Source organism: Lethenteron reissneri, unplaced genomic scaffold (genome assembly GCF_015708825.2).
Source record: "Lethenteron reissneri isolate LAM-NWPU_2019-01 unplaced genomic scaffold, ASM1570882v1 scaffold_1864, whole genome shotgun sequence".
NCBI lineage: Eukaryota > Metazoa > Chordata > Hyperoartia > Petromyzontiformes > Petromyzontidae > Lethenteron > Lethenteron reissneri.
The window spans coordinates 699,843-844,021 of record NW_026891624.1 but is presented as its reverse complement, the minus strand read 5'-3'; the positions used below and the strand labels follow the sequence as shown (position 1 = coordinate 844,021).

Here is a 144,179-nt window from a genome sequence, read left to right as displayed (position 1 = left end):
GTGGCACCTGGGTCTGCCCCGTGACCTCCTGCCAGCGGGCGTTCGACACTTCACGTGGCCTCAAGGTGCACATGGCCAGGCACAAGCGTTGTGGTGACGTCACCGCCACTTAGTGGCGAATGGCGGTTGTTGTTGTGTAGTTTGAAGTGGTGTTGCGTTGCCTTGTGTGCGTGGTGGTGTGGGGTGTTTTGTGGTGTCGTGTTGTTTGGTGTGCATGGTGTGGGGTTGTGTGGTGGGCGTGGTGTTGTGGTGCTTTGTGGTGTGGTGTGCTTGTTATTGTGTGGTGTTGTGTGGTGTATGTTTGTTGTTTTTTCTTCTGTGGTGTGCGTGTTGTTGTGTGGTGTGCGTGTTGTGGTGTTGTGTTTTTTGGTGTTGCGTGGTGTGAGTGTTGTGTGGTGTGCATGTTGTTGTGGTGTGGTGTGCTTGTTGTTATTGTGTGGTGTGGTGTTATGTGGTGTGCATGTTGTTGTGTGGTGTTTCGTGGTGTGCGTGGTGTTGGGTTGTGTGATGTGGTGTAAGTGTGGTGTGGAGTCGTGTGGCATGGTGTTGTGTAGTCTAGTGTGGTGTGGTGTTTCGTGGCGTGCGTGTTATGGTGTTTTGTGGTGTGCGTGTGTTGTTGTCTGGTGTTGTGCGGTGTACGTGTTTTTGTGGTGTGGTGTGCTTGTTATGTGGTGTTGTGTTATGTTATGTGGTGTTGTGTGGTGTGCGTGATTTGGTGTGTGGTGTGGTGTGCGTGGTGTGTGGTGTGGGTGGTGTTGTGTGGTGTGCGTGGTACGGTGTTGTGGTGTGCGTGGTGTTGTGTGGGGTGGTGTTGAGTGGTGTTATGTTGTGTGCGTGTTGTTGTGTGCGTGTTGTTTAGTGTTGTTAGGTGCTGTGTGTTGTGCGTGTTGTGGTGTGGTGTGCTTGTTGTGTGGTCTGCGTGTTGTTGTGGTGTGGTGTTGTGTGATGTTGTTGTGTGGTGTCCTGTGGTGTTGCCTGTTGTGCGTGGTGCCTGTGTGTTGTTGTGTCGTGTTGTGTGGTGTGCGTGTTGTTGTGGTGTGGTGTGCTTGTTGTTGTTGTTGTGTGGTGTGGTGTTGTGTGGTGTTGTGTGGGGTGTATGTGGTGTGCGTGGAGTGTGTGGTATGCGTGGTGTTGTGTGGGGTGGTATAGCGTGCATGTTGCTGTGTGTTGTGTGGTGTGCGTGTTGTGGTGTTCTGTGGTGTGCTTGTGGTTGTGTGGTGTTTCGTGGTGTGCGTGTGGTGTTGTGTGGTGTGTGTGGTTGTGTGGTGTGTGTGGAGTTCTATGGTGTGCATGTTGTTGTGTGCTATTGCGTGCTGTTGCGTGGTGTTGTGTGGTGTGCGTGTTGTGATGTTGTGTGATGCCGCCGCCACGAAGCCGTTCGGCAGGCACCAAATCCCCGACCTCGCCACCACCAAGCAACGGAGCCGACCCCGCGTCCCCCTCACCTCACCTCACATGAACACACCCGCACTCATTTCCCCCCCCCCCCCCCATAGAGCTCCGAGGGGAGGTCGCCTGGCCGACCGGTTTTTATCCGAGAGACCCTTATCGGGATTAATTCTCACGGTTTCCGGCGATCAGGGGATTGGATGACCTCCCCCGTGCTACGTGGCACCGCGGCGCTGCGGCCGGCCTTAATATGGTGTGGTCGCGGCGTGGGGCATTCGGCCACCGCGGTTGAGGCGCATTTCCCCCCACACACACTCCCACGGGTCGACGGGGCGAGCAGGGGAGGCACGGGACAGCATGAATAGCGGGGTCACAGGGGCTGTTGCGCATAGTCATGGAGGGTTGGGATAATTGCGCTTGAGCGCGCAGGCCCCATTGTTAGGGAGGGTAAGGGATTAAGTAGGATTTACGCCTTGCACGCAGCACACTGATTAGCATATCAACAGCGCCCAGAACCGCCGTGCGCGTGCCAGAGGATCGCGAGCCCATTGTTTAGCGCAGCATCCCCTTTGAGGTAGGGAGGATAAATAGAGGGGCGCAGAGGGAAAATAGCTTCTTCTCTCCAGCGCCAGGCGACAGGACGCTCTCCAGTCCAGCGACCCGATCGTCCGTGAGACGCATCGAGGTGCGCTGCGAGCACGGGATCAACGAACCGCCGTGGGCATCCAGCAGGAAGTAAGTAGGTGAATTAGAATCATAGCAGATGAATCGGGAATAGGTATAAAGGTATCAGCGTAGGCCAGCCTCGTCGACTCACTGATTTAACATTAAATTACCAGGTATCAGATAATAAATCATTAATAGCGAAGCATGGTCTCGCGTGATATTGTCGTGCAGTGTGAGCGTGTGGGTGCGCGTGTGTACACTGTGGTTCACCACGTGAGTGAGCGCTGCGTAGAGCGGCGCACGAGTGGGTGTCGCGTGTGTGCAGGTGTGTGCGCTCGTAGTGTGGGTGAAGGGGTCGGTGCGTCCGCAGGTCCCCGATCCGTCTGTCGCCGCCGGGACTCGCGCAGTGTGAGGGCAGCGTCGTTCGCCCCCGACCCCCGTTTAATAGCGCGTGATCCGTGGAGAGACAACGCAGCGTCTGCAGGTGAACGAGGGCGTGCGGCGAGCTATGCCTCTCACACGAGCTCGCGGAGGGACGGACCAGGGAGGGGAGCCGTCGGGCGATGAGCCCAGCGACGGCAGCAGCTGCTCGCAGAGCAGTGAGGGGTCGGCGCACGGCGGAGCCCCTGCCATAGGCACGGAGCAGGGAGGGACTCCGGGGACCAGCGGCCCCAACAACCTGGTGCCAGAAGTGGGACGAATCCTCACATCTTCACGGGAAGGTGGCGCGCTACTCCACGCAAAGGTAAGGCATGTGTTCACCGGCCAGGGGACCCCTACATGGAAAGCGTTTTCCCGTAATATCATAGGGGCTAAAGAGCTTAATGGCTGGTCGGACGCGCAGGCGTTGCGACATCTTACGTTAAACTTAGACGGGCGGGCAGCCGACTTTGTAGAGGCACTACCCGAAAGCGCGCAAACCCAACTAGAAGAACTAATGCGTAGATTAGACCTGCGTTTCGGCACGCGCAACGCGATACGGGCGAAGACCGCCTTAGAGGCGCGCCGACGCCAAACTGGCGAGGACTTCCGAGACTACGCTGAGGACGTGCGATCACTAACCCGGATCGCCCGTCCAGAGTTCTCGAAGGAGGTCATTGACGCGCTAGCTGCAGACAAGCTACTCAGGTACCTAGCTCGCACCGCGTGGTGGCAGCCCAAAAAGAGTAGCGCAGGCCTCCCTTTCGATACCCTAGTCGAGCAAGCGCTGGAGTGTGAGGAGCTCTCCAGCGAACGCGCGCAGCTCCGAGGGTCGGGACAGGAGTACACTGTGGCGAGCCTGATCCCTGACGAGGAGGAGGATGAGGATGAGCCCGCCAGCCCCATGGGGAGACGGGCAAGAGAGGCCCAGAAACCCCGCGAGACAACCCCGGGTTGGGTAGCTGGGTTACAGACCGGCATGGGAGATATTGCTGGCCGAGTAGACCGAATGGACGGTAAGGTAACCCAAGTAGGGGAGAGGGTAACCCAGGTACGCGAGGAAGCGAATAAAAATATGAAGACCCTCCAGTCTGAGATGGGGGAACTACGCTCGACCGTAGGGGGGCTGGCCGGGAGAGTAGCCCAATTAGAGTCCGATGTGGGACAACTGCGTACTGGGGGAGGGAGAGGGAGCGGACAGGGGACCCGCTACGGAGCCGCCCCCCCTCCCCGGGCATGTTATATGTGCGACCGCCGAGGGCATCTAGTGAGAGACTGTCCTGAAATCACCCGAGCTAGGCAGACGCGGGGGTTAAACTCCAACGCCCCCTAGAAAGCGGACCAACTAGGGGTGCAATCGACGCGGTCCCGATACAAATAGACGATAATGAGAATAATGGCGAGCGAGTGATCTCCACACAGGTTCCAGCAACAACGCCCACAGAAACGGTGACTCCTGGCGACTGGCTGCGGGAGCTGGTGGCGGGGATCACGAGGGCCACGTCGCTGGTGGAAGGGGAGGTAAACGGAGTGCGTACCCGAATCCTGCTGGACACGGGGGCGGTGGCCTCGCTCGTGAGCGCAGCGCACTGCAGCGCGATCGGGGTCGACGTGCGTCACCTGCAGGCCCCGGACCGCGCGCTGCACACTGCGAGCGGAGCCGGAATGGGGCTGCTGGGGAGAGCCACCCTAGAGGTCCGCATAGGCAGCCAGGTGTGCACGCAGGAGTTCTACGTGTCGAGTGCGTTGTGTCACGAGTGTATCGCAGGCACCGACCTCCTAGAACGGTTGGGACTCAACGTGCAACCCCGCCAGCGATGCGCCACCATGGAGAGCAACGGCGAGCAGATACCGTTCCTGGGACGAGAACCAACGCGCCGCCGCTTTGCACCTGTGGCCGCTATCCTGGCGACGACAGTCACCATCGGCCCGCTCACCGAGATGCTGGTGCCGGTGGCAACATCCCCCACCGACCCCGCGCTCCGACCATCAGGGGAGGTAATGCCAACTCCTCACCCGGAGTTGGCAAAACGGTATGGGGTTGTGGGATCCGCCACGTTGGTAAACGCAGATGGGGACCGATTGTTTATGCGGATGTTTAACCCCCACAATACCCCAGCGATACTGCGACGGCGCACCCCGATAGCCACAGTACACCCCCTGCACGCACGCCACTCTAACGACTCGGTGTTCGCACTCTGGGCTGAGGACCCCGGGCGTCCTGAGGGTGACCAGGACCTGGCCTGGCGAGTCGGCCCGACTCCCCGAGCCGAGGTCGTTCCCCTGCTCGACGCGTTACATGTACCATGGGCGGATTTACCTAAGGGAGAGGCCGATCGGCTGCGCGAGCTACTGCGGGAGTATGCCGACGTATTCAGTGAACACGACTCGGACGTGGGTCGGACCGATCTTGTTAAGCACCAAATTGACACCGGTGCAGCCCGACCCATCAAACTCCCTGCGTACCGAGTGGGCGCACCCGAACGCGCCCAAATCAAAGAGGCAGTTGGGGACATGCTTCGCGATAACATAATTCAGCCCTCGGCGAGCCCCTGGTCAGCCCCGGTGGTACTAGTAACGAAAAAGGATGGGTCAACACGGTTCTGCGTCGATTACCGTAAACTAAATGCAGTCACGCTCGGCGATGCCTTCCCTATACCCCGCATCGACGACACCTTCGACAGCCTCGCCGGAGCGCAATATTTTTCCACCCTCGATCTCGCGTCCGGGTACTGGCAGGTGGAGATGGCGGAGGAGGATCGGCCGAAAACCGCATTCACCACCCCGATGGGGCTATTCGAGTTTCGAGTACTCCCGTTCGGACTCACCAATGCGCCCGCGACGTTCCAGCGGCTGATGGAGTTGGTGATGCGGGGCTTGCAATGGGAACAGTGCCTGATTTACTTGGACGATGTGATAGTGTTCAGTAGATCTTTGTCTGAGCATTGGTCCAGGCTTCGAGAGGTGTTCCAGCGACTGCGAGCGGCTCATCTCAAGCTCAAGCCACGTAAGTGTTACATCGCACAACGCGAGGTGGGGTACCTCGGGCATCGCGTCAGCGAGGCAGGCGTGCACACCGATCCGGAGAAGGTACGCGCCGTAGTGGAGTGGCCACGGCCAAGGAATCTGACGGAGATCAGATCATTTTTGGGGCTTGCCACCTATTATCGTCGATTTGTAAAGGGATTCAGCGAGATTGCACGCCCCCTCACCCAACTCACTTCCCCTAAGCACCCCTATCAGTGGACGGGGGCCTGCCAGACGGCCTTCACCACTCTCAAAGACCACCTCACCCACGCCCCCACCCTCGCTTTCCCCGATTTTACCACCGATTTTATTTTGGACACCGACGCCTGCAGCAGCGGGCTGGGCGCGGTGTTGTCACAGGTACAGGATGGGACGGAACGAGTCATCGCGTACGCCAGCCAGACCTTGAGTGGGGCCGAGCTGAACTATTGCGTGACCCGCCAAGAGTTGTACGCCGTGATTTTCGCATGTAAGCAGTTCCGGCCGTATTTGTACGGCAGGAGATGTCGCGTACGCACTGACCATTATGCTCTTCAGTTCCTTCTTACATTCAAGGAGCCGCGGGGGCAGATGGCCCGTTGGTTGGCGCAGTTGCAGGAGTACAACCTGCAAATCGAGTATCGGGCTGGCCGGACGCATGCAAACGCGGACGCCTTGTCGAGGCGGCCCACGGTGTACGCCGAGACAAGGGCGGAAGAGGCCTGCCCCTGTTTCACGGGGGGACGCTGCCGGCAGGCAACGGACCCCCGAGAGGCCGCGGCCACTGACCCCCCCCCAGCGAGAGAGAGTGCAGTGTGCGCCACAGAGACCCTCACAGGTGGCACCGAGGATCCCGTCGACCGCCCGGCAAGTGCGGGACCCGCGGCTCGGGACCCGATCGGACGGATCCAGGAGGACGTCGGCTGCGCCTTCCCGGGCCTGAACGACGAGCAGCTGAGACAGACCCAGCAGCGAGATCCGGATCTGGCGGCCGTGGAGGCGGCACTGCGGGAGGAAAAGAGCGCCCTACCAGGACCCTGGAGCGGTTTGTATGCCCGGTTGTGTGTGCAGAACGGAGTGGTACGGGAGTTAACCGAGGCCGGCTAGCCGGGGTGCATCTGTGTTCCTGCCCAGGTGCGACCCCAGCTGCTACGGCTGGTGCATGACCACCCACTCGGGGGCCACGATGGGGAACGACGCACTCGAGAGACCCTGCGTCGCCAGTATCTCTGGCCCAAATTGGCACAAGACGTGGCGGCCTGGGTACAGGGCTGCCGCGCCTGTCAGCAGTGCGGGCCGAAACCGGCACGATACCAGGTACCCCTAAGGCCGTTCCGCGTCAGCCGCACGAATCAGCTGGTCGGGATCGATCTACAGGGGCCATTCCCACGATCCCATCGAGGCAACCGGTATATTCTAGTCGCAGTAGAGTATTTCACCCGCTACCCCGTGGCAGTGGCCATCCCTGATAAAACGGCCTTGGTGGTGGCCCGGGCATTCGTAGAACATTACGTACTCAAGCACGGGATCCCGGAACGAGTCCTCACCGACCAGGGTAGCGAGTTCGAGGCCGAGCTGTTCCAGGCACTGTGCCGAGAATTCGGAATCCAGAAGGACCGAACCACAGCGTATCACCCCCAAGCGAACGGTATGGTAGAGCGCATGAATCAGACCCTAGCGGGGAAACTCAAACGTATGGCGGCCGCAAATCAACGGGATTGGGACGAACACCTCCCCTACGCCCTTTTCGCCTACGCCACCACCGTACACACGTCGACGGGACAAACCCCGTTTTTAATGATGTTCGGCCGTGAGTCTCGTTTACCCGCAGATCTGCTATTCAGCGTCCCTTCCCCCCAGCCGGAGGAGGGAAGCCGCCCCGTGGAACACCTGTTGGAGACCCTCCGAGAAGCCCGAGGCCGAGCATACCCGCAAGGGGAAGCCGCGCATCGGCGGCAGGAACAGGGCACCCGACCCCGCATGGAACCCCCCTTATTCCTGACAGGCGCTAAGGTGTGGCTACACACCCCTCGCGTCGGGGCCGGGCAGGTGGGGAAACTGACGACCTACTGGCGGGGACCCTGGACCGTGGTGCGGCAGATATCCCCCTGGACGGTACTAATTTACGGCGGGGAGAGGGGTCGAGAGACGGTGGTCAATGTCCGCCGCTTAAAACCATGGAAAGCGGCCCCGGCGAGAGAGGACTCCGTCACCCGAAAGCCCCGAAATCCCGGAGTACCCGCACCCTCGTGTTGGGGGGCCTCGCACACTACATGGGCCCCGCCTGGTCCCCGAGACGCCCCGATCCAGTCCGGAGACGGCGCGGACGATGGCCACTAAACCCTTCCGCTGCTGAGTTTGTGCCCCAGCCCACAGGTGCCGGGGGACGGGGAGAGCCGCTGGAGTGGAGGAGGAGACCGCCGCAGGAGCTACAGAGGACGGAACCACCCGCCCCGAGGCCAGCCACCAGGTCCGGACGGATCCCCCGGACCCCGCAACGTTTCCTCGTGGGCGCGGCCCAAGCGAGGTGCTCCAGTCAACCCGGGACGGGGACTGGCACCTCGGGGGGCTATGTGATGCCGCCGCCACGAAGCCGTTCGGCAGGCACCAAATCCCCGACCTCGCCACCACCAAGCAACGGAGCCGACCCCGCGTCCCCCTCACCTGACCTCACATGAACACACCCGCACTCATTTCCCCCCCCCCCATAGAGCTCCGAGGGGAGGTCGCCTGGCCGACCGGTTTTTATCCGAGAGACCCTTATCGGGATTAATTCTCACGGTTTCCGGCGATCAGGGGATTGGATGACCTCCCCCGTGCTACGTGGCACCGCGGCGCTGCGGCCGGCCTTAATATTGTGTGGTCGCGGCGTGGGGCATTCGGCCACCGCGGTTGAGGCGCATTTCCCCCCACACACACTCCCACGGGTCGACGGGGCGAGCAGGGGAGGCACGGGACAGCATGAATAGCGGGGTCACAGGGGCTGTTGCGCATAGTCATGGAGGGTTGGGATAATTGCGCTTGAGCGCGCAGGCCCCATTGTTAGGGAGGGTAAGGGATTAAGTAGGATTTACGCCTTGCACGCAGCACACTGATTAGCATATCAACAGCGCCCAGAACCGCCGTGCGCGTGCCAGAGGATCGCGAGCCCATTGTTTAGCGCAGCATCCCCTTTGAGGTAGGGAGGATAAATAGAGGGGCGCAGAGGGAAAATAGCTTCTTCTCTCCAGCGCCAGGCGACAGGACGCTCTCCAGTCCAGCGACCCGATCGTCCGTGAGACGCATCGAGGTGCGCTGCGAGCACGGGATCAACGAACCGCCGTGGGCATCCAGCAGGAAGTAAGTAGGTGAATTAGAATCATAGCAGATGAATCGGGAATAGGTATAAAGGTATCAGCGTAGGCCAGCCTCGTCGACTCACTGATTTAACATTAAATTACCAGGTATCAGATAATAAATCATTAATAGCGAAGCGTGGTCTCGCGTGATATTGTCGTGCAGTGTGAGCGTGTGGGTGCGCGTGTGTACACTGTGGTTCACCACGTGAGTGAGCGCTGCGTAGAGCGGCGCACGAGTGGGTGTCGCGTGTGTGCAGGTGTGTGCGCTCGTAGTGTGGGTGAAGGGGTCGGTGCGTCCGCAGGTCCCCGATCCGTCTGTCGCCGCCGGGACTCGCGCAGTGTGAGGGCAGCGTCGTTCGCCCCCGACCCCCGTTTAATAGCGCGTGATCCGTGGAGAGACAACGCAGCGTCTGCAGGTGAACGAGGGCGTGCGGCGAGCTATGCCTCTCACACGAGCTCGCGGAGGGACGGACCAGGGAGGGGAGCCGTCGGGCGATGAGCCCAGCGACGGCAGCAGCTGCTCGCAGAGCAGCGAGGGGTCGGCGCACGGCGGAGCCCCTGCCATAGGCACGGAGCAGGGAGGGACTCCGGGGACCAGCGGCCCCAACAGTTGTTTGGTCTGCGTGTTGTGTGTTCTTGTGTGGTGTTGTGTGGTGTGCGTGTTGTTGTGGTGTGGTGTTCTGTGGTGTGCGTGTTGTGGTGTTGTTTTGTGTGCGTGTTGTTGTGCGTTCTTGTGTGGTGTTGTGTGGTGTGCGTGTTGTGTGGTGTTCTGTGGTGTTACGTGGTGTGCGTGCTGTTGTGTGCCATGCACAGTGGCGTCTCGTGACACTTCCACGAGGTGGGGCTGTTGTGAGTGACCTCTGACAAGACGGTGTTCTCATTAAGATAAACATCGTCATGATATTGGCCTTCCCGTTAAAGTAATATCACGGTCTTATCCACCAACGGTGGGCATTTATAAACAATACGACACAAAACAACAAAGCGCTCAAATGCTGTCCCCATGACCCTCAAGTCCACACTACACAACCCAATTGACACTGCCAAATGCCAAGAGCGTGTAGCAATGACGAATTGCTTGTAACCCCTTATCAGTGCCCTACCTTATTACAGACCAACTCAGACCTTAGTGGTCACCCCGTGCCCTTATACATCTTAACTTTCAATTTACAAAGTCCCATAACAAGGGAGAAACAGACGAATACACACAAAAAGTGTCTTGCCCCTAATTAAACGGCTGTACGCTGTATGGACATGATAACTCAATTTCCCTGTACGAAAATACGGGTAAACCGCATGGGTTGACAGGCACGCGTATCTTGTTGTGTGCTGTGCGTGTTGTTGTGTGCTATTGTTCGTGTTGTCTGTTGTGCGTGTTGTTGGTGTGTGTTGTGCGTGTTGTGTACATTGTTGTGCACATTGTTGTGCATGTTGTGTGTGCTGTTGATGTTGTGTGTTGCTATGTGTTGCTGCGTGTTGCTATGTGTGGCAGTGTGTGGTGGGCAAAGTCATCGTTGTGCCACATTGACCCAAGCATGCATTTAGTGTTGACAAAATACTTCTGTATTTACAATGAGGGATAAAAGTATTTGATCCCCTGCTGATTTTGTACGTTTGCCCTCTGACAAAGAAATGATCAGTCTATAATTTTTATGGTAGGTTTATTTGAACAGTGAGAGACAGAATAACAACAACAAAATCCAGAAAAACGCATGTCAAAAATGTTATAAATTGATTTGCATTTTAATGAGGGGAATAGGTATTTTACCCCCTCTCAATCAGAAAGATTTCTGGCTCCCAGGTGTCTTTTATACAGGTAATGAACTGAGATTAGGAGCACACTCTTAAAGGGATTGCTCCTAAACTCAGATTGTTACCTATATAAAAGACACCTGTTCACAGAAGAAATAAATTAATCAGATTCCAAACTCTCCACCATGGCCAAGACCAAAGAGCTCTCCAAGGATGTCAGGGACAAGATTGTAGACCTGCACAAGGCTGGAATGGGCTACAAGACCATCGCCACGCAGCTTGGTGAGAAGGTGACAACAGTTGGTGCGATTATTCGCAAATGGAAGAAACACAAAAGAACTGTCAATCTCCCTCGGCCTGGGGCTCCATGCAAGATCTCACCTCGTGGAGTTGCAATGATCATGAGAACGGTGAGGAATCAGCCCAGAACTACACGGGAGGATCTTGTCAATGATCTCAAGGCAGCTGGGACCATAGTCACCAAGAAAACAGTTGGTAACACACTACGCCGTGAAGGACTGAAATCCTGCAGCGCCCGCAAGGTCCCTCTGCTCAAGAAAGCACATATACATACCCGTCTGAAGTTTGCCAATGAACATCTGAATGATTCAGAGGACAACTGGGTGAAAGTGTTGTGGTCAGATGAGACAAAAATGGAGCTATTTGGCACCAACTCAACTCGCCGTGTTTGGAGGAGGAATGCTGCCTATGACCCCAAGAACACCATCCCCACCGTCAAACATGGAGGTAGAAACATTATGCTTTGGGGGTGTTTTTCTGCTAAGGGGACAGGACAACTTCACCGCATCAAAGGGACGATGGACGGGGCCATGTACCGTCAAATCTTGGGTGAGAACCTCCTTCCCTCAGCCAGGGCATTGAAAATGGGTCGTGGATGGGTATTCCAGCATGACATTGACCCTAAACACACGGCCAAGGCAACAAAGGAGTGGCTCAAGAAGAAGCACATTAAGGTCCTGGAGTGGCCTAGCCAGTCTCCAGATCTTAATCCCATAGAAAATCTGTGGAGGGAGTTGAAGGTTAGAGTTGCCAAACGTCAGCCTCGAAACCTTAATGACTTGGAGAAGATCTGCAAAGAGGAGTGGCACAAAATCCCTCCTGAAATGTGTGCAAACCTGGTGGCCAACTACAAGAAACGTCTGACCTCTGTGATTGCCAACAAAGGTTTTGCCACCAAGTACTAAGTCATGTTTTGCAGAGGGGTCAAATACTTATTTCCCTCATTAAAATGCAAATCAATTTATAACATTTTGACATGCGTTTTTCTGGAGTTTTTTGTTGTTATTCTGTCTCTCGCTGTTCAAATAAACCTACCATTAAAATTATAGACTGATCATTTCTTTGTCAGTGGGCAAATGGACAAAATCAGCAGGGGATCAAATACTTTTTTCCCTCACTGTACATACAAATGTTAATATACGTAAGGCACGACAGTAGTTCTACATACATATACATTTTCAGCATGTTCAGAATGCGGCTGCTGGGGTGTTAACCAGAAAAACCTTCAACATCGTATTACACCCGTGTTGGCCTCCATGTACTGGCTTCCAGTTTCACACAGAGCACGTTTTAAAATTATCTAGTTAACTTCACAAAGCAGTGACCCATCTTGCTTCAGCCTACATCATTGCCGTTCTGCACACCCCCATGTGTCCCCTCAAGGTCCCTAAGATCTGGGGGATGCAGATCTTTTCTCTGCATCCCTAGCTCGAGGTTTTGGTCTACGGGGTGATCGAGATTCGTCCCCGTATTGGCCCCCAGGCTATGGCACGCTCTTCCACACGAGATACCAAAGATATCAAGGAGTCTGTGGACATTTTTTTTAAATGTGTCATAAAAACTATTAATATGTGCTTCGGCCTATTTAACTTTTAGTTCATTTAGTAAAATGGATTATGATACATTTTTATGCTGCTGCTGCTGCTGTGTGTCCTGTACAGCGCTTTGAAATCATCGATGAAAACCCACTCTATCAATGGACTTATTATTATCATCATTAAGTAACAAATCTAATAAATATACAGCACAACTGTGAAAACACAAGGTAAGGAAGTCAGAATGACAACGCTGTTAGTGTGTGTACAGATACCAGTTTTGTCTGGACAGATTATTCAGCTTGCGAATTAACCCATGCTGCTTGAAATCAAATATGAATCATTAACAATTGCGTATTGAGACACCAGTGAGGCTTTCATGAAAAATAACAAGTTAAATATTTAATTAAACTGCTGAATAGCGGTGACTTACACGGAACATTTGGTTTTACCCTCACCAACATTTTCAATTTCTTCCTACCACTAACTTTGCAATCACAAATGAGACATGAGGCTTGCGTTGTAGTTTTACTGTGACTTGCCGATACATTTTAAAGAGAATCTATCTCCTACAGAAATACTTTTGGAAGTTTTAATATCCTTGTGTCTGTGTATGTTAGCATCTCGCGGTTAGCGCACTGCACTTCAAACCCGGCCACCCGAGTTCGATCCCCGCTCATGGCCAACACCCAGTGACAATTATCTGAATCGGTCATTGGCTTCATCCCCTAGGTCGACTCAGCCTCAAATGAGTACCTGGTGCGGTGTATAAAAACATCGCCACTGGGAAGACAAAGGTGGTCGGGCGTGGTGTTGGTCACCCCCCCCCCCTTGTGTGTCGTGTCGGCCTTCACAGGTGCTTACCTGCTAATTAAACTCTTTTGAACTCATAGACTTTACCCTGTCTGGCAATAACACGGGTTAAAGAAGGCTGTCTGTGGTGTGTAGGCACATCAGTTTCAAAGACAATGCATGTAACATCAGAGCTTGTGTTGTTTGCATGTTGACCACACGTACTGTATGTGGTTAATGCAGTACTTGATGCCTTGCAAAATGTATCATCTATTTGGTGTGTGAACATGTTGACACAACTCCTGTTTTATTACCTGCAAGGGTAATATCCTTTTCTTATTTTTCCATATTTTGATACTGGGGAAAAAGATGTTCCACGATGTATATACTGTGCTCTGGACTTTCAGCGGGTAAACATTTCGTTTCCGGGCATACACGGCAAAGGGTAGAACGATGTGAATCGCCGGGTTGTTTATAACTTGGTGCGAGAGCATTACCCTTTTTGGGTCACACAATGCGATAAAAAAAAAATCGCTGCAATATACGAATGGGAGTCGAGTTTATACAACCAGTTGTCGAGGTAATGATTATAGTGGCCATATCCATCGGTGGTGGCCGCGTGGCTCAGAAGTTGGAGCAGTCGGAACTCGCAAACGAACACCGCCTCGTTGCGAAAGACCCAGCGCAGAAGGGTCCTGGGTTGAAAGTGTTGCGCAGGAGAAATATCCCAAGCCAGGCCGACAAAACTCCCTGGGATATCCCGTTAGAGGAGACATCTTCACTGTATGGCTATATTCATTATTTACAAGGTTGTTTTTGTCCGTAGAGCTGCTATTTATGTGTCTGACCTGCTATTACCAGCGGACAATCCTAGACCGAATCTGCGACGCGTATCTGATTGTCCATTTATAGTTTCCAGATTTGCACACAAGGCAAAAGAGTCCTGGGGTTTGATCTTCAACAAAACTGTTCATGTTCCACCCCAAACCACATCCACTCGCACAAACCATGGCAGAAATCGATGCGGATACCTGATGATGCACAAATGGAAAATTAAGACACTCTCCAGTAGTATGCGACTGTGGTCATCCAGAACAGACCGTACCACGTATAACGACGCTGCGCCCCGATCCACAAAAATATTAAGGGCACATCACAGTGATGCTCCTGACCCGGTTGTTACCTGGGCTTGACCACTTGAATGTGATATTGTGGATGGTGCCCTGCATCCACATCAGCAGTCGTACGACAAGAAGAGACCTATAGAGATACAGACCCATAAAGACGCACAGAGACTCACAGAGACTTGGAGACCCATAGATACTCATATAGACACACAGAGACTCGGAGAACCATAGAGACGTACAGAAACTCGGAGACCCAGAGACTCGAAGGCTCCCACAGAGACTCACAGAGATCCGTGGATACTGAAACCTCAAGACGCATGTAGACCCAGGGTCAGAGACCCATAGACTCTTAGAGACCAATGCAAACTCATAGAAACGCATAGACTAATAGAGGCATCACAGAGATGATACACTCCGCTGCTCCTGGAGCGGCTGTCAGGGCTCAACAACTTGAATGTGACATTGTGGTTGTGGCTCTGCATCCACTTCAGCAGCCGCACAACACAAGGAAGAAGACCGCCGCCATCCTGCCTTCGAATCCAGCCAGCTGGATGTTGTTCAACCGGTTTCTTGAGTGTAGACAGTCTCGGTCCCAGTCACCAATGACGAAGCGAAATGAAACGTGGTTCTTTGCGTATACACATGTCAGCTCGGTTCGTAAGAGAAAGCGTGGGAAGACTAAAGCCAATCTAGATTTGAAGTTTTCGTGACTGCAGGGATCCATACTCTTTGGTTCTTTCGGTAAAGTCACGTAGGTATAAAATAAAATAAATTAAATCACGACCTTTCGATTACAACACAAGCAGTCATCATCAGGTGGGAAAACCACAGCAAGAACATTTTTTGCTGAGGTTTTAGAGTATTTGGCTGCTGTGTATTTCCACCTGAGCTATGCAGCTCTCTTTTGGCCACAGATGACAGCTCAACGAAGTAGCTGATCACGTGGAAATGTAAACAACCTCCTCCATCCCTCTACCTAGGCTCAATAAATAACTTATCTCTCGGGATAAAAATCTGTCGTACAATTGACCTCTTGTCTGCTTAAATACAACATCTATATCAATCGATTGACCGTGGTAACGAACGCCTCGATTGCTTTAATGGAAAGTGCCGATGGTGCACGTTGCTTTGTGAAAACGACGGAATGCTCTCAGCTTGGCACAGGTGGTCGAGAAATTGCAGTTCGGCAAGTGGGGCCGGTGGACGAATTGACCTGTCCGTGTGGACATGTTCAGTGTTCTCCCCCTTGCAGTGTGTGGGCTTTCGGAATTCACTCCGGTGTCTACTTATGTTCGCGTGCAGATAACGAGCGATGTTTATCTCGAGGTCATAGTATTGCACACAGCTTGCTGAGCGCAGATCCAAAATGGCCCCAACGTGGTAAGTGAGCGAGTGAGCAGCAACATCGCAGACGCAGTCGGTAAGAAGAGTAAACATGTTATTCCATACCTGCCAACCCATACGGTTGACCCCATATTCTTATACAGGGAAGTTGAGTTTTCAGGTCCATACGGCTTACAGCCGTTTCAATACGGGCAAAACATTTTTTTGTCTATTTGTTTGCGTTTCTCCCTTGTGATGGGAATTCGTATGATGAACGTTGAGATTTATAAGAGGCTCGGGGTGACCCATAAGATTTGAATCGGTCTAGAATAAGGCAGGGCACTGATAAGGGGTGTGGAAAGTGTATTGGAGAGTTGGAGAGTAAATTCACAAAATTTGCAATTTGAGTTGGAGAGTAAATCCAAAACATTTACAAAGAACGACGTTTCTGGCAAATCGCCCGATGATGCTGTATGTAATTCCCAGCAAAACGACGTACTCACATTGTAAATGTTGTGGGTTTACTCTCCAACACACCGGTGGGCTGAAGTAGCAACTAATTGGCGCGTTTTGTTTACATCACAAACCTGACTCGCCGTGTCGGGTGGTGGAGGGTATACGACACATTTATACTTATGCGATCTAACCGAAAAAAACATTGATCATGATAAATATGAATCTATTTACAATGGAGTTTTGAGACCCAGTGAGGCTTTCATGGAAAATAACAAGTTATATATTTAATTAAACTGCTGAATAGCGGTGACTTATACGGAACACAATTCGTTTTATCCACACCAACATCATTTTCAGTCTCTTCCACTCACTTTGCAAGCACAAATGAGGCACGAGGCTTGCGTTGTGGTTTTACTGTGCCTTGCGGTTACATTTTAAAGGAACTGTGCACTGAGCGAAGTTATCTTCTATAGAAATAATTTTGGAAGTTTTAATATCCGTGTGTCTGTGTTTGTTAGTATTCGCGCGCTGCGTTTCGAATCCGGCGACCCGAGTTCAATTCTCGCTCACGGCCAACACCCAGTGACAATTATCTTAACCGGTTCTGGGCCTCCTCCCCTAGGTCGACTCAGCCTCAAATGAGCACCTGGTGCGGTGTGTAAAAACATCGCCGCAGGGGGGACAAAGGCGATTGGGCGCCACCGACCTACTCGTGTGCTGTGCCGGCCTTCATAGGTGCTGCTCGCTAACAGCACTTGCCCAAACAGTCTGTTAAGGCTATACGGGAGATATTTGTTTTTGTATCTATGGGACCCTTCTTGAAAAAAGGAGAATATCAGAATCAGAATATGTATGTACGAGTGTAATTGCCGTCATATGACGGGTTCATAAAAATTTGACTGAATGAAAAATACGAAAATGTAAATATTATATTGAATGTATTTACTCAAGAATGTATCTCTATATATATCACATTTGGTGTAAATGGACGATCATATCCCAAAAGTTTTCCTTGATATGAATTTTGTTCTCATTGGATTCTGTATTGATGTGAATAGAAACAAAATTTAAACTGTATACAATCCGGAAGGGCGGGGGGTCAGTGTTCACTAATTTTCAGTCATTTTCACAAATTTTGGCAAAAAAATGTGAGCGGAAGGTCGCTCTTGCCACAATGAATATGGGCTGATTTACAGTAACTTTCCGGATTCTGAATTGACGTGAATGTGGATAAAAGTTAAACTATTTGTTATCGATCGGAAGGGGAGAGGTCGGTGTTCACAAATGTTCAGAATAATGATCACTCTTAAGTGCGAGCACAAATCATCAATGTAAAACTGCACCGAGTTCAAATTTAAAGCTGACTCTGCTTCTTTATTTCAACATCGATTCGATGTCCAAAACATACAAAAAGGAACTATCGTCACGCATAAATTAACCGAAGAGGTGATTTGTTGATTGCTATTCTGTAATGAGTGCAAAACAAAAAGATAAAATTCTAAAAACAGTGGGGCGCACACGACTTTTATCGAATGCGGCCGCTGCGTATAATTATGGAGAAAACTGATTGTTCCTCTAACAGCAAACTAATAATTAACTACCATTTTAATAATAAGCCTTTCATGGAAAACAACAACAACAATATTTAAATTGCATTAAAATCCAGGCAGCCTACCCGGGGCCGGATTAAGGCACGGGGCTTTAGGGGCTGCAGCCCAGGGGCCTCCGCCAGCTGGAGGACCTCCAGAAATTAAGTGAAAACTTTTTTAACTTGTCAATGCTGAATTTTATTTGTTGTTAGCCTTGTAAAAAACAGGGGGCCTCACAGTATCTGTAGCCCAGGGGCCTACAAATCTTAATTCGACCCTGAGCCTACCCAACATTATAGCTTTATAGTGTCAGGCATTAGCCACATATCACCAAAACCATATGTGCAATACTGCAGAAGGAATCCAGTAAGGAGCACGGGGTCAGAACGTTATAACAACAAACACAATACTCAGAAACACGATAGGAGTGAAAAGTAAAGGTAAAGGTAAACAAATCACTTTAACAAAGATAAGGTATGGTAGCTGAACACAGCATGCGTGAGATGAAAGTCAGTCCGGTAGACAGTTATCAACCATGCATATATGTTCAACTTTAAAAACATAATTAAAATAATATAGGAATATATTTAAACAGACCCCACACTAAAATAGAGGAGCACAAAAAGTCAAATAAAAAACACATCAGCATAAACCATTGCAAGCAGAGCTATTAATGTTAATGCATATTTTCAATGCATGAGTCTCAAGAAGAACAAGGTTACGTTAAGAATAATTTCGTTATCAATGCCTACTATTTGTTTTTCTTCCAAAGTTAAGGAGATCACATAGACATTGAGGTTTTCATATATTAATTCTCGACAATGCCTCGTTTCTTTAATATATCCGCCCAATGGCCAGTCTTTGGCCGAGCAAACTCCATATTTTTTTTTACAATCTTTGGTTGTATTCTTCATTTGGGTGCCGTGGTGGCTAGGATATGTTAACTACCCCGCCTGGTATACAGTAGGTCGTGGGTTCAATCCCGACAATGCCTGCTGTATATTTGGAGTTCACGTGTCTCTCTCCCCGTGGTCGCGTTAATTTTTCTCCCAGATCCTCCGGTTTTCCACCCCACATGTAGATTCACGCGTCTAGAGTATTTGGCTGCTATAAATGTCCCCATGAAAAGCCACTTCGTTGGGCTATCATTTGTGATAGGCAGGTCGCTTCTGAAAAACAGCTGCGTAGCTCAGTGGGGCCTTACCTGGTAAAATAAAAAATCTTTAGTTTTAATTTCACTGCTCAAACTTTCATTCATGTCATAAACAACCATCATCATCTCTTGCTCATTCCTATTCTCATGTTTGCCAAACCTCCTACCTTTCATAACTTATTTCATGAAGCTGCCACCTTCTGAGTATGCGTAACGAAAACAATACGTCCGGAATAAACGACTACTTGTGAAAACGAAAAACAAGGTTGTAAATTGTCACGTAAATACATAATAGACTGGAAACTCGTAAAACCCAGAGAATACCACTTGCAAAGGGTGCGTGCATAAAGAGGTTTTTGGCTGTGTCAGATGGTGGCGGGTTTTAACGACAAATTTTTATATTTACATGATTCAACCCAAAAACCTCTATTATGGATGATATTGATCGCGACAGCCTACGTTTCAAAAGGTGCGTGCCAAACATCCTCATTCAAACCCCTTCTAAAAATAATATTGAGACTTAAGGGAGGCTTTCACGATTCAACTATTTACATTCACGTAATTACGTATTAATGTGTGTGAATGTTGAACATCTTTCGCACCGTACATAACCAACACGTGCTAAGTGGCGATGCGGAGGAAGGACAACAAACTACACACAAAAACTGTTCTAAAGAAATCACTTTTCATTCTAAAATATATGCCAATCTATGGGTGATAAGTCTCTGGGTCTCTGTGTGGTGATGATTATATGGGTCTCTGTGTAGTGAGTCTATGGGTTCTCTGTGGTGGTGAGTCTATGATTCGCTGTGTAGTGATGCATCTATGGGGCTCTGTGTGGTGAGTCTATGGATCTGTGTGGTGGTGAATCTGTGGGTCTCTGTGTGGTGAGTCTATGGGTCTCTGTATGTATGTATCTTGATCCTATTTTGTAGCCAATTTTGCTGATCCTATCGGTGTCTCTATGGGTTTCTGTGTATCTCTATGGGTCCGGGTGTCTGCGGGTCTCTGTATATTGAACTTCTTTTCACCGTGAGTAGCCAGCCCTGGCTAATTGGAGGTGCGGGGGGAAGGACAACAAACTAAACACAACCAAAAATAGCTGCAGAACAGCAATTATTTTATAAGTGACTTATCTGCTGATATATTGCTCATTTCGACTTCCGCTTTCTACTTGTGTGAAAGTGCAGATAATGAATGAGGTTTTGTTAAGGTTAAATAGTTGTATTGTGGTAGAAAAAGTGCAAACGAAAGGCAATGACCGCATTAAAACTCTTTAAGTTGCAAACGCTCAAAGGTTGCTAAATGCGCGCACCTCTTGAAAATCACACATCGCTGCGTTATGTTCTTCCGTATGTGAGGCCAGCACAATGTAGCAGTGCGGGGCGAGCAGTGCACCACTTTGTGTTGGAGAAAAGCCACGGAAGACGACGTTACGTGACACGTCACCGTTACTCATGGACCGTCGCTGTTCGCTGCACTCGGGGCACATGTTGTCGTGTCTTACAACATGTTTGTTTTTGTATTAATAATGAGCAAAATGACACGTTTACATTGTCACGGATTCAATAATGCGAAGGGTTAATTTGGTTGGGAGTGTAGATATACGGACATTGTTGATTGAGATGAAAACATAAACCCACTTGGAAATCGCCGTTTAATCACGGTAACGAGATTCAAAGCCATGGCAATAACGAGATGAAAAATAATAATGGGTGTATTCTTTGTGTCTTTTGGTAAAGTTACGTAGATAGGTTCACAGAAAATAACAAAAAACTACGACGTTTCGATCGCAACACAAGTGGTCATCATCAGGAAAAATGGGGGTTAGCTTCTAAAGACAAACTGTTTATAAAGGTTTGAAATGGGCGTAGCCCAAATGTCAGCAGCCAATGTTAATGTAAGTGGTGGGCAGCGACTGCGGCGGTGGTAGATTTCCACCAAAGGGCTGCATGTTAATGTAAGAGCATCCTCCACGGCGAGCGTGCCAAGGTGGCTATGTTAATGGCAGAGATGAGCATGTTAATGGCAGATTGCCGAGCAGCAACATTGAGGATGGTGCGCGAGGTAGCTTTGTTAGTGTGAGAAATGTAATTTGTTTATGTAAAAAAATCAGGGAGCCGAAAATATCTAACATCGGAAGGTGGTAGGATGGGAACATCACAGCCAGTTATGACTTAAACTGGTTAATAACGTTCTTCCAATGATTGCTCAATTTGTACCCATCTTCTCGGTTGAAATTGTGTCAGTTGCTATATATATGGATGGCTTCTTGAACGAATCTATGTTGATAGCCAGTGGGTTTGCAAAGTACCTTCGTCTTAGAGAAATCAATTTCGTGTGAGCCAGCCGCATTCAAACACTGATCAGCCACGACCGAGGTATTGGTCCTACCGTGTTTCAGATCTGCCTTATGTTCACGAACACGGTCCGAGATATGTCGCTTAGTTTTTCCCAGTGTGACTCCTGCCGCAGACACAACTCAATTTGTAGACGCCAGGGTATTGCATGTCAGGGATCACATCTTTCACAAATGGGATCAGATCACGAATTTTATGTACTGTGTTAAATCGAACCTGGATCTTGTGTTTTCTCATGATTTGGAAATCTTTTTAGTGACTCCTGCTATGTATGGCAAGGTGATGGTTTTGATTGGGTCTAGATTTGAAGCTTTCGTGACTGCAAGGATTAAATTAAAATTAATAAAAGTAATAATAGAAATAAAATAATAAAGTAATCACATTATTATTTTATTACTTTTATTAATTTTATTTTTTTACCTACGTGACTTTACCGAAAAAAACCTAAGAGTTTGATTGGGTCCTCAGATAGTTATTTCCCAACGTTTGGGGTGATAGCTTTATGGATTGTGTAGTCTGAATATCCATTTATGTTAAGAGCTTGGTGTACGTGTTCCAGTTCACTGGCTAGGTGATGATGGTCAGTAATACATCGAGCTCTATGGTGTAGCGTTTTGATGATGTACATTGAGCACTTCTGTCTCAATATGCCACTCCTTGGCGCACGTGCTCATGAGGCCTTGACCCGACTAGTTTTGTGACGACCTGCACCAGGTGATGCGCAACTTGATTTGGTGTAATAGGTGGACATGTTCCACGCTGGAGGTCACTGGACAGCACCGATCTTGCAGACGAGTGTTCAGACCCTCTCTGCTGCTCAACCTAGAGAAGTCTGCATTGGTCAGCGGTTCCTCCCAACGAGCACGCCGGACAATGTCGAGGCTGTCTATCGGATGAGACGCTTACCTCCGGATCACTAGGACAGTGTGTTTATTGCTGAAGTAGTTCAGCACACTCAGCATCGAGGCACAGCATGTATTGATGGACTAAACACCATGTGGTACGGTCTTTGTGGTTGCTTTTGTCAGTGCCCCCATAAAGCGCGAATATGCTTCATCTCTTCACGTAAATATAAATGTGTTGTTAAATTAGCCAATTAGTAAGGATTGTCATGAAAACAAAACGGGAGGTGTAACTAGTCACGACTTGGCCGGGATCATGACAGTTCGGCCCATCTAACTGCAGCTTTGGTTTCCCCCAGAACATGGCTGATATGGTCGGCACTTGCAGGGGGACATGACCAGGACGTAGCTGCATTTGTCCCTGGTTTTTGTAGCGCAGCACACTGTTGCACTACCGCTCCCCCAAACAAGCATGCACACATGCTTTGGATCATCATCATCAGTAAGTACAGTTCACTTTTTGTTAACCCATTCCACGAAAACTACTGCTTACCGAAATAAATGTTAATCACATATAGGAATTACAGGAGTCTGCAAGGGGGTTGTTTCCAATGCCGAAACAGAAAACAAGCAATTTAAGAAAAAACCTGTCGAGGGGCTGAACCCGCTCATAGATGGTCATCGCTGATTGGCCGAGGGCCTGGCTCAGTCCCCACTTACGAGTGCTCAGATTGGCCGAAATTTACACCTTGTGTGCGTACCATGAACACGTTCCCTTTCGTCACAATGGTAATGTTACTGGAATCCACGGGGTCCTACGGAAGGTGAAATGTGAACTGAAAAACCATTAACCGATGTCACTGTCAACTGAGGGTCGACTGTACAGTATTTATTTAGTATTTGAACTATTTATTTTCTAGGAATGTTTTTTTGTTTATTTCTTTTTTACATTTTTCAATTATTTAGTTTGGTTTATTTGGCGTACAGCCCAGCACTTGTTTCGAACGTGATGTTGTCTATTTGTGGTTGCCGTGTTCCTAAACCCCATTATTCAGGTGCAGCTAAAGTACTGAGCATCGCGTTTTTTGGTTCTTGCAACATTTTCCAAGAACGTAACCCTCTCCCCTCGAGATATTCAGAGGTCTCCAGTGCAACAAAAATGATGTTGGTTGTCTTCGTAAAGGCTTTACGATTGTAATGTAACGCGTGCTTCGCTGCACCAATGTGCAGCGCCCCATTCGTTTGTGTTTCTTAATTCGAAATTTACACCCGTTGTGTGACTTATTAACACTTGCATGAGGCACGATCCGAGTGATAAATTAAGATTCGTGAGAATTGGTATAATTGTGTTTGCACACAAATGCAAGAAGACTGCCCCTTTTCTTTGTCCACAAGGTAAGGTCTTTATTCCATGGCACGGGTCCACACCTTCGTTCTCGCTTTATCCTGCAACGCCCCGAACTCCGCCTCCCGCTCCCTCTTTTAACCTCTTCCTGTCTCCGCCCCTCGTCACACTCTGTCTTACCCAATCGTCGCCTCTCTCTTACCCTCGCCTGGCCTAACCGTTCCACCTGACGCTCACCCACCCACTCTCTCATGCACTCACTCACCCACCCACTCACCCACCTGCTCCACGTTTTTAACCTCTTCCTCGCTCCGCCCCTCGTCGCACTACGTTTCCACCAATCGTCGCCTCTCTCTTACCCTCGCCTGGCCTAACCGTTCCACCTGACGTTCACCCAACCCTAGAGCTCTATTCCTTTTTTACACGCTTTCATTTAACTCACTGTCTGTTGTCGTTGTTGTATCCTCAAATCTTGTAACTCAATTTTAACCCACTTCCCAATGTGGTATCGACTGCAAACTTGGTATACTTGTGTTATACTGATGACAATACTATATTCTATCATTAAAAAATATATTTTCAAACATTGTTTTGTATATGTTGTGTTTCGGCTTGGGTCTAATTGTCCATGGCAAACTAACGTTGGCTGTAATTGTCCACGGTCCCTTCGGGGCGACTTCCTGGATTCGTGGAGTGCTTCCATCACTAGTGCATTTAATAAAAGCGTGTTTTTTAAAAGTTTTTTTTTATATTACTCGTTAATGTTCCAGCCAATCCACTTGCTCCCCGTGCCCTTGATTACTCTGTCCCAGGGATCGTGTGGGACAATCACTATACATACTCACACCTAAATCTATGCATTGCAAGTTACAATTCGCATCTGGAACTGCGATCGGGGGAATAACTGTAAGAGTTTTTTTTTGGATAGATGGCGTAAATATAAATTTAACAACGCACTTACATTTAGGGCCTGTCCATAAATGACGTCACGCGATTTTGGACGATTTATGACCCCCCCCCCCCTCATCACACGGCGTCACAAAAAGTTAGACCCCCTCTCAAATATGACGTCACAAAGCTCTGCCCCCCCCCCCCCCAAAAAAAAAGAAACATGCTTCAAATCGCTTTTAACTATTGTCATTGTAGTGCGTATTTAATGTGGCGCTGCACTCTGATGTTGTAGGAGAAACATTATGAAAAAGTTTATTTAATTAAGTAGAACGTGTTGTCTATATTTAAAGCTGCACATTTTGATGTGACGTCACATTTCTCAACCCCCCCCCTCCTCGTCACACATTGTCACAAATGTCTGCCCCCCCCCTCCAGGTGCGTGACGTCATTTATGGACGGCCCCTTACACGATATAACCGAAAACAACCCTCTATGGATATTGGTCGCGAAAGCCTACTACGTGTTAAACTTGGGGGAAAACCAGTCTCGCTGGCATTGGCAACAGAGGTTTTGTTCTAGTCTCACCTCGTAACATATGACCCATAGACAAGCTACGCTGGACGCAAAGACTCACAAAGTACCCATAGACTCACACAGAACCGACAGTCCCATAGATATTCACAGTACAACAAATGCATAGGACCCGTGGTGTTAAATAGATTCCGTTCACTTTCCCATCTTGCTCCCCTTCACAGGAACAAACTCCCACTGCTATTTCCTGCTCATGTCCACCAGCTACCACCAGGCCTACCCCAAACTCTATTACTTTACCTATCACTACTCCAACGCCTCCCACTACCCCTGTCACTACCCCTATCACTACCCCAACCACTACCCCTATCCCTTCCAATACCCCTACCACTACCCCGACCACTACTCCGACCACTACCCCTACCACCATCCCTATCACTACCCCCCATCACTACTCCTATCACTATTACTACCCCTATCACCACCCAACCCCTATCACTACCCTTACCACTACCCCTATCACTACCCCTATCACGATCCCTATCACCAAACACCATCACTACCCCTACCACGACCCCTATCACTACTCCTACCACTACCCCTACCACCATCCCTATCACTACCCCCCATCACTACTCCTATCACTATTACTACCCCTATCACCACCCAACCCCTATCACTACCCTTACCACTACCCCTATCACTACCCCTATCACGATCCCTATCACCAAACACCATCACTACCCCTACCACGACCCCTATCACTACTTCAACCTCTCCTTCACCAGTCCCGCCTGTTCTCCTGTCACCATAACTACAGCAACTTTTCATAACCCCGTTCTTCATTTCAGCAACATCCAACGTACAATGTTATAATGATAGCACATTGGAATAAGGCGCCATATAATTCTATATAAGATAACAAACTCAATACGCTGCAGGTTTTAACATTTTTTTTGCAGAGTTTAATCACCTCATCATTGTGGAAACAAGATAATAATAATTTGAAGCTTTCGTGACTGCAGGAATCTATATTCTTTGGTTCTTTCGGTAAAGTCACGTAGGTATAAAATAAAATAAGTCACGACGTTTCGATCGCAACACAAGCGGTCGTCCTCAGGCGTAAAAAAATATAATCCAGTAGTGGAACTGCTGAACCAGCGAGAGAGCAGTTACAACATGGCAGAGGTGGGACAAAGTCATTGTTATGCAAGTCCAAGTCGAGTCTGAAGTCATCAAATTCATGACTCGAGTCTGACTCGAGTCCAAGTCACATGACTCGAGTCCACACCTCAGAGGTGGGACAAAGTCATTGTTATGCAAGTCCAAGTCGAGTCTGAAGTCATCAAATTCATGACTCGAGTCTGACTCGAGTCCAAGTCACATGACTCGAGTCCACACCTCTGCAACATGGTTATATATGTGGCGATGGACAAGGAAGTGGGGTCTAACCCCGCCTGAGGATGACCGCTTGTGTTGCAATCGAAACGTCGTTATTTATTTATTCCTACGTGACTTTACCGAAAGAACCAGAGTAAAGATAATTAAAACACAACAAAACGAGTTGAACGTGTTTAAGCAAATATATCGCATCACCACGTTGCCATGCAAGGAGGAGTTACGTGTCACACGGGTTTTGCAAAAAAGATATAAGTTTGAAACGTAGGCTTCCACAACCAATATCATTATAGTTTGGTTTGCGTTAGATCGCGTAAATATGAATGTGTCGTTAAACCCGTCAACACCCGGCACCGCCGATTAGTAAGGATTGTCACTCTACAGAATATGGCAATTCGTTACTCGTACAGCGCTAACCGGTGTGTTGGAGAGTAATTCCACAACATTTACAATCTGAGTACGACGTTTCGCCAGTAATTACAACTAGCCACAAATCTGGCTGTCGCCTGAAGTTAGTTGTAATTACTGGTGTGCTGTGCTCGAACGAATTGGCATGTCCTGTGTACGTGACAACCCTACTAATTGGCTGTGTCAGGTGGTAGCGGATTTAACGACACATTCATATTTATGCGCTCTAACCCAAAAAATATATATTATGAAAAATATCCAACTTGCAAGAGTGGAGTGTTTTTGTTAAGCTTACCCCCTTCATCACCCTATCTTATACTTATAATGCGCTTTTATCCAAGGCTTTTTACAAGAGTTATGAGTGCCACAATGAGGGTAGCTAAAAGTGGCATGGTGAATAGGGATGAGGTATGGGAGAGGAATGTTTCGTGGGCACCGGAATTACGGTGGGTACCGAGGGATGGAGGGAAAGGATGGGGGCCAGGGAGAAGAGGTGGGGGTCTTGAGGAAGGAGCGGAAACGAGACAGGGAGAGGGTGCTTCTCGCTTCATGTGGAAGGGGAAATTTGTTTCAGTGCAGAGGGGCGAGTAGGGAGGAGTGTAAACGGTGGATTGTGCACAAGGAAAGGGTGGGACGGTGAGGAGTAGGAGATTGAGAGCAGAGCGGGTGGCAGGGGACATAATACGAGAAGAGGGGAGCGAGGTACGGTGGGGCAAGGCCATAAAGAGTTTTGTATACCTGGCAGACAACAAACAAAGCATTCCACAATTACAGATAGAACAAAATAAGCGCAGTAATGTTGTAAAATTACATTCGCAACTTAAACTTGAGTGATTTTAATAACAAGCCCAATTTAAACGAGGCCAGAGATGGCAGAATGGGGATTCCTGGTCTACATGAGTCTGTGGGTCTGAGTCTCCACGGATCCCTGTGAGTCTCTGTGTGTCTACGAGTGGCTGTGAGTCTATATGGGTCTCCAAGTTGCTGTGCGTCTCTTTGAGTCTCATTGCGTCTCTGCGAGTCTCTATGGGTATCTGTGAGTTCTCTGTGCGTCTCTATGGATCTCTACGAGTCTCATGCGCTTCCAATACGGCTGCTGATGTGAATGCAGAGCAACAACCACAATGTCACATTCAGGATGGTCAAGACGAGATAACAACCGCGTCAGGAGCAGTAGCGGAGTAGTGAATTATCATCGCTTGATATCTCCTTAGTATTTGTGGATCGGGGCGTCGTGTCACTCACTATACGTGGAACGGTCTATTCTGGATGGCCACAGTCGCATTCTCCTGGAGAGTTTCTTAATTTTCCATTTATGCATCATCAGGTATCCGCATCTACTTCTGCCATGGTTTGTGCGGGTGGATGTGGTTTATGGTGGACCATGAGCAGCTTCGTGGAAAATCAAACCCCGGGATCATCTGCCTTGTGTGCGAAATGTGGAACTATAAATGGACAATCAGATGCACGTCGCAGATTTTTTTTAAGGATTGTCCGCTGGTAATAGCAGGTCACAAATAAAGAGCAGCTCTACGGACAAAAAAGCTTTGGAAATGAAAATAGCCCTGCAGTGAAGATGTCTCCTCTGACAGGGAATCCCAGGGAGTATTGATGGCCTGCATTGAGATATGTCTCCTCTACAAAACTAAACACCAGCTTCATCTGGTGTTTAGTTTGTTGTCGTCCCTCCCCGCACCACCGATTAGCACAGTTGGCTACGTACAGTGCGCAAGATGTTCAACACACACACATATGTACAAAAAGACAAAAATCCCCCATATAGCATTAACAAGACTGTTTTGGCAAGTGCTGTTAGCGAGCACCTATGAAGGCCGGTACGGCAAACGAGTGGATGGCCCACACCACGCCAGACCGCCTTTGTCTCCCCTGCGGCGATGTTTTTACACACTGCACCAATAACTCATTTGAGGCTAAGGCCCAGGACAGGTTCAGATAATCGCCACTGGTGTTGGCCGCGAGCTGGAAATCGAACCCGTGTTGCCGAGTTCGTAGCGCTAGCCGCTACACTACCGCTCCCCACCATACGTACACAGACACTTACATACACACGTATATGTAGTGACTCAACTCGGCGACAGTAATACTTAGAGGCACTTATTTTATTGAACAAGCATCATCGGGATAAATACACACCCTACGCGGTTGCACACTATTGTACTTAAGACCGTCTATTGTCGGCGGCACTACTTAGAACAGTTGGTAGGCTGTCTACTACAGCAACCTGGCATGGTGAAGATGGAGACGACGACGAGGGGATGGTGAACGACGACGATCTTGAACAACACGACGGGGATCCAACTTCCTAGCAACAGCCCTGAGGTCCCCCACAGGGTCCCCTCTTCGACTCTCCACGTGGCCTCGCTACGCCCCGGCCACGCCCCCTCTCTGGAACCTACTAGCAGGTTCCCGAGGCTTCCCGATGGACCCCTCTCTGACAGTTTCCCCTAGACGACCCCCTCTCGTGTCTATCATGGTCTGCTGACGTCAGTACTGCTGTACACCGCAGATCCCCTTTTTCGCCAGCAGCCAGCGCTATGCCACTACACATTGATGAAAGCCAGCAGCAGTGGTGCTGACAGCAGTGACGATATCAACGGTGCCAGAGCAGCGGACAACCCGCGGGGGGCTGTGAGCCACCGTGGAGGCTAGAATCGTGACGAGTGGGCCGGTATCGTGACGATTCGGCCGGAATCATGACGATTCAGCCGAGTCGACCGGAATCGTGGCAAGTCGGCCGTCATCATGACGAGTCAGCCGTCCTCGTGATGAGTCGGCCAGCATCATGACGAGTCAACCTGGCATCGTGACAAAGTCGGCCGTCATCATGATGAGTCGGCCGAGTCAGGCCAGGAATCGTAGCAAGTCAGCAGGCATTGTGATGATTCGGCCAGCATCATGACGAGTCGGCCAGCATCGTGACGAGTCAGCCGAAATCGTGACGAAATGGCCGGTATTGTGACGAATCAGCCGGTATCATGAGTCGGCCGGTATCGTGACGAGTTGGCCGGTATCGTGACGAATCGGCCAGAATCGAGACGAGTCAGCCAACGGGCCGCAGCTTTGGTTTTTACCTCAGAAGCTGGTTGATATGGCCAGGTGTGTGCCCCGTCCGGTGCGACCAGAGCAGGATGTGGTTGTGCCCCTTCCCACACCAATGGGAGCGTACCACCACTACGTAACCGTGTGAACGCGGGGAGCCAGGAGAAAAAACTAAACTAACATTTTTATTTGACCAGATAAGGTCCCACTGAGCTACATAGCTCTTTTTTCAGAAGCGACCACCTGGCTCTCGGAAATGATAGCCCAACGAAGTGGCTCATCACGAGGAAATTAACAGCTTTTGGCAAAAATGTATTGAGCACAATGTTTACCTGTGGGTAATGATTACCCAGATGCCTCACTCTCAAGTTACCTCTACCCTTCTTACGTCTTCCACGGTAATACACGACCTCTTGTAAAAAATGCGTCGGTGTATCGGGATTGAACTGTGTTTTGGGATCGAACCCACAACGTCCTGTACACCGAGCGAGGTAGTTAACATCTCCGAGCCACTACGACGTCTGTCACGGAGTGCCGGGCGGACCAGGAGTTGTTGCCCCCTGCTGGAGGAGGTCGTCAAGTGGCTTTGACTACGTGGGGTTAACATCCATTCACACACAATGTAACGCTGACATGTGTAGGGGTGATACGCGCTGGCAGTAGGGATCTTGGGGCAGCGCGTGGTGATTGGCTGTGTAGTGGTGACGCGCGCTGACAGTGATGGATCGTGTGGCAGCGCGTGGTGATTGGTTGTGCGCGCTGACACAAGCTGGGAAAAGGGATCGTGTGGCAGTGCGTGGTGATTGGTCAACTAGGGTAGGTGCTCACATCGAGGTCCGCATAGACTCCGTCTCCCCGGGAGCGGAGGGCTATAAAAGGCGATGCGCGCGGGCGCTCGGGGAGTTGGTGACCAGTGAAGACGGAAGACGGAGGAGGAAGAGATAGGGCCCTGAGACCCCTAGTCCCGCTGTCCTTGTAAGGGCCGGGACCCTGTGTGGCTCAGAGGCGGGACCTTGGGACCCGGGGCCGGACGTCCGTGTGAGGGCCGGGCCACGGGACCCAGTGGTCGTGACCCATACCCAAGCTGGGGTGGGTCTGTAGGTTCCCCTGGAAGCTACGGGGCTGGAGAGCCCGTGTGTGTGTAGCCGGGTTGAACGTGTAGCGTGAGCTGTAGTTGTCCACACGTGTTATTGTGGCGAAGGAAGAGCTGTAGTTGTCCACACGTGTTATTGTGGCTAAGGAAAGAGTTAATAAATTGTGCTACCCGTCAAGTGGTCTCCCGCCGTAATTTACAATATTACACATGCATAATAATGTAATAAATGACTTTCAATTGTGTATCAGGTGCTCTAACTGCGTGCAAGTCAAGTGCAAAAGCATAATAATAACTCAACAAGTTTCATTTTACCAGGTATGGTTACGTGTAAAAGTATTCGATAAACTAAACTATGTATAGCAGTAACCAAATAATATGAACGGACGTTGACTCCAAATGTGGATGGTAAAACCCGGAGGACCTGGAGGAAAAATTATCACGGAGAGAGAGAGACAGGCAAACTCCAAATATACAGCAGGCATCTTGGTGAGGTAATTAACATCTCCGAGTCACCGCTATATGTGCCCACACGCTGGGCGCATGGAAGCTGCAGCGCCACCTTCAGTAGAGGGCATGATCTTTAGGTTGATGACGATGCTGATGATGATGCTGTGCCGAATCTTCAGTGCATGGGTTTCTTGGCTGTGAGTCTGTGTGGCTATGCTGTTGATGATGTCGTTGGTACTGGCTTTGACAATCATGTCGTTGATTATGATGGTTTTTTACACTATGAGACCTCCTTTACCAGTGGCAAAATATAGTGATAGGTTTTTACCCTTTCAACTGGTATAAAAACTGACACCTTTATACAAGGCATCATGTTTGCAATAACCACAACACAAGCAGTTTTCAATGCAAACAAAAAGAAACAACTCTGATAATGATATGCACTGTCCTTGAAGTTGATTGGTCCACACCCGAGACAGCTTTTCTTAGAGTCTTGTCTCCATTGGTGTTGGACCAGATGACGCCAAAAGGCATACAACTCAAAAACAGCACACTATCAGAGTATTGAGAGCTCGGGGTAAGCATTTACACTATGAGACCTCCTTTACCAGTGGCAAAATATAGTGATAAGTTTTTACCCTTTCAACTGGTATAAAAACTGACACCTTTATACAAGGCATCATGTTTGCAATAACCACAACACAAGCAGTCAAAATGCAAACAAAAAGAAACAACTCTGATAATTATATGCACTGTCCTTAACCACCCCCATCTGTTGTCACCATAGCTACACCACCACTGTTGTCGTAAAATGCATTTATATATATTATTGTAAAGCCCCTTGGAATAAGGCCCTAGGTTATTTCGATTATGATGATGCAGGTGGTGCTGATAACGGTGCTGACGTTGATGATGTTGATGTTGGAGATGGTGATTTTTAATGCTGGCGATGGGAAAGTTGATGGCGGTCTTGATGATGATCCGTTTAACACGTAGTAGTAGGAGGCTTTCTGACCAATATTATCCATAGTAGGATTAGATCGCGTGAATATATAAATGTGTCCTCAAACCTGCCACCACCCAACACAGGCAATTAGTAAGGTTTATCACGTAAACAGAACATACCAATTCCTTACTAGTACAGCACACCAGTGTGTTGTAGAGTTCTCAGATTGCAAATGGTGTGGCTTTGTTCTCCAACAAACAATCGGTGTGCTGTACCCATAACGAATTGGCAGGTTCTGTTTACGCAACAAACCTTACTAATTGGTTGTGTCGGATGGTGGCAGGTTTAATGACAAATTTATATATCAACGCGATCTAACCCAAAAAACCTGTTATGGATATTGGTCGCAAAAGTCTACGTGTTAAACTGAAAAACGTGCCGATTAGTGAAGAGTTCAGCACTAACCGGTTGTGTTGGAGAATAAATTGTGTAGTGGGTTTACTCTCCAACACACAACCAGTTAGTGCTGAACTAGTAACCAATTGGCACGTTTTGTTTACGTGTCTAAACCTGACTGATTGGCCGTGTTGGGAGGTGGTGGCGGGCTTAATGGCGCATTTATACGCAAGCGGTTTAACCCAACAACAGCAACAAAAAAACTCCCCGTTATGGATTCATGATGACGACAACGGTACCTTGAACTTAATAATATGTTCAGGGTAAGCTTGATTGTCATTGAAAATGACGAACATCGACGGCCGGCTGGTGTTGTCAGTCACGCTGTCGTACAGCAGCACCGAGTTGACACTGGGATCCTTGGGCGGAGGCTCGAGCATGCCCACGCTGCCCGCCGTGTAGTTGCCCGTGAGCACGCGTGCCCGGTAGATGTATTTGATGCCGTCGGAGTCCGGTGGGGAGTACGCGGCGCGCGCGGAGTACATCGCGCTCACAGCAAAGTAGACTCCGTTGCCATAGGCCACAGCTGAAAAATGAAAAAGTGGAATGGCGAGGGTGAGAGGAGGCCCGCGTAACCGTCACACTACTTGAGACTGAAAAAGGAGGAGGGATTTTTCCACACCTCTGTGGCTGTCGCCTGATGATGCTGCTGCTGGTTGTTGTTGTTGTAATAACCGGCAAAACGTCACGGCGAGTCGAATTGTAAATGTGTGTAGTGGGTTTCCTCTTCAGCACACAACCAGTGTGTAATGAACGAGTAACGAATTGGCTGTCGGGTGGTGGCGGGTTTAACGGCATTTAAATGTATGCAATCTAACCCAGAAAACTTCTATTATGATTAAACAGTCGGTTTTAAATGGGGAATTAAAGGTATAAACACAAATGTTTATATCCCAGGCGTGGAACTGGAGTCCCACACCTGGGGTACCACCAGGAGAGAGTCCCACACCTGGGGCACCACCAGGAGAGAGTTCCACACCTGGGGCAATACCAGGAGAGAGCCCCACACCTGGGGCACGACCAGGAGAGAGTCGCACACCTGGTGCACCACCAGGAGAGAGCTCCACACCTGGGGCAATACCAGGAGAGAGTCCCACACCTGGGGCACGACCAGGAGAGAGTCGCACACCTGGTGCACCACCAGGAGAGAGTCCCACACCTGGGGCAATACCAGGAGAGAGTCCCACACCTGGGGCACGACCAGGAGAGAGTCGCACACCTGGTGCACCACCAGGAGAGAGCCCCACACCTGGGACACCACCAGGAGAGAGTCCCACACCTGGGGCACCAGCAGGAGAGAGCCCCACACCTGGGGCACCACCAGGAGAGAGCCCCACACCTGGGGCACCAGCAGGAGAGAGTCCCACACCTGGGGCACCAGCAGGAGAGAGTCCCACACCTGGGGCACCACCAGGATAGAGCCCCACACCTGGGGCACCACCAGGAGAGAGTCCCACACCTGGGGCACCACCAGGAGAGAGTTCCACACCTGGGGCACTACCAGGAGAGAGTTCCACACCTGGGGCACCAGCAGGATAGAGCCCCACACCTGGGACACCACCAGGAGAGAGTTCCACACCTGGGGCACCACCAGGATAGAGCCCCACACCTGGGGCACCACCAGGAGAGAGTCCCACACCTGGGGCACCACCAGGAGAGAGTCCCACACCTGGGGCACTACCAGGAGAGAGTCCCACACCTGGGGCACCACCCCAGTAAATATCCGATGACCCCAGGAGACGTGTTAAGATGTTCAAACACCAAATCGATAGCTTTTGCAAGGAATCAATTGCCGCATTAACCACACGTCCTTGTGGTAAAACGTACAAACAAACACCCTCTGATAATAATGTTACATGCATTGTATTTGAAACTGATTGTCCTACACCAGAGACAGCAGCCTTCTTTATGGTCTTGTCTCTGCACCACCAGTGTTAGACCAGAAAACAACAAAAGGCAAACAGTGCAAAGACATACTCTTTGGTTCTTTCGGTAAAGTCACGTAGGTATATACATTAAATCACGACGTTTCGATTGCAACACAAGCAATCATCATCAGGTGGGAAAACCACAGGCAAGGATTTTTTTTTTTGCTGAAGTGGGAGAGAGATGCCGTAGTAAGAGGTTATATAGGTAAGAGAGGGGGGAGGGGCAAGGGTGAAGAGAGAGGGGGGGGGTAGAGGGAGGAAAGCGTTGCGTGGACGCTAGGAGAGGGAAACACATTTTTCTTGCCGTGGTTTTCCCACGTGATGATGATTGCTTGTGTTGCAATCGAAACGTCGTGATTTAATTTATTTTATTTTATACCTACGTGACTTTACCGAAAGAACCAAAGAGTATGGATCCCTGCAGTCACGAAAACTTCAAATCTAGAGTGCAAAGACAATGCAAATATCAGCATCAACGTACGGAAAATTAGGATAGACTTTCCCCTTTCTGGCAATACAACAGGAGGTGTCAAGATGTTCAAACGCCTTGGCAAAAGCTGTATCTATTTGGTGTTTGGACATCTTCACACGACTCCTGTTTGCCAGAAAGGGTTAACGCCGATTCTTATTTGGCGTCATCTATTGCAGGTGTACTGCGTGCACGGTCCCGTACCGTTTTTGCCGCAATAGCTTCTGTTGAAGCCGTTGGCATTAATTTTCTCGCAGGTCTCGAGGGTCGTCCCGTGGAAGAGAATCTTCTCCACGGGCGTTTTCAACGGATACGCTTTGTCCGCGTTTTCCATGTCCCTTTTCTTCGTCGTGTACAGATTCCACAGCTCGCGATTCTGCACCGATAAAATCTTGTACACGTAATAAATAAAGGTTCATGTTAAACCCCGAGGTCCGGGGCGTGCGAGTACAACAGCGCGTGTGTGTCTGTCGACTCAGCCTCTAATGAGTACCTGGTGCGGTGTGTGAAAACATTGACACTGGAGAGACAAAGACGACCGGGCATGGTGCTAGCCACCCACCCCCTCGTGTACCGTGCCGGCCGTCATAGGTGCTCGCAAACAGCACTTGCCCCAACAGTCTTCTCAGGCTATGTGTGGGATTTTTGTCTTGTGTGTCACCTCAGTGTTAGTCTATGTGTGATGTTAGTTTATGGACAGTGTTAGTCTATGGGTGATGTTAGTCTATGGACGACGTTAGTCTATGGACAGTGTTAGTCTATGGGTGATGTTAGTCTATGGGCAGTGTTAGTCTATGGTCGAGAACTATGCTTTCAAGTCCATCAGCACAAGCGATGACAGCACATCGACGGCAACTGTTCAGACAATCGGTGATGAACAAAAGAACGCTTTACTCTGTCCAGCACGACTGGACGATGCGGCGTTCCGATGTTCAAACGCCAAACGGACAGCCTATTGCTGCCCATCGGCCTGCACCAGAGGCAGGACGAAGGCATGAAAGGAGCTAAGCAGTGCTGTGCATGGAAGAGGACCAAAGTACAATGCAAGCATGTATATAGTATGAAAAATAAGAATAGGTTTTACCCTTTCTAGCAATAAAACAGTTGTGTTAAGATGTTGAAACACAAAATAGAAACCTTCCTGCAAGGAATGAAGTACTGCATTAACCACACGGACTTGTGGTGAACATGCAAACAAACATGCTGTGATGTAGCACTGTCTTTGAAACGACTGGCCTACACCTGCTCCCCTCTCTACCTCCTCTCCCCCTCCTCTCTCCCCCTCCTCTCCCCCTCTCCCCTCCTTACCCCTCTGCTCCCCCCCTCCCCATCTTGACAAAACTACAACTTGCAGTCCATGGCGGTTGCGCTGTCAGACCACTTTCCCCGGTCAGATTTGCGTTGTCAATTTCCTCTTAGAGGTGTATTTACCATATCGTGTTGACCGCCCCCCCCCCAAGTGAGCGAATGTTAACCGAGACAAGGGGACTGCTGTCCCTTTTAATGATGAAAGAATAAAAAGTGTTGCGTTACCTGTACAATTTTAAATCCTGGCTGTTGAGAAACTTTTCCCAGGGACGTTCTGAAGTCCTTTTCGATTTTCTGGTATGCTTTGGAGGAGCAGTTTAAGACTTCGACGAGGACTCGCTGATTCACCAACTCGTTCTGGTCTGCCCAGTGAAGAGGAATGTCGTCTGAAAAGAGAAAACGAGAGTATGGCACGCATTTCTATAGCCTTAGCCCCTGCTTGCCTGTGCACCGAGAGGTTTGAATTGAAGATGAATAATTCGAATTATTTGTTTGTATGCATGTGCAGCTTAAATATGCAGTTTAAAAAACAGAGCTAAAATAAGTTTACTCACTGTGTGTGTAGTGATAGGGGTAGGTGTAGTGATAGTGGTAGCAATAGGGGTAGTAATAGTGATAGGGGAAGGGGTTGGAGTAGTGATAGGGGTTGGAGTAGTGATAGTGGTAGGGTTAGTGATAGGGGTTGGGGTAGTAATAGGGGTAATGATAGGAGTTCGGGTAGTGATAGGGGTTGTGATAGGGGTTGTGGTAGGGGTAGGTGTAGTGATAGGGGTTTGGGTAATGATAGAGGTTGGGGTAGTAATAGGGGTAGTGATAGTAATAGGGGTAGTGATAATGCTAGTGATAAGGGGTTCGAGTAGTGATAGGGGTTGGAGTAGTGATAGGGGTTGGAGTAGTGATAGTGGTAGAGGTTAGTGATAGGGGTTGGGGTAGTAATAGGGGTAGTGATTGGTGTGGGGGAGTGATAGGGGTAGTGATAGGGGTTGGAGTAGTGATAGGCGTTGGAGTAGTGATAGTGGTAGGGTTAGTGATAGGGGTTGGGGTAGTAATAGCGGTAGTGATAGGTGTTGGGGTAGTGATAGGGGTAGTGATATGTCTTGGGGTAGTGATAGGGGTAGTGATAGCGGTTGGGGTAGTGATAGCGGTTGGGGTAGTGATAGGGGTAGTGATAGGGGTTGGGGTAGTGATAGGTGTTGGGATAGTGAAAGGGGTAGAGATAAGTGTAGTGATAGGGGTTGGGTAGTGATTAAATAATCAATCAAATGTTTTTGTTATCAATCTTAAACGTAACATTTAGTCAGAAATCAAATAAAATATCAGCTCAGATTAGCGCGGTTGGCTACACATGGTGCGAAACAAGTTTATCGTACAGCATATGCGTTGCTGAACAGTGCCGCGTTAAGCAAAAAACAATTCCCCCATAAATAATAAGTTAGCGATAAGAGTTTAAAGTAGAGGTTCGTCAGATCGTTGTAACGGAATGTGTGTTGTGAGGGTGAACATTGTAAGGGCAAGCGTTGTGAGGGTGAGCGTCGTGAGGGCGAGCGTCGTGAGGGCGAGCGTCGTGAGGGCGAGCATCGTGAGGGCGAGCGTCGTGAGGGCGACCGTCGTGAGGGCGACCGTCGTGAGGGCGACCGTCGTGAGGGCGAGCGCCGTGAGGGCGAGCGCCGTGACGGCGACCGTCGTGAGGGCGACCGTCGTGAGGGCGACCGTCGTGAGGGCGACCGTCGTGAGGGCGAGCGTCGTGAGGGCGAGCGTCGTGAGGGCGAGCGTCGTGAGGGCGTGCGCCGTGAGGGTGAGCGCCGTGAGGGTGTTATTGTGTAAACACCGTGCGCCGAGCGGGGACTTCCTGGACAGTACCCTTTCTGGCAATAAAACAGTTGTGTTAAGATGTTTAAACACGAAATAGAAACCTTTTGCAAGGAATCAAGTACGGCATTAACCACACACAGTACTTGTGGTGAACATGCAAACAAACACACTCTGATAATATGATATACATTGTTTTTGAAACTGATTGGCCTAGACCAGAGACAGCCTTCTTGTTGGCCTTGTCTCACTAATAATAATAATTCAATTTATAATGCGCGCAAATTTGCGGACGTAACGGCCGCAACTCAGAGGCGCGGAGCCAAGCTCAGAGTCGCTCGAAAGCATGGTTATAGAGGTGAGTTTTGAAGTCTCTCTTGAAGGAGGCGATTGAGGTGATGCTGCGAATGTGCAGACGGATAGCGTTCCAGACTGTTGGGGCTGCCACCGAGAAGCAGCGCATAGACATGACCATCCTGGATCTTGGTATCAAGAGGAGGTCGTGAGTCGCGCTGCACAGGCATCTGCCGTGTGCTGAGCTGCTAGTTGTCAATAATGAAGAAAGGTACGGCGGGCAGGCAGATGTGAAGGCATGGTGGCAGAGGCAGGCGGTCTTGTATGTGACTCTACTGGCGATGGGTAGCCATTGAGGGCACGGAAACAGGCTAGTGAGTCGAGACGGGGATGAGTGTGGCCAATGACGACGCATGCTAGGTTGTTTTGTAGTCTTTTAAGTTTGTTTCGGTTGCCAGTGGAGGTCCGGACTTGGACGGAGTTGCAATAGTCAAGGCGAGACCCAACTATGCAACATGCCAATGTGTTGGCAATTTCAGTGGAGATGAGAGGACAAAGGTGTCTGAGAGCTTCCAGTGTCAGACCAGAGAACGTCAAAAGGCGAAAAGTACAAAGACAATGCAAGAATTGGAGCATTTATAACACGGGGTGAGCAGCAACAAAATGGGACTTTTTTGCCAATATAAAAGTATAAAAAAAATTATAATAGGTGTTACCCTTTCTGGCAAGAAAACAGTTGTGTTAAGATGTTCAAACACAAAATAGAAACCGTTTTCAAGGAATCAAGTACTGCATTAAACACACACAGTACTTGTCGTGAACATGCAAACAAACATGCTCTGATAATGTTAGGTGCATGGTCTTTGAAACTGATTGGCCTACACCAGAGACAGCCCTCTTTAAGGGCCTAGTCTCACGACCAGGATCAGACTAGAGAATGCCAAAAATATCCATCTCAAATGTCATTCTGACATGGAATTGCAATTGGGGTTTAACTCTCTACCCATGCAAACTTTCACGCAATGCCTTCCCCTAATTTTAATCTTCATACAAAAAATATATATACCAACGTGTCAGATTGAGAAATAGCATTCAAAGTCTCATCCCTAAACTCCTCTTTGCAAGAGCCCGTCCCTTCACAGGGAACCGACGATTGACCGTTCATAAAATGTTGTTCATTTTAGAAATAAATCAACATCCAATAGGATGAGAGTCCGAGTTACTTTAAACGCGTAGGCTTTAGAGACCAATATGAGTCATCACAAAAAAAAGTTATTATGGGTTAGATCGCGTAAATATAAATGAAGGTGCAAAATGGGACCTTTTTGCCAGGTTAAAAGTATGGCAATAAAACACGAGTTGTGTTAATATGTTAAAACACCAAATAGAAACATTTTGCAAGGAAGAAAGTCTGCGTTAACCACACATGGTACCTGTGGTGAACATGCAAACAAACATGCTCTGATAATGCATGCATTGTTTTTCATAAAGGAAGGTGGTAGTTGTAATCACCAGCAGAACATCATGTCTACTCCATTTGTAAATGTCGTAGTGGATTTACTCTCCAACACACAACCGGTGGGTTACTGAAGTAGTCACTAATTGATGGGCGCATTTTGTTTACGTGACCAAACCCTACTGATTGGCCGTGTCGGGTGGTGGAGGGTTTAACGACGTATTTATACTCACGCGATCTAACCCCGAAGATAACTTTTGTTATGACTGCGAGTTAATTGTCTGGCTGGAATTCTGGTTCGTAGCTTGTCGAGTGTGAATACGAAATACACAGTGACGCCTTGCGAAGAACGTAGATGCACTTCAAAAACGGCTCATCTGAATGACAATCGTGAGCGTAATACAATTGACCGCGACGACAACGGTAATTTCGTAGCGGTACACGTGCTCAACTTCCACACAATTTCACTGACTTACCTGCAGGCGTCACCCGCTTAATCCTGAACGTCTTCCCACGTTCAAAGGTCAGATTCATTCTGCTGAAGTCGACGAGCACCTCTTGGCCTCGAACTGAAACGCGCCGCTCGTTCCCTGCGCAGGGCCTTCTCCAGAGCGACATTGTCGGCTTTCGAGAAGGGGGTGAACTCCTCGTCCTCGCCAAGGAACATCCACGTCACGGCCTCCGCCAGCTTATCTTCCTCCTCGGCGTGCTGCCTCCTCTCCCTCGCCTTGTTGATCATCGCCTGCAGCTCCAGCGCCACTTGGCTCACGTCCGTGATGTTGCCGTGGATTTGCAAGCAGTCGCCCGCGACCGCCCGGATCATGACCTGGTGCTTCTTCTGCAGCGCATTGATCTCGTCCCCCACCTTGGCGTAAATCTCTCCGATGATAGCGTCCCTCAACTCCAGCTTGCTCTCCTCGGTCGTCATTTTCTTTTCAATCTCCATGAACACGTTCTCCACGTTCTCCAGTGTGGCAGAGTACACCTGCACATGCACTGGCTCGATCTCAAATGACACCGGCTGAATTTCCCGTTGGGCTTCGCTGCCCCCCCTGGACATCAGCGATGTCATGTACTGAAAATTTCCTGCGGATCATGCAACAGCGGTAAATGGCAATTCAAACAATTATATTATGAAACTATTTATTTTCTTTAACCAGGCGTAAGGCCCCCCACAACTGAGCTAATGATAGCTCAGCGAAGTGGCTTATCAGGTGGAAATTTATAGCGGCAGTCAAATACTCTAAACACTCAATGGTGTAGAGAGAAAAACCAGAGGACCCAGAGAAAAAAAAATTGACGCGACCAGCGGGGAGAAAGAGAGCCATAAATTCCAAGTATTCAAACCTCAGGGTCGGGATAAAACCCACAACTTCCTGTATACCGGGCAAGGTAGTTAACATCTCCGAGTCAATTCAACGCCCTACATATCAGTGTACAATTCTCTAAAGGAATGGCAAATGGATACTGAGGCCTGGAGAATATATAGCAGCAGTGTGAGATGCAATGGCATTCTTGTCTTGATTTTTTAGTTTTTCTTCATTTGGCAGCACTGCATTGCTTGGCCCCCTCTCTACCTGCAACACCGCATCTCCCTCCAATCCTCGGGCACACTCAACACTCCTCAACTCCATTCCGCAGGAAGGGCCACACTTAGGACAGCCTAGGATTGAGCAGTTCACCCGACGACGACCCTCAGGTGGACGAAACATTCCCGAGCGCAGCCCAAATCAATTTGGAACTCAGCGCTGGCTGCCACGGGAACATCCGGAATGAAGCTCCTAGTGTGCCACTCCATTCTGGAACAAAGCACCGAGCGTGACGCTCCGTTCCTGTAGCAGCTATTTCCTATTACGCTGTGGGGACGCATCTCCATTGGAACCGTGTTATAGTGACCTCCTATAGCGCTGTGGGTAATGCATCTCTATAGGAATCTTGTTATATTGACCTCCTATAGTGCTACCTATAGCACTGACAGTAACGCATCTCTGTAGGAACCATGTTATAGTGACCTCCCATAGCACTGTTTGCTATTGCGCCATAGGTAACGCATCTCCATAGGAACTGTGTTATTAGGACCTCCTATATCACTGTTTCGCACAATGCTCCGTATACCACCAACAACACCTCCTGAGAGCTATCGGAGGAATGCCTGTGCATATATAGACTGAAATAACCATCGATGTCAAGCAGCATTTCACTGATGTCTATCTTTTTGCGAGCAGCTGCGAAGACACAGTGTGCTCTATTTGGCATGCACTGCACCCTTATGATGTAAAGCAAGGTGACCCTAACATCGAGACGTCGTTCCAGGCCACTCTTTGCATATGAGACCTATCCTGGTCTCCTGAGTTCTCCGAATCATAATAAGGCTCACTTCCCGAGTAAAGCCCAATGAGCTGAGACTCTCTTCTTCAAGCATTCCACAAAATGCGTAGGTTCTTAATTCGCGAGTTTTCGCGTGTTCGCGAGTTACTAAATTGTGTACCAGTTCGCTCTTCGCGACTCCGGTATTCCTCGAGTGTGCGTAGCGCCAGACCACCGATACCAGGGAGGTGTGTACAGAATGTCGTTAAATTTGAAACGGTCTGCGAAGATCAGGCACGCCATCTCGGCTGCCCGCTTAGTCCTCAGTCTATCATTAATGCCATTCCGAAGTCGCTACTGTGGATTTTTAACTTTATATATGGTATACATAGTCAACTCGTTTATTCGTCTTGGTATAAACGGGTCGAATGTGAGGTCCGTTAAAAAGGCGATTGCAATCAGTGTTGTGGCGAGCGCTCCGTCAGAGTGCAAAACTGATGACAACTGTATGGCATTGTTATCAAACGCCTGCATCTCCCGAGAAAGTCATCCTCCTGCATTCCTCACCATCACCACAATCACCAACCACCTCATCCATAGTCGTCAAATCATCATCATCACCGCCATCTTCAAAGGTAATTGAAAAACACATCGTTCTTTATAACGCATTATATGTTGTAGTCATTGTTATTATGCATTTACCAATTTCCCCCTATGTTCACTCGTACCAGGAACCCAAGTCAATTGTTCCCATTGAAACGAGGTTTCTGCTTTCGCGAATTCTGCAAAAACGTAACGCCCATACACAGAGAGGCTTTACTGTACAGTTAAACAAAAACAATACCAGTTATGTTGTGAAATTACATTCACACCTAAAACTTTAGCGATTTTCATTGAGGCTCAACAAAACACACTTAGTGATGACACAGGATTCCTATGTACACCGTTGCCTACGAAGATCCACCGCTGGTCCTCCTGACTCCCATTGCTTCTCTGTTGGCGATTATTCTCATAACTGCATCTAGTCCTTTCATGATCGTCAATGTTAAATATATAAAAAAAATATATAAAACAATAATACATCATGGTTACGTACTTGTCACAGTGGACATAATTCCCTTTTCCAATGGTGCGGGTTTGGACTGTCTGTTGAGCAGCTCCCGATGGAAGTCCTGCAGCATCTCCTCCATGAACACCACAACTCTCACTTCCATGAGACTCTTGGGCTTCTTCTGGACGAAAAACTCCGCGATGGCGTCCAGGATGATGGTCGCTGATTCGTGCGGGTTTAAGCCGCCCATGCCTGGACAACAACAACAACATGAACGCAGGTCAACAAGCGTCAGACGCGCTCACGCCTCGTCTTGCCCAGTGTAGATTTGCACAGCGCCTTACTTCAAGGGGATTTTACGACAAATTAGAGGCACTCTAACAGGATAAAATGAATCTATAACAGTATGAATGATAAATTATGTTAATGCAGGAAGCGCATATATGGAGTAGTGGGGTGTGGCTTTGCTCATACAAGGAATACGATTCAATGCTGGAATAAACGGGAATCAAGCTGGATCGAGCGTGGATCAAGCATGGTGATTCCTGTCACATGATTTATGGATCTAAAGAGACGAGTTGTGGATCTAAAAAGCCCCACATTAGAAGCCCACCCCTTGACGCTGATTGGCATCCCTTCCACATTAACATAATTTATCACTCATTTTGCCGCGGATTAATTTCATCCTGTTACAGCACAACTAATTCACGGTGCTTGCCCCGACAGCCTGTTGAAGGCGATAGGGGGGGGGGGGGTGTTTTTGCATTGTGTGCCACTGGTAATTGTTATGATCTAGATCAGGGGTCGGGAACCTTTTTTACTGGGAGAGCCATAAAAGCCAAATATTTCTAAATATATTTCATTGAGAGCCATATAGTATTTTTAACGTATAATAAATTAAATGTCTTACTTTTAATGCGACTTCTGGTCACGGGACCCGTAACCCGTGAAATTTATCTTCAAAACTAATTTCTGTTTACTTAAAAATGATACCGTATTATTAAGCAATATTACAAGTTTTTTTAAAATCAGTTCCAAACTGATTTTATTTTTTTATTTTTATTTTCAACTCAAAATTGTCTGGGAGCCATATGCCGTCACCAGAAGAGCCATATATGGCTCGCGAGCCATAGGTTCCCGACCGCTGATCTAGATTGAAAACTAATTTCTTTAGAACTGCTTTCTGTGTTTACCATTCCCCCTCAACTCCGATTAGTGTGGTTGGCTACGTACGGTGCCAAAGAAGTTCAACATATATACTGTACATACTACACTATACACTACAATACACACTATAAACTACACTTTACACTACACTAAACACTCCACTATACACTACATTACCATGCCCTGCACTATACACTACACTCCCATCCACTACTATATACTACACTGATTCACAGTGATGATGTCATCTTGCTTTATTTAAGACCGGTAGCAGGTGCACTGCTTCACTATTCTGCCAAATCGCCCGATGATGCTGGATGTAATTACCAGTGAAACGTCGTACTCAAATTGTAAAGGTTGTGCATTTACTCTCCAACACACCGGTGGGCTGAAGTAGTAAGTAATTGGTGTGTTGTTTACGTGACAAACCTTACTGACTGTTTCGGTTGGTGGAGGAATACGACACATTTGTACTGATGCGATCTAACCCAAAACGTTTATTATTAATAATATTGGTTGCGAAAGCCTCTGTGTTAAACTGAGTACTATACTCCATAATAGAGGTTTTTGGGTTAGATCGCGTAAATATATAAATGTGTAGTTAAAACCCACCACCACCTGACACAGCCAACTAGTAAGGGTTGTCATGTAAACAGAACGTGCTAATTCGTCACACGTACAGCACACCGGTGTGTTGGAGAGCCAAGCCACAACATTGTAAATGTGTTGGAGAGCCAAGCCACAACATATACACATATAAAATGTTGTGGCTTGGCTCTCCAACACACCGGTGTGCTGCACTAGTGACGAATTGGCATGTTCTGTTACGTGACAACCCTTACTAGTTGGCTGTGTCGGGTGGCGGGTTTTAACGACACATTTATATATTTACACGATCTAACCCAAAAATTTCGATTTAAAGCTTTCGTGACTGCAGGGATTCATCTTCTTGGTTCTTTCGGTAAAGTCACGTAGAAGGGAAGTAATAAAATAATAAAAATAAAACATAATAAAATAAAATAATTCTCACGACGTTTCGGCCACAACGCAAGCAGCCGTCCTCAGGTGAAGAACGAGACGTTTGCAGGTGGAAGAAGAGCGCCTTAACAAAAGAATGTGCATATGAAGAGGAATTTAGCATATTCATGGAAAATCTCTATTATGGATGATATTGGTCGCGAAAGCCTACATGTTAAACTGAGTTCTATACACTACACACTATACTATATGCTACACTATACACTACACTAATATACACTACAATGCTAGATAGCATTCACCTGTTCCAACAGCTGGCAGAGCAATGGACTTCAGTTGGACGTCTTCACACACAACCAATGCATTGTAGACTTGTTTCGCGAAGAGATTCTTGGCAAAAACAAGGTGGATGATTTTTTTCAAATTCAAATCTCCAGCGTCGGTCACGACCACCCCGTTATAGGCTCCCTGACCTGAATAAAATCGCACACACATACACAAAGATCACCCGTATAGCATTAGCAGACTGTTGGGGCAAGTGCTGTTAGCGAGCAGCAGTGCCTATGAAGGCCGCCCCGTCGCACACGAGGGGGGGGGGGGGTGTGGTGGGGGCGGCCAGCACCACGCCCAACCGTCTTTGTCTCACCAGTGGCAATGTTTACACACCGCATCAGGTACTCATTTGAGGCCGAGTCTACCTAGGGGAGGCCCAGGACCGGTTCAGCTATCAGTCACTGTTGTTGACCATGATCAGGAATCGAACTCGGGTTGCCGGGCTCGTAGCACAGCCTAGTGCTCACCACTGCGCAAACGCTTCCCAATACCAATAATACCAACACCTGACATTCGCCACTCAATGACGGTGACGTCACCACGGCGCCTGTGCCAAGCCAGGTGCACTTTGAGGGCACGTGAAGTGTCGAAGGCTCGTTGACAGGAGGTTTCAGGCTCGTTGACAGGAGGTCTCGAGACAGACCCAGGTGCCGTGGGTTGATTGCTGAGATGACCGGTAGATGCACTAGCTGTACCCCCTACTGTGCCAACTTGCTGCATTTTAGCCACCCGGCACTCTGCTTGTTGTTGTGAGCATCACTCCTCTGCCCTCCGTTGTTGCTGGAGGGCGACTGCCTCCAACTGCCCAGTAGTAGTGTCCTTGACCAGTCTATGGAGGAAACACCACGTGGAAAACACCACGCCCAGCCGCCTTTGTATCCCCAGTGGCGATGTTTACACACTGCACCAGGTACTCATTTGAGGCTGAGTCGACATAGGGGAGGAAGCCCAGGACCGGTTCAGATAATTGTCACCGGCTGTTGGCCGTGAGTGGGAATCGAACTCGGGTCGCCGGGTTCATAGCGCAGCGCGCGGACCGCTACACTGCTGCTCCACACTTGGGAGGTTCCCAACACGCACACATGCACAGACGCACGCCCCGTAAACACAATTTGAAATTGAAAACGAATTCAAACGAATGCGCAGCAGAGTGATGCGGTGCAATAATGATCGCTTACATTTTCGCAAAAACTCTTCCCGTACTCCCTCTCCAGCCGCCTTCAGAATTTCGCCGCAGACTCCTGAAAGAGTGAAGTCCCAAACAGAGCGAAAGCTATGAAAAAATAAGACTAGGTGTTTTACCCTTCCTGGCAATACAACAGGAGGTGTTAAGATGTTCAAATACCAAATAGATAATATTTAAAAAATTTGGGTTAGTTCGCGTAAATATAAACATGTTGCTAAACCCGCCACCAACCGACACAGCAAATTAGTAAGGTTTTTTACGCAAACAGAACATGCCAATTCGTTACTAGTACAGCACACCGGTGTGTTGGATAGCAAATCCACAACATTTACAATCCGAGTACAACATTTCGCCAGTAAATATAACTAGCTTCATCAGACGACAGCCAGATTACTAATTGGCTGTGTCAGGTGGTGGCGATCTAACCCAAAAATAAAACCTATATTATGGATAATATTGGTCACGAAAGCCTATGTGTTAAACCAAATAGAAACCTTTTCCAAGGAATCAAGTACTGCATTAACCACGAACATGCAAACAAACATGCTCTGATAATATGCATTTTTCTTGGTTCTTTCGGTAAAGTCACGTAGAAGGGAAATAATAAATATATTTCTATTATTTTATTATTTCCCTTCTACGTGACTTTACCAAAAGAACCAATAATATGCATCCCTGCAGTCACGAAAGCTTTAAATCAAAATATATGCATTGTCTTTGAAACGGATTGGCCTACACCAGATACATCTTTCTTTACGGCCTAGTTTCACCAGTGTCAAACCAGAGAATGGCAAGAAGCGAACAGTACAAGGGCAATGCACTATAGCTTCGGTTTGAGCAGCTACAAAATGGGACTGTTTTGCCAGTATCAAAGTATTGTAGGGGTGTCAGGGGAAGGATTCCCACCAATAGATGGGTTAGTGGGAGGGGTGATCGAGGAGATATAAGGAGAGAACGGGCGGGAAGAAGGGTCCTTTGGCGGGAACGAGATTGGGACGGCTGGGGGACAGGTGTGGATGGAAGGAAAGGAATAAAGGACGAGACCCCTGCAATCTGGTGTCGGCTCCTACTTTACATCTGGTGGCAGCGGTGGGATCTCATGGCTACAAAGAAAAATCCCCGCGGGAAAGAGCCAAGGGAGGAGGAAGCAGGGGCCGGGGATCCTTCCCATCCCGGGCAACAAGGGGGCCTGCTATCAGAAGCAGCAGCAGGGGGCCCGGATCGCCTGGAGGACCCCATGGAGGACCGCATGGCCCGCGTGGAGAGGGCACTCCAGGAGCTCCTACAGAGGCTCCCTATGGGGGGCCCGCCAGCACCGGGACCCCCACCCCCACGCGTACTACGGGAGGAGAGGCCACGGGACCCGGAGGCCGACCAGCCGGCCGGGCAAGAGCCGCAACCAACCTCGTCACGCCAGCCGCCGCCGGTCCCGCCAAAACCCCCAGGGCTAACCACCCAACACGGAGAACAGGTGGCCGGACGGCCGCGTCGGCTGGGGCCCGTCGACAAGTTCGTGGCTGAGGAAGAAGACTGGGAGGAGTTTGTCCGCCGATTCGAGGCTGCCTTCCACGCTCTCGAGTAGACAGACGAAGAGGCACTACGAGCGCTGCCATCCGTTCTGGGCAAGGAAGCACTCGCCTCTTACACCTCCCTTCCCTCGCACAGCAAGACCACGCTACAGGCGGCCTACGAGGCTTTGGGGGAGATCTATTGCCCGGCGGAAGGAGCCTTTAAACGGTTCCAGGATCGCCAGCGAGGGGCTAAAGAATCCCCTTTATCCTACAGGGGTGCACTACTCGTGTTGGCGAGGAGAGCTTTCCCTCGCCTGGCTGAAGAAGCGCTCGAGGATCTCGTGGTCGAGCACCTCATCGCCTATGCTTGCCGCGCCGGCGTTGTAATGCCCGTGGTGACGCCGGGGGAACGCACCTCGCTGTGGGCTGCCCGGACCATCCAAGCCCACGAGCAGGTCATGGGCCGGGCGCCACCCGTGGGCCCGGTGGCTGGCGCGGCGGGGGGGAACAGCCGAGCCGTTGCCGCGGCGCTACTGGGTCCAGCGACACCAACCGCCGAACCTGCACCGTCGCCACAGGCTGCCTGTGGAGCAGCTGGGGACGGACCCCCGACGTCTGAGACGGAGCCATCGCTGCGGGAGGTGTACGCGGCGATCCGGGGACTGGCGGAGCAGAGGGACCATGGGCGCGACCAGCCGCCGCGTCGCTGGCAGCCGCCTCTACAACATCGCGCCGAGCCCCCCCGACGGAACGCCCCGTGGGTCTGCCACCGTTGTGGTCGAGAGGGGCATGTGGCGAGGGGGTGCCGCACGGAGCCGGAGGCTGCCAACGTCACCTGGAACCCGCCGGGGCCGAACGCCGACAGGATCCAGGCGAGTGACGCCGTCCCGCCCGGCCTCTCGGTCGGGTCGAGCAATTACAATTCCGACGCCGCGAACTTACCGGGAGTCTCCTCGGGGTGGGCGCCGTCGGTGTCGTTCCCCGGTCCCCATTGTCCGGGTCGGGGGAAGGGGATCGCGCCGGGGATAGCGCCGGGGCCTGTGATTGCGTCGCGACCAGAAGCGGCGTCGCGACCCGGAGTGGCGTCGCGAACGGACGTGACGTTGCATCCGGAAGTGACGTCGCGGCCAAAAGTGGTGTCGCGGATTGCGCCGGGAATTGCGCCGGGGCCGTGGACCGCGTCGGGGATCGCGCCGAGGCCGTGGACCGCGTCGGGAGTCGTGCCGGGGCCGGAGACCGCGTCGGGAGTCGCGCCGAGGCCGGGAGGGACGTCGCGGGCGGACGTGACGTCGCGGGCGGAGGTGACGTCGCGGGCGGGCGTGGTTTCGCGGGCGGGCGTGACGTCGCCGGCGGGCGTGACGTCGCCGGCAGGCGTGACGTCGCGGGCGGGCGTGGTTTCGCGGCCGGGCGTGACGTCGCGGGCGGGCGTGACGTCGCGGGCGGGCGTGACGTCGCGGGCGGGCGTGACGTCGCCGGCAGGCGTGACGTCGCCGGCGGGCGTGGTTTCGCGGGCGGGCGTGACGTCGCCGGCGGGCGTGACGTCACCAGTTACCTGCGACGCCGGCGAGTTGCCAGGGGCAATGGCCCGGGGGCGGAGGCAGCCCACAAGATTGACATTGCGCCCTGGAGCAGTTCCACGGGCCGCCTCGCCACCGCTTTGCGGCAGAGCGAGACGGAACCAGGGGGACCACGCCCCCGTGACAAAGGGAAGGGAGGGGCTCACGGGAAGGCCCACCCCCCAGTCCCCACTGCCCCCTACAATGGGGGGGGGCCCCCACACCACAAGGGGGGCCCACCCTACACCACCAAGGGGGGGCAAATTGCACCACATAGAGAGCACAGCCCTCAACCCAGGGGTAAGCCCACACTATGTAACAAGGGCGCGCTCACCCTGCTGCGACGCACTCCAAAGGGAGGAACCCCATCTTCAGTCCATTCACATCCATCCCCCATCATTTCACCATGCACCACAGGATAACGAGACGCCGCCTGGTCAGTGGCCGGACTCAGCCACACAATGGAGGAAGCTGGCAAGGCGGGTGGTAGCGGCCACGTCGGGAACCTCGGTCCTGGTCGGTGAAATCGCGGGAGTGTCGGCACGTATCTTGGTGGATACGGGGGCATCAGCCACGATCATCTCGAGCACCATGCACGAGATGCTGCCGGATAAAAACCGACCTTTAGTCCCTGTCAAGACAACGTTCATTGCAGCAAATGGAGGCAGCATGGGCTTCCTGGGCCAGGTTGAAGCCCCGATACAGATTGGGCAGCTCTCGGTAGCAGGACCCATCCTTGTCTCCGCAACGTTGCCCGTACCCTGCCTGTTGGGGACGGACTTTCTGAGGCGGATGCCAATGAAAATCGATCTGGCCAATGGGCGGGTGGAAGTCCAGGGAACGCATCTCCATTTCCTAAAGGCGGAGGGGGCCAGCCGGGGTGTACCCTACGTGCAGGCTCTGGTCAGTAAGTCTGTCTCCATTCCCCCGGCAGCCCAGATGCTGATTCCGCTGCAATATCGGTCTCCCCTCGTGACAGCCCGACCAGACTCACCCATCCTGGTGTCTCCGGCGTCAGCTGCCATGGATCGCCATGCGCTGGTGGGAGCCGAAACTATTGTACAGAGGAACCAGCATCTGTTCATTCAGGTGCTGAACACCTCCGATAGAACAGCGACGGTGCAGGAGGGAACAGTTCTGGCCCACGTTAGTCCCTTGTCACTAGGAGCCCCAGGGACAAAGCCCGAGCTTGTAGGCAGCATCAGCCAGTCCGAGGACAGAGGGGCCGAATCATGGATGGACCAGCTGGCGGGGCCTGAGCCGGGATTGCCGCCCGACCAGAAACAGCAGCTGCACTCGTTATTGCATGAGTTCTCGGACGTGTTCAGCCGGGGACCGTTCGACCTAGGGCGCACAAATCTGTCGCAGCACCACATTAACACGGGAGATGCCGCACCCCTGCGCCAAAACACATATAGAATGAGCCCAATAGAAAAAGGGCACATTCAACAAGCGGTGCAGGAGATGCTGCGGGCCGACATAATTTCTCCATCCTCGAGTCCCTGGGGGGCACCGGTGGTCCTAGTCAAGAAGTCAGACGGGTCACTGAGATTCTGTGTGGACTTCCGACGCCTCAATGCCGTCACGCTAGCCGACGCATATCCCCTACCACGTATTGACGACTCATTGGATGCACTGGCGGGAGCAAAATTTTTCAGTACGCTGGATTTATTGTCCGGGTTCTGGCAGGTCCCACTAGACGCGGACTCCCGGCCTAAAACAGCGTTCCGGACACCACAGGGCCTGTTCGAGTTCAACTGCCTGCCTATGGGCCTCCAGACTGCGCCGGCGACGTTCCAACGCATAATGGAGTTGGCCTTAGCAGGCCTCCAATGGGAAACGTGCCTCATCTACCTGGATGACGTCATTGTCTTCAGCCGATCATTCGAGGAACACATTGACCGATTACGTCAGGTATTCCTGCGGTTCCGGAACGCGAACTTGAAGCTCAAGCCGTCGAAGTGCCACCTTATGCAGTCGTCGGTACGCTACTTGGGCCACGTCGTCAGTGAGTCTGGAGTGGCTACAGACCCGGAAAAGACGGCCTGCGTGAGGGCCTGGGCTGTTCCCACAACGGTTCCAGAGGTACGCCGGTTTGTGGGTTTCGTTTCTTATTACCGCCGGTTCGTACCCAACTTCGCAACCATTGCCAAGCCCTTGCACGTGTTGACGGCGAAGAACCAGAGGTTTTATTGGGGCCCTCTGGAGGAAGAGGCATTCCAGCAGCTGCGCTCACGTCTGACAGATGCACCACCATTGGCCTTTCCGGATTTTGGCCTCCCCTTTATCCTGGACACGGACGCCAGCGATTTGGGCATCGGCAGTGTTTTGTCACAAGTCCAGCAGGGTCGCGAGGTGGTTATCGCCTATGGTAGTCGCGTGCTTTCATCAGCGGAGCAGCGCTACTGCGTCACACGTAGGGAACTCCTGGCAGTCGTTCACTTCGTGCAGCAATTTCGACCCTACCTGTATGGTCGCAAATTTACGGTCCGCACTGACCACGCGGCCTTGCAGTATTCGCTCCGCATCGACCAGCCTTCGGGCCAGCTGGCCAGATGGATAGAGCGCCTGCAGGAGTACAGGTACCAAATAGTGCATCGCAAAGAGACCAGACATGCCAACGCAGACGCATTGTCCCGACTGGCGCCCCAGGGCCCTTGTGCATGCACCACAGGCGGGGCACGCTGCAAGGAGGCGAGGCCGGAGGGGACAGTCATCGCTCCCGTACGCACGGCGGAGGACGCACAGGGTGAGGTCCAGCTGACCGACCACGACCTGGGGCTGACCTTGGACGATTGGCGACGGCTACAGCTGGAGGAAGCCCCACTGCGAACGCTACGCGCCTCAGCAGAGGCAGGGGGGGAGGAGTACATCGTATGGGAGGACCTCCTCATGCGATGGGACCCGATAGGGCGCCGACGATGCCTGGTAGTTCCGGAGTCGCTGCGTCAACAATTGGTTATGGACGTACACGGCCGCCAGCTGCTGCACCTGGCGGGGCGGAAGACACTGTACACATTACAGAGTCGGTACTTTTGGCCAGGTATGACCGCTGACGTGCATCGATGGGTTGCTACCTGCGTCGAATGTGCGCGGCGAAAGCCGCCACCCCGGTTAAGCCGAGCGCCCCTACAGCCCATCACGGTGACCAGGGTCAACGAATTGGTTGCGTTGGACATCCTGGGACCACTGCCGGTCACGCCACGGGGAAATAAATACCTGTTGGTCGGAGTCGAGTACTGCACGAGGTGGCCGATGGCGTGGGCCCTCCCGGACCAAATGGCACAGACCATCGCCGATGCCTTCGTGGGAGGCTATGTCCTTGATAAGGGGGCACCGGAGCGGTTGCTCACGGATCAGGGCAGGAATTTCTCCTCACAGCTATTGAAGGACGTCTGCTCTATCCTGGGCACTAAAAAGGTCCGAACATCTCCGTATCATCCCCAGACCGATGGGATGGTAGAGCGGCTTAACCGCACCATAGCGGCCATGCTGTCCCAAGTGGTGGACGAAAACCATTCCGACTGGGACCTCCACATTCCATCTGTCTTAGCGGCGTACAGGGTGGCCCCACACGCGGCGACGGGGTTCTCGCCGTTTTTCCTGATGTACGGACGGGATCCCGTTCCGCCTATTGAGGTGCAGCTGACGGACATTCCCGCAAGAGCCGACGCATGGCCGAAGGCACTAAAGACCTCCCTCATTTATTTGAGAGAGGCCCGCCAAGCAGCCGAGGCCGCATCGGCCACGAGCCAAGAGAGTAATGTACGGATACGGGAGAGGACAGTGACAGCCAAGCCCTTTAAAGTCGGGGACCAGGCATGGCTACACTGTCCTCAGGTGCCGGTTGGCCTCTCACCAAAGCTGCACCGACCCTGGAAAGGGCCGGTCGAGGTCATTAAAGCACTCCGACCGCAGTGCGTCCAGGTCCAACTGGGTAAGCGACGATGGTTTGTACACCCCACCCGCCTTAAGCCATACATCTCTCCACCGTCATCTTCACCAACATCACCACCAACATCACTGCCAACATCATCATCATCCCTACCCAGGCCAAGGTCGCCGAGCACCACGCGCCAACCGGCAGGGGGTTCGGTGCCCTGTGTTCCGTTGTCACCTACAGCACCCCATGTGAGGCCTGACGGAGCGGCAGCACGAGCGGGGGCCGGAGAGACAGCGGCGCCAGGCAAGGCGACACCGGCACCACCGAACCAGGGACCGCGACGAGAGGGCCTTCGAAGGAGGGGGCCGCCACGGTCATCTGCTGCCTGTGGATGTCCGGGCTGTTACGAGATGCTGGCTGGAGACCTGGGCAGGCCGCGCAATTGATTTCGTTGTGTTATGTTGCATTGTATGGTTGTGGGGGGGGGGGGGGGGGTAAGGGCTGTCGTCACTGTCAGTGGTGGGAGGCATGGGGAGATTTAAATGGTCCATGGGGGAGGCAGAACCGAGGACGGTTATTTTTTCTCCAGGGGGGGGGGGGTGATGTAGGGGTGTCAGGGGAAGGATTCCCACCAATAGATGGGTTAGTGGGAGGGGTGATCGAGGAGATATAAGGAGAGAACGGGCGGGAAGAAGGGTCCTTTGGCGGGAACGAGATTGGGACGGCTGGGGGACAGGTGTGGATGGAAGGAAAGGAATAAAGGACGAGACCCCTGCAATCTGGTGTCGGCTCCTACTTTACAGTATTAAAAAATAAGAATAGGTTTTACCCTTTCTGGCAATAAATCTTGTTTTAAATCCTATTTTATTGCCAGAAATGGTAAAAACCTATTTAATTTTTTCATATTTTGATTCTGGCAAAAGGGTCCCATTTTGTAGTGAAAGCCCGCGACGTTTCGGGAACGCCAACGGCAGCAGCACGGACGACGTCGCGCGGCCTTCACGATATCGGAAGAGAGGGGGAAGGGGGAAGATCAAAGAAATGAAGAGATTTACAACATTGTCACAAAAGTAAACACGATTTGCCCTGTCGTGACTTTGGAGGTACGGATCCAGTCTCAGGGATACTCCCTCACAAATCAAATTAACTAAAACTAAACTTTTTTTTATTTCACCAGGTAAGGACCCCCACTGAGCTACACAGCTCTTTGTCAGACGCGACCTTGCTATCGCAAATTATAGCTCAACGAAGTTGCTTATCACGTGGACATTTATAGGAGCAAAATACATACCTATCAACCCCTTATTAGTGCCTACCTTATTACAGACTAATTCAGACCTTATTGGTCACCCTGTGGCCTTATAAATCTCAACGTTGATCCTATAAAGTCCCATCACAAGGGAGAAATACAAAAAATAGAATAAAAAAATTGCCCACATGGAAACGGCTTACACTGTGTGGACCTGAAAACTCAATTTCCTTGTACAAGAATACGGGTCAACCGTATGGTATGATAGGTATGCAAATACTCTAAGCACGTGGTGATGTTGATTCGAAATGTGGAAGGAAAACCCGGAGGATCCAGACTACTCTCCACGCGACCACGGGAGGAGAGAGAGAAAGACACGCAGACTACAAACATACAGCAGAGGCATGAGGGTTGGCATAAAAGCCACGACCTCCTGCATACCAGGCGAGATAGGTGCTATGTAAAATGTAATTAATAATATTATGTTAACGCTCAGGGAATTCGAGGAGATTCCCATTCCAGTATTGTTCATTTAGAAAAAAACAAATACTTAATTAGCCAAAGTCACTGCCCAATTGCTCCACATATGGGCCTGAAACAATTACGCAATCTTATCGTTAATTCTGTCTCGGTATTCATTCTGTCTCTGTAACAGCCCCTCCTCAAGAGGAGGCATCTGCTGCTGTGCTGTGTGCTACTGCTACTGTCTGCTACTGCTGTCTGCTGCTGCTGTCTGCTGCTGTCTGCTGCCTGCTGCTGCCTCCTGCTGTATGCTGCTACTGTCTACTGCTGTCTGCTGCTGCTGTCTGCTGCATGGTGCTGCTGTTTGTCTGCTGCTGCCCGCTGCTGCTGTCTGCTGCTGTCTGCTGCTGCTGCATGGTGCTGCTGTCTGCTGCTGTCTGTAGCTCAACAGATAATCCATCCGTGGTTGGTTACCGATAAAATTAACGATGAACCACCTGCGGGTATTTGGCTGCTGCTATACACGTGACCATCATACGCCACTTCCTTTCGGCTATCATTTGCGATAGCCAGGTCGCTTCTGAAAAAAAAAAGACCCACATATATATACATATCTCAGTGGGCCTTACCTGGTATGTAAAAAAAAGTAGTTGAGTTCATATATAAGGGCCGTATCCAACTTAATTTACCATTAATTGTGTCGCGAATTAATTATGTCCTATTACAGGATGTAATGATGACGTCTTTGTTCCATTAACTTGTTGGCTGTTTGTGCCTTTTTTTTGCTTTGGTGCCACTTCTTAAATTTATTGATGCATTTGTAATTTTGCTCGGTAGTCGTATAGAGGTGCTTTTCATCTGTTTAACAGTAGTGGCTCTATATAGGACTTGGTCCTCATGTATGATTACTCTACAGCATTATGGGATGCTATTAGCATGAATTATGTTCTATGAAATGGACGTATTATTATTACAGCACCAATCTGCAATTGCTTATGGCTGATGACATAGTTTGCGGTGTCTCTCTCCCCGTGGGTTTTCCCTCCGAGGTTTAGGATCGACGTCACGCGTTCGGATCATTTGCCTGCCGCTATAAATGAACCTTATGGCGGGAACCTGGGGTCCCGAATGAGTCAAAATCGTAATTAATTCATATATATTTGGCGACTCCGTCACACCACGCACATAAATGCCGCGACCCACCAGAAATCAATCCTCTCGTTCTTCACCAAGCACCCGTTATTGCCAACATTGCCGTAGTCATAAAAAAACCTGAAACTTGTATTAACGCATCGTGTAGAGATCGTCGAGAGGAATAACTTGCCGTAGCGTTCGCCTTCAACAGACATAAAATAACGTCGCAACGCAGTTTATGCAAGAGCCAGGGGCTTATGGGACCCCGGGGTCCCGCTATAATGTTCAAATGTCCACGCGACAACGACGATAAACCGCTTATGTTGAGCTATCGTTTGCGACAGCCAGGTCGCTTCTGAAAAAGAGCTCAAGTACAGACAGGGGCGGCCCGTCCGTTTAAGCCAACTAGGTGGTTGCCCAGGGTGCCAAGTTAAGTGGGGGGGGGGGGCACCAAATTCGAGTGAAAAAAATACAAAATAAAATAACGAAGATGTCATCATTTCAATCCCCGTGCACGTACGGAGGGAATATGAATTATACTACATTTCTCAACATTTCCGAAAATACTCTTTGGTTTTTTCGGTAAAGTCACGTAGGTGAACACAAAATAAAATATAACTAAATTAAATCACGACGTTTCGGAAGCAACACAAGCATCCGTCATCAGGTGTGACTGCTCCAGCAAAATTACCGTAGCGTATGAAGAGAGCTATTTAGAGCTTCATCTTCTTGGTTCTTTCGGTAAAGAAGATGAATCCCTGCAGTCACGAAAGCTTTAAATCAAAATCTATTTAGAGCTATTTAAAGACACGTGTCTCTAAATAGCTCTCTTCATATTGGTCACAAAAACCTACGGGTTCAACTGCTTTCATGTGTTTAGTTTGTTTTCCTTCTCCCGCACCTCCGATTAGCACAATTGACTACATACGGTGCGACAGAGGTTCAACATACACACTGTCTATAGACTCAACACTGCCCATAGACTCAGCACTGTACGTAAACTCAACACTGCCCATAGACTCAACACTGCCCATAGACTCAACACTACCCATAGACTCAACACTACCCATAGACTCAACACTACCCATAGACTCAACACTGCCCATAGACTCAACACTACCCATAGACTCAACACTACCCATAGACTCAACACTACCCATAGACTCAACACTACCCATAGACTCAACACTACCCATAGACTCAACACTACCCATAGACTCAACACTGCTCATAGACTCAACACTGCCCATAGACTAACACTGCCCATAGACTCAACACTGCACCATAGACTCAACACTACCCATAGACTCAACACTACCCATAGACTCAACACTGCCCATAGACTCAACACTGCCCATAGACTCAACACTGCCCATAGACTCAACACTGCCCATAGACTCAACACTACCCATAGACTCAACACTACCCATAGACTCAACACTGCCCATAGACTCAACACTGCCCATAGACTCAACACTGCCCATAGACTCAACACTGCCCATAGACTAACACTGCCCATAGACTCAACACTACCCATAGACTCAACACTGCCCATAGACTCAACACTGCCCATAGACTCAACACTGCCCATAGACTCAACACTACCCATAGACTCAACACTACCCATAGACTCAACACTGCCCATAGACTCAACACTGCCCATAGACTCAACACTACCCATAGACTCAACACTGCCCATAGACTAACACTGCCCATAGACTCAACACTGCCCATAGACTCAACACTGCCCATAGACTCAACACTACCCATAGACTCAACACTGCCCATAGACTAACACTACCCATAGACTCAACACTGCCCATAGACTCAACACTACCCATAGACTCAACACTGCCCATAGACTAACACTACCCATAGACTCAACACTACCCATAGACTCAACACTGCACCTCCGATGAGCACGGTTAGCTACATACAGTGTGGAACTAAAAGGTCGTGTGTCTTGATGTCATCGCCAATTGAAATTGACACGTCGCGATGCGCTACGTGAACATGTTTCCGTCCGTAGTACCCGTTTTGATGCTGCACGAGCTGTTGGTCACGTTCATGATGGCCTCGGTGTCCTCCTTGACGATGTTCCCGTGCTTTATAAGCACTTTCACCTTCCCGAAGTTCATCTGCAGCGATCCCAGTCCGGGATCTATCAGATTTGTGTAGAAGTCTGCGGAAAGTCAAATATCGGAGTGTTGATTCGTGCACAACTTTTTTTTCTTCCATGACACAGGTTTGTTTTTGGGTTAGATCATGGAAATATACATGTGCCATTAAGCCCGCCAGCACTACCCGACACAGTTAATCAGTAAGATTTAGTCACGTAAACAAAACGTTACAAGTACAGCACTCACTGCTCGTTTGTTGGAGAGTAAACCCACTGCACACATTTACAATTCGAGTAGCCGTGACATTTCTACAGTAATTGCAACAAGCAGCAGCATCATCAGGCGACAGATAGAGAGTTGTGGAGAAATCTTCCTCATGTGTCGGTCTAATATGGATAATATTGGTACATGTTGAACTGTTTTTTTATCTCTATACAACTCTCTGAAAGCAATGCATTCACTTCGAAGACAAATCTGCTAAAGTCCATCTAAAATACGTATAAAAATGTATAGTTCAAGACCAACACCATGAAGTCTGGCATAAATAAATGCGTTAGGATGTTCCAGCATCCTAACAAGGTCCTTGTGTGTATATATATGAATAATGTACAGCATTGTGGGATGCTGTTGGCATGAATGACGCCGCTATGTGAAATTAAAGTATTATTATAATTAGAAATGATAAAGCATATTCTTCTTCTAATTCAATATCTCGATACTGGCAAAAAGCTCCCACAGTTACAATGGCTTCTCAATCCAAGCCATGAGCACGTTGCTGGTGTTTGCTTCGTCCGTGCGCTAGTCACCTGTCAGCAGCCTCTGGCCCAGCACTGGTGGAGAGACAGGGATACAGAGGAGGCTGCCTCCGGTGCAGGCCAGGTGCGCACACGAATCGAAGCGTGTTCGCTGGCAATTTCTCTTACCACGGAGTCAATCAATTTGATGTTTGAACACCCTCGCACATTGCATTTACGCCAGAAAACATTTAGCCCCTTTTTTTTACGTACTTTTATTTTAAGTTTACCCGTTTGTCCGTTTATATCCTTTCAAATCTTTGCCGCTCTTACTATTTTCCGATCTACAAAGCCTACTGAGCAGAAATTTTCTACAGATTCGTCGTCTGGCGTGACAATTCAAGATTTCATTTAAAGAACTGGATCCAGGTCCCGCCGATCCTGGACCTCTTCCTGTTCAACTGAAATGTTTCGTCGCAAAATTTCAAATACGTTAGAATTATCCAGACAAGAATACACGAGTATTATTGCCTAGATTGACATCTTCTAGGCGATTGAAATACAGGCAACCTGAGCACCTATGACCTAATTGGTTCCCGGATGACAGTCAGCAAGTTGAGTCGGCGTAAGTCGAACCCTCGTTTCCCATAGGAAGCGACGTTATAAATTGGGGGTTCTGTTCCTGGAAACCCGTTACGTACCATAAAAATACCAAAATTGACCACAAATTTTCATGAAAATAACCCGAACAAACATTTATTGTAACTCAACATTACGTTTACAAACATTTACTTTTACAAGTAAAAGCAAACACTTACATTTGAAAACCCTTCAGTACTTTTCTGCATGTACATCACATTTACTCTTCTCAGACGAAGCAAAAGGAGAACATTTTTCTAAATTAGAAGAAATTTTACAAAAAAAGTGAAGAGCGTTGAGAAAGACACTGCTGCGTTAGCTCTCGGCGCAGCTGGAGACTATCGGGCAACCATGTACATATGCATACGGCGGAAGAGCAAAGTAGCGGCATCTGGCGACGAGTCTGCACATGACATGTCGCCTGTACACTACACTATACACTACTATACACTACATTATTATACACATCATTAGGACTATATCATCTGCATAAGAAGACATAGTTATTCTCATTTCTGGCTCATTAACGACGAGCTCTGAAAGCCTTCTCCTTAGCAGGCACAGAAAAAATTCCAGGACAACTGAATACAGCTGCCCTGACAGGGGACAGCCTTGACTAATTCCTCTGCTGAAAGGAATGGGTGCACATAGAGATCCGTTCACCTTTATCAAACACTCTGCACTGCTATAGAGCAATACAACGTGCCGAAGCAAGTTTCCTTCCAGACCAAATGCGCTCAAATTACCCAGGAGGTATGAATGGTCCACACGATCAAAAGCCTTCTCCTGATCTAGAGACAAAAAAACTAGTGGGATATTAAAGTATCCGGACAAGGTGATTAGATCCCGTTACGATGAATATATTGTACTTGAATTGTGCATCCCGGAACAATGTTTGACTGGTTCGAGTGAATTATGTGTGCCAAAACGACTTTAAGCCGATTTCATAGTACTATTGCTAGAATCCTATAGTCCGTGCAAAGCAAAGACATGGGGCACCAGTTCCTAAGATGCCGCAGATAACCATTTTTTTGGTATGAGGGCAATTACTGCCTGCCTCCAGGATTTTGGCATCTCGCCTTTGTCCGTTGCTTTGGTTAGCACTTGTAGATGAGCTCCCAGAAACTACAGTAAAACTCCATCGTAAGGCCATCTAGTCGGGGGAACTAATTTCGAACCGGTCCTTTGAGGGCTGCTGTTATTTCTCCTTCTTCCAGTATCTCGTTCGTGAAGATCTAGTCATCCCGGGCTTAATTTCGATAACTCTTGCCAAAGTTCTTGTTAAGCAGCAGGAGACGCAGATTCAGGGAAGAACAGATCTGAGTAGAACTCCCTCGTCACTCCGCTCAGGCTTTGTCCGCTAACCAGCTGACCCACCTCATTTTACAGGCACGGTATGTGGCTTGACGGGCCGCTCATCTTTTCAAAGCTGGCAAAGAATATGCAGCCTGCATCAGCCACCTGGAGAAAGCTGATTCTTGATAGAACGTAAGCCCCTTCAGCCTTGTGCAGCTGGACTTTTCGAAGCAACTCTTTTGCTTCGTCGTATCTGTGTACTGCAGCAACATCACCTGGGCTAAGTTCAGCCTCCAGTTTTACTGCCTCCCTTTTAAGTACAGCAACATCAGAGTTGTCTTCTCTGAACTCCATTTTGAGTTGTGTTGGCATAGAAGCTTCAGTTTAACTTTCCCGACATCCCACCATTGCCCTAGAGAGTAAAAGTTTGGCTTTTCAGCCCTCCACCACTGTCAAAAGTCAGTGATATGCAGCTTGAAAACAGGGTCCTGCAGTAGAAGGTTGCAGAAATTCCAGTACGCCAATCCAGTTGTTCCTCACCACAGATTTATCTTGAATGTTACCAGATGGTGATCAGAAAAAGGTGTTGGCCAAATGTCTGTTAGTAGTGCATTGGAGAGATGATGCTGTGATAAGTAGATCCTGTCCAACCTAGACCGTATGAAAGTTCCATCATGTCTTGTACCAACAACGGTGAATGCGGCTATATTGAGGTGGTGTTCTCTCCATATGTCTATCAGAGCACTGTCTTTTAGCAGCCACATGAGTTGCATACTGGCATGAGGGCTCTATCCCAGACCTATCTATTGGTCCAATGGTGCAGTTGAAATTGTTACCTACAACTACACATTCGTTCATATACCTGCCAAATATGCAGCTACATGATTAAATAGGGAACATCCCAATCAGAGGTAGGTGCATAGACATTGATGAGGTGAACTGTAGTTCCCTGGCATTTTGCAACAACGTGAAGGAATCTACCATTTACTACGTTTTTTGCATTGGACCCCCTGATGCCAACCATGGGAGCACCAGAGTTGCCACCCCTGCAGTTTTGTTAGAAAGGCGACTGAAGAAAATCTTCTAATCCAAGTCTACCTTCCAGCATACCTCACCCCTCCTCCACGAGATGTGTCTCTTGTAGGAAGAGTGAGCACTTTTGCTCTTTTGCCAAATCAATTACGCAGAATCTGCGAAGTGCACTCCTGCAACCATTTACATTTAAATACGCCAAAAGCCACATAGCTATTAGCTAGCACCTGACTTCCATCATTCCCTCTTGTTGATGTGGCCTCGTCATCTTGCACATCCGGCATTGGTTCCTTCACACATGTTGGCTGTTCAGCTTGAGTGATTGAGGACTCCATTTAATCTGAATCATGCACTTCTGTTTGTTGGTGCTTATTTGTGTCCCCCTCATGCCTTTTTCCACTGAGGCATGTGCATGTCTGCTGTCTTCTGAGCAATGACCTCATCACTCCCTTGACTACAGTGGAGGGATATCGCTGTCGGTGTCCACCACCTCCATCTCTGTTTCTTTTGAGCTGGAACCAGATCTGTTGAACTTCCTCTTGTAAGACAGCACAGGGCAGGGACATGCTTAATCCTGCATCAATACACTCGATTTTGGAGTGGGAACCGACATTTGGCAATGGGAGTCGCGGCCTGAGGATGCAGCACTGCTTCCTTGCTTGCTCTGTGCCTGCTTGCAGGCTGTACCAGTTTCACCATGCTCCAGTCTTTTTTCTATGTATTTTCCTCATATTATTGATGACCCTGGGAGTAGGACAGTTCTTGTGGATATGACCATGTCGGCACCGTAGTAAACTCTGTGAGCAATATCCTAAAAAAAAATCACAATTAAGCTCCCTTCGCACTGATCTTGAGGATTGAGCAGCACTTGCACATGGTGTTGAAAGGAAAGCACGTGTCTTATCCTGGGAGTCTTGGTCCCAATAGGGACCGGGGAGAGAGGCGACGTGATCGTGCCAGGCTTGGCAATATGCTCTCTCAGCATTTCATCATGGGTGTACGGGGAGATATTGGAGAGAGCGATCCTCGTGGTTGGCGAGTCCAGTCTCCACAGCACGGTTCATTGCAGATTCGGTTGAGATGTATAAAACCGCCTTGCCGCTAACCTTGGCAGCGCATGTGATTTCACGAGCTGGGACGATGTCTGCATGTGCATCCGCGTATGCCTCGATGGTTACATTCGATGAGGCATAGCCGTCGTTGAGTCGACTTTCCAGCAGCTTAACATGGCCATTACAATTATTAAAACTATAACACGGTGCTACACTAACATCAATGCTACCCTATCAATGCTAAAGCTTTAGAGCATTGTAACAATACCTAACACTAGATGTATTCATCGCTACTGCAGTTATGCTGATGTGTTTATGGGTCAGGGCACTGTAGTGAAGCCAAAAATTGGAGGGCAACAAACACATCAGAAAATTATCAATGGCAGTGGAAACAGTGATGGAAAAATTACTCAGAAGGAGCGAGGCTTACAAAGGAAGGCTTGCCTAGACTAGGCCGTCCTAGGCTAGGCCGATCTAGGCTAATCAGGCCTCGCCTTTACAACAGGGTGACAAGGCTTCACTACCAGAAACAATTATAGCAGAACTATAAAAATAATACATACAAGAAGAAGACACATAGGTACTCACAAGACCTCCACTAACGAGAAAGCAACAGATATGACTCACAGAAGATGTCCAAATTGTGATATAAAAAATCAGCTGAGCTCACTGCTGCATGACCTCTTTCAATTGGTGTGGATGTGTGGGGAGCGGTGGTGCAGTGGTTAGCGCGCTTGCGCTCCGAACCCGGCGACCCGAGTTCGATTCCCGCTGACGGCCACCACCGGTGACGATTATTTGAACCGGTCCTGGGCCTCCCCCAGGTCGACTCAGTCTCAAACGAGGACCTGGTGCGATGTGTAAACATCGCCACTAGGGAGACAAAGTCGGTCACACGTGGTGCTGGCCACCCACAACAATGGAGGGCGGAGGAGCGACGCTCACAACAACGAGCAGAGCGCCGGGTGGCTAAAGCACAGCAAGTTGGCACAGTAGGGGGCACAGGTGGTGCATCAACCAGTCATCTTTTTCATCTCAGTCAGTCGACCCGTGGCACCTGGGTCTGCCCCATGACCTCCTGCCAGCGGGCGTTCGACACTTCACGTGGCGGTTGTTGTGTGTGTACTCACCATCCTGTTGGCTGTCTCTCGACTGCGCTGCATCTTGTGGGCTCGGCACATGGAGGGCCTCGCCGCTTGCTGCCGATGCTGTCTTGCTCGCACTTTTATCTTTTTCCTTTTGCAGTTCTGCCATGAACGCCTGGCGTGGACAGAGTTACAAACGGAAATCGTGAGCAAAAAAAAAAACTCACATTTAAAAGCTTTAAGTACATTTTCGGCCAGACAATGGCCTTCAATAAGGCATTCCCTCGTTATTCACGAACTCGCAATCGGTTATTGTGGCTATCCGCGAATCGTATCGGGAAGTCTACACAACTGCTGCAACGAGATAGAGAGATTAAGTGTGAGAGATCAAGTGATGAGATATAGTAATGAGATATAAAGTGATGAGAGATACAGTGATGTGAGATAAAGTGATGTGACATAAAGTGATGAGAGATAAAGCGATGAGAGATAAAGCGATGAGAGATCAAGCGATGAGATGAAGTGGTGAGAGATAAAGTGATGAGAGATAAAGTGGTGAGAGATAAAGCGATGAGAGATAAAGAAATGTTAATACATTTATTTATCTATGGGCAGTGTTGAGCCTATGAGCAGTGTTAGTCTATGGTCAGGGTTAGTCTATGGGCAGTGTTGAGTCTATGATGAGTGTTGGATCTATGGGCAGTGTTTGGTGTATGGTCAGTGTTGAGCCTATGGACAGTATTAAATGTATGGGCACTGTTCAGTCTATGGGTAGTGTTAGTCTATGGGCAGTGTTGAGTCTTTGGGCAGTGTTAGTCTATGGGCAATGTTCAGTCTGTTGGCAGTGTTGAGTATGTAGGCAGTGTTGAGTCTATGTGCAGTGTTAGTCTATGATGGAGTGTTTAGTCTAAGGGCAGTGGTGAGTCGATGAGGAGTGTTGGATCTAGGATGCAGTGTTGAGTCAATGAGCAGTGTTAGTCTATGATGCAGTGTTGAGTCTCAGGGCACTGTTGAGTCTATGTGCAGTTTGAGTCTATGGGCAGGGTTCAGTCTTTGGGCAGTGTTGCATCTATGGGCAGTGTTGGGACTAATGGGCAGTGTTGAGTCTGTGGACAGTGTGAGTCTACGGGCAGTGTTGAGTCTATGGGCAATGTTAGTCTATGATGCAGTGTTCAGGCTAAGAGCAGTTTTGAGTCTAAGGGCAGTGGTGAATCTATGGGCAGTGTTGGATCCATGGGCAGTGTTCAATCTACGTGTAGTTTTGAGTCTACGGGCAGTGTTGAGTATTTGGGCAGTGTTGAATCTATGGACAGTGTTGGGACTAATGGACAGTGTTGAGTCTATCGGCAGTATTAAGTATATTGGCAGTGTCGAGTCTATGGGCAGTGCTGAGTCTTTGGATAGTGTTGAGTCTATGGGCAGTGTTGAGTCTATGGGCAGTGTTGAGTCTATGGGCAGTGTTAGTTTATGGGCAGCAACAATTGCATAGAGTCTGTGAGAATCATATCACTTCATCGACCTAAACCAAACATGGACACACATTTAACTGAATAACATTGGGTATCCATGACATTTTTCGAGAAGAAAGTGCATCTTATGAAAGGCCTATCTCGGACAATAAAAACGGTGTGAACCAATGCAATACACGCGACGAACCCACCTGCACCCTATTTGGTTCCTGTCATAAGTCGAACCCTTGTTTCCCATACGGCACAATGTTATAAATTGGGAGTTCCGTTCTTGCAAGCTCATTACGTACCATAAAATTCCAAAATTAACCACGAAAATTAATAAAAAATTACCCTAACAAACATTTATTGTCACCTGACGTAACTTTCACAAACATTGAGTAAAAATTAACGCTTACATTTGAAACTTCTTAAGTGCTTTTTTACATGGGCCTGGACTGGCTGAGGCTTTTTAAAATACGAGCAGCAGTCATTAGGCGGTCGTAGATACGAGCTTTATTTTTTAATTTTGGGATGGGGGGGTGGCGTCTTACTCACTAAAATAAAGGTCATAAAAGCGGGGGGGGGAGGGGTCGCAAGTCGAGCCGTCATCAGTCCGTGGGGTTATCCGTTATTCGGTTATTTTTTTATCATTCTTGTGTCGGAATACAGGGGAGGGGGAATAGCAGGCCCCGGTGGTGCACACTCACTCTGAACACCTCCTCATCCTGCCCATGCACGATGATCCTCACTGCCGTAAGTGACGACCGGGGGTTGCGTTTGCTGAAGCGTTTCACTTCGGAGAAAAACACTTCAGCGGTGACCTCCTTGGGGAATTGCAGGACACCGGTGCCGATGACCGGGAAGGCAATGGTGCCGTAGTTTGATTTGCTGGCCATGTTGAGGCAAGTTGAGATTATTTGCTCCAAAACCTTAGGGATGAGGTAAAACAAAGGCGTTTATTTTACGTTTGCAACTTCACAACTGCGAGCATAAAACAGTGTGGTGGGGTAGTTGCCTTCCTCTAATAAAGGATTTTGGGTTAGATCGCGTTATTTATAAATGTGTCGCAACCCTCCACCACCCGACACGGCCAATCAGTAAAAAATGGTGTCACGTTGACAAAAGACAAATACATCATGACACCTCCTTCGCCAGTAGCAAAATATAATAATAGGGTTTTTACCCTTTTATCTGGCACAAAACTGACACCTTTTTACAAGAGATTATGTTTACATTAACCACAATACCTTCGGTCAAAATGCAAACAAAAAACAGCACTCTGATAATGTATGCATTGTCCTTGAAATTGATTGGTCCACACCAGAGACAGCTTTTTTTTATAGCCCAGTCTCATATGGTGTTCAATCAGATGACGCCAAAAGGCGCACAACTCAAAGACAACGCCCCATGAGAGTATTGAGAGCTCGGGGTAAGCATTTACATCATGAGACCTCCTTTGCTAGTAGCAAAACATAATAATAGTTTTTTTACCCTTTAATCTGGCACAAAACTGACACCTAAAAGACAAATAGTTCATTACTTTAGCCCACCGGTGTGCTGAAGAGTGAATCCACAACATTTACAATTTTTGAGTACGACGTTTCGCTGATTACTAATCATAACAATTGACTGAAACTTAATTTGGAGCTTTCGTGACTGCAGGAATTACTCTTTGGTTCTTTCGGTAAAGTCACGGAGAAAGAGAAAATAATAAAACTTTTATTATGAATAATATTGGTCGCGAAAGCCTACGTTTTAAACTGCCTTTCTCTATTGAACTTCACTTTTAATGGTTACGTTAACACTAGTGTTGTGATGTACAAGTCAACTACATTGCAGATGTATAATGTTCGATGAATGGAAGGTAGAGAGAGTGTGACAAATGTCTGTTTGGGTAGATAGTGATGTCGTTGTCTCGCGTTTACGTAGTGGTCCAGTGTTTAGTCTAACGTTCATTAGTTCCCGCACTGCCGATGAGCACATTTGGCTATGTACGATTTAAAAGAAGTTCAACATACATACTGTTTAGCACATAGGCTTTCGCAATTTCTGGCGAAACGTTGTGGGTTTACTCCCCAACACACCGATTAGTGCTGTACAAGTAAATTGGCCACATTTGTGTTTACGTGACAAACCTTCACTAGGTGGCTGTCGGGTGGTGGCAGGTTTAACGACACATTTATATATGCGATCTAACCCAAAAACCTCTATTGTGGATATATACATACTACAGTAATAATGATCCCATTAAAGAGAGGTGTAAAACAATGGGATATTTTGAAACTGCATGAACCACAATACCTTGCTGATCTTGTCAAGGAGTATAAAACATCATCCTCGCAGCAGCAGTGGCAGCGGCTTTTCGTTAACCACCGAACTAAGACGGCGGTCACCGTATCATCGCACGGCACTTTCGGGTGCGCTTCTGCGGTCGTCTGGAACGCTATTCCCTTCCGATATTAGGAAGCCACTGGAGCTATGCACTTTTAAATCATCATCTAGCTTGACAAACTCATTTATTTACAACTGCTTTTTGTGTTTAGTTTGCTGTCCTTACCCCCACACCTCCGATGAGCACAGTTGGCTACATGCGGTGTGAAAGAAGTTCAACGTATGCACATACATGTGGTTCTCATGCCCTTCTTTTGCGATACCCAATAATAGTTTACCTTCGTGGCATTTCTCGAGTTCCATCTACAGCAGGCGGTGTGGTAGACCTCTTTGCAGGACAGGGTGGGCTGACTCCATTTCACAGCCATGGCGTCTCCATCCGCGAGCGTTTTCCTTTGTGAAACCTCCCAGGTGAGATCTTGCAGGCGTTGCCCAGCCTTCTTGAGGAGCGCTGCAGAAACGGCGCCTTGGGACAGGTCGAGGTTGTTGGAGACCGTGTTGACGATCACGTCCGCCTGTTCATGAGATTATCAGTTCGCTCAAGACGTCCAATACACGGGACCCGTCATGAAAAGCGGAACAACGTCTGACGAGTGCGTGGAGAAGCGCGGCAGGGCGCATACTGGAAATTATGCCACGACGTAGTAACAGGCAAACGCTTTTCACGGCTCTAGTAGGAAAGCGTTTGCGACCAATTCACGACGATACACATTTACGACGTTTGTTCACAGTGTTCCCTCGTTATTCACGAACTTGCTGTCTGCGATGCGCATATTACACCTGGAACTCTCCACGACTGTCATCGATAGAGAGAGAAAGAAAGTGATAAAGTGACGAGAGATGAAGTGATGAAAGATAAAATGATGAGAGATAAAGTAATGAGAGATAATGTGACAACAGATAAAGCGATGAAAAAAAGTGATGAGAGATTAAGTGATGAGATAAAGTGATGAGAGGTAAAGTGATGAGAAATGAAGTGACATGATATAAAGTGAAGAGATCAAGTGAAGAGAGATACAGTGATGAGAGATATAGTTATGACAGATAAACTTATGAGATAAACTTATGAGAGATAAAGTAATGAGATAATGCTATGAGAGATAAGGTGGTTGAAAGTGATGATGCACAGCATCATTATAATTTAAGGTAATTTCATTAATAACCTATTATTTATACTTTAACACGTATTATTTACTTAATGTTTTATTGTAACCAATTTTTTTAAATATGATATTTCCATAAATTTAAAGGTTCATTAACGTATTTATTTAATGCAATGCATGTAAAAGATACGTTGTCATAGGCCAATATTATTAATAGCGAAATGTTGCTGTTCATGAGCATCTCCAAAGCATGTCCTCATCGCGAATGACGAGGGAACACCAGAATGTGGATCGGTTTACGACGCTTGAAACTCGATCCACGACGCATCTTCCGACACGACCCCCGGACGGGCTTGAGCAGAGTGGGTCTGTCTGGCTTCCCGACGTGACTTGGTGTGGAGCTGTCATTTTCACGTTGTTTGTTATTTTTGTGTGGATGTTTACCTCCATAATATAGGGTTTTTTGGGTCGCGTAAATATGAATGTGTCGTTAAACATGCCACAATTGTAAATGTTGTGGATTTTCTCTCCAACACACCGGTGTGCTATACTAGTAACGAACTAGCATGTTCTGTCTACGTAACAATCCTAGTTTGCTGTGGCGGGTTGTGGCGGGTTTAACGACATTTAAATTCACATGATGTAACCCAACAACCTCGATTATGGACAACAATGTTAATAAAAAATAACTAAACAAATTTATTCACAAAAATCACCTGCAGTCTACCAATGGACCAAACCAGGTTCAGGCATCTGCCTACCATATACATAGAGCAGCGTAATGCAGCGTAATCCACCGACCCCTTTGAGCAAATCCTAGACCGATGGGAGTGGCATGAAATCCAGACGCACGATAACGTAATTGTGAGTAATTTTAAGCTTTAAATATTTGTATTATTGACTGTCACTGTGAGACGGTCTTCCTCTACACCCAATACATAGTGCAGTAACTCAAGTAACGTTCATAAAATGTAGTTATAGCCTAACATAGTATTGGAAATACGGGGTTAAAACCCATCCGTAGTCGTTAATTCAGTAAAAGTGAGTCGGGAGAAAGAAGGATCTTGCATAGCCCGCCACGCATATATATACATTATGTGTATACTATATATAGTATATATAATGTAGCCCTTCATGCATATATATATTTTATAATAATATATATTATAAAATATATTTTCTATATAATATGGAATAATGTATTATATATATGCGTGGGGAGCTATGTAAGATAATATCATATATTATAAATCATGGATCAGTAAATGCAGGTGGTAAACTAGAGGCATTGCTAAAGCCAAGCTATTCATGTTTTGAAATTTGCGTCGCCTTTGTAGCGTTCCCTGTGTGGCGTTGTTCTCTGATCTCACACTGGTGCAGAGAGGAGACCACGAAAGAGGTTGCAGCTCTGGTGCAGGCCAATCATGATGTGTGGTTAATGCAACGTTGGTGATGCCTTGTGATAACAGGTGTGTATATTTAGTGTTTTAATGTCTTATAGACCTTCCTGTATTATTGCCATGAAGGGTAAAATAATTTTATGTTTCATCACATTCTATTGACTCTTGATAAAAGGGAGTGGGCTTGGACAGAATGCATCGCGAGAAGTAATGGCGGCCGCCAATGATCAGATCTAATGATGGAACGGCAGCCAAACTCTCAAAACCAAACTATGTTTTAATTTTACTAGGTAAGGTCCCACTGAGCTATGTAGCTCTCTTTTCAGAAGAGACCTGGTCACCATCGCAAATGATAGCTCAACGAAGTGGCTCATCACTTGGTAATTTAGAGCAGTAGCAGAATACTCTGAACGCGTGACGTCGATTATAAATGTGGAGGGGAAACTCTGGAGAAAAATCCACACGAGATAGAGAGACACGTAGACTCCAAATACACAAAAAGGGTCAGTGGTTGGGATCAAACTCACGACCTCCTTGCACACCAGGTGACGTAGTTAATATTCTCAAGCCGCAAATGGAATGTGCACGTTAATGGGAATTGGGGGGGATTTGGAGGTGAACTCCTCTCGTTTGCAGGAACTAGATGCGTGGTCTGATTGCAAGACAATGAGAAATGGCACCGGCTTGTTGAAGGCTTTATCCAGCAGTGGATAGATGATGGTGGCAGTGGTGGTGATGGTGGTAGGGGAGCGATGGCGTGGCGGTTAGTGCGTCACCGCGCTACAAACCCAACGTCCCGACATTTGATTCCTGCTCACGGCCAACACCGGTGACGATTATCTAAACTGGTCCTGGGCCTCCCTTAGGTCGACTCAGCCTCAAATGAGTACCTGGTGCGATGTGTAAACATCGCCACTAGGGAGACAAAGGCCGCCCCGGCGTGGTGCTGGCCAATGACCCCATCGTGTGCTGTGCCGGCCTTCATAGGTGCACACTAACAGCACTTTCCCCAACAGTCTGTTAAAGGTTATACGGGGGATATTTGTCTTTGGTATAGAATGCAAGGACGAGTGAACGGAAAGTTGATGTTAAAAAAAAAAGTGAACTTACCATTTCGTTCTCTATATTTCCTTTCACAACGTTTATGCTCAGTCCAGACTTGGTTTTATACACATTCGACTGCAGGTGTGTCATCTGTTAAACATGAATGAAAACACATTGTGGAAATAAATATATTTATACACAAGTGTAGATATTGACCAAGCTGACCAGACTGGGTTCATAATCTTATATTGCACCTCTTACAAGACATAACAATACATGGGCTCCTCTACTTATGAACATTCAACTTACGAACTTTCAGAGATACGAACAAACCGTCCGTGCATCCAGTTGCCTGTTCGGACCGAGATTCGGAAGTTCAACAGCCGCGAAATATATGGTGGTGGTGGCACCTACATCTGCAGAACATGAACCAGTGGCATCTACATCTGCAGAACGTGAAGAATCAGTGGCATTCTCCATCTGCAGAAGATCTACATCTACAGGAGATGATACAACTTTTAAAGCCTTTCCCCATGTTTAGTGTATACGCTGTACAGCATGTATGGAATTGAGAGTAAAGTTGGACTCACGGACAAATCGACTTACGAACACAGACATCTGGAACCTAATTCGTTCGTAAGTAGAGGAGTCTCTGTACACAATCCAACAGACACACACGGATGTGGCTTTTGTGAATCAATTTGACTTGGAAATATGAAGGAAATCTTTAAGGATATTTTAAAGGCTGCGGTTAGCATCATAAGCACTGACTGTGGAGCTCTCGTATGAGGAACATCAGAGGCTGTGTCAAGAGAGAGGAATGGTTCTACAAGTGACTAAAATATGAAGGTGCGTGGAGGAAGTATTAGCAGCGTGGTATTTACACAATACGACTTCCCGGTATGCAGGAGGTCATGGATTCGGTTCCAATCCCGAACCTGATGCCTCCTGCTGTATATTTGGAGTTTCCATGTCTCCGCAAACTCAAAATATACATGGGCGAAGAAAAGTCGTGTAGACTCGGAGAAAAATTGCATGGACTTTACTCTCCGGGTCCTCCGGATTTTCCCCTCCACAATGAGAATCAACATCACGCGTTTAGAACATTTGGTCACTCTAAATGTCAGGTGACCCCAGCCTTACGACAGCTCGACTTGCGACGCCCCGCTTCTACGACCTTTCTTATAGTAATTAAGACCCCCAGAGTAACAAACAAAACTCGTTAAAAAACAAAAACTCGTATCTACAACCGCCTAACGACTGCTACCAACGCCGAGTTCATTAGCGACGAGTCTGCGCATATACTACAGACTCGTAGTGTAATGCATAGTGTAGTGCATAGCAGTGTATCATGCAGTGTATAGTGTACTGTATAGTAGTAGCGTATAGTAGTGCAAAGTGCATTGTACAGGCGACATGTTACGCGCAATGATTTGCTCTTCTGCCTGCAGCTGCACCGACAGCGAACGCAGCAGTGTCTCTTTCTCAACGTTCTTCACTTTTTTTGTAAATATGCTACAAATTTTAAATTTTCGCTACGTCTGAGAAGAGGAAATGTGATGCACGTGCATAAAAGTACTTAACGGTTTTCAAATGTAAGTGTTTGGTTTTACTCAATAAATGTTGCTAAAGGTTATGTTAAGTTACAATAAATGTTTGTTAGGGTTATTTATTTATTTTCGTGGTCAATACAGGTAGTCCCCGACTTACGATGGTCCGACTTACGATATTTCGATCTTACGATGGCCATATGACAAAAATTGTTAAATATTTTAGATTTCGCGCGGCAGGCAAACGCAGCAGCGTACGAGGTACGATGCTGTACGTTGGGACGCTGCCGGGATGTACTGCACGCATCTCCCGCCTTGTGTGATGCTTCACTCTCACCAGCGGTCGACAGAGTTAAGTTGTCTCGGTGTTCAATGCATGTTAAAAGTTTTTATAGCAGATAGGATTGTTTCCTGAATAAACTTTCTATGAAATTGCAGTTCATATAGGTAGGCTAAGAATTTACCTTGTTTTTTTTAGTTTACATTTTACTGTGCAATACAGTATTGTAATAAAATAAATACGCACAGTATATAGTTTATACAGTACGGTACTGTAAATTTCTCTGTTTTGCTAAATTATCACCATTCTTTAAGACTCCTGGGTAGGCTAGGCCATTTTCGACTTACGATATTTTCGACTTACGATGGGGTCGTCGTAACGCATCTCCATCGTAAGTCGAGGACTACCTGTATTGGTATTTGTATGGTATGTAATGGGTTTCCATGAACGGAACTCCAACGTATAGCATTGGGCCTATGGGAAACGAAGGTTCGACTTACGACGGCTCGAATTGCGACCAACGTACAGGAACCAATTACGCCGTAGGTGCCGGGGTCGCCTGTATACACTACACTACGATACACTACACTACTATACTATAAACTACCATACTGTACACTACTATACACCGCACTACTACACACTACTATAAACTACACTACTATACTATACACTACTATAAACTGCACTACTATATAATCTTGATTTGAAGCTTTCGTGACTGCAGAAATCCATACTCTTTGGTTCTTTCAGTAAAATTTTCTATCTAAGTGACTTTACCGAAAGAACCAAAGAGTATACCCTACACTACTATACACTACGATACGCTACTATACACAACACTACTCTACACACTAGACTATACACTCCACTACTATACCACTACCATACACTGCACCACTAGACTAAATTAAAAACACATTTCTTTAGAGCTGCATGTTGTGTTCAGCCCGCAATGCTCACCCTGAGCTATACATGCTCTGATAGTGCGTTGTCTTTGTGCTGGTTGTCTTTTTGCGTCCACTGGTCTAACACTGGATGAGACTAGACACTAAGAAGGTTGTCTCTGATGTGGTCCCATCAGTTTCATAGACAATGCCATGTTATCAGAGCCATGTTTGTTTGCATGTTCACGACAGGTAATGTGTGTGGTTAATACAGACGTGATTCCTTGCAAAATGTTTCTATTTGGTATTTGAACATCTTAACACCTTTTTATTGCCAGAACGGGTAAAACCTATTCTTATTTTTTTCAGACCTTTTCTTATTTTTTCATGCTTGTTGTGTGTTAGTTTGCTGTCCTTCCCCTCCGCACCCTCCGATCAGCACAGTTGGCTATGTACGGTGCGAGATTAGTTAAACATACACGAACATGAATTCAAAAACACCCATAAAACATACCATAATCTTCTTTGTGCATTACCCACGTCGCATTACTTTCGCACAACGTTTTGAGATGATGCAGTCAGCATTCACACTCTCCATGAAGCCAAAGTGAATTGTGTTTGCAAAGAGTCTTGGCAATGTATTATTAGGTTTTTTGTCTTATTAGTTTTTTTGTATCTAGATGCTTTGCAATGCTACATTCTACTGGGAAACATAACTGCATACCATAACAGGGCAGGGGGAGAAGCAGTAGGTGTTAAACAGCATTATTTATTGGTAATGTTTCGTCTTACCGTATTTGTTCGTTGCTGTTGTTTGTAATCGAGTCCAGGTGGTGATTGCTGAGCGTCGTGAGGCACGCGACTGGCACTCGCTTCGCGCCCATGACGAGGTTTGGCCGACGATTGCTCGCTCTCTGCAGCATTCAGCGGCAGTTCGCCTTTGGCAACGGGTCTGCGCTCACCCCCATCGTGAATACTCCTCAAGCACTTCTTGAATTCCATCACCGTGGCGTTGTCGATGCTCATCAGCTCCACACGCCGTACCGACGTTGGCTCCTCCAAATGCCTCTCGCAGAAATCTCCCACCGCTGCAGCGATTGCCTCGCAGCACAACGCGGAGTGGGAAGCCAAAGCGCCTCTCGGTGCCAAGGGCGGGGATGATGATGGACTGGCAATTCCTTTCCGCAGCGAGCTTCAGGCTCTGGCTGACCGAGTGCTTCAGGGCATTTCAGCATCGGAGTCGGTGGCTGATGGACATCCCACTTGACGCCAACCACGTTGATCAGGAACTTGCACGGCAGCGTCCCCGGGCCTGTGAGCACCACGTCTCCTGCTTTGAATGGACCTCTGTTTGAAGCGACTTTCTTATCTCTTTCGCTCTGAATGATTTGGCCACCCACGTCCACCAGCGTCTTGGACAGGTGACCGACGATCTTCAGGTTTTTATCCACTGTATTGACCATCGCGTCCTGCATGTCGATACTGCATCTCCCCCTTCTCTACAGACACCGCGATTCCATTCACGGCTGAAACACCATGTGGTGTTTCAGTCCAGAAGGCATTCTGCCAGGTCTCCTGTTGTTCTTCTCGTGGCTCTATCATAATAATGGATTTGTTTCTCAACTCCAAGAATTCCAAGAATATGGTACCCCTGTCGTGTAAAAAATTGGCACCTCCTGGCTTTTGAATGCACATCCTTTTCGAGACGATGCTCTTAGAGAGACTGTTAAAATATTTGACCACCTCATCCTTGTCTTTATCCATCAGAGTAACCGTGTATCCGATCTTTTGATCGCTTTTCTCTTCTTTTATGATCTTGCTAACTGCTGGTAGTTGGCTGGGCAGGTCTCCAAATTTATCGATGTATTTCAGGACCCCCTTGGATTTGATTGGAATAAACACGGTTTCGGTTGAGTGATCAGCGATGAATTTTTTTACTTTTTGTACGACCCCATCAGTGACGTTACTCAGTCCCACAATAACTACTTCCCTGCCAACCTGTTTATCACAATGCACTTCAAAAGAGACTTCAGCAGCTCCGGTAAGACCATCGTGGGCATCACTGCTTCTCAGACTTCCCAGGAATTCTGCCCAATCACTGCCGTGCTGTTTTATATCAAAATCCTGTGTGAATTGGACTTTAGTGTCCACGAGCGCTTTACCAATCGCCTCAACCGCTTTGGTCATATCTTCAATGCTTGCTCCAATCACCATGACGTCACCATCCCTGTCGTCAATCGTGGCCTTTATCCCTTCCCTGATGAATGTATTTTGAACGAAATCGTCATGGTTTAGGCCCAGAATGAAGGACTTAAGTTCTTGGGAAACATTCAATTGCGTAGAAGAAAACTGCATACACAACTGGACAAGCCTGGTGTACATTGCCGTACAAACTTCCTTGGGTCCTTTGAGAGCCACGGTGTTCTTTTGCAGGTCCCGGCGTATGTCAACTTCTGGGAATTGTTGTGGTAGTTTGGTGTCGAATGTGCTCTGTCTCATCAGATCCAGGTATCCCTGTTTCATGGTTAATTCGAACTGCGCAAGGTTTTGTATTTTGTCCAACTCTGCCATCAGGCTCTCTTTGAGTGTGGACAACTGCTTAACGACAGCTTCCACCTCGGACTTTGGACCGACGACATTAACCCGACTGTCTCTCTCATCCAAAGTAATCTCAACGGTGTCCGTTTGGCATCGGAAAATCTTCGAAGCCAGGTCGTCGAATATGTGTGCATTCACTCGCTCAGAGTGCTGGGAATATCTGCCGAGAAATAATTGGATTTGTTCACAAATATCTTGCGGCCATTTTTTACGCGAAACATAACTCGATGTGTGGAGAGACAAGGCTGGTGCGACTCGCAGGACCTGAGGGGAACCTCGGTTATCCCACTGAAATGTTGCTTTGTTCTGCGCCAACAGCTCAAAGAACTCGTCAGGGCGTTTCAGAATGAATTCCATGAAGCGCGGTTCCACCAGAATGGTCTGAGGATCCGGAAGCTCAATTTCTCCCGCGCCCAAAGAGATCAATGCCAACCGATGCTTCTCATAGTAACGGTGGGCCATGAGAACTTTCCCTTTGAAGGTCCACTTTCCATCCAGGACCTTCTCAACATCTGCAAAGGCAGATGCACGATCGAATTGTTATGATCACAGTATGTAAAACACATACGCACAAAATAAATCGATGTAAATATTAGACATTCAAAGCATAGGTAATGGTCATACATTGGATTTCATCTTCCACGAAGCTGCTCATGGTCCACCCTAAACCACATCATCCACTGCACAAACCATGGCAGAAGTAGATGAGGATACCTGATGATGCAAAAATGTAAAATTAAAAACTCTCCAGTGTGCGACTGTGGTCATCCAGAACAGACAATACAACATATAACGACACAACGGCCCAATCCACAAATATGAAGGAGACATCACAGCGATTATGATAATACACTACTCCGCTACTACTCCTGACGCGGCTGTCTTGGCTTGACCACCTGAATGTGACATTGTAATTGTTGCTCTGCATCTACATCAACAGCAGTACGGAAGAAGAGATCCATAGAGACACAATTCTATCTCGTGCTTTACTCCCCTTTCTCTCCCCCTATCTCTACCCCCCTCTCTCTCCCCCTATCTCTACACCCTCCCTTCCCCCATTGTCTAACACACTTGGACTGTGCCCCTCGCCTTCAGCTCCACCTCTATCTCGCGCTTTACTCCCCCTCTCTCCCTATCTCTACTCCCCCTCTCTGAACCTATCTCTACCCCCCTCTCTCTCCCCCTATCTCTACTCCTATCTCTAGCCCCTCCCTCCCCCCATTGTCTAACAGACTTGGACTGCGCTCCTCGCCTTCAGCTCCATGTCGATCTCGCACTTTATTCCTACATTAGCAGTGGCTGCCCCGGCCACGCTGTTTACGACACACAGCTCTCCTCCTCGCAACTCTAGTCCCCCGCCCACTCACTTTGGAAACCCTTATAAGCACTTGCATTTGGAGGCTTGCCCCAAATGCACTTGTGTTGCGATCGAAACGTTATGGGTTTTTTGCTTTTATTATTTTTACTTTACTTTTCATTTTATTTGTATTGTCTATCGACGTGACTTTACCGAAAGAACCAATAACATAGAGATCCACAGAGACGCACAGAGACTCGAAGACCCATACAGACTCACAGAAATGTATAGGCACCCACAGAGACTCGCAGAGATCCGTGGAGACTCAGACCCAGATACTCATGTAGACCCAGGATCAGAAACCCAACGATTCATATAGGATCCATAGAAACCTACAGAACGCATAGATCCATAGGCTAATAGTCATCACAACGATGATGATGATACACTACTCTGCTACTGCTCCTGAAATGGCTATCTGGGCTTGACCACCTGAATGTGAAGTTGTAGTTTGTGCAAAGGAAGTTCAACATATAAGGAGTTTAAGGAGAGGGACTGTTTAATGTAAACGAGAAGATCATTCCAGTAATAAAAAGTTTTTGCTTGTTGGCATGCTGGTGATTGATTCATTCCAACATATACAAAATGTATGTATGTTGAACTTCTTTTGCACTCCATGTAGCCAACCGGAGGTGAGGAGAACCGATAAGGTGGGTGTTGTCTTGAAATCAAACACATTAAACTATCACTTTCACGAACAAATGTGATTAGCCGTCAATTTCTGCCCAACGCAAATTCAAGATCTTCCTCCTTTTTGCATATACAGTAAAGCTGCCCTATATCTGCCACAAAATGATATAAGTGGACTCTCAATTATCCACGTGCGGTTTATTCAATTTGTGGATTAACCGTGCATCTGAGATTTTGACAAGTTAAAAAACTCATGAATTTCCCCTTAAGTCCAAATTAATCATCTAAAATCAGTTATACAAATTGTTATTCTTGGAAATGTTTATTACAAGTAACACGGTGCTTAAACCCCAAAAATATGTGGCTCCACTTTAATCTGAAATCTGCGTGATCGCTCTACAGTACAGTAGTTGCCATATATTTACAACAGTTGGGCGTAGTTTGATTGATGTCGATTGGCTGTGGCTCTGCTATCATCCACTCAGTGGGCTGAGTTTGATTGATGTTGATTGCCTGTGGCTCTGCTATCCATTTAGTGGGCAGAGTTTGATGTTGATTGGCTGTGACGCTGCTTTCATCTACTCAGTGGGCCGAGTGTTCTGCTTGGCGGTAGCCAATAAAGTGTTATCACTGAGCATGTGCATCATCAATCGGTTGATCGTTATTATTCTCTCGAAATCGAAAGAATAACAATGGATATCGTCATTTGTATTTCGTTTTGAGCAATTCATCCGACAATTTATTTCGTGAGTTTTAACTTATGAAGCCAGTTCATTGAAGCAGAAACCGATTTTAGGAATTTAAAACCCGTTTAAGTGTAAGTGTGTGTTTTCTTATTGACTTTTGTATTTAATACACTCTCTGTTACAAATGTTAATTAACACTTTTTATTGTATTAAGTTAAACACTAATTTGTACCTATAAGTTGTTTTTGACACATAGACCCGTGCAAAATGGTGACAATCATTATTGTTGTTGCAAACAAGCTGACATATGTCTGCGGTCACGGTAGAGTCCTTGCTTTGTGATGGCTCTCATTGGTGATGCAGTTGGTTGATGTAATCAAGCGTTGTGAACTCAAAACTGAAAATATGTTGCCGGTTCTCCAACGCGCAACCTGCGTGCTCAAGTGACAAATAAATTGTCATGTTTAACACAGAAGCTTTTGTGACCAATATCCACAAAACAGTTTTTTTGGGTTAAATCCAATAAATATCAATCTGTTGCCAAACCCGCCACCACCCGAAACAGCCAACCAGTAAGGCTTGTCACGCAAACAGAATATGCCAATCCGTAAGTAGTACAGCACACCGGTGTGTTGGAGAGAAAATCCACAACATCCACGATCCGAGCATGATGTTTCACCAGGAATTACAACTAGCATCGTCAGGCGGCAGCCATATCACAAATCAGCACACCGGTGTGTTGGGGACCAAAACCACAAGATAAACAATCTGAGCATGTTCTGCTTGCGGGACAAGCCTTACTGGTTGGCTGCGTTGGGTGGTGGCGTGTTTAGCGACACATTTATATTTACGCGATCTAACCCAAAAAACCTGTACTATGGAAAAATCGGCATGTTTTGTCCACGTGATGAACGTCACTGATAGGCTGTGTCGGCTAGAGGTGGGTTGATGACACATTTACATTCAAATGTGCCATGCACGTTGAACTTCTTAGGCACCATACGTACCCAACCTCGCTCATTGGAGGTGCAGAGGAAGGACAACAAACTAAACACAAAAAGAAGTGATTTGAAGCTTTCGTGACTGCAGGAATCCATACTCTTTGGTTCTTTTGGTAAAGTCACGTAGGTAAAAAAATCAAATAAACCCAAAAATAATATATCACGACGTTTCGATCGCAACACAAGCGGTTTTCCTCAGGCGGAAAAAATAATCCAGCAGTAAAACTGCAGAACCAGCGAGAGAGCTGTTACAAGAGGTTATTTATGTGGCGATGGGCAAGCAAGCGGGGTCTGAGCTAGAAAGGAATTCCATACCCGGACGCAAGCACGTCAGTTGTGTTAATGGGGGAGATTAGGGAGAGAGATTAGCATGAAATGAGCTTCCGTGGCCGTTTAAGAGATTAGCACTATGTTGATGGGAGAGATTATGCAGGGAGATTAGGGAGATTAGCAAGTTAATGTCACGTCTATGTGTAACACAAGCTGCTGCGCTGCCAACTGCGCTGTGAGGCAAGTGCGTCCACGCAAGAGAACCACCGCAATGGTGGTCGCGCCAGTGACACACAGCCCATCACACAGCCAGAACCATCGATACATCGAGGCTAAGAGAGCAGAGGTGGCCATGTTAGTGAGACCCCAGCCCGTTAATGCAGAAGCACCTAACAGGGCAATGCAACTCGGAGAATCGGAGATAACAGCCAAACGGCAGGGAAGAACGGAAGCACCACAGCAAGTTAAGACTTTGCTTGGTTAATCATTTTTACCTACGTGACATTACCGAAAGAACAATGAACTAAACACAAAAAGAAATTCGTCTTCAATTGAGATTTAAAAGTACAGAGGAGACGTAGGCGATCTAACCCAACACAGACAAAATCAGTGCATCACGTTACCTTGCACACTGGACAGGTGTATAAGTGCCGTGTCGGCCGTCGATCCACGTTCTGCCGCCTCCACCTGAACGTTCGGCCCGCTTCTGTTCTCTAAATAAAGCATGAGGTGATCCTCGCTCCCCTCCTCTTTGAGGTTCTCGACGCGCACCACCTTCGTGATGGGAAGCTGCTCCGCCCTGATGACGATGTTTGCGAATCCGCTCGCTTTGCAGCGATTGATGAAACACTCCATGTCTGCAGAAAGTGGGGCACAGTTTTTTGCCATTGCTCACAAAACCCGCAGTCATCTCCTTCCTACGTACGTCGAACTTCCTTCATCGCACAGTACGTAGCCAACTGCGCCGATCGGAGTTGTAGGGAAGGACGACAATCTAACACACAAAAAGCAGTTCTAAAGAAATTATTTTTAAATGTTAGTATCGTGGTGCAGTTTATAGTAGTGTAGTCGTGTATTCACACGGACACTTTAAGATTTTTTCCTGTTTCACTTGATTACCTCGTATCCCGTGGGGATGCTCCTCACACAAACACAACACACCCTTGCTCCGAACTCCCTATCCTCTGCTAGCCTGTCATTCTATACTCCGATAGCCTGTCACTTTATGCTCTGCTAGCCTGTCACTCTATACTCCGCTAGCCTGTCACTCTATACTCTGCGAGCCTGTCCTGCTTCCCTCACACCTCCACTCTCGTCCTTGCCCCCAGCAGAGGATCAGCCAACACTGCTGAGGACGAGGTGCGGAGGGCGAGATCCCAGGCTTCTCCCCGACTCTTGTCCTCTTCATCCCTTGAGCTCCAACCAACAACCTCCCCGTGTTACTCCGCGCACACCCTTATATCCCCCTTCTCATTAAGGGTCCTCAGTTACCCCCCATTAAGCTGGCGCCTCAGCGGCGCCTCCTGCACCTGCTCTCTCTCTCTTATCATCTCCCGCATCTCCGACGTCTACCCTGTGTTCTCACGCTCGCACCTGCCTGTCCTCAAATGCACCCGCTTAATTACCGCTTCTCCCCCTAATTGCTGGCGCTTCTCTGGAGGCTACACCATGTCTTGACACTTGCACTTGCTCGCCCTCAAATGTACCCGCTGTTTGCAAACCTCGTGTGTGACGCCACTACAGTAGTATAATGTATGTAGTGTATAGTATGTATTGTAGTGAATAGTGTATGTATGTTGAACTTATTTCTCACTGTACATAGCCAACCATGCTAATCGGAGGTTCGGGGGAAGGACAACAAACAAAACACAAAAATCAGTTCTATAGAAATTATTTTGTCAATCTACATAATGATGTAAAAGTGCATGGCTCCAGCGGCTTCCTAATATCGGAAGGAAGAGCGTTCCGGGTGGCCACAGAAGCACATTTGAAAGTGCACGATGGCCATCCAAAAGCCGCTGCTGGCAGGATGACCGGAGTTTGTATGATGATGATTTATACTCCTTGACAAGATCAACAACGTATTGTGGTTCATTTGTGGCAAGCACTTTGTTTGTAATGAGCACGACTTTATAATTTATTAATTTGGAACCGTAAGCCAATGCAGCTCGACGAGCACCAGACGAACATGGTCGGATCTTGCAGTACCCATCAAGACACGCACCAGATAATGCTGTACACGCTGCAGCTTGCTAATGAGTTGCAATAATCGAGCCTTATCAATATACCAAGCTACACGCAACCGTGTTTCCTACATCACAACTCATTAGTAGCCGAATGTGTCGTAGAGCCCTGATATGAAAATTGCAGAACCTGACTACATTTTGCACTTGGTGATCAATATACATATTCTGGTCGAGTATGGTGCCGAGGCTCTTTAATCAGAATCAATATTTAAGCTGCAGGAGGAATTTGATGAGCTATGAAGCTCTTTTTGAACAAATGGCCAGTAGGGGCACGGGGTCAGAACATAGCAAATACAGCATTCACAAACACGATAGGAGTGTAAAGTATAGGAAAGGTAAACAAATAATGACAAATAAACTACCAATAAACTATATTTAGTCGACCAGGAAAAGTCCACTAAGCTATTCGTTTATTCTACAGAAGTGACTTGGAAAAAAATATTTGAGCACCATTTGTTTGCATGTGGGTGAGTATGTCGCCCAGACACCTCGCTTTCGTTACAGATGTCCAGTAGGGGCACGGGTCAGAACGTTACAACAACAAACACACAAATACTCACAAACACGATAGAAGTGGCAAAGCAGGAAAGGTCAGCAAATCAAACGACGTATTCTGGTTCGCGTATGCTGCTGAGTCTCTTTATAGGAGTACAAAACCGAATCATAGAGTCTGCGACTGCCCTCGTGACTGATTCGATCGTCAGGATGACTCGATCGTCGCTATCTTAGGACTCCAAAAGCAGTCAGGGAAGGCTGAATCTTTTTTTAGTTTTCAGCATTTTGATACTGGGAAATAAAAGGTCCCGTAGATATAGCTGCTCAACATGAGCTATAATTGTCTGCTATAAATGTATACATGATGATAAGCCACTTCGTTGAGCTATCATTTATAATCGCCAGGTCGCTTCTCAACAAAGAGCTTCGTAGCTCAGTGGGCCTTACCTAGTAAAAAAAATACTTTAGTTTAATTGTATTATTACTTTGATGCTTTCATTGCCTGTTTAATTATAAAAAAGCAATTGTTTATTTATTTATTTTTCTTGTAAAAGCATTCTCTAAATCAAAATAGCATTTGTACTGTTGGCATTTGGCATTGTTCTCTAACGCCGGTGGTGAGACAAGGCTATGAAGAACAAGGCTGCTGTCTCTGGTGTAGGCCCATCAGTTTCAAAGACAACGCATGTAACATTATTATCAGAGCTTGTGTTGTTTGCATGATGACCACAAGTAGTGTGTGTGGTATCATCTATTTGGTGTTTGACCATCTTAATATATCTGTTCTATTCTCAGAAAGGGTACAGCCTATTCTTGTATTATTATCACCAGCCTGGACAGTGTTTCTCCAATCCACTGTTCGACGTTTAAGAACCAAGGTCTTCCATTGTCTGCTTTCTTACACGTTGTAAAGGCGATGTTTAGCATAGCGGAGATTTAATTGCTCTAAAAAACGTAACGCTCTCCACTAGCAGATCTGTCCAATATTTTACTTTAAGTTTATATCTTGCCTGGTAGATATGAGGCCATGACCAATGAAACACTCACAGGATTTTGCCTTTATTATGTGAGAATGAAAGAGTGTGTATTTAATTATATATAACCCACTGCCAACCATGAAATTAGGTTTTTTTTTTCTTTTTTTAAGACTCAGCACTGCACCATAGACTCAACACTGCACCATAGACTCAACACTGCACCATAGACTCAACACTGCACTATAGACTCAGCACTGCCCATAGACTCAACACTGTCCATAGACTCAGCACTGCCTATAGACTCAGCACTGCACCATAGACTCAGCATTGTCAATAGACTCAGTACTGCACCATCGACTAAACACTACCAATAGACTCAATATTGTACGTAGACTCAATACTGCCCATAGTCTCAACACTGCCCATTGACCCAACATTGCCTCTGGACTTGAGGCAATCCCCCTCCTTCGTCTCTTACCGTTCCTCTCTCTAAGCCTCACCACCGCTTCTCCATCACCCTTTCCCTTCCTCTTCCCTCCCCTCACCCCTCCACTCCTTCCCTGATTGCCTTCCCATGATCCCCTCTAAGCACCCCTCTATCACCGCTGTCACTCATTCCTCAACCCTCGTAGCAACTCCACCGTTCCATTCTGCCATTGTTTTCTAAGCCACATCATTAAGTGCCTTCAGTGAGCTTCCGATCCAGACGGTACTGGATGCTGATGCCCTCACTTTATTCTGTCTGGTGAATGAGGTGGGGCGATCACACAACCCAGTCTGACACCCGTTCGGATCTGAAAGGCGTCTATTTCAGATTCCCCAACTCGCCACGGTGGTGGTCGTGTCGTCGTGCAGGAGCCTCAGGATGGTGACCAACTTCTCTGGACATCCAAGACAGTGGAGGACACGGCAAAAGGCTTTCCGTTTTTAGGGAGTCAAATGCCTTGGAGTCAAATGCACAGGAGGGAGCTTTAGAACGATAGACAAAAAAAACGCCCACCCTGCCGGCATTCGGCGTTCGTCCGACTTACTGATATCATTGAAGAAAGTGACGATTCGGCAGTGCTCGTCGTCCGTCTCGTGAAGTTGGAATCTTTGGGTGCCACTGCAGTTCTCGACGAACATCCTCAGTATGTCCACGTTCATGGGAGCCGTGAAGCCACTCAGCAGAACCCTCCATGGGTCCAGATACTCTGGCGATCTCTGCACCGCCGCCATGGGCCCATCCACAAAGCTGACGCACATGAGCTCGTGGCCCCTCAAGGCATGCTTCCTTTTCAGCACCCGCTCCGCCACTGGCAAATCACAGAGACATCGACCACACAGCGAACATCATCAACTTGTTGTACGTACATACGTGTGTACGTTGAACTTCTTTGGCACCGTACGTAGCCAACCGTGCTAATCGGCAGGCATGGGGGTCTTGACAACAAAAAACACACAAAGAACAGTTCTAAAGAAATTGGTTGTCAATTTGGTATAGCGGTGTAGTGTATGGTAGTGTATAGTAGTGTATAGTCTAGTGTACGGTAGTGTAGTGTTGTGTATTGTAGTCTCGTGCATAGTAATATATAGTGTAGTGTGTAATAATGTAGTGTATGGTAATGTAGTGTAAGGTATTGTAGTGTATAGTAATGTACAGTGTAGGGTGTAGTCGCGTAGTGTATAGCGTAGTGTGTACAGTGTGTAGTGTAGTGTATTGGGTAGTATGTATGTGTAATGTATGTATGGCTGACTATACAGCGACAGTGGCGATGTCTGATTATACAGCTGGTCGACTATATAGCGATGACGACGATGTTGAACTATATAGTGAGACAGCTACATAGCGACAACTGACTAAGAGACAGTAGCGACAACGATGATGACAGTGGCGACGGCGAGGACCCCGAACTCCCCGAGCGCCCAGAACCCCGTTACACTCTCCCTTATATGCCCCTAGCACGGCCATGCCCCACCCCTGGCCATGCCCCTCTTTGTGAAGTCTCTCTCAGATTCTGGGAGATTCCTGATAGACCCGCTCGTTGACCCTTGGCCAAGTTATTCCCCTCTTGTGGTCACTCTCATATAATTAGACTATGTGCTGTTTTGCCACCCGCGATTAGTCCTTATGGCCACCAGTCAGCGCACTGACACTAGATATGTATGTTTGTTTAACTTTTTGCAACCGTACATAGCTAACCAGGCTAATCTGAGGTGTGGGGGAAGGACAACAAACTAAACGTAAAAAAGCATTCCAGATGGCCACAGAAGTGCATCTGAAAGCGCAGCGATGCGGTGACCATCTTTGTTCAATGGCCAGCCAAAAGCCTCTTCTGCTGCGAGGATGATCGGAGTTTGCGTGATGGTAGTTTATGCTCCATGTATTGTTACATCAAAACCTTGCCCGTCGCGGGTTTTTCCATCGCAGATTTCATCGTACGTGCCAAATTTATTGAGGCAGACTACCTTCGTCTTGGAAAAATCAATTGTTTCAACGCTGTGGGCACACACGAAATGGATTTTTCCAAGACGAAGGTACTCTGCAAACCCACTGGCTAATCAACATAGATTCGTTCATTAAGCCATCCAGATATGTAAATGTCTTACAAATGTCTTTACATTAACAGGCTAAATATTTCACTAACAGCCACTGCTGCTCCTTTCCCTCGTAGTGGCGGCTCCCGGTCTAAATCTCTCAACACAGCCACCATTGCGGTGGTTTTCTTACATTGACATGCTAATCTTACATTAACAATTTGACATGCTAATCTCTCATCCACAGCTTCGTTGTCGTGGAGGTATATCAGCTCTCTGATCTTACATTTACATGCAAATTCCATCTCTAGATGCCCGCCGTCGAACAGCCACGTGAGTTGCACTGCTCGATGTGCAACAGTTGCTCAAGGCATTTATCCTGGAGTGCCGTAAACATCATAAGTATATATTTTGAGACCGCTCGCCATCGCACAAAAGCGGTAAATTGTTATCTTTGTAACAAGATTTTATTTTTTTTGTAAGCAAAAAGAAAATATGAAAGACATGGCATGAGTGTCCTGTAATTCACCTGTGGGGTCTTCGAAGATGATGATCCAACATGCGGCCTCCTCCTCCATACTTGCGATGTCTCCCCCACCAGACCGCTTTTCGCTTTCAAAATACATAGACACAAAATCCTTGTCCAGATGCGCTACTTTGTCCACTTTAATTCCGGACGGGGGCACTGAAACGAACAACCAAAAGATATCTCAATTATACATATACTGTAAAACCTCGTTATTTCGATATTTGATTCTTTGTAATTGGAGATAATTCAGCACAGCTGTGCTTTAAACAGTATTCGTAATTTTCCATTAGCTGAATTGCTGTACCGAATGGTCCAATTTCGGCATACACGTGGAGCAACGCCGTGCACCACGACCAAAACAACGACTCAGTGTGGTGGTGAAGTGCATGGTGAGCATTAGTGCAGACCTGTTGCTTTGGACTTTACCTTGTTTGTGCACTCTGGGCAAGCCAACCCTCTCAGAAGTGTTGTCTACACCTACATCAAGAGATAATAGAAAGGGATTGAAGCATAAATACCTTAGTCTGCGTGACAAATACAACATTTTGGATGGAATTGATGCAGAAAGTGTGTCAATGCGTGTGGTATGTGAAGAGTTTGGAAAAAATAGGATTTTGTTTCTTTTTAGGGGCAGGAGGCACTGGGGAATACCATTGTACATAATTCGGAATATTGGATAATTTGGCAAGGCCAGAGCCCCATATGTCTCAAATTAACAAAGGTTTACTGTATATATAAGTACAGTTTATAATGGATTATCCGGCAGCTTCAAATATTATCTAGCTGGTCCCCGGCCAATCCAGCGAAACAGGCAAACACCACTTCAAAGGCTGCAACGCAGTCTGGTGATCAGCACCGTTTTCGCGAACAAAGTAGCTACGCTTGATTTCAGTGTGAAATATTACATGCACTACATTATACACTACACATAGTTTAACACTAAGGAGGCTTTCGCGACCAATATTATTCATAATAGGGTATTTTTTTGTTAGATCGCATAAATGTATTAGTAAACTAAAATTAAGGTGACAAATCTTACTAATTGGTTGTGTTGGGTGGTGGCGGGCTTAACGACACATTTATATTTATGGGATTAACCCAAATCACCTGTATTATGGACAAAACACTCAACTTAAACAATGAAAAGTACTGCACATAATATACATCACCCCATGATGCAGAGTCTTCGAGATTGAAGCAGTAAGTACGGTACAGTAAATAGGTCACTTCTTACGGTAGGGTGTTTGTGTCTATTTGTATGTTTATTCATGCCAATTTCATAGGGTAAACACATGTCAAAGACTAAAAAAAAATGATGACGAAAAATGTAATGTCATATGAGAAGCCGCTGTATATTAATCAGTAATCTACTGTATAATCGATTATCTACAGGAGACTCTCGAAGGTCCGCTGTAATGAAGGGGAGGACGTTCGCGGATAATTTAAAAAATATAAATTTTCCGCGGATCTCTCTATGCCAAAAACTAACGATTGATGATCCTCGCACTCAGTGATAATAATACTTTCCTGCTCCCGCCCAGCAGAAGACTTGGCCCACTGAACGGATGATAGCAACGTCACAGCCATTCAACATCAATCAAACTCTGCTCACTAAGTGGATGATAATAGAGCTACAGCCAATCAACATCAATCAAACTCAGCCTACTGAGTTGATTATAGCAGCGTCACAGGCAATCAAAATCAATCAAACTCTGTCCACTAATTGTATAATAGCAGAGCTATTATCCAATTCGGTGCGGCGCGGCCAACGGCCGCCATTTTGTACGAGGGAGCGATGTACCGATCCAGACGGTTGCATTCCCCAGATAGACTTACTGTGACTAACACCACGGTCCAGGCCTTTGTGAAGGAATCAGTTGAGATTCCGACAGGTGCGCAAATGTTAGTTCCCCTGCGCAACCGAAAATGGCTGCAGTTTACAAATTCCGAGGTGGGGGTCCTCTTAACCCCATCCAACACGGCAACTCGGGGCCTCACGCTGGTGGGTGCTCAGTCGATCGTTAGGACAGACAAGGAGCCAGTTCCTGCAGGTGTTAAATGTTGGATTGATTACAGCGGTTGTCCAGGCTGGTACGGTCTTAGCTCATGCGGCAGCTGCGTGTTGCGAGGATGTCGACACAGCTGCAGCAGAGGTCGTGGGCATGGTGGAAGAGAGAGGCGAGTCAAACGAGACATGGGCTGATAATTGTGCACCGAGAATCCGGACCTGTCACGAGATCAACGGGACAAGTTGCGTGCTTTGCTGCGGGAGTTAATTTATAATTTCACCCAAAGGAAATTTTATATTGGCCGCACCTCATTGCTGCAACACCGCAATGAAATGATATGGGTGGCGCAACTCCCATTAGGCAAAACTCGTACAGGCTGAGCCTGAGGGAGAAAGAACATGTTCAACAGGCGTTTGAGGAAATGTTGGCCGCTGACATTATTTGCCCCTCTACCAGCAGTATAGGCCATATCTTTATGGCAGGGACTTTGTAGTGCACACGGACCATGCGGCTCTCCAGTACTCCTTTCGAATTGACCAGCCGTCCGGGCAGCTTTCACGCTGGCTGAAAATGCTGCAAGAGTACTCGTTTACGGTAATCTACCGAAAGCGTCTAAGGCACTGCAACGCAGATGCACAGTCCCGCCTGCCACTGAGCGGGTGTAAACCACCTGCGGCTGGATCGCCACAAGTTGTAGTGGCATCGAGCGATGGATTGCTAACTGAGGTGGTCACGCCTGGGGACAGTACATTGGGCCTCATGCATGCCGAGTGGGGACGGCTGCAGGTGGAGGACATGTCACTAATGAACTTGCGGCATCATGCTGAGGTGAACCACGATGATTCTGCCCCAGTGGGAGTCTCCCACATAGTCCTTCGTGAGGGACTTTCAATGAGGTGGGATGAGGAGCTACAGCGCCATTGTATAGTGGTTCCCACCGCTTTGCGCAGAAGGGTGACGAGGATGGTCCACGAAAATAAATTACTGCACCTCGGAGTCCAGAAAACGTTGTTGACGCTGCAGAAAGATTTTTATTGGCCAGGTATGTCAGACAATGTGTACCATCTGGTCAAGGGCTGTATTGATTGTGCACGCCGGAAACCACTGTTGAGAATGGCTCAGCCTCCATTGCAGCCCATCACGGTGTCCCGAATTAATGAGATGGTTGCACTTGATATTCCGGCTACCCAAAGGGGAAACAAATTCCTCCTGGTTAGTGTGGAATATTTTTCTCACGTGGCCAATTACTTGGCCACTACCAGACCAATCTGCAGCAGCCATTGCTGATGCATTTTTGCATGGCTATGTGATGGACAAGGGAGCACCTGCGCAGCTTTTCACGGATCAGGAGCATAATTTCTCGTCAAAACTGCTGCGGGAGGTATGCGATGCTTCGGGCACCAAAAAATTAGAACGTCACCAGGCCATCCTCAAATGGACGGTATGGTAGAACGCCTGCACAGGACCCTAACATAGATGCTCTGTCAGGCGGTTAATAAGGCGCAGAAGGACTGGGATTTGCACATCCCAGGGAACCTAGCGGCATACAGGATGGCCCCACACACCTCAACGAGATTTTTTCCATTCTATCTTATGTATGGGTGAGATAACTAACCCCCATGGAAAAAAAAGGCCGCCATGCCTGTGCCCATGCAGGTTAAGCTTGCACGATTGTCTGAGGCGCGCGAAGCAGCCAGGGAAATTTACGCCAAAAAGCAGGGTGCTAACGAAAAGAGCACGGAGCAGCGGGAGTACGTGCTCTCATGGAAGGCTGGGGAAAAGGCTTGGTTGCACTGCCCTCAGGTGCCACCAGGTACATCCCCGAAATGACATTGGCCATGGCGAGGCCCGTTGAGGTGGTGGAAGTTCGACAACCGCAGTGTGTGTGGATACAGGCAGAGTATCACCGTTGGTTCATTCACCCATCACGCCTGAAGCCCTATGTTCATTCCCAGTTAGACAGTTCATCTCCAAATCCTGTACAGCCGGTGTCTGATGTGTCCGATGAGCCGGGACAGTCGGCCCCGGGAACTGTGCCTCAGAAAAAGTGTGTTGTGCCGCCCACAGGATCTGAGCCACTGACGTCTGGGAATCCTCCTGAAGCCACCTCACATGAAGAATCAAAAGCTGGAGCCCGGTCGAACTCTTCTGTTGATTCCAGGGAGGGTCCGGGCCCTTTAGGCCGCTTGTGCAAGAAGTACAAGACCCCGCCCAAGATGGGGGGCCAGCGTCCAGAACTTGGTCCAAGTGCGTTACATTCCGATGAGCGTGTCCCAAATTGTGTGTTCTAATGCCATGGTCGGTTGAAAGGGGAATATGTGTTGGGGGATCGTAAAATGTTGTTGGGTGTCGCCCGATGGTTTTGCCTGCGGCATGTGCTGTGTTGCAGTCAGCTAGAATGCTGTTGCCATTGTCTATTCGCGTGTGCGTCGGGATTGTGTTCATTAATCAACGGGTCATTTTATGTATTCCCTCACCCTCATTGAAGTGTTTCATTTACCACGTTGTTGTTAATTCTGCGGAGTTGCTCTGCCCTATACGTCCTTGTTATCTTTACGTTGTCAGTTGCTGCGGATTGTTGTTCTGCCCTATTCATGTTGCTGTCGATTCTGCGGAGTATTACTCTGCCCTAATCACCTGGTTTATTGCTAAGTATTAGCTGAGATGGCTATGTTTTTAATAAGCGGGGGGGGGGGGGTAATGTAGTGTAATAGCACCAGCTGGTGACCAGAAGTGGCAACTGCGGTGTATAAACAGCACACACGCAAGTGAGCGACAGTTTCCAGGGGTGTGTCGGCAGAGTGGAAGAAGGGTCATAGAGGGGGTCCATCTAGAAGTTCCTAGAACCTGCTAATAAGAGTTCGAGAAGCCGGGCCACTCTGGTAGAATAAAAGAAGCTGAGATCGGTGGCTCAGGGCTGTTGTTGGGAGTCGGATCATCTCGTTGTTGCTGTCGTCTTCGTCGCCGTCGTCGCTGCCATCTTTGCAATCGCTCGACGTCGCCACTGCTAGATAGTCAGCCAGCTGTCTAGTCAGTTAGCGCTGTCGATGGTAGGCAGCTAGTGTTGTGCTCAGGCTAGCGAGTGTTGAGTGTACAGTCCAGATTGTGTGTGTTAATAAAGAAGGTGCATCTACACTACACAGGTATTACAAATGTAGGGGTGTTAAAGAGAGGGCCCGTTATGCATGGCAGCCTATGGAAAACAAACACAGTGGGCGGGGCTACGTAAGTGCACGAGCAAGTGCCCTCTACAACGTCCGAGCCAGACACCCTGGGGGGGGCTGGTTCGAACGTTATGATCCCCCGGGGCCCCACCCCTCAGGGAGGGGTTGGGTATAAAAGGGGATGTTTCAAAGGGCTCGGCAGTTATGTTTAAGCTAAGGGAAGAAGATTGAAGACGTCTTAGATAGAGCCCTGGACTCCCCTGGTTCGATGTCCTTTTCAGGGCCGGACAGGATTGAGCCAGCGGCGTGGTCCCGAAAGCCAGAGCCGGTGCTCTTGTAAGAGCTGGTCTGGAACTCCGGGTACCGGGCCCGACTTACCAGTGTCGGGCCAGTTAGCCTCCCCTAGCCCATTAGTGGAGGATTCGGGGCTAGGACAGAGTTAGCTAGGGGTGTATCCCGAGTTATACGGGTGAGGGGGCCGATACCCCCTCGAGTGTGTATATGCCCACTGTCATATTGTGAATAAACATACGTGTGCCTCAACCTCGGCGTCAAGCGTCCTCACCGGTACTTCAACTGGTGTCAGAAGTAATTCGAACATGGACACGCGGAAAACAGCGCGGGCCAAAGTACCGCAGGAGGAAGACACTGCCGAGATCGTCGAGCCCGAGACGGCTCCACAAGACAAGGTGCAGCCGGGGCCTGACGCCTCCTTACCGGGGCATCGAAATGAAGAGGGGCCGCAGCCAGACGCGTTACGGCTGGCTCACGGGAGGCTGGCGGAGCTGCTGTATGCCGCTGCCGCCACGCTGGAGACCATCACGCGACTAGGGGCCGGTGATCCAACACGGGGCGAGGCGAGCCAACGACCAGGGCGCCTTCCCGCCATTTCGGAGCAGTCCGAATTTGAAATTCCCGCCATCGACGCTACAGCTGTTCGGGGCGTGGCCAGCCTAGACATCCGCTCCGACATCGCCGTCGCTGAAGCTGCAACGTCATCACAAGCGCGACAGGCGATCCCATCGGCCGTTCGCACCGACGCACAGCCGAGTGGTGGTGACATCAGCCTGCGGGAGTCCACAACGACCGCTGCGCTTCATCAGAGACTGCCCCCGCTGAAGGAGTTCATCGGCGCGGAGGGGGACTGGGCCGGTTTTCGCCGACGTTTCCTCGCCCATCAGGAGATGGCAAAATGGTCCGATGAGGAGGCTCTCTGCGCGCTGCCGGCGCTCCTCGACGGCGACGCGCTCGCCGCCCTCACATCGGCGCCGAGAGAGAAGCGGTCTACGTTACCAATGGCACTACAGCTGCTGGGCGGGGTCTATGGACCATCGGCTGAATGCCGACAGCAATTTTACGACCGCAAGCCGGGTGAGAAGGAGTCGCCCCTAGCATATGTGACGAGCCTCCTGGCGATGGCTAAGTCGGCCTTCCCTCGTATGGACGACGACGGCGTGGACGCGATGGTCACGGAGAAGATCCTCCTCCTGGCAGACGACCTTGACATCGCGGTCGTCGCCCGGGAGGACGAGGAGATGACATCGCTCCAGGCGGCGCGGCTCCTCCACGCCAACCTCCTGTCACTGCGGCGGAAAGCCAACAGGGCATCGGCGGGGCGTGCGGTGGCTGCAGCCACCATTCCGACGGAGGAGCTCTACGCCGTCGACCACCGACCGCAACAGGCGACAGGAGCACGGTCGGGCCGGGACGGGCCGGGCCGTTTCAACCGTCCGTCTCCTCCAACGGCGCTCCCGCGGTGTTTCAACTGCGGCGTCCGGGGCCACGTCGCCTCGGGGTGCCGCGCTCCTCGACAGCGCGGGACGACACCTCAACGGGACGACGGGCCTCATCACAAGCTCCACCATCATAACCCGGCGAGTCGCGGCACCCCACATGTTTGGCCCACGCACACACCCGTCACGCACTCAAACACCGCAACGAGAGGGGGGCCGATATCGCGCACCATCGCACCATCACGCACCACCCCGGGTACTCATATCGAACCCGGCCAGTGGTCCGTGCTGGCCGATCGTGTGGTAGCCGCATCGTCGGGGTCGTCGGCCGTTGTGGGGCACATCGACGGGGTTGAAGTGCGCATCCTGGTCGATACGGGAGCATCGGCGACCATTATTTTGGAGTTGATTTACAATATTCTCCCTGTCCGGAGTCGTCCTTTGATGCCTGTTAACGTACCATTTTATGCGGCTAACGGGGGCTCACTTGGCATCATCGGACAAATTCGTGCCCAAATTTGTATTGGGGAAATTAAATTGTCTGGGCCGATTTTTATTTCCTCCTCGCTGGCGGTTCCGTGCCTGCTGGGGACGGACTTCCTGGCCAAAATGCCGATTAGGATATTGATCGACCAGGGATGTATTGAGCTCCCGTCGGGCAGACGCATGGCGTTTCTGCCATCGCCTGTTACGACTCGGACGGCGTTCGCGACGGTGCCGGCATTCGTAGAGAGAACGGTGCGCGTCCCTCCGGGGGCGCAAATGTTGATTCCCTTGAAACTTCGGCGGCCCTTCGCTAAGGGTGTTGGGGCCCAAGGGGTTCTGCTGGGGCCGTCTAGGGCCGGGGTTAGTGGACCTCATTTACTTCCGGCCCAGACCATAGTAAGAGGGGACGGTGAACCCTTCATCGCGGTCCTCAATGTGGGCTCGCAGACGGTGGTGGTCCCACAGGGGACCGTGCTTGCTCACGCAACGCCGGTGCCATGTGAGGAACCCGTCGCAAATCACGTCAGCGTTGTCCCTGCGCCGCGACCGCATTCGGACAGCGATGAAGGGTGGCTCGAGGCGCTTTGTGCGGGATCGACGGACCTGTCAGATTCAGAGCGTCAACAACTTAAAACACTACTGCGGGAATTTTCCGACGTTTTTAGTCGGAATAAATACGATTTGGGTTGTACTCACCTGCTGCGTCACCATATTGACACGGGTGACAGCGCGTCAATTCGCCAAAATCCGTTTCGGTTGAGTCCCGCCGAAAAGGACCATGTCAAATCGGCTGTTGATGACATGTTGGCCGCCGACATCATTTCTCCTTCCACCAGCCCTTGGGGAGCGCCGATCGTCCTGGTTAAAAAGCAGGACGGTTCGTTGCGGTTTTGCGTTGATTTCCGGCGTCTTAACAAAATTTCGGTTGCCGACGCATACCCGCTCCCTCGGATGGATGAATCGCTGGACGCCTTGGCGGGAGCGCGATTCTTTTCCACACTGGATTTACTTTCGGGATTCTGGCAGCTTCCTCTGGACGATGATTCAAAGCCTAAAACTGCTTTCCGTACACCGCATGGCCTGTTCCAATTCAACCGGTTGCCGATGGGCTTACACTCAGCGCCGGCAACTTTCCAGCGTTTGATGGAATTGGTTTTGGCTGGATTGCAATGGGAGTCGTGCCTCATTTATTTGGATGACTTTATCGTCTTTAGTAAAACTTTTGACGAACATCTCCAGAGGTTGCGGGCGGTTTTCCTAAAGATGCGGGCTGCTAATTTGAAATTCAAGCCCCAAAAATGCCATTTGTTGCGCGATTCGGTGCGTTATTTGGGGCACATCGTGGGACGCTCAGGTATTGCTACCGATCCCGCCAAAACGCAGTGTGTCAGCTCCTGGCCGACTCCCACCTCGGTGGGAGAGGTCAGGAGTTTCATTGGGTTCGCGTCGTATTACCGACGGTTCGTCGCTGATTTTGCGACAATTGCAAAACCCCTGCACGCTTTAACATCTAAAGGGGTTCGGTTCCACTGGGGTCAAGAGGAGGAGGCTGCTTTCTGCTCCCTTCGGGACGCCCTGGTAAAAGCCCCTCCCTTGATTTACCCAGATTTTTCTAAGCCCTTTTTGCTCGACACCGATGCGAGCAACACGGGTATTGGGGGTGTGCTTTCCCAGGTGGTTGATGGCGTGGAACGGGTGGTCGCGTACGGTAGTCGGGTGTTGTCTCCTGCGGAGCAAAGATATTGTGTCACCCGTAGGGAACTGTTGGCAATTGTCTCTTTCATCCAACAGTATCGCCCATATCTGTACGGTCGGCATTTCACCGTCCGCACAGATCATGCGGCACTACAGTATGCCCTGCGAGTTCAACAACCATCGGGACAGTTGTCTCGATGGTTGGAGGTTCTCCAGGACTTTGATTTTGAAACCACCTACCGTAAGGGCGTTCGCCATACGAATGCGGACGCTCTGTCGCGCATGCCAACCACCTCCGAATGTGCATGCCTCCTGGGGTCGGGACGTTGCAGGCCTTCAGGGGACGCATCGGTTCCGATCTTGGCAGCCACCGACGACGACGAACCATTGGTTACTAATTCGATCGAACAACAGGGAAGAGATTCCCTGTTGGGGTTGCCCGTCACTGAATGGGGGCGCCTCCAAATGGAGGATACCTCCCTCCTCGGGTGGCGTCGTCGCGTCGGGGGTGCTGGGCGGGTGAAGGGTGATTAGGATGCATGGGAAATGGTGCAAGGTCTGCTGATGCATTGGGACGGCAAATCCCAGCGACATCGGCTGGTGGTCCCTTCTGAGTTGCGAGGCAAGGTGGTGTGGGCCGCGCATGAGCGCCTATTACACCTGGGGACCCAAAAGACTCTTGCACTGCTACAACTTGATTTTTTTTGGCCTGGTATGACGAGGGATGTTGGGGATCTATTGGGATCATGCCCTCGGTGTGCGCAACGGAAACCGCCGGCGCGGGAGTCTAACCCGCCCTTGCAATCGATCAAAGTATCCAGAATAAATGAGCTTGTCGCGCTGGACATTTTGGGCCCATTTCCCGCCACCCCCAGGGGCAATAGGTATTTGTTGACAGGTGTCGAGTATTTTACGCGCTGGCCTATGGCCTGGCCCCTTGCCAACCAGTCGGCAGCAGCCATCGTGGAGGCCTTTGTTCAGGGATACGTCCTGGACAAAGGTGCTCCGGAGCGGCTGCTGACCGACCAGGGCAGAAATTTTTCCGGTAAATTACTCAAACAAGTCTGTGACCTCTTAGGCACGAAGAAAATTCGTACCTCCCCGTATCACCCGCAAACTGACGGAATGGTCGAGCGCCTGCATCGCACCATTACGTCAATGATGTCACAGCAGGTCTCGGACTCGCAGACTGACTGGGACCTGCATATTCAAGGGGTCTTGGCGGCATACCGGATGGCACCCCATGCAGCTACGGGATTTTCCCCCTTTTACCTCATGTACGGTCGCGAACCCGACCCGCCTGTTCGCGCCCAGCTGCAGATCCCCGACCCGCAAGGGAAAACTAAATTGGCTGACCACGTCAAATTTAATCTGGCCAAATTAACAGAGGCGCGGGATGCTGCTATGCTAAACTCGGACCTCCGTCAAAAGGCGAATGAGCGCCTCAGGCTGGGTCGGGCGCACGTAATACAGTGGAAGCCGGGGGACAAGGCATGGTTGCACTGTCCCCAAGTGCCCCTGGCTACCTCCCCTAAGCTGGCGCGGCCGTGGCGGGGCCCTGTGGAGGTGGTCGAAGTTTTGCGACCACAGTGCGTGCGCATTAAATGGGGGAAGCGGCGATGGTTCGTGCACCCCTCTAGGTTAAAACCCTTCGTTGCGGTACACAAACCCACTTCACACATGCGTGGCCAAACGTGTGGGGGGTCGACCGACTCACTGGGTCCGTCTCCGTCGTTCTCACCTAATGCCGTGCCGGCCGTGCCACCTCCAGGTGCATCAGGACTGACGGGCTCACGCCCGACCACCCCTCCTGGGGATACCGACGGTCGCGCGGCATCGGATGAGGTCTCACTCCAGGACGGACAATTGCCACCTTACGGTCCGCCACCCGGGGTTACCCCGTGTGAGGGGCCCGCTGCAAGGACGCGCGCAAAAATGCGCAGACTGTTATGAGGCCGGAAGATGTGTACATAGGTTGTGTTCATCGTGTGTTGTGTGGGTGGTGTGTTCCCTGCCCATTGAAATGTACATACGTTGTGTTCATTGTGTGTTGTGTGGGTGGTGTGTTCCCTGCCCATTGAAATGTACATACGTTGGGTTCACCTGGTGTTGTGTGTATGGTGGGTTCCCTGCAAATTGTATATAGGTTGTTTTTTTTACGGAATTCGTATTTATTCAAGGGGGGGTGCGTCGGGTTGTTTTCTCTTCTTGCTGTTGCATTTTGTTGTGTTCTTGTTGCTGTTCTTGTTATTGTTGAAAAATAGTGAGGCACACGCGCGGTCAAGGTGTAAATGCACTTTTATTGTCATTTTTGTATGTTGGCAGCCGGGACGGCTGCAAGCTATGCGGGGGGGGGGGGGGGGGGGTGATGTAGGGGTGTTAAAGAGAGGGCCCGTTATGCATGGCAGCCTATGGAAAACAAACACAGTGGGCGGGGCTACGTAAGTGCACGAGCAAGTGCCCTCTACGACGTCCGAGCCAGACACCCTGGGGGTGGCTGGTTCGAACGTTATGATCCCCCGGGGCCCCACCCCTCAGGGAGGGGTTGGGTATAAAAGGGGATGTTTCAAAGGGCTCGGCAGTTATGTTTAAGCTAAGGGAAGAAGATTGAAGACGTCTTAGATAGAGCCCTGGACTCCCCTGGTTCGATGTCCTTTTCAGGGCCGGACAGGATTGAGCCAGCGGCGTGGTCCCGAAAGCCAGAGCCGGTGCTCTTGTAAGAGCTGGTCTGGAACTCCGGGTACCGGGCCCGACTTACCAGTGTCGGGCCAGTTAGCCTCCCCTAGCCCATTAGTGGAGGATTCGGGGCTAGGACAGAGTTAGCTAGGGGTGTATCCCGAGTTATACGGGTGAGGGGGCCGATACCCCCTCGAGTGTGTATATGCCCACTGTCATATTGTGAATAAACATACGTGTGCCTCAACCTCGGCGTCAAGCGTCCTCACCGGTACTTCACAAATATAAAAGATTGACACAATTCAGTAAGATGCAGATTTCACCAGGGGGACAGCCTCGCAATGTAGCTTGGTCATACGGCAGCATTGCAAATTCTCCCAAAAGGATGGCATGGCAACACTTCTGAAAATATTAGAATCCAGCAGTTCCAAACTACCGTCATCCGGCAAGACTATTTAACAAAAAAAATGTATTTACCAGCTAAGGCCCCACCGAGCTGTGCAACTATTTTTCAGAAGCGACTTGACCACAAGTGATATCTCAATGAAGTGGCTTATTGCATGGAAATTTAGAGCAGACAAATACTCTTAATGCACATTGATTCTAAATGTGGAGGTGAAAACCTGGAGGAGCCGGAGAAAAATCCACGAGACCACGGAGAGAGAAACACGCAAACTCCAAATATACAGCAGGCGTCAGGGTCGGGTTCGAGCCCACTACCTCCTGTATGCCAGGTGAGGTAGTTAACATCTCCCAGCCACCATGGCACTCCTAACACCTCTATGGTGCAAATTTACATAAGACTGGGGTGAAGATGTAATTCTACATTTTGGTATACAGATGATCGTGGGTTCCATTCCAACCCCAACGCCTGCTACATATTTGGAGTTTGCACGTCTCTCTCCCTGGAATCGCGTGTATTTTTTTTATCTGGGTACTACAATTTTTTTCCCTCCACATTTAGAATCCACATTAAGTGTTTAGATTATTTGGCTGCTACTGTAAATTTCCACGCGATAAGCCACTTCGTTGAGCTATCATTTGTAAAAAAAAATACTTTACTGATTAGTCCCACCCGCCCTCTATATGTATCCTAATAAGTGAGTAGAGTAAATAATACGTGCTCCCTCCCTTTGTCAATGCACTGCTAATTGAATGGTGGGGCTTTGGCACTTAAGATATCAACTAAAACTAACTATTTTTCCAGGTGTAAGACCCCACTGAGCTATGTAGGTCTTTTCAGAAGCGGTCATCATCATAAATGATAGGTCAACGAAGTGGCTTATCATCATCACGTGGACATTTCTAGTAGCAGCCAAATACTCCAAATGCGTGACGTCGATTCTAAATGTGTAGTTTTTCTTAATTGACACGTGTTGACATCTAAGAAGACCGATGAAAATCCCACAGCCCTGGATGTGCCACGCCTGCTCTGAATTAGGGTGATTTATATAACTGACTCGGGCCTGATGAGGGTTTACACCCACAAGATGAATATCGACCAGAGATACACAAAAATACGCAAATCGCATCCCTAGTGTCTCACACACACAGACGTTTAAGAAATCACGTAAGAGACACATATTACAATAACGTTCTCCTACGGCTTTACTTACATTTTGGACGCACGTCAGGGGTCATCGTTTTGGTAGAAGTCGGCTCCACCTAAACGAGAACAGTTGGCGGTTGTTCAACTGATCAATTATTTCACAATCGCAAGCTTGCGCTTATAGGAACTTGTGACGAACCAGGAGGTGAACAATTCACTCGTGGTGAAGGTTTGTTTTGGTTGGGTTAGATCGGGTAAATATAAATGTGTCGTTAAACCCGCCACCACCGCCCGACACAGCCAATCAGTGCGGGCTTGTCATATAAATAAAACGCGTCAATTGGTTACTAGTTCAGCAGACTAACCGCTTGTGTTTTGAGAATAAACCCACTACGACATTTAAAATGTAAGTTAACGGCATTTCGCCAGCTTCGTCAGGCGATTTGGGTGGGTTCATGACACATTTATATTTACGCAATCTAACCCAAAAAATGCATTTTAGTGTGAATAACATTGGGAGCGAAAACTCAACTACTACTAAAACGATGGCGGGTCACACAATCCATTCATGCAGTCGGGCGCCATACATTTAGATTATTTAGATTATTTTGCCGCTATACATTTCCATGTGATGATGAGCCACTTTGTTGAGCTATCATTTACGGCCAAAGCGCTTCTGAAAACGAAGTTAATACCTTAGTAGGTTTTATCTGGCAAGAAAAAAATTAGTTTAATTTTATGTGTATGTTGGTTGGGTTCATAATGGCCATGTAGGAGGAGTTCACGATGGCCATGTAGGTGGGATTCACAATGGCCATATCGCTGGGGTTCACGATGGCCATGTGGGTGGGGTTCACAATGGTCGTGTGGGTGGGGTTCACAATGGCCGTGTGGGTGTGGTTCACGATGGCCATGTGGGTGAGGTTCACAATGGCTGTTGGTGGAATTCACGATGGCCATGTGGGTGGGGTTCACGATGACCATATCTGTGGGGGTCACGACGGCCGTGCGGATGGGGTTCACAATGGCGTATGGGTGGGGTTCAGGATGGCCGTATGTTTGGGGTTCACAATGGCCGTGTGGGTGGGGTTCACAATAGCACCCCAGTCGTGTTTGTGAGTGTTATGCGTGTTGTAACATTCTGACCCCGTACTCCCCTACTGGACATTTGTGAACAAAGAGCTTCATGGCTCATCGGATTCCTCCTCCTGCAGTACACATAAATATTCTGATGATTCTCATTCTGATTATTGTCATCTTCACCTTCACAGCAGCAGGTCCGATGGGTTTGGGCTTTACCAGACACTCGTGGCCGGCCCGACGCACCTGCAGCGGGTACTCCTGCTCGTTGAGCTCCAGCGAGTGCTCGCTTCTCGCCAGCACCCTCTCCATTGCTGAGTCACAAGGAGACAGGCACAACACAACTTTATAAAATAAGAATAGGTGTTTTACCCTTTCTGGCAATAAAACAGGAGTTGTGTTAAGATGTTCAAACACCTAATAGAAACCTTTTGCAAGGAATCAAGTACCGCATTAACCACACTTACTTAAACATGCAAAAAAACCTGCTCTGATAATATATGCATTGTCTTTTAAACTGATTGGCCTCCACCAGAGACAGCCTTATTTGTTAGATCAGACAACGTCAAAATACGAACAGTACAAAGACAATGCAAGTATCAGAGCATTTATAGCTCGGGGTGAGCAGATACAAAATGGAAGTTTTTGCTCGTATCAAAGTGTGAAAACAATAATTTACTTTCTTCTTTTCGCTGACGGTGACCGATAGGTGTATCTAAATGTGGCCTTTCAGTCGTTGTTAGCGCTGTGCTGCGCTAACAACCTGGCAGAGACCCAAGTACGATTTCCCCGCTCACAGTCACCACCACCACTGGTGAGGATTATCTGAGCATGGTCCTGCCCCCCCTAGGTTGACTCAGCCTCAAATGATAACCTGGTGCGATGTGGAGTCAACATCGCCACTGTAAAAAAATGGGGGCCAGGCGGCCCTCCCGTGGTGCTGGCCACCCACCCCCTCGTGTGCCACAGTTTCGGCCTTCATAGGTCCTGCTTCTCGCTAACAGTACTTGCCCCAACAGCCTGTTGAGGTTTTTCGATGGAGTTTGGTCTTTGTTACAAAATGCGTGGGGAAAGAGTTGTGGTGAAATTCTCTTCGATGTCAAATTATCATCAACAATAACAAACAAGTTTGGGTTAGATCGCGTACATATAAATGTGTCGTTAAACCCGCCACCACCCTACATAGACAATTAGTAAGCTTTGTCACGTAAACAGAACGTGCCTATTCGTTACTAGTACAGCACACCGGTGTGTTGGAGAGCAAATCCACTACATTTACAATCTGAGTACGACGTTTTGCCAGTAATTACATTAGCTTCATCAGGCGACAGTCAGATTTTTGCTGTACTCATAACAAATTGGTAATTTTGTTTACGTGACAAACCTTACTAATTGGTTGTGTCGGGTGGTGGCAGGTTTAACGACACATTATATGTACGCGATCTAACCCAAAAAATCTCTATTATGGATATTGGTCGTGAGAGCCTTCATATTAAAGTTCACCAATACTTATCTATTTAACCATTGCCTTCCGTGGCACGGAAATAGGTGCACGAGGCACGTCACACAAGTATCAGACAAAAAAAACGGAAACGAAGACGAATGCCATAAAAAAAACCACTCCGGAATGAAAACAAAAAAACTGTCGAAAAAACAATGAATCGAAATTCCACTCGAAAAAAGGTGGCCATAGTTTAACGCGGGACGTTGGCCAAATCTGCAGCGAGGCCAGACGCTCTTGAAAACTGCGAAAATCCGTTCGGAAACGCGCTGTGGGCTCACTGCTATTTCATTCAGCAGTTGTGTGCGACTGTGGTCATCCAGAAAGGACCGTAGTAGAACGACACAACGCCCCGATCCACAGATACGAAGGAGACAGAGCTATGATAATGCACCACACCACTACTGCGGTTGTTATATTGGAATTACCACCTAAATGAGAAGTTGTAGTTGTTGTTCTGCATGTACATCATCAACTGTCCCGAAGATGAAGAGACTCATAGAGACCTATAGAGATCCTGACCCATAGAGACACACAGAGACCCATAGAGATGCATAGAGACACAAAGAAACTCCGAGACCCATAGAGATTCACAGAGACTCGTAGGCACCCACTGAGACTCACAGAGATCTGTGGAGAATCAGACCCAGAGACTCATGTAGACCCAGGCTCAGAGACCTATAAATCCATAGAGATCTATAGAATGCCATAGAAACTCATAGACCCGCCACAGAGATGATACACTCTGCTACTCCCGCCGCAGTTGTTATCTGGCTTGACCACCTAAATGTGACATTTTGATTGTTGCTCTGCATCTACATCAGCAGCCGTCCGAATGAAGAAGAGACTCATAGAGACACATTGCGATACAGACCCCTTAGAGATGCACAGAGACCCAGAGACCCATCAAGACTCACAGAGAGCCACAGAGACTCACAGAAACTCGTAGACCCATACAGGCAGTGTTGAGTCTACTGGCAGTATTGAGTCTATGGGCAGTGAGTGTGCGTGACGACGATTATCTGAATCAGTCCTGGGACTCCCCTAGGTCAACTCAACCTAAAATGAGTACCTGGTGTAGCAGTGTGTAGTAAACATCACAACTAGGGAGACAAAGGCGGCCGGGCGTGGTCCTGGCCATCCACACCCTCGTGTGCCACTGTACCGGCCTGTTAAGGTTATACGGGGTGATCTTTGTCTGTATAGTGGTTAGTACTCCACACTATGAAACCTGAGTTAAATTCCTGTCTAGGGCCAGCATCAGTGGCGAGTGATAACAGAACTGGTCATGGGCCTCCCCTAGGTAAACTCAGCCTTAAATGTGTATGTGCAGTGGGGTATGGCCATAAGTGCTGGAGAAACAAAGAAGGCCGGACGTGGTGCTGGTGACCAAGCCCCTTCAGCAGTCCGGTATGCATCTGTGTTTTTGAATCTGCGCGTCCATCGACTGCAGTTGTCCTTAACCTTCACCGCAACCTGGCACCCCTCTGGGTCGCAACCGTTACAAAAAGTGTACAATGTTAATAAACACATCGGATTTGAAAAAAACAAAGTAAGTTGTAACTTAATGTGGCCCGTGCTTCATGTATGGTTTCGATGATTTACCTTCGAGAAAGAATCTGGCCATGTCTCGCACCACCCCCCAGAAAGGGCATCTCGCACCCCCAGTGGGTGCGAGATGAAACCCAGGTTAAGACGCAGCATTGATCTACAGCAGTGTGTCCATCCAACTCAGAATCTGTATTAAATACTACAGGAGGAATCCGATGAGCTATAAAGCTCTTTTTTCACAAATGTCCAGTACAGGCATGGGGTCAGAACGTTCCAACAACAAACACAATACATGCAAACACGATAGGAGTGCAAAGTATAGGAATGGTAAGAAAATCGCTTAAACTAAATATACAAATACAACTAAATCTTTATTTGAAGCTTTCGTGACTGCAGGAATTCATACTCTTTGGTTATTTCGGTAAAGTCACGAAGATATAAAAAATAACTAATAGATTATGACGATTCGATCGCAACACAAGCAATCGTCTTCAGGTGAAACAATACAGCAGGCGAACTGCTGAGGCATTAAGGAATGTAGCGAGAGAGCTACTGCAACCAAAGGTTATATACGTTTTGATGTGGGTACAACCCAAGGGTAAGTGGGCGGGGCTAGAGATGGAATTTGCAAGCAAATACAACTAAACTAATTTATATTTCCCGGTGAAGCCCAGTGAGGTATTAGCTTATCATTTGACTGCTATAAATGTCCACACGATATGCCGAGCTATCATTTGTGATGGCCACGTGGTCGCGTCTGAAAAAGAGTTATGTAGCTCAGTCGTGGGGCCTTACACCTCGACACCTGGACAGGCGTCCACCCTTCTTGGAGTGGGCGAGTGAACAACGCTCACGTGCTCACTGCATCCGAGCGACATTGCACGTCAGACGTTTTTCGTGCAACGAGCGAATGCAGAGTGTCTGAAATGACTCTCCTCGCCAGAGCCGCCTGTAAAGAATGTGTTGAACTTCTTTGGCACCGTACGTGGCCAAGGTGCGGGAGAAGGACAGCAAACTAAACACAAAAAGCAGTTCTAAAGAAATTCGTTTTCAATTTAGTATAGTGGTGTAGTGTATCGTATAAAATAGTGTAGTATGTATTGTTGCGTATAGTGTAGTGTATGTATGTTGAACTTCTTTGGCACCATAACAAACTAAACACAGGCTCGTGAGCACAGACAACTATTCTGGCAACTGACCTCCAGACCTTGCCGAGGATGACTCAGCCTAGAATTAGTTCGAATGTTATCTGTGTCAACACGAGAACATAAAAGAGGAACTAAGTAGCCAGTTGTGGTTCTGCTTCAACACCTGAGCATGCATCTCACCAGCCTCAACAACACCCATAGGCTCACCACACAGAAACCCATAGACTCTCCACACAGAGACACATCGACTCATCACACAGAGACTTATAGAGTCAGCACACACAAACCCATAGACTCAATACACCGAGACCCATAGACTAACCACCACACAGAGACCCATAGACTCATCACACAGAGAGCTATAAATGGCATATATTGTAAATAGAAAATTGATTTCTATATATTAAAACAAAATTGTGTTTAGTTTGTTGTTATTCTCCCACGCTTCCGATTAGCACGGTTGGCTACATACGCTGGGAAATAAGTTAAACGTACATAACTGCACGATACACTACAATACTCTACTATACACGCTATGCACATTATACTATACACTACTATACATTACACTAATCGCTACACAACTATACTACACTATTATATGCAACACCACTATACTAAATTGGAAACTCATTTTAGAACTGCTTTTGTGTTTCGTGTTTTGTCCTTCTCCCCGCATTTCCGATACAACATACGTCTAGATTATTTAGATTACCGTATTTGTGCTGCTATAAATTCTCAAGTGATAAGCCACTTCGTTGAGCTATCATTTGTGGCCAAGTCGCTGCTCAAAAGGAAGCTCCGTAGCTCAGAGGGCCTTACATGGCAAGAAAAAAATATAGTATCGTTTTATTTGCATATATTGTTTGAGTAATTAATTTACTTTACCGACACTTTGCACTCCTATTATGTTTGTGATTATTGTATTTGTTGTTGTAACGTTCTGACCCCGTGCCCATACTATATATCTGCAAATAAAGTGAAGTGTCTGGGAGACAGGATGAACATTACTCACCCACATGTAAACAAATTATGCTAAAATATTTTTTGCCAAAAACCTGAGAATTTCCACGTGATAAGCCACTTCGTTGAGCCATCAGTTGTAGCCAAGTCGCTTCTATAAAATTAACGAATAGCTCAGTTGGACTTTTCCTGATAGAATAAGTATCATTTATTGGTAGTTTCTTTGTCGTGATTCGTTTACCTTTCCTATACTTTGAACTCATATTGTGTTTCTGTGTATTGTGTTTGCTGTTGTTGTGACGTTCTGACCCCGTGCCCCTACTGGACATCTGTGCAGAAAGAGCTTTATAGCTCATATGATTCCTCCCGCAGTCTAAATAGATATGCTAATTCTGATAAACATGCAACGAATACATCCAGACAATCCTGACCAGCTGCCCAGGGATGTGGCTTTCAAAGTGGACTCCTACTACGACGTGAAGATAAAACAGCCCGATAATTAATGATGATGAAAATTTTAAATAGGTGTTTAACCATTCTGTGACTAAAACAGGAGTTGTGTTAAGATCTTCAAACACCAAATGGACATAATAGAGGTTTTTTTTTTAGATCGTGTAAATATATAAATGTGTCATCAAAAGCGACCACCATCCAGAAGCTTGTTGTAATTACTGGCAAAAAGTCGTACTCAGGTTGTAAATGTTGTGGCTTGGCTCTCCAACACTAGTCACGAATTGACATGTTCTGTTTACATGACAACCCGTCCTAGTTGGCTGTGTCGGATGGTGGCGGGTTTTAGCGACACATTTATATACTGACGCGATTTAACCCCCCAAAAACCCCTCTGTTACTGACAAAAAAGGTATCCCATGATATAGCTACTGCTCAACCCGATCTACAAACGCTCTGATCCGTGCATTGTCTTTGTATTGTTCACCTTTTGGCATTGTTCTCTGGTATGACTAGACCAGGGGTGTCCAAAATTTTTGCAAAGAGGGCCAAATTTGATCAAGTGAAGATCCCCGGGGGCCAAAAGTTCCTTATGACATTTTTTTACCACAAAAGTTACGTGAAAACACACACTGTTATAAAACAATTGTCATTGTCACAATTACCTTGATTTTTCAAATGACAATGTAACCAAATATAACCCACTCAGGCAGACGTGAACAACTCTAAAAACACAATTCTGCCTTTCATTCAGTCAGATAACATTGAACAAACTGTATAGAATATCTTACATTTCCATGAGTTAAATATATTTGCCTCAAGAACATTTTAAACAGGAGTTATAAGTAATGCAAAGTGGTCTGTTATCATGAAACTTTAAAACAAGTAAATTTTGCCCTTGTCTTTTACAAGATCTTTCAGAAAGCAATAGTTTGTGTCACATCTACAGGTACATAACATCAACAGTTATAACCAAATCTTATTCAAGAGTTTAATAAAACAAGTGCCATAAGTCCAAGTGCATTAGTGTGCTTTAGGCTTTTCACTGTTAATAGTGACAGATGTTACCGTTCAGAACACTCAATTTCAGATTGATCAAGGAACAGATAACTTGCTGACACTAATGAGAAGGGCGATACTGAGATCTAGATTTCAGTAAAGAGACCAAGTCTGGCTTGAGGGCAGAGAAAAGTTATGTCAACTTTTCTCTTTTTTTTTGCAGTCGCCATGGCAGAAATGACTCGAGAAGGGTTCGCAGCACAGATGCAGAGCCAGAGAGCATTAGAATGGTGCTGCCACCGTGTGGTGAAAGGAGGAAATACATCTTTAAAGTTTTATGATTTATTTATTCTGACAGAGCTGGCGAGCCATAAATAACACATTATAAGACCGAAGCTGCGGGCCGTATGAAATCTGACCGCGGGCCGTGATTGGCCCGCGTGCCGGACTTTGGACATGCCTGGACTAGACAATGAAGAACAAGGGTTGCTCTCTCTGGTGGTGTAGGCCAATCAGTTTCAAAGGCAATGCACATAACATTATTATCAGAGCCATGTTTGTTTGCATGTTCACCACAAGTCCCGCGTGTGGTCAAGGCAGTACTTGATGATTCCTTGCAAATGCTATCTATTTGGTGTTTGAACATCTTAACACACCTCCTGTTTTATTACCACAAGAAAGGATAAACACCCATTCTTATTTTTCATACTTTGTAAGGGTTGGGCCTGGCGGCCAACGCTATGTCTCTGTGTCGGGAGTCGCCTGCCAGAAGTCTTAACAACTTCACAGGCAGGCCAAGTTAAAAAGTAGCCGAACCACTGACAACCGACTTGGTCGGTGACACCACACACCAAGCTGATTGGAAGGCATCGGAGCCTTCAAATCAGATTTGTGCGAAGGGAAGAGGCGGTAAGATTAAAATAATTAATAAGGAACGGTTGATAATCGTTGGAAAAGGAGGAAGGGAATTGTAATAAAGAGAACGTGCTAGAAAGGGGGCTAGAGAATATATAAGGGGCCTGAGAGAGAGAGAGAGCTCGGGGCACATTCTGGACTCTATTTGTTTGCACGTTATCTGCGAATGAACCATAAAGTTGAGCTATTCTTACCTCGTCCGAAGTCCTTTTTACACGCTTTTATTTAACTCACTCTGCCTGTTGTCATATCCTCAAATCTTGTAACTCAATTTCAACCGTCTTCCCAATGTTGTATCGACTGCAAACTTGGTATAGGTATGTCATACTGATGGAAATACTATATTCTATCATTAAAAATATATATTTTTAAACAATCTCTTTTACGGCTCTAATTGTCCACGCTCAACTCACGTTGGCTGTAAATCACCACGGTCCCTTACGTCACGATCACGCCGAAGGGCGGAGGATGTGGATTGGGGGAGGGGGAGCTCGGACATTACATTTCATTAAAGTGTGTTTAAAAAAAAGTATTTTTAATATTTTATAACTTTGATACTGGCCAAAAAAGGTCCCATAGATACCACCTACAATTGAGCCCACCAACAACATCTCAAAACATTCGCCAAAAAACAACTGTGTGGTATCAAATAATTAACGTTACAGGCGACGTTTTAGGCAATCGCCCTTCTGCAGAACACACACACCATGGATAAGCCGAGAGAGAGACGGTATAGATAAGAGTTTGCGACTGCATTTGTTTACACCGTGGGACCTCATGGCCAATGTTTAAAGAGGCACACAGTGTGAATAGTTGCACTCATAATATTAACTGTTTTCATATTTTTCCAGGTAAGGCCCAAACGGAGCCCTTTTGTTCAGAAGTCACCTGGCCATCACAAACGATAGCCTGACGAAGTGGCTTATAGTCGTCATCAAGCAGATATCTATCAGAGCAGCCAAATACTCTTAGACGCATGAAATTGATTCTAAACGTGGTGGGAGAAACCAGGGGAGCCAGAGCAAAATCCACACCACTAAAGGGAGAGAGACACACACAAAGTCCAAATATACAGCAGCAGGCGTCTGCGTCGGGATCGAACCCACGACCTCCAGCATACCAGGCGAGGTAGTTAACATCTTCTTGATTATTTCGGTAAAGTCACGTAGAAGGGAAGTAATAAAATAATAAAAATAAAACATAATAAAATAATTCTCACGACGTTTCGGCCACAACGCAAGCAGCCGTCCTCAGGTGAAGAACATATCCGTCGATATGCATCACCTGAGGACGGCTGCTTGCGTTGTGGCCGAAACGTCGTGAGAATTATTTTATAATGTTTTATTTTTATTATTTTATTACTTCCCTTCTACGTGACTTTACCGAAAGAACCAAGAAGATGAATCCCTGCAGTCACGAAAGCTTTAAATCGTAGTTAACATCGTTTGGGTATTAGATACAACCCACCCACCCCACCCCTCACTAGTCGAACAAGCATCATACGCATTCATAAACTCATTCACATCCATAAGTAAAATACAGCAAACGCACACATCAGCGACATCGCAACAAATGATCTATCGAATATTACGTTAACCTCCCCTTTGGCCAACGGCGGGTATTTGGCATCGGCCAGGTTCGTGAATGCAGCTGCATTGCGCGCGTCCGGAATAGCACCATGTACCGTGGTCAATCCACTGCTGGATGAACGCCTCTGTTAAGACGTTGCCATTCCCACGAACTCCAAACGCACAAACAGCCCACGGGGCACGTGCGTCACGAGCTCGTGTAGTTTAGCTGCTTATGTGTTAGAGCCAGATGCCCAGGATTGGGAACAAACTTAGCCCCCTTTTCATCCAGTCTCAATGTATCTCTATGTTTCTCTATGCGTCTCTATGTATCTCTATGTTTCTCTATGAGTCTATACATCTCTATGAGTCTCTGCTTATGTCTTCGTATCTCTATGTTTCTTTATGAGTCGCTATGTATCTTTACATATCTCTATGTATCTCTATGTGCCTCTAGGAGTCTCTATGAGTCTTTATACGTCTATGTATCTCTATGAGTCTCTACGCATCTCTATGTATCTCTATGTAGAGTCCCTATGTATTTCTTTGAGTCTCCATGAATCTTTATGAATCTCTATGTATCGCTACGTGTGTCTATGAATCTCTATGAGTATGTATGAATCTATATCTATCTCTATGAGTATATACGAGTCTTTATGAGTCTCCATGCGTCTCTATGAGTGTCTACGTATCTCTATGAGTCTCTATGTATCTCTATGAGTCTCTATGAGTCGCTATGTAACTCTACGAGTCTCTGTATTAGCTTATTGTGTTTATGGGCTCGTTGCCGACAATGGACGCCCTCTGTCTGGGATGCGGTTTCCACCCCCCTATGCATCACCTTCGTGGCTAGGAGATGTTATCTTCCTCGCCTGCTACTCAGGAAGTATATTTTGACCTTGCATGTCTCTCTCTCTCCCCGTGGTAGTCACTGCGTGGATTTTATCCGGGTCCTCCGATTCTTTCCCCCCCACCATATGAAGAATCGGTATCATGCGTTGAGAGCATTTTGCCGCTACGCGTTTTCCACACGACGACGACGATGAGCCACTTCGTTGAGCTATGATTTGTGGCCAGTCTCGGCACGTCTCGCCGATTCAGCAAGAGGCACGATGATGCCTGTCTCAGATTTTGCATCTCACTGTGTGGCAAAAGCATCGACTGGTGCACTTAGATTAAATCGGGCATTGAGTTTAACACCAGTTCAACACGTAGGCTTTCGAGACAAATATCATTTATAATATAGTTTTTTTTGGGTTAGATCGCGTAAATATGAATGCGCCGTTAAACCCGCCACCACCCGACACAGCCAATTCGTAAGATTTATCTCGTAAACAGAACATGCTAATTCGTTACGAGTACAGCACACCTGTGTGTTGGAGAGCAAATCCGCAACATTTACAATCTTGATGTACAATCTATAGATGTTGTGGATTTCCTCTCCAACACAACCGATGTGCTGTCCTAGTAACGAATTGGCATGTTCTGTTTACGTGATAAACCTTTCTACTTGGCTGTGTATGGTGGTGGCGGGTTTAACGACGAATTTATATTTACGCGATCTAACACCAAAAACACCTATATTATACAGTTTAACACACAGTAGTGGTGGTGGAGGTAGTAGCAGTTCTGGAAGGATTTCGCGACCAATATTATCCACGAGGGTTTTTTTTCTGGGTTAGATCGTGTGAATATACATGTGTTGTTAAACCCGCCACCACCCGACACAGCCATTTAGTTGTGTGTTGGAGAGTAAACCCACTACACACATTTAACAATCCGAGGTGTGATACGTCGCCGGTATTTACAACAGCAAAAAACAACCAACCGAAACAGGAAGAAATCCTCTTCCTGTTTCGGTCTTAAATGTATTGAGTGAGAGAGAGAGAGATGAAAAAAAGAGATTAGTCGCGTGGAGCTGATGGTGGCTATGAGATGTTAACTCCCTCGCCTGGAACGCAAGCAGTCGTGGGTTTGGTCCCGACCCTGACGCCTGCTGTAGATTTGGAGTCTGCGTCTCTCTCTCTCCCCGTGGTCACGTGAATATTTCTCCGGGTCCTCTGGGTTTTTCCCTCGGCATTTATAAATCAAAATCAAGCGTTTAGATCATGTTGGCATCTGCTATAACGATGATAAGCCGCGTCGTTGCGCTGTCGTTTTTGCTGTTGCCTAGGCTGCTTCTGAAAAAAAGTGACATAAAATAGTTTCATAGTTAAGTTCACTTGCGTTTGGTGTGGCATAGATATCTACTGTTGCACTGCAATGGATATTATATTGCGTGTATGGTGAACTTCTTTGGCACCGTGCGTAGCCAACCGTGCAATTCGGAGGTGCTGGGGAAGGACAACAAACTGAACAAATAAATAAGCTCTAAATAAATTAGTTTGCAAGTTGGCATAGTGTATAGCGTGTATTTTAGTGTAGTGAATAATAGTGTTGTGTATAATGTAGTCTATAGCAGTGTATAGTGTGTATATTATTGTAGTGTATAGTAGTGCTGTGTCTAGTGTAGCGTATCGTAGTCTAGTGTATCGTAGTGTAGTGTATACTGAGACCCATAAAGCCACCTATGGGATTAATTTGGTTGGCTACGCACGGTGCCAAAGAAGTTCAACATACTACACTACACACTACATTACATACTATACACTACACATACTACGCTATACACTACATTACAATAGGCTAAACTAGCATACACTACACTACTATACATTATACGACGATACACGACACCACAATGCACTCCTATACACTAATATACACTACACAATACATTACGATACACTATACTACTTGAAAAGTTAGTTCTTTAAAGCTGCTTTTTTTGTTTAGTTTGTTGTCCCTTCCCCGCACCTCCGATCATCACGGCTGGCTACGTACGGTGCCAAAGGAGTTCAAAATACACAGAGACCCACAGACGCCCGGACCCAATGAGACCCATAAAGATATACAGAGACACATAGAGACAACCATAGGATTACCACGGTTGGCTACGCACGGTGCCAAATAAGTTTAACATAAATACATACTACACTATACACTACATTACATACTATACACTACACTATACACGACACCACTATACATGCCACTACTATACACTACACTATACACTACTGCACACTACCCAACTAAACACTACCATACACTACAACACTATTAGCAGGGACCTTATAAGTGTGAGCGAGAGAGAACACGTGGAGGGGAAAATGTAGAGGGGAAAACCGGAAAGAACCCGGAGAAAATTCCACGCGACCACGGGGAGAGAGACGCCGCAAACTCCCACAGTAGGCACTGTGCATCGGGCCTACTCACTCACCCACCCACGAACTCACCCACTAACTCACCCACCCACTAACTCACCCACCCACTAACTCACCCACCCACTAACTCACCCACCCACTCACTTACCCACCCACTCACCCACCCACTTATTCACTCACCCACTCACTCACCCACTCCCCCTCACTCCCAATCACCCACTCACTCACACACTCACTGACCCACTCACTCAGCACCTATTCACTCACCCACTAACTCACCCACTCACCCACTAACTCACCCACTAACTCACCAACTCGCTCACTGACCCACCCACTCACTCAGCACCTACTCACTCACTGACCCACTCACCCACTCACTCACTGACCCACTCACTCAGCACTTACTCACTCACTCGCCCATTCACCAGGGTCGTATTAATCAAAAGGCCACAGGAGGCACTGTGCCTAGGGCCTACGAAAAGAAAATGTTTGTATGATTAAAACATTTCACAAAGATATCGTTCAGAATAAATATGTTCGCAGAGAGCAAGGAATCTGCTTTTCTGCGGCACACAGCTCGCTGCCATAGAATGATGACACAGACTAGATACTAATGATAATTATTCATCATCGTGTCTGCAGTTGCGACATCTGCCCAGCGGCTGGACGAAACGAAAAACAAGCGGAGTGACAGCGGCGGTGGTGGTAACACGGGGCAGCACTAACCAACTTTAGACACACTCTTTGGTTCTTTCGGTAAAGTCACCTAGGTATAAGTGATTTAATTTATTTTCTTTTATACCTACGTGACTTTACCGAGAGAACCAAAGAATATGGATCCCTGCAGTCACGAAAACTTCAAATCTAGATTGAACCAACTGTATAGTTATCACTGAAGGCCACACGAAACAGAAGTGCATAGAGCCTAAAATAACCTTCATCCAGCCCTGGCGGTGAGCGAGGAGGCATATACGTAGAGGTAGGCGTTATCCAGCAATACTCTCAAGCACCTGTCATCATCCCATTTAATTTTCTTTAGTCCGTGATGATGCCTCTTGGCTTGCGTGCAGTGTGGGGAATAACTTCTACCGCTGCACTTATAGAAACACAATTATTATTATGATATTGAGTGCAAAATGAAAGCAGATTAGTCCTCACAATGTCGAACCCACGACCTCCTGTATGCCAGGCGAGGGAGTTAACATCTCCTAGCCACCGTGGCGTCAGGGATTCGGGATCGAACCCACGACCTCCTACATACCAGGCGAGGGAGTTAACATCTCCGTGCCACCGTGGCTCGAGTGAGAGACAATGGAGTGGTCACCTTCTCTCTCCTTGAAGCGCAGGCGGACTCCTCCGTCAGGCAGCCGCGTGAGTTCCTCGCACTCGCCTCCCCCCGACAGCCGCTTGCTTTGGAAGTATTTGAGGAGTTTCACCTCCACGGCTTTGTCTTGGTTTGGGAGGCCTCTCACGTCAACCTCGCTGCCGCTGCCGCCTTCCATCGCAGCAGCAGTAGCAGCACCTCAGAATAACACGGTAGGCTATGCACGGTGCGAAAGAAGTTCAACAAACAGCAGCAGTTGCAGCAGGAGCCCCTAGTCGCGAGATATTGCGCTGCTGCTACAAGGTGGGCTAAAGGCGGTGGTGGAGCGTTCGAGTGTTGACGTGAAAATGTGACGGGAAGAAACTGGAACGACGTTGGCGCATCCACTCCGCACCCAGCCCAGCACCCTGCCCACTTTCGACAGCGAAAACGAAACCGAAAAAGGGGAAGTTCACACTTCCCCTTCAGCCGTGACGCGCGCACATGCGCGCGGTTGGTGGCAGAGTGTCGCAGTTTCGATAAAACAAGTAATGAAATTAAACATACATTTAAAATAACTAAATGTAATATTAACAGAAGTCGCTAAATACAGTCTAAATTTTAAAAAAATGTTGAGATAAAATAAAACAAATTAGATTAAAAAAATAAAGGTGAATAAATATTGCAAAATAACGATTTAAGTTATAAATTATTAAATAAAACACACATTAAATTATTCAATTAAATAAAAAAATAAATTTTTTTTACTTAAATTAGAAAAAACGCGTTAAAATAATGAACTTGAATACAAGTAGATCTAATTAAATAAACGATGCGTGAGTGTTATTCAATTAAATTAACACAATTAAATTTAATATGAATAAGAATGATTGAATAAAATACAAAACATTAAATTATACATACATAAATATAGTTGAACACAAAACGATAAACACAGTATTTAAATACCAGCGCTAAACCAGTTCATGCGGAGTGAGTTTTACATGTGTAATAACACTGGAGACGGCTTGTGGAATCGGTCCTTTTATTTACTTTTTAAATCCTTTATATTAAGTTCACTTGCTTGCTTGCTTCCGCGCTTACGACCGTGCAAATCTTTCGGTCGTTTTTTAACCCACTTCCCGTGATCCAATCGAGCTGACATTTTGCACAGACTCGTTGTGCGTGACAATTGATTTTCGTGAAAAAAAATGTCCATAACTTTACACTTTTTAGGAAAAAAAAATTATATTTAATTACCAATTGCTTAATGGTGGCAGGCAATCATCTGACCCATATGTGGCAGCCATCTCAAGCCAGAGGACGAGAGGACTCTATCCGCCACGCATATAAAGGATTTATAGTGAAATTTAATTTTTCTCAGTTCACAAGCACTCCCCGTTGCTGGCAGGCAACGGGAAGTGGGCAGACAGATTGCAAGAGACGCACCGCCACGTGGCACTCGGAGCCCCGCTCGCGCATGGCCCCTCTCTCTCTTCGTTCCTTGTCTGACCACGTGTCCCTCGGCTCTTCCCTTATTTAATGCCTGGGTCACGTGGTACACTCCAGCCAATCCTTAATAGCCTGCGCTGAATGTTCCAGATTCCTCCATCAACTCCCGGGACCACGCCCCTGACTTGTCTTCCCATTGGCTGAGGCCAAGAGCAGCAGAACATATCATCCTAGCTGACACGGCAGGGCCATGCTCCCAGGCTCTCCCCCCATTGGCTGTAGGGCAGGACCGGCAGAGCCAATCACCACGTGAGACGGACATAGGCTCTCATTACATCACTCCCCCCCGGTGAAAGTCAGCCGTCTCGGCTGGGAAAAGGGTGACAAACCAATCCCATAAAGTTTCTTATTAGGGCGTCTATGCGCTGAAACAAAACAAAATCACCCATGAACAACAGACATACATTAGGGCGCCCCTGTAGCGCAGTAACAACAGGGAAGGGACTGCAAGGCAATCAATGCTATCAAAACGGAAGAGATTTCGACCGCGTACGCGCCGCGGGACCCTCTCCGCTTCCTGCGCATGGTCGCCTTGCCGCCGGATCTGCAGGAAGTGGTTGACGTGAAGAAGAAGAAGGAGAATGTTCGGTTTCGGTCGTATCCGGGGTAGGTCCCGTTGGAGGAGGGACGGCGGGGGTCTCATTAGCCTTCAAAACCTGTTCATCTGCGGGTGGCACAACACAGTCCCGCTGGGGATCAACGGGCGAGGCAAGCGGCATATTCGGCACAGCAGACCCCGGCAGGTCAACAAGTGTAGATGAGGGGTCGGCACGCGGGTCAACGTAGGGTTTGAGTCGCGACGAATGGACGTACCACCGACGTTTTCCATGATGGACGCGAACACTCTGTGGGTTCCGAATGTCCACCAACGTCACAGGCCCCCGCCAAGGCCTGTGCAGTTTAGGGGATGTGCCCGCTGGCACCTGAGGGCAGTGGAGCCATGCCAGATCGCCCACCGACCAGGGCATTTGAGTACGCGATCGACGCGCACACCTCTCGTTCCTTGCCTGCGTTTTTCTGGATTTGGTTGTTGTTATTCTGACTCTCACTGTTCAAATAAACCTATCATTAAAATTATAGACTGATCATTTATTTGTCAGTGGGCAAATGTACAAAATCAGCAGGGGATCAAATACTTTTTTCCCTCACTGTATGTATGAGTCTATGGGTCTCTATGTATGAGCCTATGGGTCTCTGTGTTTCTGTGCGGTGAGTCTGTGAGTCTCTGTGTGGGGAGTCTATGTATCTCTATTTATGGGTCTCTGATGAGTATAGGGATCTCTTTGTGGTGCGTCTATGGGTTTATGTGGATGAGCCTTTACGTCTCTGTGTGGTGATACAGTGGGACTCTGTGTGGTGAGTCTATAAGTCTCTGTGTCCCTGTGTGGGGAGTCTGTGGGTCTCTGTCTGGTGAGTCAGTGAGGCTCTGTGTGAGTCTGGGTTTCTGTGTGGTCATTCTGTGAGTCTCTATGTGCGAGTTTATGGATCTCGGTGTCTCTGTTTGGTTAGTCTGTGGGTCTCTGTGTGGTGAGTCTATGGGTCTCTATGTATTAGTCTATGTGTCTCTGTGTGGAGAGTCTATGCATCTCTGTGTGAGGAGCATATGGGTCTTTGAGTGGTTAGTCTCTGGTTCTCTATGTATGAGTCTATAGGTCTCTGTGCAGTGAGTATATGGGTCTCTTTGTGTGAGTCTATGGGACTTTGTGTGGTGAGTCTTTGGTTCTCTGTGTATGAGTCTATGGGTCTCTGTGAAGTGAGTTTATGGGTCTCTGTGTCTTTGTGTGGTGAGACTCTGTGTGGGTCTGGGTCTCTGTGTGGTGAGTCTGTGGGTTTTTGTGTGGTGAATGTATGGGTCTCTATGAATGGGTCTCTGACGAGTCTAAGGGTCTCTATGTGGTGTGTCTGTGGGTCTCTACGTGTGAGACTATGTATCGATATGTGGTGAGTATGTGGGTCTCTACGTGTGAGTTTATGGGTCTCTGTGTCTCTGTGTCTCTGTGCGGTGAGTCTGTCTATGGGTCTCTGTGTGGTGAGTTTATGGATCTTTATTTATGGGTCTCTGATGAGTGTATGGGTCTCTGTATGGTGCGTCTATGGACCTCTGTGTGATAAGTCTTTGGGTCTCTTTGTGGTGCGTCTATGGGACTCTGTGTGGTGAGTTTATGGGTCTCTGTGTGGTAAGTATATGGATTTCTGTTTGAGGAGTCTATGAGTCTCTGTGTGATGAGCCTATGGGTATCTGTGTGGTGAGTCAGTGGGTCTCTATGTATGAATCTATGGGTATCTGTGTGGTGAGTCTACGCATCTCTGATTGAGGAGTCTATCGATCTCTGTGTGATGCGTCTATGGGTTCCTGTATGGTAAGTCTATGGATCTCTAATTATGGGTATCTGAGTAAATGGATCTGTTTGAGGAGACTATGGGTCACTGTGTGGTGAGTCTGTGGGTCTATATGTATGAGTCTATGGGTCTATGTGTATGAGCCTATGGGTCTCTGTGTTTCTGTGCGGTGAGTCTGTGAGTCCCTGTGTGGGGAGTCTATGTATCTCTATTTATTGGTCTCTGATGAGTGTAGGGGTCTCTTTGTTGTGCGTCTATGGGTTTCTGTGGATGAGCCTTTGCGTATCTGTGTGGTGAGTTTATGAGTCTCTGTGTCCCTGTGTGGTGAGTCTGTGGGTTTCTATGTGTGAGTTTATGGGTCTCGGTGTCTCTGTGTAATTAGTCTGTGGGTCTCTGTGTGGTGAGTCTATGGGACTCAATTTATGGGTCTCTGATGAGTGTATGGATCTCTGCGTGGTGAGTCAGTGGGTCTCTATGTATGAGTTTATGGGTCGCTGTGTGGAGAGTCTATGGGTTTATATGTGATTAGTCTATTCATATCTGTGTGGTGAGTCTATGTATCTCTATTACTGGTAGTAACCTCCTGGTTACACCAGCCCAAGGGGGATTATTCTGTCCATCGTGCATTCCAAATATGGGAGGGGTGGCTGGGGCTGGGTGGAGAGGGGAGGGTAGGGAGGGAGGGGCTTGGTTGGGAGGGTAGGGTGGGGAGGGGCCAGTGGCGGGGAGGGTGGGGCTGCGTGCGGAGGGGAGGGTGGGGAGGGGCTGGGTGGGGAGGGTGGGGCTGGGTGGGGGGTGGGAGGGGTGGGGCTGGGTGAGGAGGGGCTGGTTACCCCGTGGTGCCCTTATAAAACTCAACGTTTTACAGGTGTAATTAACCTCTTGGAGACGGCTTGTGAAATCGGTCCTTTTATTTCACTTCTTCAGTTCACAAACACTCCCCGTTGCTGACAGGCAACGGGAAGCGGGCAGACAGCCCACAAGAGACGCACCGCCACGTGGCACCCGGAGCCCCGCTCGTGCGTGGCCTCTCTCTATCTTCGTTCCGTGTCTGACCACGTGTCTCTGATCTCTCCCCTTATTTAACGCCTGGGTCACGTGGTACACTCCAGCCAATCCTTAATAGCTTGCGCCGAATGATCACCACGTGAGCCGGACATAGGCTCTTATTACATCACCCCCCCCCCCCCCCGGTGAAAAAGTCAGCCGTCTCGGCTGGGAAAAGGGTGACAAGCCGATTCCATAAAGTGACTTATTAGGGCGTCAAAGACGCATTAACCATGAAGGGCGAAATGGGCGTCTATGCGCCGAACGAAAATAAAAAAATATCACCCATGAATAAAACAGACATACATTAGGGCGCCCCTGCAGCGCGGTAACAACAGGGAAGGGACTGCAAGGTAAATAAATGCTATCGAAACGGAAGAGATTTCGACCGCGTACGCGACGCGGGACCCTCTCCGCTACTTGCGCACGGTCGCCTTGCCGCCGGATCAACAGGAGGTGGTAGGCGTGAAGAAGAAGAAGGAGAATGTTCGGTTTCGGTCGTGTCCGTTGGAGGAGGGACGGCGGGGATCTCATCAGCCCTCAAAACCTGTTCATCTGCAGGGGGCACAACACAGCCCCGCTGGGGATCAATGGGCGATGCAAGCGGCATATTCGGCACAGCAGACCCCGGCAGGTCAACAAATGGAGATGAGGGATCGGCACGCGGACCAACGAAGGGTTTAAGTCGCAACGAATGGACGTACCACCGACGTTTTCCGTACTGGACGCGAACACTCTGTGGGTTCCGAATGTCCACCAACGTCACAGGCCGCCGCCAAGGCCTGTGCAATTTAGGGGATGTGCCCACCGGCACCTTAGGGCAGTGGAGCCATGCCAGATCGCCCACCGACCAGGGCATGTGGGTACGCGATCGACGCGCACACCTCTCGTTCCTTGCCTGCGTACGGGCCGTCGCACATCTGGTGGCGTCTCGCGCCTCTGTAACCCGTTCAAGCGAGTCCCGTACGTGATCAGGCAAGGAAAGGGACGGTTGTTTCCTCAGCGTACCCAGTTGTACATCAATGGGGGGTACGTTCTCACGACCATACATCAGGAAAAATGGCGAGTATCCCGTGGACGCGTGCGGAACTATGCGGTATGCCGCTAAGACGCCCGGTATGTGCAAGTCCCAATCGGTCTGCTTTTCATTCATCGTGTGACAAAGCATAGCCGAAAGGGTGCAGTTAAATCGTTCCACCATGCCATCCGTTTGTGGATGGTAAGGGGATGTGCGTATTTTCTTTGTGCCCAGCGCATCGCAAACATCCTTGAGCAATTTGGAGGAGAAGTTACGTCCCTGATCCGTGAGCAGCCTCTCGGGTGCTCCTTTATCCATGACATAACCATTCAAGAAAGCATCGGTGATGGACGCGGCCGTTAAGGTCAGGCAGAGGCCAGGCCATAGGCCATCGAGAAAAATATTTTACCCAGACCAGAAGGTATTTGTTGCCCCTAGCCGATGGAGGGAACGGCCCGAGGATGTCCAGAGCAACTAATTCGTTTATACGGGATACCTCAATGGAACGTAATGGCGGCACAAAATGTTTCCGAGGCGGTTTCCTCTTCGCACAATCATGGCATGACTGGACAAAGTCGTTAACGTCTGCTGTCATGCCGGGCCAAAAGAAATCTTTCTGCATTGCGGCGAAAGTCTTCTGCACGCCGAGGTGCATTAATTTGTCAGTGTGCAGAGCACGAAGCAGGTCATGGCGAAGGGATGTAAGCACGGCCAGGCGTGGTCGGTCAGACAATCCATCGGTACACATCAATAGTCCCGCCTGGCCCCGGAACATCCGCCACTTCCATCCCGCGAAAATGAGCTCTTGGTTTCCTGATCAATTTCTGCAGCGGAGCCAGAGAGGTATCGGCCTCCTGCTCACGTAGCCAAACGAGTGCGGCAGCTGCAGGGTATCATCAGTATCCACTGGCACATCCTGGCTGTCCTCGTTCGACATCGCCCCCATAACCGGACAGGGCGAGGTAAGTGGCGCCGCACAGCGGTGCATACCCATCAGACAAGTGCACGGGGAAATGGGTGGTAACCTGGAGAGCGCGTCCGCGTTGGCGTGGCGAGCACCCTTGCGGTACGTGATATCGAGGGAAAATTCCTGTAACGATTCCAACCAGCGAGCCAATTGGCCTGATGGTTGGTCCAATTTTAACGAGTATTGCAGAGCCGCATGATCAGTGCGAACGAGGAATTTCCTTTCATACAGGTACGGCCGGTACAGGCGGACAAAATGTACGATCGCCAAAAGTTCCCGCCTTGTCACGCAATATCGTGTTTCTGCCGGGGACAAAACCCTGCTGCCGTATGCAACCACTCGTTCAACTCCATCTTTGCATTGCGATGAAACGGCCCCGATGCCGATATCGCTAGCATCCGTGTCAAGGATGAACGGCTGCGAAAAATCTGGGTAGTCGAGCGTAGGCGCCGTGGCGAGGTGATCCCGAAGCGAGTGAAAAGAGCGTTCCTCCTCCGGACCCCATTTAAACCTTTGATTTTTGCCCATCAGAATATGCAGTGGTTTACCCAGTGTGGCAAAGTTCTTAACGAACCGGCGATAGTAGGATGCAAACCCAATAAAGCGCCAAACGTCGCCCACCGAAGTGGGTGTGGGCCACTCTCGGACACATCGCGTTTTCTGAGGGTCAGTGGACACGCCGTCCGAACTGACGATATGACCCAAGTAACGGACGGAGTGTTGCAAAAGGTGGCATTTCTTTGGTTTAAACTTTAGGTCAGCCGACCGCTTCCTCTGAAAGACAGTCTACAGGCGTTGGAGGTGTTCCTCGAACGTGCGGCTAAAAACGATAATATCGTCTAAATATATGAGGCACGTCTCCCACTGTAGTCCCGCCAGTACCAGTTCCATCAGGCGTTGGAACGTCGCCGGAGCCGCATTCAAGCCCATAGGTAACCGGTTAAACTCAAAGAGGCCTTGTGGCGTGCGGAATGCCGTCTTGGGTTTCGACGCGTCATCGAGGGGGAGCTGCCAAAAGCCCGAGGACAGATCGAGGGTGGAGAAGAATTTTGCCCCTGATAAAGCGTCCAATGAGTCATCCATCCGTGGTAAAGGGTATGCGTCCGCCACGGATATCTTATTCAACCGGCTGAAATCTACACAAAATCTCATCCCACCATCCTTTTTCTTAACCAGTACCACCGGCGCGCCCCAAGGTCTGTTGGACGGCGAAATAATATCCGTCGCCAACATCTCGTCTACCGCGCCGCGCACGTGTTCCCTTTCTGCAGGACTCATGCGATGCGGATGCATACAAATCGGAGGTGTCGCACCGGTGTCAATATAGTGCGACAAAAGCGACGTACGGCCGAGATCCAAATCATTTTTACTGAAAACGTCAGCATGCTGTAATAAAAATGAATGCAAAGCAGTCCTTTGCGCGTTTGATAAAGATGAATTTTCCCCGCACAAGTCTGCGATCCACCGTTCCTGTGAACGATCGCGTGGCGGTCCATCAGTGGGTGTTTTCATTTGTCGCTTTCCGTCAAAAGTGGCGAAATCGGTAATGGCGTGAGCCAATACCGATCCAGCCGGGACAACAACCCGGTCCGGCTCACCATTCAACACCTGTATGAACGGGGCCTGACCCGGCCATACGATCATTTGGGCTGCCACCAAGGAAAAAGATTTAGCCACCGAATCCGACGGGGATAATAGCACACCCATCGCACCGTCCTTAACCTGAATGGGTTTACGGTAACGCAGCAGGATAAGCATTTGTGAGCCTGATGGAACTTCTACTGTGGCAGCAACCATGGTGGTAACTGCGTTACCCAGTGGCGAACGGGCCAGCAGGGAAGGCAGGAACGACATCCTACGACCCCCCAGCATTTCTAAACAATCCTGGTCGAGCAGTATCTTAAGTGGCATGCGGCGCAAGAAATCGGTGCCTAATAAGCATGGGACGGCCAGTGAGCGCGAGATCAACACCGATCCTTTGGCGGTAATATTACCGATAGCAATACGCACATCGACTTGACCGAAAATACCCATGCTACCCCCATTTGCGGCTACACACGCATCATTAACCTGGCGGATTCGCGACGTGGGAATAGACAAAAGATTAAAAATAACATCGGAAATGATGGTGGCAGACGCGCCAGTGTCCACCAAAATACGGACGTCAATGCCCTCGATGGTACCCCGTACCGTCGACGAACCCGACGCCGCAGCCACAACCCTACGAGCCAATTGTTTCCATTGTGTAGTAGAGCGTGGTAATGTCACAGAAGAATCACAATTATCATTGGAAGTGCAACTATGTGTAATAATGGACTCAACCACTGTGTCTGTCTTGGTGTCCTTTATTCGGGTTCGTATACTTTTCCCACACGGCTCTCCTCCCGAGACTCTCCGCTTGGCAGCCCGTGGCTGCCGTCACTCCCGTAGCCTCTCTCTGTTCCGTAGCAGTCCCGCTGCTGATCTCCTTGTGCAGACCCCCGGCTGCCCCCACTGCAGCCCCACCGCTGCTCCCTCTGTTCCGTAGCAGTCCCGCTGCTGATCTCCTTGTGCAGCCCCCCCGGCTGCCCTCACTGCAGCCCCACCGCTGCTCCCCGCTTCTCCGAGGTCGGTCACCGCTGGCCGACGGTGCCGATCCTTACTCTGTGTGTGTGGCGATCTCGCCACTCCACCAACCTCTGCCCTGCGTGGCCTTACTCTATCCCAGTCTCCAACAACTCCCCCGGCTCTTCCGGTTTCTCCCCTTTTAGACTTGAACCCTCTCCCCCACGTGACGTAACTCCTCCCCCCGTGACGTCACATCCGGGAGGTCGTTTACGCCCGCATTACATATGTGTGCGAGTGGATGAATGATGTGACACGACCTGCCAGGTGTCCGATTTATGCCGACTCGCCCGAGGGTGTCGCGGCTCCGCGCCCGGTGGAGGAGATGGAGGCCCACTTGGCGGAAGCGGCGAAGGCAGAGGTCAGCAGCGGCAGTTGTGGGCAAAATGGCCTCGTCGGCCACACTTGAAGCACGTGGCCGTCGTCGGCCGGCGGTCGGTCGACCCGGCCCCACGCATGTGGTCGGCTTGCATAGTCACCATGCTGGTCACGCAGCCCCCGTCTCAGAATCCAGTGCGGAACAGCAGCCACCACCTCGTCGTCGCCGGAGTCGTCGGAGCAGTGGACGATCCGTCGTGGAGACCACCCTAAAGGTGAGCTGTCGATTTCGGGTTTCCCCGTCAATGCCGCCATCTGATCCCAGCGCTTGATGTTAAATTTAGCATCCAGGCAGCGCGCCACCCATCGCGATGTAAGCGGTTCGTGGCCGCATACCGGCAGCGAGATGTTGAGTTCCTGGGACAGCTCCAGCATACGGGAAAGGATGAGAGGATCGAGGTGATCAGCCGTCGCGTCGGGGTAAGCGGCCATGGCCAACGCCACCAGCGCCCCCTGGTAAGCCAAAGGCGACTCATCTGATCCTCGACGACGTGACATAAATTTTCTCGTGGCTGCCGTCGGCGGGTCGTAACACTCCGCCATTTCTGCGAAAGCATCACGAAGCGTCTTCTTCTTGGACGCCAGGATGGATCGGAAGACCGCCAGGGAAACATCGTCCAACAGCGTTGGCAGCGCTTCCAGCGCCTCAGCCTCCGTCCATTGTACGGATCTGAAGGCCGACCCAAAGCGCCACGTAAAAGCACTCCAATCGCCCACGGCGATAAATTCCTTAATCTGTGGAAGCCAATGTCCGCGGTGGCAGGCAGACGCCTCGAGCGTCTCCAATTGCGGTTCCCATGTTCTGCGCGTCTCCGTCAAAATGGCGTCCGGCGGCTCCATCGTCACCGCCCCGCCCAAGAGGGAGGCCTCCCCCCGCGTGGCAGGAGCAATGGCGGACCTCGTTTCCCGCCGAAGATCCTGGTCCTCGGCATTAAGCTGAACCGCTGGCGGCCGACCCTGGCCCATAGAGGACGCGACCGCCGTCACCAGATTGAGCAGAATCGCGCGGAGCGACTCGATCTGCTCCGCCATCAGCCGTCATCCTTCGTCCGCCCTTGAGGTGGTTGCTTCTTCCTCCCGTGGGCGATGAGCGGCATCGAGGAGAGCGGCAGCCGTAGGCAGAGGAGCCGTAGCTCCCAGCAGATTATCCTTGTCCGTCTCCACAACTTCCTCCGATGGAGGGTCGGGTGGGTTCTTCTTCCTGAGGTGCTTGGACATCTTGAAGATCATCCAAACGGTCCCAGAAGAACTTCTGACACCAATGTAATAACACTCTGGAGACGGCTTGTGGAATCGGTCCTTTTATTTTACTTCTTCAGTTCACAAACACTCCCCGTTGCTGGCAGGCAACGGGAAGCGGGCAGACAGCCCACAAGAGATGCACCGCCACGTGGCACCCGGAGCCCCGCTCACGCGTGGCCTCTCTCTCTCTCTTCGTTCCGTGTCTGATGACGTGTCTCTGATCTCTCCCCTTATTTAACGCCTGGGTCACGTGGTACCCTCCAGCCAATCCTTAATAGCCTGCGCCGAATGTTCCAGATTCCCCATCAACTCCCGGGACCACGCCCCTTACTTGTCTTCCCATTGGCTGAGGCCAAGACCAGCAGAACCAATCACCCTAGCTGACATCCCGTGATCACGCCGAGGCCATGCTCCCAGGCTTTTCCCCCATTGGCTGTAAAGCGGGACCGGCAGAGCCGATCACCACGTGAGCCGGACATAGGCTCTAACTACACAGGTAGAAACAACAGGTTCCACATTACCCACCAGGAATTATGTGTCTGTCCTGCATCGGAATGCAGCCCACCCATGCACCCCCCCACCGCCCGCCGAGCAGGGCCACGATTGGTTGAGGATGTCGGGGAGGGTGGAGGGAAGGAAAACACGCCCAATCATCCAACTTCCCCCCCCCCCCAAACGCCGAGTGGGGCCGCCATTGGTAGAGGTGGGGTGTAAACACGCCCACTCATGCAATCCCCTCCCCACTGAACACTGAGCAATGCCGTGATTGGTTGACGATGTCGGGGAGGGTGGGGGGGAAGGGTAAACATGCCCACTCATCCAACTGCCCCCCCCCCTGAACGCCGCGCTGAGTGTGTGTGATTCTGAGAGTGTGAGAGTGTGTGTATGTGTGTGTGAGTCTGAGAGTGCGAGGGTGAGTATGTGTGTGAGTCTGAGAGTGTGAGAGTGAGTGTGTTTGTTAGTCTGAAAGTGTGAGTGTGTGAGTCTGAGAGTGTGAGAGTGAGTGTGTGTGTGTGTGAGTCTGAGAGTGTGAGAGTGAGTGAGTGTGTGTGTGAGTCTGAGAGTGAGTGTGTGTGTATGAGTCTGAGAGTGTGTGAGTGAGTGTATGTGTGTGTGAGTCTGAGAGTGTGTGTGTGTGTCCAGCAAAACAACCTCCTACCTCCTCGCGGTGCCGGACGGGCAACCCTGTCGTGGACAGTGCTGTGGGGGGAGGCCCAATGCCTAATTGGCCTCTCCCCTCATGGCGTCTGTGACCACCACAGTGGCTAAACGGGAGCTCTGGACGGGTGCGAGGGGCTGGTAACACCTCCACCCTCAATTTATTACCACAAAACTACGAATTAAACATAAATCTGTACCGGAGGCCCCGGTGGGACAGGCGTCTATGACGTCTCCTGACCAAACCCCAATTGGCGGAGCCAGGAGATTGAATCTTCACCCTCGGGGCTCCTCCAGAAACAACGAAAAGCCACTACGGATGGCCACGTGGAATGTTCGAACGCTCACTGCGGAGGAGAGGCTGCCACTCCTTTGTCGGGAGCTGGACCGGTACTGCCTGGATCTCTGTGGCATTCAGGAGGTCCGGTGGACCGGTTCTGGCTCCTGCCACCATGAGGGGTGGACAGTCCTCTACTCGGGGCAGGAGACTGCCAATCAACAGGGTGTGGCTCTTCTTTTGAACAAAATAATGAAGGGGGCGTGGGAGCGTGGCGGTGAGGTGTGGGAAGCTGTAAGCCCCAGGCTACTTTGGGCTCGCCTTCCCATCAACCGGAGGCGAGGAGTGGTGGTCGTGGTTACTTATGCCCCCACCGAAGACGAACATCCGTGGAGGGATGCAGGCAAAGCTGATGAGTCAGATGCCTTCTATGACCTCCTGTCACAGGTGCTGGCTATAGTGGTCACTCGGGACAGAGTCATCTTGTTGGGTGACTTCAATGCCCGAGTTGGTCATGATGCTGGCACCTGGTCTGGAGTGATTGGAAGGCATGGGCCAGATCAGCTCAATAACAACGGTAGGAGGCTGCTAGATTTTTGTGCAGCCCATGGGCTTGTAATTACCAACACGCTCTTCTGGCATCGGCGCATCCACACAACATCGTGGATGCATGCCGGGTCCAAGCAAACAATTTCTGCCGGACTACATAGTGATGGACCAGCGGATGCGAGCCCATGTCCTTGACACCAGGAACGTTCCATGGAGCTGATCTGCCCTCTGACCATCGACTAGTCATCTGTAAGATGCGCCTGCCATTCTTCCACTCCGGTGGTGGGTGTACACCCAGGACCCCATTCCAACCTAAAGTGGCCTGGTCTCAGTTAGCTGATGAAAGTTGCAAGTGAGAATTTCATCATTGCTTGCAGCTGGGGTTGGCATCGTCCCCCACTCCTCCAGATGTCGAGGGTAAATGGGCGAGGTTTAGGACTGTGACTCATGCAGCGGCAATGTCTGCTTTGGGTACGCGTTCCAGACCTCCCCAGAAATCCTGGCTGACAGAGGAGGTGTTCAGGTTAGTTGAGAAAAAGCGACAGGCCCACTCTCATCGGCTACAGCATCCCACGTCAGAGAATGAGGAGGTTTACCGCAGCCTTCGCTCGGAGGTTCGGAGAGCCGTAAGGCGCTGCAAGGATGGGTGGTGGTCACGGGTTGCTGAGGAGATGGAGTCTGCCTCAGTGGTCCGCGATCAGAAATCACTATTTAATTCCATCAAAAAAGTAACCTGCAGCGCCACACCTATTACCATCATTAGGGGAAAAAACGGTGATCCAATCTCCGACCCCCAGGAACAGGTTTGCAGATTTGCTGAGCATTTCTGTGAGGTCCTGGGGGAGGGGAAATCCCTCAGCCAGGAAAACATCATGGCACAAAGTGGGGATAACCCTGCTGAGGCTGTGGTGCCTCAAAAATTGGAAGAGGTCACCCTTTGTGAGTGGCTGGCTGAGGTGCCATCTGTTGAGGAAGTGCTAAAGGCGATCCAGAGTCTGAGACTAGGAAAGGCACCGGGCAGAGATGATCTCCCAAGCGCAATGTTCATGGAGGGTGGCGTTTGTGCACAGACTGCCCTACATGACATCATAACAACAGTTTGGACCACTGGACGGGTTCCGCAGGATTGGAAGGATGCCCTGGTGGTTCCCCTCTTTAAGAAGGGGGACCGCACAGACTGTAACAACAACAGGGGCATCTCATTCCTCAGTGTGCCGGGAAAGGTCCTGGCCAGGATTATTCAACATCGCCTTGCTAGGCACGCTGATGAGAGGCTTGCGGAGCCCCAATGCGGTTTCAGGAAAGGGTGGTCCTGCACTTGATGCCATATTTTCTGTCCGTCTGCTACAGCAGAGGTATAGGGAAAACCAACAAGACCTACTTCTTCCTAGCGTTGTTCCCGCTGTGGCGCAAGGTCCGCTTTTTGGCATTGTCTTCTCCATTTGGCTCGGTCCAGGGCATCTTCAGGGGATGCGTTGACCGTCTTTATGTCTTCCTTTATTCGATCCATCCATCGCTTCTTCGGACGTCCGCGTGGACAGCGGCCCTCTGGCTCAATACGCATGGCAGTCTTGGCCACTGATGACTCTTCACTTCGCATCACATGGCCGTACCACCGAAGCCTTGCCTCAAGCATCTTGTCCGCAATGGGGGCCACACCAAGTCTCTTCCGAACGTCTTCGTTCATGACACGATCCCATCGAGTGAGTCCGAGGCTCCATCTGAGCATCCTCATCTCCATGGTGTGGAGAGCTTGTTCGTGTACAGTTGTGGCTGGCCAGCACTCGGATCCATAGAGTGCCACCGGTCGGACGATGGTCTTGTAAATTTTTCCCTTCACCCTATCCGGCATTTTCCGATCACAGAGGACTCCGGTGACTTTCCTCCACTTCATCCATGCCGCATTGACTCGTGACCTCACATCAGTCGTGATGCTACCATCTGAGCTGATGGTGGAGCCCAGGTACTTAAAGTCCGTCACTTTCTTCAGATCTTCTCCGTCAATGCTGATGGTGCTGTCGGTTTGGGGGCCACACTCCATATACTCCGTCTTTTTGATGTTGAACCTCATCCCGTTTTCGTCCAAACGTTCCTTCCACAGGCGCGTTTGTCTTTCCACTTCTCCTCTCTCTTCATCTGAGAGGAGGACATCATCCGCGTAGAGAATTGACCATGGCAGGGGCGTGTGCAGGTCGGCAGTGATCGTGTCCATGCACAGGATAAACAGGAGTGGTGACAGGGCCGATCCTTGGTGCACTCCAACACTGATGGTAAATGGCGGTGATATGCCCACTGCACACCTGACTGCACTGGTGACGTTCTTGTATAGGAGTTGCACCCAATGCACGTAGGTTTCAGGGACTCCATGGGATCGAAGCGAGTGCCAGATGAGGTCGTGGGGGACCCTGTCAAATGCCTTTTCAAGGTCGAGGAACGACACGTGCACAGCTTTGTTCTTCTCTCTGTGCCTCTCCAGCAGGAGCCTCGCCGCGAATATGGCGTCCGTAGTGACACATCCTTTGACGAAGCCGCATTGGTTGGGTGATAGGGTGATGATGTTTCTAATCCTTGTGTCCAAAACTCGCTCAAAGATCTTCATCGCATGACACAGGAGCCGGATTGGCCTGTAATTCGAGCATTCTGCCACGTCCCCTTTACCCTTCCAAATTGGAACCGTCGTGCTGGTCGACCAGGCTTCTGGGACCTCACCGGTGCTCGTGATGGTGCTGAAGAGCTGGGTAAGGAGGGCAACACCCTGCCTGCCAAGGATCTTCCAGGCCTCAGCAGGGATATCGTCCGGGCCAGTCGCTTTCCCATTCTTCATTCTCTTGATAGCTTGCTCCACTTCGGTGATGGTAATAGGTGAAACCGGACCGAGGACGTGTTCAGCGCTAATAATAGGTGGGTGGGGAAATTCCTGGTTGCAGATTCCAGAGAAGTAGTCGCTCCAGCGTTGAAGGATGGCGTGCGGGTCTCTGAGAGCGCTGTGATTCTCATCCTTTATGCATTTGACCTGACCAATATCCTGAGTCGAACGATGGCGCGCCTCTGCCAGTCGATAGATATTATTGGCACCTTCTGGGGTGTCCAGTTCGACATACAGTTGGTCGTATTGAGCTAATTTCACCGCTGCTACTACTCGCTTCGCTGCCGATTTGCAGTTTCTGTATTGTTGGTAATCCAGATCTGCGAGCGTTTGGCGCCACTTCTTGAAAGCTAGCTTCTTCTCTTTCACTGCTAGCTGAACTTCTTCGTTCCACCACCATATTTGCTTGTCAATGAAGTGTTTTCCCGGCTTAGTTAGCCCCAGTGCTTCCGATGCTGCTGTGCACAGTTGGCCGGCGAGATCTTCCCAAATCGCATTCACTGGTCGGTTGGTGTTCACGTCAATCTGATTGAGGGCGACTCTCAGCTGACCCTTGCATTCCTTCATCCGCCACCACTTAATTTGCTGCTGTCCCGTTGTTGGTGGGCGATGTCGCTGGCCAATGTCCATTTTCATGTCCATGACCAGGATGCGATGTTGTGGGGCGATGTTGTCCGATGGTATGACTTTAGTGTTTGTCACCGTTTTCAGCTTATCCCGCTTGAAAAGTCAGTAATCAATTTGAGTTGATCTCCCACCACTGGCGTACGTAATGAGATAGGACGGTCTCTTCTTGAAGAAGGTGTTGGCGAGGACAAGATCATGGGCTTCCGCAAAGTCCAGGGCTCGGTTTCCCTCATCTCTGCCGTATTGACTTGGTCAAGGCCTATGATACCATCAGTAGTCCTGGGCTCTGGGTTGTTCTTCGTGCTTTCGGAGTCCCTGACCCTCTGCTCACGATCATTAAGGACCTTCATGATGGTGAGCGGGCCCAGGTAAAACTATGTGGCCGGGAGTCAGAGCCTTTCCCTGTACACCTTGGGGTGCGACAGGGATGTCCTCTGGCTCCCACATTATTTAACATCTATTTTGACCACGTAGTTCGTGAAGCCTTCAATAGCTGTACCGGGGGAATTTGCATTTGGTACAGATATAATGGGAGGCTGATCGACGCCCGGGTGCGATCAAGGGATGGCTCCCTATTGGTCAACCACGTTATGTATGCCGATGATTTGGTAATAGCTGCTCATTCAGAAGAGGAGTTGGAGACGCTGCTACTGAGACTGGAGCGTGCCACTAAGAGGTGAGGCCTTACCATCAGCCCCACCAAAACTAAGCACCTGCCTGGGTATTTTGTACCATCGGACACTCCACCCCCACAACTCCCAATCGGTGATGGGGCAGTAGTGGAGAGAGTGGAGAGTTTCCCATACCTGGGCAGTGTGCTTATGACCGGCTCCAGTTTAAAAGCAGAGGACTGACTCTGAATCAGTCGAGCGGCAATATATTTTCATCCGTTGCGTAACGCTGTGTGGAAGCTACCTGGTCTGTGGCTCCACACGAAGCTTCAGGTCTTCTCGGCCACGGTCATTCCCTCCCTTCTCTACGCTTGCGAAACGTGGATCCCCCTAATGGAGCATCTTCGCCGGTTGGAAATATTTAGGCTGGCCTGCCTACGATCCATCCTGGGTTTAACCAGGCTGGATTGTGTGAGGAGCTCACAAATCCTTGAAAGATCTGGGCAAAGTCCCATCGGTGAGCTCCTCCGGCAGGCAAGGCTGCGTTGGCTGGGTCATGTAGCCCGCATGCCCAGCCACCGCATGCCTTAACAGCTTTTGTTCGTCCGGATCGAGGGGGCTAAATGGGCGCGGCACGGGCTAGAGAAGAGATGGAGTGATGTGGTACAGGAGGACGTGGAGCTGAGTGGACTTGCCGATGACTGGTACCAGCGGTGTCAAGATCGGCCTCTGTGGTGGAGGCTTGTGAAGGACGCTACTGGGCAGTTGGAGGCAGTCGCCCTCCAACAACAACGGAGGGCGGAGGAGCGACGCTCACAATAACGAGCGGAGCGCCGGGTGGCTAAAGCACAGCAAGTTGGTACCATAGGGGGCACAGGTGGTGCATCAGCCAGTCATCTCGGTCATCTCGGTCAGTCGACCCGTGGCACCTGGGTCTGCCCCGTGACCTCCTGCCAGCGGGCGTTCAACACTTCTAGGTGCACATGGCCTGGCACAAGCGTCGTGGTGACGTCACCGCCACTTAGTGGCGAATGGCGGTTATTGTTGTTGTGTGTGTGAGTCTCAGAGTGTGTGTGTGTGAGTCTGGGAGTGTGAGAGTGAGTGTATGTGTGTGTGAATCTGAGAGTGAGAGTGTGTGTGTGTGAGTCTGAGAGTGTGAGTGTGTGAGTCTGCGAGTGTGAGAGTGAGTGTATGTGTGTGTGAGTCTGAGAGTGTGAGAGTGAGTGTGTGTGTGTGAGTCTGAGAGTGTGAGAGTGAGTGTATGTGTGTGAGTCTGAGAGTGAGTGTGTGTGTGAGTCTGAGAGTGTGAGCGTGAGTGTGTATGTGTGTGTCTAAGAGTGTGAGAGTGAGTTTATGTGTGTGTGAGTCTTAGTTACCTAGAGTGTTATACAGGTAGGAACAACAGGTTCCACACTGCACACCAAGGATTATTTGTATGTCTGTCGTGCATATCCAGAATTCCCCCCACCCATGCACCTCCCCACCGAACACCGAGCTACGCCGCGATTGGTTGACGATGTCGGGGAGGGTGGGGGGGAAGGGTAAACATGGCCATTCATCCAACTGCCCCCCCCCCCTGAACGCCACGCTGTCCAACCAAGTTCCGACCTATTCACTCCGAAGGAACGTGTAACCTACTCACGCCGGCTTGTGCCCGCCCTCACAGTCGGGCATATTTGCGGAATACACCACGCCGCCGTTGACCCTGGCCAGTGACCGAGCAACCCAACGTTATTACCAGCTCCCTCCGCAGGAATGTGATTATAGGTCTCTGGTGAATGTATGGTCTCTATGTGGTGCGTCTATGGGTCTCTGTATGGTGATTTTATGGGTCTCGTTGTGGTTAGTATATAGATCTTTTTGAGGAGTCTATTTGTCTCTGTGTAATGGGCCTATGGGTCTCTAGACTCACCACACAGAGACACATAGACTCGACACACAGATACTCATATACTCACACATAGAGACCCACAAACTCACACATAGAGATCCATAGTCTCCTCAAACAGACATCCATATACTCACCACACAGAGAACCATAAACTCACCACACAGAGACCCATCGACGTACCACAGAGACCCATACACCCGTCAGAGACCCATACATAGAGATCCATAGACTCACCACGCAGAGACTTATAGACGCACCACCTAGAGATCCATAAACTCATACATAGAGTCCCACTGACTCACCATGCAGAGACCCATACACTCATCAGACACCCATAGATAGAGACCCATAGATTCACCACACAGAGACCCACAGACTCACCACACAGAGACAGCGAGACCCACAAACTCAACACATAGTGACCCACAGACTCACCACACAAAGACCCATAGACTCACACAGAGACCCGCAGACTCACCACACAGAGAGCCAGACTCACCAGACAGAGACTCATAGACTCACCACACAGAAACCCATCGGCGCACTACAAAGAGACCGATAGACTTATCACACAGAAACCCATAGACCCATCACACAGAGATCCATAGACTCATCAGAGACCCATAAATAGAGATACATAGACTCACCACACAGAGATTCATAGACTCATCACACAGAGACATAGAGACCCATTGACTCATACACTCATACATAGATCCCCACAGACTATTCACAGAGAGACACCGAGACCCACAGACTCACACAAAGACCAATTGACTCAACACACAGATACCCATGTACTCATTTATAGAGACCCACAGATTCACACATATAGACCCACAGACTCACCACACAGATTCTCATCAACTCACCACACAGGGACACAGAAACTCATAGACTCACCACACAGAGACCCACTGACTAACCACACAGAGACGCAAAGGCTCATTACACAGAAAGCCATAGATGCACCACAAAAAGATCCCTACACTCATCAGAAACACATAAATAGAGATACATAGACTCCCCACACAGAGACTCGCAGACTCACCGCACAGAAACACAGAGACCCATAGGCCCATACATAGAGAACCATAGACTTATACATAGAGACCCACAGACTCACCACGCATTGACCCAGACACACAGAGACTCATAAACTCACCACATAGAGACACATACATACTTCTTGGTTATTTCGGTAAAGTCACGTAGAAGGGAAGTAAAAAAATAATAAAAATAAAACATAATAAAATAATTCTCACGACGTTTCGGCCACAACGCAAGCAGCCATCCTCAGGTGAAACCAGGTCTGTCGAGGCGACAGCGTCTGAATGAAACAGCACACGTGCTTGGAGCATATATATAAGCTGGGTTGGAAGGGGGGGGGGAAAGGGGGCACCTTGACGAAATAATTTGCATATCAAGAGGAATCCAGCATACCCATGGGAAATGCAGGTATGTGATTAGTACTACTTGTGTCCGTGCATTATGCAGGATTAGCAGCATCCAAGGGAGGGGATATGGGAAATGCAGATATGTGATTAGTGCTACTTTGCCCGTGCATGATGCAGGATTAGCAGCATCACAGGGAGGGGATAGGGGTAGCATTAATAAAGGGAAGAAGTGTTAATAGTATGTAGCTGCAGTAACTAAAACCACCACGTAAACAACTAAAGTATAAACTACATAGTATCATCATTATATTAAATATACTCTACAATAAGCTGAGTTACTAACAGTAAGTAATACATTACAATTCTACGCCATAAAAAAGTATATTATGCTTCCATCTAAACTTTATTCTCTTACATCACACGAGTCTACACCGTACTATATATTGCCATAGTTCCTGTACCTGACACCATCGCAATCATTGAAGACTTGGTTCATCAAGGACTGAATACTGGGGTACCCCCCCCCCCTGGTAAGACACTGCTTAACCAATACGTACTTCACCTGGAATGGAACTTTCTACAAGCAAACTGAGGGCACCCCAATGGGCTCCCCCCTATCTCCGGTTGTAGCCAACATTTTCATGGAGAAATTTGAGACTGACGCCATCCAGACTGCCACTCTACGCCCGACCCTATGGAAGAGGTACGTAGATGACACTTTTGTCATCTGGCCACATGGCCGTCCTGCTCTAGACCAATTTCTCGACCACATCAATTCCATACACCCAGCCATCAGGTTCACCATGGAAGTCGAAAAAGATGGCAAGCTACCCTTTTTGGATGTCCTAATTAAAAGGAGACCTGATGGATCAATGAGCTACTCTGTCTACAGGAAAGCCACCCATATGGATTCTTACCTAAAACCGGATTCCCACCACCATCCATCTCAGAAGAATTCCCTCATCAAGACTCTATACCATAGAGCCCAATGCATATCCGACCAGGAACACATTGCCAGTGAACTCAAACACGTACGCCAAGCTCTTAAGGCTAATGGTTACTCCGACTACACATCCGAAAAGCCATCACTCCAACCATCAAGAAGGATCCTGTTGAGGAGCCTTTCAAAACCATCACCTTACCCTACATTGCTGGGGTCACATAAAAGATCTCCAAAATCCTGATAAAACAAAAGATCCAGGTCCGATTCAACACAGTACATAAAATCCGTGATCTGGTCCCGTCTGTTAAAGATGTGGTTCCAGACATACAGTACCCTGGCGTCTACAAACTAAGTTGCCTCTGTGGTAGCAGTTACATTGGAGAAACCAAACGACATGTCTCGGACCGCATCCGTAAACATAAAGCAGACTTGAAACACGGTAGGACAAACACCTCAGCCGTGGCAGATCACTGTTACAATTCAGTGGGCTCACATGATATTGACTTCTCCAAGACAGAGGTTCTCTGCAAACCATCTGGCTACCATGAGAGATTCGTTCATGATGCTATTTACATATACAAATGAAGTATGGGAATTGACGGCAGGAACTTCTTGACGGGTAACACACTTTTATTAAATCTTTACGTGTCACAATACAACGTGTGGTCTTCCTTCTTCCGACGACACACTCCACTAATCTCGTGTAAACTCTAGGCCTCTGGCTACGCCCGATACACTTGACTCGTGTAGACCCTATGCCTCTGGCTACACACACTACACTCGACTCGTGTAAGCCCTATGCCTCTGGCTACACACACTACACTCGACTCGTGTAAGCCCTATGCCTCTGGCTACACAATACACTCGACTCGTGTAAGCCCTATGCCTCTGGCTACACAATACACTCGACTCGTGTAGACCCTATGCCCTGGCTACACACAATACATTCGGCTCGTGTAGACCTATGGCTACACACACTACACTCGCCTCTGGGTTACACAGAGTCCCGGTCCCCTTAGGACAGCGGGGCTAGGTACCGCAGGGCTCTAGGTCTTCATCCCCGTCTTCATTCTTCGCTGGTTACACACTGCCCTTACGCCTGTGTGCATCCCCTTTTATAGCCCCTGCTCACGAGAGACGGAGCTGATGCGGCGTCGACGTGAGCGTCGTTCCTTAATGAGCCAATCACGACGCACTCTCTCTACGATCCGCTTTCCCCAGCGCGTGTTAACATTACTCCACCAATCACACTGCGCTGCCACCTGATCACTCCCTCTCAGCGCGTCACCGGCCCACAGCCAATCGGTACCCCGTAACCCACGACCCCGCGCTGACCCCTGATCCTCCACCGTCAGCGCGCGTCACCACCTACACAGCCAATCATCACGCACTGTGCATACGATCCCTAATCCCAGCGCGTATCACCTCTACATCACCCCCTCCCACATAGCTTGCAGCCGGCCCGGCTGTTAACCTACAACACAACATAACGCAACGCAGTAATAAAGAACTCAACATCCCAGTGTGCCCCGTAACACAACAACAACAACATAACACAACCTTAAATACGAAGCAATATACAGCCCGACGAACAACACAATAAAAGCGAACACCGTAAAACGAACGCGCCAAGTGTCACTGTGACCCACGCAGTGCCGAGGCGCTCCGGCTGCCTCGACTCCGCACGTGGTAGGTTACACAAAGTAGCGCGACCTAGCGCGAGTCCGTCTGGCCGGTCCGTCGTATGGAACGGGACGTTGGCGACCGTCCGGTGTCTCCGGCAGCTCTAGACGGCGCGGATCGGGCCTGGAAGGACCGGCCCCGCCATGAAGATCCGGCCGCCGGTGGTCGGCAGCAGTCAGTTCCGAGACACCTGGGAGCGGATCAGGCGGAGACATGTGAGGAGCAGGCAAGGACAATTCCCCCTCAGGGTCGTCGGTCACGTCACATGCTCGGCCCTCACGACACAAGGGGAGGCCATACGGAGGCGAGAACGGTTTCAGTCGGGAGGGGTGGACGTACCAACGGCGTTTCCCCCATTTTATCTGAACGCACTGGGGGCGTGCAACCCGCACGACCTCCACGGGTCCCCGCCACGGCTTCAACCATTTAGGCGACGTGGCCAAAGGTGCCTGAGGGCAATGCAGCCAGGCCTTGTCACCTGGTTCCCAATTGTGCACGGACACCTTCCGTGCCCGCAACCGCTCGTTCGCAATTTGGCGAGCCCGCGAATTAAGCCGTGCGGCCTCCCTTGCCTCTGTCAGTTTATGAATATTAAATTTAATATGCTCTGCCAATTTAGAATTAGTTCGTGGTGCGGGCAGACCCAGCTGCGTTTCCATGGGCGGGTCGGCTTCCCGACCGTACATTAGATAAAACGGGGAAAACTCCGTAGCTGCATGGGGGGCCATTCTATACGCGGCAAGGACCCCAGGGACCTGCAGGTCCCAATCAACATGCGACTCACACACCTGCTGGCACAGCATAGAGGTCAATGTCCTGTTAAGCCTCTCCACCATCCCGTCCGTCTGTGGGTGGTACGGGGAGGTCCGCACCTTTTTGGTACCCAACAGGTCGCACACCTCTTGCAGTAATTTACTGGAAAAATTTTTCCCTTGGTCAGTCAGCAAGCGTTCGGGAGCCCCCTTGTCCAGGACGTAGCCCTGGACAAAGGCGTCCGTCACAGCCGCCGCCGACTGGTTGGCGAGTGGCCACGCCATAGGCCACCAGGTAAAATATTCGACCCCCACCAACAGGTACTTATTACCCCTAGGCGTGACCGGAAAGGGCCCCAGAATATCGAGTGCAACGAGCTCGTTAGTGCGCGAGACCTGAATAGATTGCAGCGGTGGATTAGCTGCCACGGGCGGTGGTTTCCGTCTGGCGCACTCAACACAACCCTTCAGAATATTCACCACGTCACCCCCCATTCCCGGCCAATAATAGTCACGCTGAAGCAGGGCAAGCGTTTTGTTAACTCCCAAATGCAAGAGGCGTTCGTGTGCGGCCAAGACAACCTTCCCCCTCACAGCAGAAGGCACCACAATCGCATGCCGCCGGGACAAACTATCCCTCTCATCAACAGGCCCTGCTTAAGCTCGTAGGAGCCAGTTCGGTCGTGGCTACCTTCGGAACCCTCCGTCTTTCGGCGCAATGCCAGCAGGGAGCTGTCCGCCATTTGGAGACGGCCCCACTCAATCAACGACAGTGAGAGCAGCGAGTCCTGACCCCCTGGGGTAGCGGGACCATCCCCAATTGGAGTGCTCGCGGTCGCAACCAACGCCTCCCTACCTTCCGTAACCGGAGGTTTACAGCGCGCCGATCCCGATAAGCACGCACATTTGTGACAAGGCAACAACCGCGACAGGGCATCGGTATTCGTGTGTCGCAACCCTTTACGGTACGTAGTCGTGAACTGATAGTCCTGGAGGACTTCCAACCACCGCGACAATTGGCCCGAGGGCTGGGCAACCCGTAATGAATACTGGAGCGCCGCATGGTCCGTCCGGACCGTGAAATGACGACCATAGAGATATGGCCTGAATTGTTGTACAAAAAAAACAATGGCAAGTAGTTCACGACGGGTGACGCAGTAGCGCTGCTCTGCCGGCGACAACACCCTGCTACCATAGGCGACCACCCGTTCGACCCCTCCAACGACTTGGGACAGCACTCCCCCAATGCCCGTGTTGCTAGCATCCGTGTCTAGCAAGAAGGGACTCTCAAAGTCCGGATAGCGCAAGGGTGGGGCCCTTACCAAGGCGTCCCGGAGGGAGCAGAATGCAGCCTCCTCCTCTGGTCCCCACCGGAACTTCACTCCTTTAGCCGTTAAAGCGTGCAAGGGCTTTGCAATGGTGGCGAAGTGCTCAACGAATCGGCGATAATACGAAGCAAAACCGATGAAACTGCGCACGTCTGACACTGACGTGGGCGTCGGCCACGAACTGACACAGTCCGTCTTCGCAGGATCGGTAGAAATCCCCGAAGAGTCGACAATGTGACCCAAGTACCTCACGGATTTACGAAAAAGATGGCATTTGGCCGGTTTAAACTTTAATTTAGCCGATCGCATTCGCAAGAACACCCCTCTCAATCGCTGGAGGTGTTCTTCGAACGTTTTACCGAAAACAATGACATCGTCAAGGTAAATGAGGCACGTCTCCCACTGCAAGCCCGACAAAACCAATTCCATAAGACGCTGAAACGTCGCAGGAGAGGAGTGAAGTCCCATGGGTAACCGGTTAAACTGAAACAGGCCCCCTGGAGTCCGGAATGCAGTCTTAGGCTTAGACTCCTCGTCGAGTGGCAACTGCCAAAATCCGGACAATAAATCAAGAGTCGAAAAGTATCGCGCACCGGACAATGCGTCGAGAGACTCGTCCATCCTGGGGAGCGGATACGCGTCGGCCACCGAGATCTTATTCAGGCGGCGGAAATCGACGCAAAATCGCAGGGACCCGTCCTGCTTTTTAACGAGCACAATAGGTGCTCCCCAAGGACTGGAAGAAGGCGAAATAATGTCGGCTTCCAGCATATCGTTAACTGCCGACTGAACATGCTCCTTCTCAGCAGGACTCAGTCGGAAGGGATTTTGCCTGACCGGTGCCGCATCGCCCGTTTCAATGTGGTGGCGTAGCAGGTCCGTGCATCCGATATCATACTTATGTTTACTGAAGACATCCGAAAATTCAATCAGCAACCCGCGCAACGCACCCAACTGTACCGCTGACAAATCGTCAGAGTCCGCGCACAGCATATCAATCCAATCTAGGTCCTCCTTCGATGGTACGCTATTCGTGGGGCTCGGATCAGCCTGCGCAACCAACCTCTCCTCCGCAGGGACCCGTGCCGCGTGAGCCAGCACGGTGCCCTGCTGAATGACGGCCGGCCGCGCCCCAGCGTTTAAAACCATGACAAACGGATCCCTGTCTGCCCCAACCAAAGTGTGAGCCACCGATAAATCGAGACCTCCAACAGCCCTATTAGAAGGACCCAAAAGCATGGCCTGTTCCGAGGCCTCCTTCCCCCATGGCTTCCGTAACCGGAGGGGAATCAACATTTGTGAACCCGGGGGCACGTGCACGGTCTGTGTTGCTAACGCCTGAATGGTAGCGCACGCCGTCCGAATTTCATTAGGGCTCGTCAAAAATGAAATACGGCGACCCGATGGTAGTTCAATGCAACGCTGATCAATGAGAATTTTGATGGGCATTTTCGCCAAAAAATCAGTGCCCAATAGGCAAGGAACCGCCAGGGAAGATGAAACGAAAACGGGTCCCGACAATTTGATATCACCAATGCAAATGGACGCCCTAATCTGACCAATAATGCCCAACGATCCCCCGTTAGCAGCGTAAAATGGCACATCCACCGGAAGAAGCGGACGACATTGTACCGGGAGAATATTATAAATGAGATCCGAAATAATAGTCGCCGATGCCCCCGTGTCCACTAACACCCTGACCTCGACCCCATCAATCGATCCGGTAACGACGGATGAACCCGCTGAGGCAGCCACTATTCTGTGCCCCAATTCCGACCATTTAATGTCTCCCCGGTCCCGGCCGAACCCCCCTCTCCGAACCGAATCCCCGAACTCTACTCGGCTCTCCCTCGTCGCAACGCGACGACCCATACGTTTCGAGTATGCGGGCCAAGCATGTGAGGTGCCGCGACTTGCCGGGGTTTGCAGTGATGACTTGGGGCCTTGGTCGTCGTCCAGCCGAGGTCCCATGGCGCGCTGACGTGGGGCGCGGCAACCGGAGGCCACGTGGCCACGAAGGCCGCAGTTATAGCAGGTGATGACAGTAGTCGGAGATCTCGGTTGCTCCAGCTTGCGGGCCGCTCGCAGAGGCGAACGACCCCCCGACCTCCAGTCCCCCGCTCGTCCCGCGATGAACGCGTCCTCTCGTGGGCTGACGACTTGGGGCCCGGTGTCAACCGGACCCGGAGTTGAGGCCACGGCAGCGTTGCAGACGACCCCCTGCTTTCGTTGAAGGACCTCGTGCGCTTGCATGCTCGTGGCGACCCGTAATGAAGAAATATCGGTCTCGTCGGCCGTGTTGATGGGGACCCCCAGGTCCTGCGCCAACTTGAGCAGCTGCTCCAAAACCATCGCATCTTGGCCCTCCTCGTCCATACGAGGGAACGCGGCGTCAGCGAGAGCGAGCAACGCCGTGCGGTAGGCGAGCACGGTCTCCGTGTCCGCCTTCCGTCTTGCGTAGAAATGATGGCGGCACGCCGAGGGAGGACCGTAGACTTTGGCCATGAGAGCCAGCGCATCCTTGAGCGTGGAGCGGTCCGACCTGCGTGCGGACGTGAAGGCCGCGAGCGCGTTGTCGTCCAGCATGGCAGGCAGTGCCCGCAGTGCCGTAGCGTCGGACCAGGCGGACATCTCTTGATGCGCCAAAAATCTGCGCTGAAATTGGCTCCAATCCCCGCCTTCCACCTTGAATGCTGACAACGTGGGAAGGCGCTGCTGAAAGATAAAGTCGTCCTCCTCCTCGTGCTTCCTCTCTGCCCCCCCGTCGGTGTGTAAGATGGCGGCCCCATTGGCGGGTGTGTGATGGCGGTCCGCCGCGCGCGTTGGTGACGTCAGCGGGCGCGCATGGAGAACCGC

The 144,179-nt window shown here is 49.1% G+C and overlaps 1 protein-coding gene across 1 annotated transcript; it reads right to left on the bottom strand.

The window, feature by feature from the left end:
• Nucleotides 1-28,731: 28,731 nt before the first annotated feature.
• On the bottom strand, nt 28,732-116,527 carry LOC133339453 (protein mono-ADP-ribosyltransferase PARP14-like). The gene is given in 23 exon segments (XM_061547623.1): nt 28,732-33,152; nt 35,228-35,414; nt 36,557-36,717; nt 40,367-40,475; nt 40,477-40,976; nt 43,294-43,500; nt 45,696-45,866; nt 46,905-46,967; nt 58,740-58,889; nt 64,711-64,840; nt 66,824-67,045; nt 68,786-69,022; nt 72,121-72,204; nt 75,564-75,887; nt 75,889-75,999; nt 76,001-76,240; nt 76,242-77,881; nt 81,937-82,170; nt 86,063-86,326; nt 88,078-88,233; nt 101,457-101,505; nt 102,653-102,783; nt 116,155-116,527. Coding segments are annotated over 23 exon segments (5,856 nt in total). The 5' UTR covers nt 116,333-116,527; the 3' UTR covers nt 28,732-32,844.
• Between the last annotated feature and the right edge of the window lie 27,652 nt (nt 116,528-144,179).